This window comes from Pelophylax lessonae (genome assembly GCF_965119305.1).
Source record: "Pelophylax lessonae genome assembly, chromosome: 9".
NCBI lineage: Eukaryota > Metazoa > Chordata > Amphibia > Anura > Ranidae > Pelophylax > Pelophylax lessonae.
The window spans coordinates 250,472,022-250,609,378 of NC_138776.1; the positions used below are offsets into that span (position 1 = coordinate 250,472,022).

At 43.5% G+C, this 137,357-nt stretch overlaps 2 protein-coding genes across 6 annotated transcripts in view; one reads left to right on the forward strand and one right to left on the reverse strand.

The window, feature by feature from the left end:
- The window catches only part of LOC309564361 (uncharacterized protein), a 1,000,117-nt gene extending 956,646 nt beyond the window's left edge, over positions 1-43,471 (forward strand). Inside the window, exons 28-32 of the mRNA XM_082268988.1 lie at positions 1-1,132; positions 40,225-40,322; positions 40,472-40,583; positions 41,218-41,313; positions 41,894-43,471. The exon at positions 1-1,132 is cut by the window's left edge and continues 149 nt beyond it. Coding sequence (XP_082125114.1) covers positions 1-1,132; positions 40,225-40,322; positions 40,472-40,583; positions 41,218-41,313; positions 41,894-43,380 — 2,925 coding nt within the window. The 3' untranslated portion in view covers positions 43,381-43,471. The remainder of the gene's footprint in view (positions 1,133-40,224; positions 40,323-40,471; positions 40,584-41,217; positions 41,314-41,893) is intronic.
- A 15,120-nt stretch (positions 43,472-58,591) lies between these two features.
- Positions 58,592-121,203, reverse strand: LOC309562769 (uncharacterized protein). 5 transcript variants are annotated; one of them, XM_082267068.1, is made up of 12 exons: positions 92,531-92,612; positions 88,851-89,052; positions 85,654-85,752; positions 84,742-84,813; positions 81,330-81,428; positions 79,050-79,121; positions 76,358-76,456; positions 74,274-74,336; positions 67,632-67,703; positions 64,713-64,757; positions 59,748-59,822; positions 58,592-59,127 (listed from the first exon to the last, which is right to left on the reverse strand). In XM_082267068.1, the coding sequence occupies exons 2-12, from the start codon at positions 89,032-89,034 to the stop codon at positions 58,748-58,750; spliced, it is 1,260 nt and encodes a 419-aa protein (XP_082123194.1). In that variant the 5' UTR covers positions 89,035-89,052; positions 92,531-92,612; the 3' UTR covers positions 58,592-58,747. The 5 variants fall into 5 exon arrangements, with proteins under 5 accessions (XP_082123194.1, XP_082123195.1, XP_082123196.1 ...); XM_082267069.1 differs by lacking the exons at positions 85,654-85,752; positions 88,851-89,052; positions 92,531-92,612 and adding exons at positions 115,672-115,770; positions 121,002-121,203; XM_082267070.1 differs by lacking the exon at positions 64,713-64,757.
- Positions 121,204-137,357: the final 16,154 nt, after the last annotated feature.

Here is a 137,357-nt window from a genome sequence, read left to right on the forward strand (position 1 = left end):
TTCACTGCTATACCAGATCCGACTACCTCAGTCCTTCTAGGGAATGAGCAACACCATAGCCCTGCGCGTGCTGAACCGCTCAATGAGGGAGCACCAGGGCCACCAAAGAGGACATACCTTACTGACGGAGTAAACCCGGTGGCCTCACAGAGGACATACAATCATTATACAGCCCATATAGGGGATGAAACACTTGAGCGTGACAAGCTGCTCAGTGAAGGGTCAAACCGCGTGTCGCCCCAGAGGACGTATCCCAGAGAGGGGTCAAATCTAGTGCCACGCCAGAGAGCGAACAAAGTAGAAGGAAACCGACCCCTCAGGGAGGAAGCAAAGTTGTTGCCACCTCAGAGGGTTAACCTCAGTGAGGGAGCAAAACTGGTGCCACCCCAGAGGACATACAAAGTAGAGGGACACCGACCCTTCAGTGAGGAAGCAAATCCATTGCCACCTCAGAGGATGTACCTCAGTGAGGGAGCTAACCCGGTGCCACATCATAGGATGTACTTCAGTGAGGGAGCAAACCCAGCGCCACACCAGAGGACGTACAAAGTAGAGGGACACCAACCCCTCAATGAGGATGCAAACCCATTGCTAGCTCAGAGGACATATTTCAATGAGGGAGCAAACCTGGTGTCACACCAAAGGACGTACAAAGTAGAGGGACACCGACCTCTCAGAGAGGACGCAAACCCATTGCTAGCTCAGAGGACGTACCTAAGTGAAGGAGCAAACCCAATGCCACCTCAGAGGACATACAAAGTAGAAGATCGGTGTCCAGTTTATCCATACGATGATGACATTAACCCAAAACAAACTCCCTTGAGCCAGGACAAACTGCTCACCGTCAAGAAGGAGTTTTCATGTTTGCAGTGTGGAAAATCTTTCTTCGAGGAGTCCAACCTCCTGAAGCACCAGAAAAACCACTCTCAATCAAAGCCGCACGCATGCCCCCTATGCAGGAAGGCATTTTCTAAGAAGTCAAACCTGCTTAGACACCAGAGGTTGCACTCCAAGGAAAAACTCTTCTCCTGCTCCGAATGCGGGAAGTGTTTTCTGCGGAAATCAGTCCTCGTCGAGCACCAGCGCATGCACACTGGCGAAAAGAAGTATCGGTGCTCCGAGTGCGGGAAGTGTTTCCAATGGCGGTCGTCCCACTTCTATCACATAAGGAAGCATCGGGGCGTGATGCCGGTCTCCTGTCCGGAGTGTGGAAAATGCTTTGCGCAGAAATCGCATCTCGCTCAGCACCAGAAAATGCATGCAGCAGAGAAGCAATACTTAATTTATAATAGCTTTGGGACGGAAAGATAACAGATGGACTTGCTCCAATAGACATGGAACACATCCGACGGGAGGAGGTTTCCCGGTAGATGTGGTGCGCCATTAGCTCAGACAGATACGGCCTTCTGTTTTTTCGTTTTTTATTTTTTGTCAATACCTACCTCTAGCGATAGTAGCACTCCGTTGGCGTAAAATGCGCCTCTGATCATATCTAAGTATAAAGAAAAGTTATTATTCTTCAATTGCCAGTGAGACAGTCTGAGCTATATTCTTGTAGCCGGCAGCATGACAACCATTGAAAAGGCGCAGGTCCGATTTTTAGTGCATCAAGCTTGGTGTGTGCGTCCTGTCTTAAGGATTGTAATTTTTAATTTCTGGGAATCCATTACAGCCTTTGAGGCTATTGGGTGCACATGCCAAGCTGAAGACGATGTCTTGGCAGTCACGTTTCAAAGAAAACCTGGTCACTAACCTGCTATGCAGCATACATGGGCTTTGCTAGGAGGTGGATACTTTTTTATGCTTTGACCGATCATGATTGCATCCTTTAAATACAAATTCAAAATACATGAATATTTACTGATTCACCTGCTACAGGATTTTTAATATAGACCTGCCATTCCTGTGATGTCAACATCTCTGCCATATTCATTATAGTCACTTGCTATATCCTGATTTACTATACTGAACAAAATTTTAAACACAACACTTGTTTTTGCCCCCATTTTTCATGAGCTGAACTCAAAGATCTAAGAAAACCGGGATTCATCCGTGAAGAGAACGCCTCTCCAAAGTACCAGAAGCCATAGAATGTGAGCATTTGCCCACTCAAGTCGGTTAGGACGACAAACTGCAGTCAGGTCGAGACTCCAATGAGGACGACGAACATGCAGAGGTGCTTCCCTGAGAGGTTTCTGACAGTTTGTGCAGAAATTCTTTGGTTATGCAAACCGATTGTTGCAGCAGCTGTCCGGGTGGCTGGTCTCAGATGATCTTGGAGGTGAAGATGCTGGATGTGGAGGTCCTGAGCTGGTGTGGTTACACGTGGTCTGTGGATGTGAGGCCGGTTGGATGTACTGCCAAATTCTCTGAAACACCTTTGGAGATGGGTTATGGTAGAGAAATGAACATTCAATTCACGGCAACAGCACTGGTGGACATTCCTGCAGTCAGCATGCCAACTGCACGCTCCCTCAAAACCTGCGACATCTGTGGCATTGTGCTGTGTGATAAAACTGCACATTTTAGAGTGGCCTTTTATTATGGCCAGCCTAAGGCACACCTGTGCAATAATCATGCTGTCTAATCAGCATCCTGATATGCCACACCTGTGAGGTGGATGGATTATCTCGGCAAAGGAGAAGTGCTCACTAACACAGATTTAGACAGATTTCTGAACAATATTTGAGAGAAATAGGTCTTTTGTGTACATAGAAAAAGTCTTAGATCTTTGAGTTCAGCTCATGAAAAATGGGGGCAAAAACAAAAGTGTTGCGTTTATAATTTTTTTCAGTGTACTTTCCAGGTCAGCTCACTGGACGCAGGTGATGATCCTGATTTGCTGTCCAATGAGGAGGCAGAGACGCTACACAGGAACTAAAATCCTAAACCAGGAAGATGAATTGCTTAGTCAAGAACAAGATGGATCACCTGCCTGGCTGTGCAGTGGGGAATGTGTGGAATTACATATCTTTTTGCAGGTGAAACAGTTTACATATGCAGTACTGTGCAGAAGTCTTAGGCAGGTTTAAGAAATGCTGTAAAGTAAGAATGATTTCAAAAATATTGATTTAATTGTTGATTTTTTTTATCCATTTACAAAATGCTAGGTGAGCAAACAGAAAAAAAAATCTAAATGAAATCAATATTTGTTGAGACTACCCTTTGGCTTCAAACCAGCATCAATTCTTACACTTGCATACTTTGTACAAAGTCAGGGATTTTGTAGGATTAGAGTCGGGTGTATGATTAATCAATTATACCAAGCAGGGGCTAATGATCATCAATTTCATATGTAGGTTGAATCACAGTCCAGTCATTACCTGAAACAGAAATAGCGGTGTAGGAGACTTAAAACTGGGTGAGGAGCATCCAAACTCTCCTATTAAGGTGAGGTTGTGAAAGACCTTTTCATGTCACAGATCATATACCATGGTAAGACAGAGCGCAGCAACAAGACACAAGGTAGGTATACTGCATCAGCAAGGTCTCTCCGAGGCAAAGATTTCAAAGCAGACTGGGGTTTCAAGCTCTTTTGAAGAACAGAGAAACTTTAAACTGAGGACCAAAGTGGCAGTGGTTGGCCAAGGAAACTTAATGCAGCAGATGAAGGATACATCATGTTTACTTCTCTTCGACATCAGAAGATTTCCAGCAATGGTGTCAGAACAGAACTGATGGAAACCAGGGTGAGCCAGGTACACCCATCTACTGTTTGGAAAAATCTGACCAGAAGTGGTCTTCATGGATGAACTGGGGCCAAATACCCATAACTCCGACGTGGAAACAAGGGTAAGTGACTCACCAATGCACAAAAACATAGGACAGTCTCTATGTTTTCATGCATAGTTGATTTTGCAGAAAAATGGCAGCAGGTGCTCAAGACTGATGAGTCAAAATGTGAAATATTTGGCTGTAGCAAGAGGGAGTTTGTTCTCTGAAGGCCTGGAGAGCAGTACAATTATGAGTGGCCCGCAGGCAACTGTTAAGCGTGGTGGAGGTTCCTTGCAAATGTGGGGCTGCATTTCTGCAAATGGATTTGGTCAGGATCAATGGTGTCCTCAATGCCAAGAAATACAGGCAAATACATATCCATCATGCCATACCATCAGGGAGCCATGTGATTGGCCCCAAATTTATTCTGCAGCAGGACAACCACCCCAAACATACAGCCAATGTTATTAGAAAGTATATTCAGCGTAAAAAACAAAGAAGTCTTGGAAGTGATGGTTTGGCTGCCACAGAGCCCTGATCTCAACATCATGGAGTCTGTAAGGGATTACATAAAGAGACAGAAGAGTTGGCAGCCTACATCCACAGAAGATCTGTGGTTAGTTTGCCTAGATGTTTGGAATAACCTACCTGCCGAGTTCCTTCAAAAACCGTGTGCAAGTATACCTAGAAGAATTGATGCTGCTTTGAAGGCAAAGGGTGGTCACACAAATATTGGTTAATTTGGATTTCTCTTCTCCTCATTTACTTTCCATTTGGTAAATTGATAAAAATAAACTATTAACACTTCTATCTCTGAAAGTAATACTTTACATCATTTTTTTCACACCTGCCTAAAACTTTTGCATAGTACTGTATATATGTCAACTGTATTCATGGTTGGCTAGAGTTTCACTTAACAATTCTCTCCTGGTGTCTTCCCTCTATCTCTATGCACAGTTCAGTGAACAGTTGGACTCCTCCTTTTTACATTTCCATACAGTAATGGTGTACTAACTAAACTTTTAACCAGTCTGATAGAGCACTCGTTCTTTTCTTACACTCTGGTCTTTCCATGTGCGTAGACTATTGGAAAATTGAGTGAACGGCCACAGTGTGTTTTTGGGAGCCTCAAGACATACCGTCTTGGAGTGAATACTACATGACTGACACAACAAGGTTCAAAAAGTTAGCAAATTAGATTTTTGGGGTTACTCGTACCGTTGCATTAATAAAATATTGTAAATCTATTGATAAGTAATTTAAGTTGTAGTTAAACACTTGTAGATACTCAAGCAGCCAGAGGGCAATGTTTTCCTTGATCACAGTCAATTATGGAGGATGATGTTGGCTTGACTGCTAATGGTACTGACCTCTGAACTCTCTGCCCTTCCATTGATGTCTTCCACTCTTGTCACTTCCACCGAGAATCACTTATCTGTGCCCTATGCATGCCCTTCCTATTGACCTCTGCACATCTCTAGTGCCAATCCCATGAGCCTCCTCTTCTAGTGCCAATCCCATGAGCCTCCTCCTCAAGTCTCTCCCTGCCACGTGTGACACTGCTGGCTCTGGTGATTGACTGCTCAGACCCCTACAGCAGAAGTCGAATAGAGCAGCATCAGAGCGAAAGAGATTGTAAGCAGAAGATAACTGTGAACGTGTTCCTTTGCATTGTCCGACAGTTTGAAAATGGATTTGCTCATCACTGGCGGATGTTGTCCTTGGTTGCTTTGGTTAATAAAGAGTTTTATGTACACCCATGCCAAATATGAGCTAGTTGGACATCCCACTCCAGAACCCATGGTAATTAATGTGGAGTTTAACCTGTTGGCTAGTGTGCCCAACATGGCCACCCCCCCCCCCCCCCTATCCCAACAGTCACTGCTTCCCCTAACATAATCATTTTTCCTCTACTTGGCAAATCAGGAATTACGAAGTTGCAACACGACACCCATTATGATTTTGATGTACAAGGATGTGTGACACGTTGGGCCTATATAAATATAAACCATAATAAACTTTATTTAGTAAACTGAATAAATTATGTGTCTTACAACTTCTCTACACATGTACTGTAAATTTGTATTAAAGCTCAAATCCAACTTGTGTTCAATATTTATCATTTTAATCCTTGGTAAGTGTTGGAAATAAAAAAGAGAAAATCTGCTCCGGTGTTCTGCAAACCTCTCCAGTGCTTTCCCTCCCACAAATTTGGCAGTGCAAGGATCCAGGACTGTTCTTCTTTTGGGTTGAATGATGACCAGTGTCATTCAATCTACTTCCTACAAGCTAAGGATGTCAAGGCCCATACCTTGGGCTCACAGGAGAATGCTGCAGAGATCCTAGTGCTCTCTGCAACATTTAGGAAGTTGGTAAAAGAGGATAAGTAAATCTGTGATGTCATCTAATCAAAGATCTCTAGAAAAATAGTATATCTACTTCCTACAATCTACTTCCTACAAGCTAAGGATGTCAAGGCCCCGCCCCTACCTTGGGCTCACAGGAGAATGCTGCAGAGATCCTAGTGCTCTCTGCAACATTTAGGAAGTTGGTAAAAGAGGATAAGTAAATCTGTGACGTCATCTAATCAAAGATCTCTAGAAAAATAGTATATCTACTTCCTACAATCTACTTCCTACAAGCTAAGGATGTCAAGGCCCTGGCCCTACCCTGGGTTCACAGGAGAATGCTGCAGAGATCCTAGTGCTCTCTGCAACATTTAGGAAGTTGGTAAAAGAGGATAAGTAAATCTGTGACGTCACCTAATTAAAGATCTCTAGAAAAATAGTATATATTTTTTATTTCATTTACATTAATGTATATCAAAATTGATATATTCATTCCACATTGAATTTCTGTTATTTCTAACCTACTCCTATAAATCTGAAGTTTTGTAAATATACTTTGTAAAGATCCCCACACATTTATTTCCTTGAATTCTTTGACACATATTCACTATGCCCTGTGGGTAGGTGCTCTTGTGTCACGCGTTTCACAGAGCCTGCCTTCTGAACTACAGAGTTGCTGAGAGGAGGAGTTTCAGGAAGTGGAGTCAGTACAGGAATCACTGCTCGCAGGCAGCAAGGTACTGTGGGATATGTAGTTCTTTAGAAACTGAAAGTAAACAGCAGAGGAGAAGCTGCAAAGCATGCAGGGAATCTAGAAAGTTGTGTAGAGGTGGCCAGCAGATAGACAACACTCCCAACATGAAAGGTTTTTCAAGTAAGCTTATATTGGATTGTCATTTATAACTTGTTTGTAAGACTATTACAATGCTGATGTTACAAAATTAAAAATTATGCTGTGACTTTAAATCTCCTTTAAATGCTGCAACTGTGCTCTGGGGAGGTGGGTCAAGGGGAAGGACATCACGCTCGGAGTTAGGCTTAATTGATAATAGAGTTTGAGGGTAGGTGTATCATTTTGCAAACCTTTGTACTTCTGATTGCTTTGGTTTTTTAAAGTAATGCAAATTCATGTATTCTTCAAGTGAAGATATTGTGAACAAAAGGTGGTATTTACTCATCACCACATTCAAAAAAAGATGGATTCTCTAGTTTGTAATAGGAGGTGGGACCAAGTGAATCACTTCGCAATTTCAAGGCCACTGTACAGTTGACGTCGGGGACATTCAGAGAACAATAGAGCAGATATTTTTGGGGCCCACAGTGTCAATAATTTAAAGGAGAGCATCCTTTTCTGCAGGAGGGTTGGAGTTACAGGAAGAGTTAAGTGGAGAGGATTAGTGTTGGGTATACAGGGAGGGTTAATATTAGGCCTTCACCCTCCATGGCAGGAGCTTGCTCCATAAAATACCAGGCCTGGGCTTTTGAACTGAAAGTTGACATCTTGGTAAAAGATTTATTATTTTATCCTCTATCATTAAATACGGAATCAAGTTTTTATAATGACATTGAAAGTGAAGGTGTAATTATCTTCTGTTAGCATTTTTTATCCTGTAACACAAATAACAGCTCATTACCTACATGGGCTACCACCTGGATAACTAGGACCTGTTACCTACAGCTCATTACCTACATGGGCTACCAACTGGATAACTAGGACCTGTTACCTACAGCTCATTACCTACATGGGCTACCACCTGGATAACTAGGACCTGTTACCTACAGCTCATTACCTACATGGGCTACTTACCTGGATGAGTAGGACCTGTAGCCTACAGCTCATTACCTACATGAACTACTTACCTGGATAACTAGGACCTGTCTCGGAGATAGCAGTGTGTTCCACAACTGTCTCATGTTTATTGTGTGGAATACCACACCTATGGATGGATACTGATTTGAGTTCATCAAAAAGGTTTTACCCAACAAGGTGAGCCTTCTATCGTGGGGAGAGAGTAGGTACCAGCATTAATGAAACCAAGTAGTGCCTGTTCCCAGTATTCATTGAGATATAGTCGTTGAAACCTAGGTATAGCACCTTCCTCAAGGAGGATGGCCACTAGGCATATCCAAATGCACAGCGCTATCTAGTGTTTAAACCCCTACATAGTACTTTCCTGGATTACTAGGACCTGTCACGGAGATAGCAGTGTGTTCCACAACTGTCTCATGTTTATTGTGTGGAATACCACACCTATGGATACTGATTTGAGTTCATCAAAAAGGTTTTACCCAACAAGGTGAGCCTTCTATCGTGGGGAGAGAGTAGGTACCAGCATTAATGAAACCAAGTAGTGCCTGTTCCCAGTATTCATTGAGATTATAGTCTTCGATGCCTAGGTATAGCAGCTTCCTCAAGGAGGATGGCCACTAGGCATATCCAAATGCACAGCGCTATCTAGTGTTTAAACCCCATACATACTACTTTCTTGGATTACTAGGACCTCTCACGGAGATAGCACTGTGTTCCACAACTGTCTTGTGTTTATTGGATGGAGTACCACACCTACGGATACTGATTTGAGTTCATCACAAAGGTTTCACCCAACAAAAGGTGAGCCTTCTATCGTGGGGAGAGCATAGGTACTAGTATTATTGAAACCAAGTAGTGCCTGTTCCCAGTATTCATTGAGATTCAGTCTTCGACACCTAGGTATAGCACCTTCCTCAAGGAGGATGGCCACTAGGCATATCCAAATGCACAGCGCTATCTAGTGTTTAGACCCCTACATACTACTTTCCTGGATAACTAGGACCTGTCACAGAGATAACTGTGTGTTCCACAACTGTCTCATGTTTATTGTGTGGAATACCACACCTACGGATACTGATTTGAGTTCATCACAAAGGTTTTACCCAACAAGGTGAGCCTTCTATTGTGGGGAGAGCATAGGTACTAGCATTAATGAAACCAAGTTGTGCCTGTTCCCAGTATTCATTGAAATTCAGTCTTCGACACCTAGGTATAGCACCTTCCTCAAGGAGGATGGCCACTAGGCATATCCAAATGCACAGTGCTATCTAGTGTTTAAACCCCTACATACTGTATACAGAACAATCCCTGTTTAGATTAGTATCCTGAGGAGGTAGGACGTTTACAGCTCTGTTAACTCGTAGAGTTTGCTAAAGACAACAACATCATCAGCAGTAATCAGCACGGGTTTACAAATGGGCGTTCTTGTCAAACCAATCTATTAACATTCTACGAGGAGGTGAGCTGTGAGCTAGATAGGGGGAGACCAGTGGATGTGGTGTACTTGGATTTTGCTAAGGCGTTTGATACAGTTCCCCACAAGCGCTTAATTTATAAAATAAGATCTGCAGGTATCGACAGCAGGGTTTGCTCTTGGATACGGAATTGGCTTAAAGGGCGTGTCCAAAGAGTGGTAATAAACAGCGCATACTCAGACTGGTCTGAGGTAGTAAGCGGGGTGCCCCAGGGCTCAGTCCTGGGACCAACCTTGTTCAATTTATTCATAAACAACATTGAGGTCGGGATCAGTAGTTCGATATCAGTTTTTGCAGATGACACAAAATTGGCCAGAGCAATAACTGCACAGCATGAAGCAGATATCCTACAGAATGACCTGGACAAAATTACAGAGTGGGCAATGACATGGCAAATGAAGTTTAACGTGGAGAAGTGTAAGGTTTTGCACTTGGGGACTAAAAACATAAAAGCACAATACACGTTAGGAGGGGAACCCTTGGGGGAATCAAAAATGGAGAAGGATCTGGGAGTCTTGGTTGATGATAGATTAGGCAACAGCATGCAATGTCAAGCGGCAGCTGCCAAAGCCAGCAGAATATTAGCATGCATAAAGAAAGGGATGTATTCCAGAGATAAGACTATAATCCTTCCACTTTATAAAACTCTGGTCCGACCGCATCTGGAGTATTCTGTCCAGTTCTGGTCACCAGTCCTCAGGAGGGATGTGTTGGAGCTGGAGAGAGTCCAGAGAAGGGCAACTAAACTAATTAGGGGATTGGAGGACCTTGACTATGAAGAGCGTCTACATTCACTCGATTTATTCTCCCTGGAGAAGAGACGTCTGAGGGGGGACATGATAGCAATTTATAAATATCTTAATGGGGATCCCAGCTTAGAAAAAAAGCTGTTCATTAGAAGGGATTGCATGAGGACTCGGGGGCATACAATGCGATTAGAGGAGAAGCGTTTTAACCTCAGGCAACGTGGGGGGTTCTTTACTGTTAGGGCTACAAGATTGTGGAATTCTCTACCACAAGAGGTGGTTTCTGCGGGTAGTATGGTGGCTTTCAAAAGACTCTTAGACTTACATCTCAAGGATCAGAACATTCAGGGGTATGTGAGATGATTACAGCCACACACACCTACACAGGTTGAACTGGATGGACTATTGTCTTTATTCAACCTCACCTACTATGTAACTATGTAACTATGTAAAAAAATGAAGACTTTGAAGATGATTCTATAGGTAGCTGTTGGCAGTATCGTTCTGATCCCCCAGATCCTGGAGATTCACACTAGTAGCCATTGTTCCTGATTAGTGTGACATGGAACCCCCAGATTCAGATATTTACTGCAGCAGACTACCTGCTTCTGTGTCACACTGGTCCCTTAGATCTGAATAGTCACTTTCTCCTTGAGTCAGATTGGACTTGCATTTATGATATAAACCACAATGACCTCACCCAAACCCAGTGTCATACCAGACCACCAGTATGTGGATATTCTTTGAAGATGACACCCTGTGTGGCCATCTGGTGTTATGTTCCATACAGCCAAGTGTGATGTGATGGTTGTATAAACCACAAGTGTATTGCGAATTTCCAGATGCTGAAGGTATGGTCCCAGATTCTGTCACCAGGTGCCAAAAGATGCTAAGACTACAGAATGATTCTGTGCAACTCAACCATACTCTCTTTGGTAAGGAGGGAAACGGAATGCCTATGCGATACAGTGGGTATAGAAAAGAATCACCCCCCTTTTCAAATAATCACATTTTGTTGTTTTGCAGCTTGAAGTGAAGACAGACACAGTTTTTGTTTTATCCAGCTGTATTTACTCAGTGCAACTACTACATCCAAGTAAAAGATATAACACCAACATGTGAGAAACAAATTCAAAAACGGAATCAGAGTTGGAAAAAGGATCACACCCCTCCTTTGACTTGTAAACTCAATCTGGTGTAGCTGATCACCTTCTCAATGTCACATAACTGTGATCAGCTGTGGAACATTTTCGATAATCTCTGGGATAAAGTTGTGAACAGGCACAAGTCAAGAGATGGATACAAAAGATGTCAAAGGCTTTATCAATGAAGCACAGTGAAGTCTATTATTAAGAAGTGGAAGGTATTTGGTACAACACCGACCCTCCCTGGATCAGGACGTCTCTCCAAACTGGATGAAAGAGCCAGGAGGAAACTGGTCAGAGAGGCTAATATCACAAATTCTCCACAAATTTGGCTTGTATGGGAGGGTTGCAAGAAAAAAGTCACTCATCAAGGAAGGTGACATGCAGTCATGACTGAGCTTTGCCAAAACGCACCTTGAAGATTCTGAGGCCAATGTTAGACAGGGAGCAGTGCCAATGCAAGCTGACCAATTTTTCCCATGGACACCAATGTTAAAGACAGGGAGCAGTGCCATGTCAAGCTGACCGAGATTTCCCATAGAAGCCAATGTTAACCACTTCCATACAGGACACTTTCACCTCCTTCCCAGACCATCAGCGCTCTCACACTGTGAATGATAATTACTCAGTCATGCAAGCTGTACCCAATCAAATTTTTTTATAATTTTTTTCAAATAGAGCTTTCTTTTGATGGTATTTAATCACCACTGTTTTTTTTTTTTTGCGTTTTACGATATAAGTAAAAAACAAAAAAGAGCGAAAATTTTGAAAAAAAAAAAAACATTTTCTTTTAGTTTCTATTGTAAAATTTTGCAAATAAGTTAAATTTTTAATAAATTAGGGCCAAAATGTATACTGCTACATATCTTTGGTAAAAATAACCCAAATTAGTGGATATTATTTAGTCTGCGTGAAAGTTGTAGATTCTACAGGCTATGGTGCCAATCATTGAAAATTGATCACACCTGATGTACCGACAGCCTATCTCACTTCTTGAGGCCCTGAAATGTCAGGTCAGTACAGATACCCCCCAAATGACCAGGACAATGCATACCCCCTTCCAAAATGACTCAATTTTGGAAAGCAAACACCCTAACACATAATCTAGGAGGCATGGGCTGCAGATAGGTACTCAGGTACTCTGATGGGCTGCAGACAGGTACTTAAGTACACTGATCTGCTTCAGAAAGGTGGGGGGGCAGCAGAAGAGAGGACCAGGAAGAACGGCCGTGCTGCCAGGACCAGTGTGGAACGCAGGACCCAGATGTGACGTTAGCAGGAAGCGTCCAGGGCCAGCATTGGACCATCCTTGGGACTACCTACCACTGGATTCCCTGCCACATCCTATAATGAGCCTTGTTTTATTGAATGCTAGTAAGTGCATTTTTATCCTTTGGCAATTAAAGTCTTTTGTTTCTGCACTTAGAGGCACCTTCTGTTTGTTTTCTTTGTACCAGAGCCTGCTTCCCTCTTGGAGTTGCTGCCCTGGTGTTGTTGAGACATCTGTTTGCCTGATCTGTATCCATTCCATCGCGAAAATTTCCTTTGGTCAGAATCTGTTACCCAGAGGGCCCTCCATCATCTCATCCTGGTTATATTAAATACCGCATACCACCTTTCTTATCTCTCAGACGGAGGGAATTGACATTCTGTACACTGACTCTGCCATCCTTTGTTGCATCCCACGTTTGTATTGGTAATTAGATTGTAAAACGTATTAATGTGTACTTCGTTGAGCCTCACTTTTTCTTATCCTGCATGTTACTTGTTCTGCCTCATTCTTTTAACCACTTCAGGTCCACCCTATAGCAGTTTTACTGCTACAGGGCCGCTCCTGTGCGCCAGATCACGTATATGTACAGTATCTCACAAAAGTGAGTACACCCCTCACATTTTTGTAAATATTTTGTTATATCTTTTCATGTGAAAACACAGAAGAAATGACACTTTGCTACAATGTAAAATAGTGAATGTACAGTTTGTATAACAGTGTATATTTCCTGTCCCCTCAAAATAACTCATCACACAGGCAACAAAAGTGAGTACACCCCTAAGTGAAAATGGCCAAATTTGGCCCAAAGTGTCAATATTTTGTGTGGCCACCATTATTTTCCAGCACTGCCTTAACCCTCTTTGGCATGGAGTTCACCAGAGCTTCACAGGTTGTCACTGGAGTCCCCTTCCACTCCTCCATGACGAAATCACGGAGCTGGAGGATGTTAGAGACCTTGCGCTCCTCCACCTTCCATTGGAGGATGCCCCACAGATGCTCAATAGGGTTTAGGTCTGGAGACATGCTTGGCCAGTCCATCACCTTTACCCTCAGCTTCTTTATCAAGGCAGTGGTTGTCTTGGAGGTGTATTTGGGGTTGTTATCATGTTGGATCATGCCCTGCTTCAGTATGTCACTGTACATGTTGTCATTCATGGTTCCCTCAATGAACTGTAGCTCCCCGGTGCCGGCAGCACTCATGCAGCCCCAGACCATGACAATCCCACCACCATGCTTGACTGTAGGCAAGACAAACTTGTCTTTGTACTCCTCACCTGGTTGCCACTACACACGCTTGACACCATCTGAACCAAATAAGTTTATCTTGGTCTCATCAGACCACAGAACATGGTTCCAGTAATCCATGTCCTTAGTCTGCTTGTTTTCAGCAAACTGTTTGAGGGCTTTCTTGTGCATCATCTTTAGAAGCAGACCAATTTGATGCAGTGTGCGGCGTACGGTCTAAGCACTGACAGACTGACCCCCCCACGCCTTCAACCTCTGCAACAATGCTGGTAGCACTCATACATCTATTTCCCAAAGACAACCTCTGGATATGATGCTGAGCACGTGCACTCAACTTCTTTGGTTGACCATGGAGAGGCCTGTTCAGAGTGGAACCTGTCCTGTTAAACCGCTGTATGGTCTTGGCCGCCGTGCTTCAGCTCAGTTTCAGGGTCAATTTTCTCATAGCCTAGGGCATCTTTATGTAGAGCAACAATTCTTTTTTTCAGAACATCAGAGTGTTCTTTGCCATGAGCTGCCATGTTGAACTTAAAGTGACCAGTATGAGAGAGTGAGAGCGATAACACCAAATTTAACACACCTGCTCCCCATTCACACCTGAGACTGTGTGACACTAACAAGTCACATGACATCGGGGAGGGAGAATAGCTAATTGGGCGCAATTTGGCTATTTTCACTTAGGGGTGTACTCACTTGTTGCCAGCAGTTTAGACATTAATGGCTGTGTGTTGAGTTATTTTGAGGGGACAGCAAATTTACACTGTTATACAAGCTGTACACTCACTACTTAACATTGTAGCAAAGTGTCATTTCTTCAGTGTTGTCACATGAAAAGATATAATAAAATATTTATAAAAATGTGAGGGGTGTACTCACTTTTGTGAGATACTGTAAATGATCTGAAACTCCCGAGTAGGGGGCGCGCATGTGCCCCGCCAGCGGCTTTCTTCAGCTGTAAATACATACAAAGCAGATCAGCAGGTGCACAGTACCCAATGTCCTCCGGCACTTACCGATCGTTAGGCAGAGAGGCAGAAAAACGACTGTCCTATGTAAACAAGGCAAATCGCTGTTCTGACAGGAGGGAAGGGTTGGAATACATTTAATCTCTTTTCCTAGTAAAAGCACCTCACACAGTACACATAAACACTGGCTAGGCACACAGTTAACCCTTTAATCACCCTAGATGTTAACCCCTTCCCAGCCAGTGTTCCAGCCAATGTCAGTATAGTGACAGTGCATATCTTTAGCACTGATCACTGAATTAGTGTAGAAGATTCACCAAAGAAAGCCTTATCTATGTTGCCAACATCCCCATAGACAAATGGAAAGAAGGTTAGTATCCCCAAAATAGCTTATAAATTTGTATAAAACATATCATTTTATTGCATCCATCCATGGATGCAATAAAATGATGTTTTATACAAAATAAAAGCAATTTTTTGTGAGTTGCCTTTAAAGTCCCATTAGGTGCTTGGGGGATACTAACCTTTTTTCCATTGATCATTGCTATTCAGGAACACGGATCTCTATGTTCATCTAGAGAGTCCATCCCCCTACACAGTTAGAAAGCACTCCCTAGGAGCACACTTAACCCTTTGATCGCCCCTGGTATTAATCCCTACCCTGCCAGTGTCAGTAGTACAGTGGCAGTGCATATTTTTAGCCCTGATTACTGTATTAGTGTCACTGGTCCCAAAAAAGTGTCAGTTAGTGTCCAAATGTCCGCCAGAATATCGCAGTCCCGCTATAAGTTGCTGATTGCCACCATTGCTAGTAAAAAAAAATATCCCATATTTTGGAGATGCTATAACTGCAAACCAGTCAATATACGCTTATTGGGATTTTTTTTTTTTGACCAAAAATATGTAGCAGTATACATATTGGTCTAAACTGATGAAGAAATTAGATTTTTTTCACATTTTTTTTATTGGATGTGTTTTATAGCAGAAATTAAAAAAAAAAAAAAAATATATCTATATATTTTTTTTTTTTTAAATGTCAGTAATTTTTTTGTTTCTAGCGCAAAAAATAAAAAGAACAGATGTGATCAAATACTACCAAAAAAAAGCTGTATTTGTGGGAAAAAAATGACACAAATTTTATTTGAGTACAGTGCTGCATGACTGCGCAACTGTCAGTTAAAGTAATGCAGTGCCGTGTCGCAAAAAACTGCCTGGTCATGAAGGGGGGGTAGATCTTCCGGAGGTCAAGTGGTTAATAAAAACATTGTGAAAGAAAAAATATCTTTATTAGCCTGCATTAGCATTGTAAATACGACACTGAAAGACCAGATTTGCATTGTCAAGGCATTGGGATTTGTGTGGGTAAAAAGGAGAGTAGTTCAATCCATGTCAGCCTCCCTTTTTAGGTGTAGTTCTTGTGCAAGGCCAGTGATGGCATACCTTGGCACCCCAGATGTTTTGGAACTACATTTCCCATGATGCTCAACTACACTGCAGAGTGCATGAGCATTATGGGAAATGTAGTTCCAAAACATCTGGGGTGCAAAGATTCGCCAGCGATGTGCTAGGCTGTAAAGCTACCCCTCTACAGCAGCCCCTTTAGTGCCGAAGTGGATTCAATTCGTACAACATTGCATTGCCCAGCATGTCCTTCATCTTGCATGCCCTCAATTTCTCCTTCAATTTGAATCTCTGAGTCTCTTGCATTAATGGCCGGAAGGCCAGCAGCCTGCTCTATGTGCAAATGCTGATGAGCGATAAGCCTTGACTTTCTCACAAAACATTCTCCGCACTCTGGACATAAGAAAGGCTTCACCCCTGTGTGAGTCCTTTCATGCACAGCGAGGTTTGATTTTTGGGCAAAGCATTTCCCGCATACAGAGCATGAATAGGGCTTTTCCCCTGTGTGCGTTCTCTGATGCCAGATTAGAAAGGCCTTATAGGTGAAGGATTTCCCACACTCCGAACATGAATGTGGCTTTTCAGCCGTGCCTGTTAGTTCCGCCTCATCCAGACTAGCTTTATCGGGAGATCTCCTACCACATTTGCCCCCTCCGTGAGTTTTCTCGTGTTTAATGACCTTTGACGCTTGAGAAAAACACTTCCCGCACTCAGAACAAGAGTAAGGCTTCTGCTCCGTGTGCGTGCGCTGATGTTTAATGAGAGAAGACTTTGTAGTGACACGTTTTCCACAATTGAGACATGAATATGGCTTCTCTCCCGAGTGCCTTCTCTGATGCCGAATGAGAAAGGCCCTGTAGGAAAAAGATTTGCCGCATTCCAAACAGGAATGTGGCTTCTCTTCTGTGTGCGTTATTTCGTGCTGATCCAAACGGACTTTATCTGGAAAGTATCTGCCGCAGTGGGAACACAGAAAGGCCCTTTTTATCCTGTGGGTTTTCTCATGCTTCAGGAACTTTGACGCTTCTGCGAATTGCTTGCCGCACTCGTCACAAGAATATGGTTTTTGGTCTGTGTGGTTGCGCTGATGTTTAGCAAGATATTTTTTGGTCGTAAAGCATTTTCCGCAATCAGGACAGGAAAATGGTTTCTGTCCTTTGTGGGTTCTTTCATGGATGACGACTTCCTGCCTCCGTATAAAGCATCTACCGCATATTGAGCAAGAAAATGGCTTCTCTCCTGAATGCGTTCGCTCATGATAAAGAAGGGTTGATTTTAACGCAAAACATCTTCCGCACACTGAACAAGAGTGCGGTTTCTGCCCTGTGTGAGTCCTCTGGTGGCTAATGACATCATGCTTACGGACGAAGCACCTTCCGCACACGGTACAGGAAAAAGGCTTTTCTCCTGTGTGGGTGCGCTGGTGATAAACCAGGGTCGATTTCAATGCAAAGCGTTTCCCACACTCAGAGCAAGAATGCGGCTTTTCCCCTGTGTGATATTTTTGATGTCGGATTAAAGGGCCTTTCTCGGCAAAACATTTCCCACACTCAGAACATGAATATGGCTTCTCCCCTGTGTGGATCCTTCCATGCCTAACAAGCAATCCTTTCTCAGCAAAACACTTCCCACATTCCGAGCATGAAAATGGCTTCTCTCCTGTGTGCGATCTCTGGTGTACAATGAGTTTTCCTCTCTCTGTAAAACATTTCCCACATTCGGAACATCGGAATTTCCTGGGACGATTACTTTGTAGATGTTGGGTGATGATGGGGTTGGCAGGATCTAGAAAACAACCTCCGCCTGTAGGGGGAACATTTGAAAGGTCTGCAATATCGATTTGTGAATAAATGTTTAAGGTGATGGAGTCATCTTCTGAAAAAACTGAAGTGATGTCATTGTTTTCTATTCCAACATCAAGAGATTTTCTCCTAATAGATTGTAAACCTAGCAAAAAAACACAGAGGATAATCGGGACAATTTATCAGTTTCAGGTAAATTTGAACTTATTCTTTGGTGTAAACAAACAAAACTGTAAACATTTTGTGGACACCTGACCATCACACTTTTTTCAGTTTGTTGAACATCCCAATCCATATATATGGGCATTACTATGGAGCTACCCCTTTCCCTTTCCTCTGCAATAACAGCCTTCACTGTCACGGGAAGATTTTGGAGTCCGTGGAGATTTTATCCCATTCAGCTAAAAGTGAATTCTTAAGGTCCGTTGCTGATGCTGGCGAGAATAGATCGTACCTGAACAGAAAAGGACCTTCCCCAAATGTTTACTGCCAGATTTTAAGCACTTCCCTACTGTATTGGAGCTGATATATGGCTACAGCACGACTCTCTAGTTCTGGGAGGATGTCCCTGGACGCCCTTGGGGCACGCATCAGGCACACTCTGTGACCGCTGTGTGCCTTGGACACAGTAGATCACAGATCAGGGTAAAGGGTCAATCACAAGGGGCCCTTTACTATGTGATCAGCTGTGTCCAATCACAGCTGTCACAATGTAAACAGACATGCTTGTTATCAGCTCCCCTTTGCTCACACAGAGACAGCGTGTGAAGAAAGGAGAGCCGATCCTTGGGGCCACAGTGTTTACACTGATAATCAGTGCAGCCCCATCAGTGCAACTTCTCAGTGCTCATCAGTGCCACCTCATCAGTCAAGCCTCATCAGTGTACATCAGTGCAGCCTCATTAGTGCACATCAGTGCAGCCTCATCAGTGCACATCAGTGCAGCCTCATTAGTGCACATCAGTGCAGCCTCATTAGTGTACATCAGTGCAGCCTCATCAGTGCACATCAGTGCAGCCTCATCAGTGCACATCAGTGCAGCCTCATCAGTGCACATCAGTGCAGCCTCATTAGTGCACATCAGTGCAGCCTCATCAGTGCAGCCTCGTCAGTGAAGAAGAAAAATTATTATTTGCAAAATTTTATAACTGAAACTAAGAAAAACATTTTTTTTTCCTTCAAAAATTTCAGTCTTTTTTCATTTATTTAGCAAAAAACAAAAACCCCAGTGGTGATTAAATACCGCCAAAAGAAAGCTCTGGCTGTTTCAAAAAATGATACAAATTTCATTTGGGTACAGTGTTGCATGACTGAGCGATTGTCCCTCAAAGTGTGATCGTGTTGAAAGCTGAAACTTGGCCTGGGCAGGAAGGGGGAGAACGTGCCCAGCACTGAAGTGGTTAAACATACAATTGTCTAATATGCCTTGTATGCTGTAGCATTAACAGTGTTCTTCACTAGAAACACCTGAACCCATAATTTGCATGAGTGGCCACTTACGTTTGACCTAATACAGTAACAGACCCTGCCCAGCTGAATCTAAAAAGTCTGACAACGCAGGTCTCCTCATTACTGTCTACTGACAGAGGAGGGGGGAGAAGAAGAGATTGTTGTAGTCACTGAACAAGGAGAATCTGGGACTCTTCTCTGGATTTACTGTTTATTACTCACTTGTGCTGATCTCTGGTGGAACTTCCTGTTTAATCCTTATTAGTGCTTCATCCTCAGCTTTGACGTCTCTCTGATTGTCTCTGGTGTCTCCAGGGTCTTCGAATAAAGGTGAGGGTGAAGCCTCCTGTACTGAGATGTATGGGAGACCCCAGAGAGTGTGTGTGGGGGGAGACTGGTCACATCTCTTGGCTGGTAACACACAATGACATGATGTGAGGAGGAGAGCCGGAGTCTAATAGAGGCTGACGGCTTCGGGCTCCCCCACTGGGCACATACTGTCCCCCCATTACTGTCTACTGACAGAGGAGGAGGGGGGAGAAGAGATTGTTGTATAGTTACATAGTTTGATTGAAAAAAGACACATATAAATCTAGTTTAACCAATAGAAAAAAAATAACAGAAAACCTCAATATACGCAATTCTATAACCTCAGTTGATCCAGAGAAAGGCAAAAAACCTCAATAAAGCAAAGTCTAATTTGCTGCAGGAGATGAAAACAAATTCCTTCCTGATCCCCAATCAGATATTGTTGTAGTGACTTAACAAGGAGAATCTAACACTGTAATAAGCACTAAATCCAGATTTAGACTAAAAACTCACCTGTGCTGATCTCTGGAGGGATTTCATCCTCCTTACACAGCTCATTGCCTCTCACATTCACTTCCTCTGTCTCTTCCTTCACTTCAACTTTAACAGTGGTTAAATCTGTATCCTGAATAATACAAAACAATAAAACATATCTTATTAAATATAAGACCACTAAATATTATCTTGTTACATCCACTTAAGCCTAGTACACACGCAACGATTATCGGCCAACCGATCGTCCGTCTTTTGTCCAGAGTGGTGTCTGTTGGTTGGAATGTGCCTAGACTGCACACGAATTTTCTCGCCCGACAAAATTCTACTTCAGAAGTGATGTCATGTGTTGGTTTGCTTTCTTTGTGTTCTTTCTTCTCTGAGCATGCCCAGACTTGCTCATTAGATTTTTCCCTGCCGAAATCTGTACTGACTGCACGAAAATCGGCCGTGTTTTGACGGCAGACAAAAATTTAATAGCCTGCACACCAGATTTTTTTCGGCCGAAAAGTCTAAGTCGGTTGTCGGAAGCATCATACTAACAAAGCTAAAAATCGGCAGATTGGTCGTCGGACGAAAATTCCCTGCCGATTTTCGACGCGTGTTTACGAGGCTTTAGTCTCTGTTCAGACTACATTGGGCATGGCTTATTGGCATGGTGACATATATCAGACTTTATTTTGCACTGCAGGAACCAGAAAGAATAAGTATAAGCTTGTTTTAGGCCTAGTAGCTTTATTAGTAATACCTCACAGACTAGCTGCTACAGGCCTGCTGTTAGAAATCATGGGGCCCTGTACTGGCCCCATTCCCACCCCTAATTACAAAAATTTTAATTTTTAAAAATTACTTTTTCCAATGTTTAAAAATGTTTTTTTTTTTCAATTTTAAAAATTATTTGTATTTATTTTTTAATTTTATTTTTACAACGCTGTTGGGGCGGCGGGTTTGGATGAAATATTCTGACTTCTCACCTTTAGAAAGGAATTAAGGACACAGATTCTTCAATTCTTTTCTCTGTAGCCTCAGTTGCACTGAAGATGAATGGACAGGAGACAGAGGTTCCTGTTCATTCATAAACTGAAGCATCGTAAACACAGTTTTTTATGCTCAGTTATTAATGGACACAGGAGCCAATCGTTACTGTGTCTAATTCAGAAATGGAAGGGGCCGGTAAATTACATATTTTCTGGCCCTTTCCCCCACTCTCCATCCGCCTGTGTGCCAGCAGCAGCCGGCGGAACCAGGAAGCCGGCAGCGCTGCAGGGATGAAGAGGGGGGGCCCTGGCCTATGGGGGAGTCAGATGTGGGCAGCCCAGGTAGGGGGATCTGCGTGGAAGGACATTAGATTCATATTACCATTTGCTGCTATATAAACTGATAGTTCAGATGGATAAAGATACCCATTCGTTCTGCAATAGTGTGAAGTCCAGCATCTGGAATTGTTCCAAAAATGGTAATATGAATCTAATACTCATTGATTTACCAACAGCATATTGTCCAGCTTCCAAATCTGGTAATGTAACTCTAATACCCATTAAGCAACAGTGAGATGACCAACAAATGGAATGTTTCCAAAAATGGTAATCTACCTCTAATACCCCTTCATTCAGCAACAGTGTGATGTCCAGCTTCCAGAATGTTTCCAAATATGGTATGAGTTTTCTCAACAATACTGTATATTGGGTCATATCTATTAAAACATCTGATAAGTCAGCCTTTTACAACATTTTTAACACAGAGGAACCCATGAAAAAACGTTCCAGGTCCCAGGGAACCCCTGCTAAAAGTTACTAAATCTACAACTCATGATACATTAGAGTGATGGTCATTGGGAAGAATTACCCCTTTACAGATGGTGGAAAAAAAATCAATGGTGTCAGTGGGAACTTATCAGAGAGGCAGAAATTGCTCATTGTTCAGGGAACCCCTAGCAATCTTCGGAGGAACTCTAGGGTTCCATAAAACCCTAGTTGAGAAGCCCTGGTGTAAGCTCATAAGAGTTGAGGAATTACTACATCTTCAGCCAGCAATATCTAATGATATTATTATTAGCTAGGGATTTACTACAGCATAGAGCTGCACAATTAAACGTTAAAAGATTGTGATCTCGATTCGACCCCCGACATGATCTTAATCCAGCATTTCCTCAATTCATGTAAAAAGTACAGAGCAGTTCCCCTGCTCACAGCTGTAAAAAAAAATGCAGCTGGCAAAGTTTATCAACAACATTGCTCAGCACTGAAAGAGATAGAAACATTGTATCTTCTTATCTGTCATTCTGTTTATTCATTTACAGATCAAAGGAATAAACTTTGGTATGTAAATTAAGTCAGTTTAAAGCAACCTTGTCAAGTATTTTATTAAATTGTTCCTCTGTTCACCCCTAATTTACTCTAATTAGCCTTTATTAGCTCCTTATTCTCCTCCATTTAATTATTATTTTCCTGTATTTTCATTCTATTATTACTATTACAGGCTTAAGCTGTGAAGGGCAGGTGCAGACTGGCACAAAAGTAAAAAACAAATGACCAGGCGCTCCTGGGGTGCCTGATATATGAAGGCTAAAAACTGGCCAGTGAGCCACAAAGGAAGTCACTATGCTGCCAGCCAGTGAGGCATAGGATGGATGCTGGAGCAAGATAGCATGCAATGGCGGAGCATAGGTACAACATAAACGGCATCCAAGGTAATGCAATAGAGATGTCCGGTAAAGAAAGCTCAGTTTATTGATTAAAAAGGGGGGGACAACTACATACATACCACCCTGATTCTGAAGTCAGGCAGGGGCACCGTCAGGATTAAAGACCGGATGGCCGATTGCCAAGTGCCGCTGTGTGCTGAGAGAGGGGAATCCTTGCCAGAACCAGCCAGCACGAGGATAAACCATCACTGCGCTGCTCTGATGCGATGGCCGAAAGTAAGTAACTTGCCTTGCAGGAACCAGGGTGAAACGCAAACGTCCTCCGTTGCCGTGACTACGCGTTTCGTCACCTTGATAAATCGCATGCGCGTGAATCGCGTAGTCACATTGGATCCCGTTTATGTTGTTCCTATGTGCCGCCATTACATGTTATAGCAGACTGCCACAAAGCTCACTCACACTGAGATGACACGAGTCTGAAAAGGTGGGTCGCACACCGCTGTATCTTCCACAAGAAACTTTATTGGCGAATGCTCAGGCAGAACGTGGTTCTGCCATGGCCTTCTCTCTGAGAACTCTCCAATAAAGTTTCTTGTGGAGGATACCAGCGGTGTGCAACTCTCCTTTTCAACTGGCATAGAACTGTATTATTCTCATAATAATGATAAGCAGATATCCAGAGCACCCCACTCCCCCTTACATCAGATGTCAAGAGCCTCCCCACCATCAGAAGTCAAGAGTCCCCCACCCTCCTTTACATCACAATGCACCCCCCACCTTGTGCTGCTGCCTGGAAAACGCTGGGAGCGAAGCTGCAGGGGAGGTGCGAGGGCCACATGAAATGTCCTGGAGGGCCGCGGGCCTTATGATTGACACATGTGCAGTAGATGGATCATCTAAAAATAAAGGAGCAGCAATGCAAAGTCACCTCTTTATGTGACAAGACCTGCATCTACCTGCTCCTCCTGAGGGATCTCCTGATGTTCCTGTGTGGAGTCCCGGGAATACAGAGGATGGGGACATCTCTCTGGGGTGTTTCTGTTACTGGATCCATCTGTAGAAAACAAAAATATAATCCCATCATGCAACTATTTCTAAATACCTATATTGTGAACAGTAATGTAACAACCCGATGCTAGTGTCACCAGAGAATCTTGCACTCTAATGTCCCACTATAGTCTCTCATTAATATATCGCTCTGGTATATTCTATAGTGCTGTACATGGAACACTGGGCAAGTCACATCAGTCTGGGTCAGAGGAGCATACACTCTAATGCCCCCCCCCCACACAATTACACACTATTATTATTATACCTTTTAAACACCCCCTTCCTGCCCAGGTCAATTTTCAGCACTTTGAATGACAGTTGTGCGGTCATGCAGCAATGTACCCACATGAAATTCTTATAATTTTTTGGCGACAGATAGAGTTTTCTTTTGGTGATATTTACCTCCTTCGTGCCTAAGGGTAAAACAAATCTTAATGCTTATGCCCAATTTCGCCACTTTGACATGTGTTAGTAATACCATACATATTGTCATAACCACTTTGTGTATCCAGGTGGATTATACCTTATTTTTTCAGGACGAATTGGGCTTTCATTTGGTGATAAATGGTAATAGATATCTCCTTATTTTTTTTTTTTTAATCAAAGATATGGCCTAAAATAGTAAAAAAAATATATATTTTTGTTTAATTTAGCTGTATGTTCTTGCTACTATCATAACCTACCACCAAAGAACAACCCAAAATAAATTTTCCTGCTCCTATCGATCGCTAGTGATACTACATATGTGTGTGTAATTTTTTGTTCGTACCCGTAGTACAGCCCAGAAACAATAGTGCGCATTTTTCTTTTTTTTTTTTCCTAGCTAAAACACACTGATCCTAATTTAAAATAAAAAATAAAATAATAAAAATAAAAAAATAATAAAAATACTGACCCTTGACCCAAATACTACCCCTGGCAATGACTTTAATCAAACCTTGGTCTTGGTATTTTTCTAAATGTTTTTTTAACTTTTTTTTAAAATTATTATTATTTATTTAATTAAATTTTTTCTACACACACTTTTTTTTTTTCCCCTTTCTCTGCAGGGACAGAGAGAGATACAATGTATATTTCTCCTCCATTCACAGACACAGAAGACAGGGGGGGCAGGCTTCACAGTGACTAATCTTTATGATAGCCAATCAGAGGCTATCACAGAGATCAGGTGACCTGGACTCAGGAGTTCCGGGTCCCAATTGTTTTTAATTTAGCATTTTAGAAAAATGTTTTTCTTAGTTTCTGTTATAAAATCTTGCAAATATGTAACTTTTCTCCTTTTCTCGCTCCAATTTTCACCACTGATGTACAGTACACTACTGAGGCTGCACTGATGGGCACTGTTGAGGCAGCGCTGATGAGACACTGATGAGGCTGCACTGATATGTGGCACTGATGAGGAGACACTGATAGGCAGCACTGTTGAGGCGGCACTGATAAGACACGGATGAGGCGGCACTGATGAGGAGACACTGATAGGCAGCACTGATGAGGAGGCACCAATGAGGCTGCACTGATGAGGCTGAACTGATATGTTGCACTGATGAGGAGGCATTGATAGGCGGCACTGATGAGGAAGCACTGATGAGGCTGTACCCATGAAGAGGCACTGATGAGGCTGCACTGATATGTGGCACTGACGAGGTGGCACTGATCAGCAGCACTGATGAGGAAGTACTGATATGCACTGATGAGGCTGCACTGATAGGCAGCACTGATGGGGAGGCACTGATAGGCAGCACTGATGAGGAGGCGCTGATAGGCATCCATAGATGCCCTCCCAGAACAAGAGAGATACGCTGTAGCTGTCTTTCGGTTATAGCGCGGGTCTAAAGTGGTTAACTCTGATATTACTCGCCTGCGTTGATCTCTGGAGGGATTTCCTCCTCTTTAATCTCCAAGTGCTCCTCTTCCTCAGCTTTGACGTCCCTCTGAGTGTCTCCGGGATCTATGAATAAAGATGAGAGTGAAGCCCCCTGTACTGAGATGTATGAGAGACCCCAGAGAGTGTGTGTGGGGGGAGACTGGTCACATCTCTTGGCTGGAAAGGCAGCCCATACATCCATTATTCTTTTTCATTCAACCATTCGATATGGATGGGGGATTCCTCCTGCTCTGCTATTGTGTTCTGACAGTAAGGAGCCTTCACAGTCGTCAGAATACAATGATCAGTGCCGCCTTCACTGATCGATTAGGAAAAACTCAAAAGCTGGTTGCACAGAAGTCGATCGAGAGATCGACTTTTGTACAACCAGGGTGCCCAATACATGAATCGGAATTTCGATCCATGTATGGCCGGCTAAACACAATGATATGACGTGAGGAGGAGAGCCGGAGTCTAATAGAGGCTGATGGCCCCTGACTCCCCCACTGGGCACATACTGTCCCCCATTACTGTCTACTGACAGAGGAGGGGGGAGAAGAAGAGATTGTTGTAGTGACTGAACAAGGAGAATCTGGGACTCTTCTCTGGATTTACTGTTTATTACTCACCTGTGCTGATCACTGGAGGGTCTTCCTCATCCTCACAGGGTTCATCACCCATCACATACGGCTCATATGCTTCCTCTTTAAGTTCTGTTTTATATTTAATCTGATATACCTCCAGTGTAACCTACACAAAGAAGAAAACAAAATTCTTCACATGGAGTTTTCTTGAACATAAAAGCATTATTGCCACAGAAATGGTAAGTAACCAGCAAAAGTAAGTTACCGAATATATATATATATACAGTCAGGTCCATAAATATTGGGACATTGACACAATTCTAATCTTTTTGGCTCTATACACCACCACAATGGATTTGAAATGAAACAAACAAGATTATTATTATTATTAATAAGGATTTCCATAGCGACAGCAATTTACGCAACGCTTTACAATATTAGAGGGAGACAGTACATATACAATACAATAAAATAAAAGAGGATTTAGAGGGCCCTGCTCAGAAGAGCTTACAATCTAATGGGGTGGGGCAGGTGTTACAAGAGGTAAGAGTAGGGAATGAGCTGATGGCAGATTAGTTGGCGGTGTGATAGGCTTCCCTGAAGAGATGAGTTTTCAGGGATGGCCTGTAAGCAGCTAGAGTAGGAGATAGCCGTACAGGTTGAGGTAGAGAGTTCCAGAGGATGGGAGAGGCCCTGGAGAAATCCTGGAGACGAGCATGAGAGGAGGAGACAAGGGAGCTTGAGAGTAGGAGGTCTTGAGAGGAGTGGAGAGGATGATTTGGGTGAGATTTGGAGACAAGGTTGGTGATGTAGCTCGGGGCAGAGTTGTGAATGGCTTTGTATGTTGTGGTTAGCATTTTGAATTTAATTCGCTGGGCAATCGGGAGCCAGTGTAGGGATTGGCAGAGAGGGAAGGCAGACATTGAGCGGTTGGTAAGGTGGATAAGCCTGGCAGCAGCGTTCATGATGGACTGAAGAGGGGATAGCCTATGAAGTGGTAGGCCTATGAGAAGGGAGTTGCAATAGTCGAGGCGAGAAATAACAAGGGAGTGAATGAGTAGCTTGGTGGTTTCAGTTGTTAAAAAGGGGCGAATTTTAGAGATGTTGCGGAGGTGAAGTCTACAAGCTTTTGACAATGATTGGATTTGGGGCTGAAAGGACAGGTCAGAGTCCAGGATTACACCTAGTACCCTGGCATGAGGGGAGAGATTGATGGTTGCATAACTAATTTTGATTGAAAAGTCATGGAGGGGGGCACGGCGGGAGGGAATATTACCAGCTCAGTTTTAGAGAGATTTCGTTTAAGGAAGTGGTGCTACATCCATGTTGATATGTCAGTAAGTAAGTTAGCAATGCGAGAGGAGACTGAAGGAGTGAGGTGAGGAGTAGACATATAGATTTCAGCGTCATCGGCGTATAGATGGTATTGGAAGCCGTGGGCGGTTATCAAGTGACCAAGGGAGGCGGTGTAGATAGAGAAAAGGAGGTGTCCAAGAACAGAGCCTTGGGGAACCCCCACGGAAAGGGGCAATGAGGAGGAGGGGGTAGAGTTGTGGGTAACACTGAAGGAGCGCTGTGATAGGTAGGAGGAGAACCAAGATAGAGCAGAATCTTGGAGGCCAAGGGAAGAGAGTTTATTAAGAAGGAGTGGGTGGTCAACAGTATTAAAGGCTGCAGAAAGGTTGTGTAATAGAAGTAGTGGCCATTGGTTTTAGCAGTTAGTAGATCGTTTGTGAGTTTTAGTAAGGCAGTTTCTGTAGAGTGCTGCGAGCAAAAGCCAGACTGTAAGGGATCAAGAAGGTTATTTTCACTGAGGTAGGAGCTGAGACGGTTGTAGACTAAGCGTTCTAGAAGTTTAGAAGTGAATGGGAGCAGTGAGATGGGTCTTAAGTTGTTCAGGTTGGTGGGGTCTAGTGAGGGCTTTTTAAGTATGGGAGGGATCTGTGCATGTTTTAGAGGGGAGGGGAAGGTGCCACTAGAGAGGGAGAGATTGAAAATGTGAGTAAGGGAGCATAGGATAGAGTTAGAGGGTGTCCATAGTAGTTGTGAGGGAACTTCTTTAACTGCAGACTTTCAGCTTTAATTTGAGGGTATTTACATCCAAATCTGGTGAACGGTGTAGGAATTACAACAGTTTGTATATGTGCCTCCCACTTTTTAAGGGACCAAAAGTAATGGGACAGATTAACAATCATAAATCAAACTTTCACTTTTTAATACTTGGTTGCAAATCCTTTGCAGTCAATTACAGCCTGAAGTTTGGAACGCATAGACCTCACCAGATGCTGGGTTTCATCCCTGGTGATGCTCTGCCAGGCCTCTACTGCAAATGTCTTCAGTTCCTGCTTGTTCTTGGGACATTTTCCCTTCAGTTTTGTCTTCAGCAAGTGAAATGCATGCTCAATCGGATTCAGGTCAGGTCATTGACTTGGCCATTGCATAACATTCCACTTCTTTTCCTTAAAAAACTCTTTGGTTGCTTTCGCAGTATGCTTCGGATCATTGTCCATCTGCACTGTGAAGCGCCGCCCAATGAGTTCTGAAGCATTTGGCTGAATATGAGCAGATAATATTGCCCAAAACACTTCAGAATTCATCCTGCTGCTTTTGTCACATCATCAATAAATACAAGAGAACCAGTTCCATTGGCAGCCATACATGCCCACGCCCTGATACTACCACCACCATGCTTCACTGATGAGGTGGTATGCTTTGGATCATGAGTAGTTCCTTTCCTTCTCCATACTCTTCTCTTTCCATCACTCTGGTACAAGTTGATCTTGGTCTCATCTGTCCATAGTTGTTCCAGAACTGTGAAGGCTTTCTTAGATGTTGTTTGGCAAACTCTAATCTGGCCTTCCTGATTTTGAGGCTCACCAATGGTTTACATCTTGTGGTGAACCCTCTGTATTCACTCTGGTGAAGTCTTCTCTTGATTGTTGACTTTGACACACATACACCTACCTCCTGGAGAGTGATCTTGATCTGACACACATACACCTACCTCCTGGAGAGTGTTTTTGATCTGGCCAACTGTTGTGAAGGGTGTTTTCTTCACCAGGGAAATAATTCTTAGGTCATCCACATCAGTTGTTTTCCGTGGTCTTCTGGGTCCTTTGGTGTTGCTGAGCTCACCGGTGCATTCTTTCTTTTAAAGGATATATATATATAAAGCAGGTCTCCATCAAAATCTGCTGAGGAACTCATGTCCTGGGTTTTGCTCCTGCACTCAGCATAATGTGTGTCCTCAAACCTTAGTCAAGTAGATATAAAGCTCTTCTCCAAATGGGTTGTAAGAAGTCTACATGGTGCAATTCAGATGGCAGCCCCCAAGTTTCTTTCCCTAAGCCCTAAGGGTAGCACTTTATGGATCTGCTTCTTAGTAGAAAATGGTGATATATAATTTGTTTCCATCTACCTGTTCCTCCTGAGGGATCTCATGATCTTCCTAAGTGGAGTCCCAGGAATACAGAGGACGGGGACATCTCTCCGGGGGATTTTTCTTACTGGATCCATCTGTAGGAAACACACACACTGACTGAATACATTGTTTCTATGTCTTTATATAAGAGGATGTGTGTATCTAGGGGGATCCTCAATACTCTTCTCTCCTTTACAAGAAATGAAAGTCTCCTCTTACCCGGTGATGTGAGGGGCGGCTGGCTCGCCATTATGACATTCAACTCTGTACTCTGAAAAAAAAAAAGTACGAAGTCATCTCTGTTCATACAGTGCACACAGAAAGTATTTACAGTGCTTCACTTTTTCCACATTTTGTTATGTTACAGGCTTATTCCAAAATGGATTAAATTAATTATTTTCCTCAAAATTCTACAAACAATACCTCATAATGACAATGTAAAAGAGGTTTGTTTGAAATCTTTGCAAATTTATCAAAAGTAAAACACAATCACAAAATCCCATGTGCTGTACATAAGTATTCATAGCCTTTGCCATGACACGCAAAATTGAGCTCAGTTGCATCCTGTTTCCACCGATCATCCTTGAGATGTTTCTACAATTTGACTGAAGACCACCTGTGGTAAATTCAGTTGATTGGACATGATTTTGAAAGGCACATACCAGTCTATATAAGATCCCACAGTATTATGTCTGAGCACAAAGCAAGCCATTAAGCCCAATTAATTGTTTGTAGACTTCGGAGACAGAATTGTATTGAGGCACAGATCTGGGGAAGGGGTGGCCTCCATCCCCTGTAAATGGAAGATGTTTGGAACCACCACGACCCTTTCTAGTGTGAGTTGCCCGGCCAAACTGAGCGATTATGGGAGAAGGGCCTTAGTCAGGGAGGTGACCAAGAACCCGATGGTCACTGTGACAGAGCTCCAGCATTTCTCTGTGGAGAGAGGAGAACCTTCCAGAAGAACAACCATCTCTACAGCTCTCCACCCATCATGCCTGTATGGTAGAGTGGCCAGACGGAAGCCACTCCTCAGTAAAAGGCACATAAAAGCCCTCTTGGAGTTTGCAAAAAGGCACCTGAAGGATTCTCAGACCATGAAAAACAAAATTCTCTGGTCTCATGAAACAAAGATTGAACTCTTTGACCCGAATGGCAAGCGCCATGTCTGGAGGAAACCAGGCATCTCTCATCTCCTGGCCGATACCTTCCCTACAGTGAAGCATGGTGGTGGCAACATCATGCTGTGGGGATGTTTTTCAGCGGCAGGAACTGGGAGACTAGTCAGGATGGAGGGAAAGATGAATGCAGCAATGTACAGAGACATCCTTGATGAAAACCTGCTCCAGAGCACTCTGGACCTCAGACTGGGGTGAAGGTTCACCTTCCAACAGGACAATGACCCTAAACACACAACTAAGATAAAGCAGTGGCTACGGGACAACTTTGTAAATGTCCTTGAGTGGCCCAGCCAGAGCCCAGACTTGAACCCAACTAAACATCTCTGGAGAGATCTGGAAATGGTGGTGCACTGACGTTCTCCATCCAACCTGATGGAGCTTGAGAGGTCCTGCAAAGAAGAATGAGAGAAACTGCCCAAATATAGGTGTGCCAAGCTTGTAGCATCATACTCTTAAAGACTTGAGGCTGTAATTGGTGCCAAAGGTGCTGCAACAAAGTAATGAGTAAGTGTCCATTCACACTACCGTGACTTGTCAGACGACTTGTCAGCCTGACAAGTCGCGGTCCATGCAGTGCTACAGGAGCCGTTCTAATAGGAGCGACACCGACTTAGAAAAAGGGTCCTGTACTACTTCGGGGCGACCTCAGAGCGACTTGCATAGACATTCATTATATGAAGTCCATGCAAGTCGCGCCGAAGTCGCGGTGCACGCAACTTCACAGGTCGCCCCCGAAGTCGGAGCGACCTAGTGTGAGCCGAGACTAAAGGGTGTGAATACTTACGTACATAGGATTGTTTCGTTTTTTTATTTTGAATCAGTTTGCAAAGATTTCAAACAAACTTCTTTCACGTTGTCATTATGGGGGATTGTTTGTAGAATTTTGAGGAAAGTAATGAATTTAGTCAATTTTAGAATAGGGCTTTAACATAACAAAATGTGGAAAAATGAAGCGCTGTGAATATTTTCCGAACGCACTGTACCTGAGGCACCAATGTGTTTCTGCACAGTGCGTATTGTGTACCTGAGAGTGACACGAGAACTGTTCTATGTAGTAATAACAGTGAAAAGTGAAACTTAGTAGTGATTTCTAGCTATACCAGGACCTGGATAAGCCTCCAAGGCTGATAGTTGCACAGATTAGAGGACGTAACCTAAGGGGAGTGATAATTCCGAGTGGAAATTCTTCTTTATTACGAATCTGAACTCAACATGGTCCCGTACCTATTACTATTGGTCAATGTGCATTTCTGATACCTCCTTCTCCTGCAGGAACAAGCACTTAGCAAAGTGTTTAACTGCTTGCCGACCGCCCGCGGCAGTCTGGCGCTCACAGGCAAAGTGCTGTACATGTAGGGCGCTAGCCTGGGAGGAGCTAGGGAGGCGATTGCACACCGCCAGAGGCGCGTTCCCGCCCCCGCTCCTCGGCTGGGGAGCCAGCATGTGTGCCCGGCGGCTCTGATGTCCGTCGGCCACTCGCGATCTCCCGCTGCAGTGAGAGAAGGACAGACGGCTGATGTAAACACAGCCGTCTGTCATTCTCCCTGAAGTAATCACAGAGGCTATGTGATCCTGCTATGTAGGACCGTATGTCTCTGTGTTTACATCACAAGCCACGCCCCCTGACAGTTAGAATCACGCCCCTAGGGACACACTTAACCCCTTGATCACCAGTAATGTTAACCCCTTCCCTGCCAGTGTCATTTATACAGTAACAGTGCATATGTATAGCACTGATTACTGTAGTAATGTCACTGGTAACCCCAAAAGTGTCAAAAATGTCAGTCAAGGGTCCGATCTGTCCGCCGCAATGTCGCAGTCCCGCAAAAAAAAAAAAAACGCAGATCGCCGCCATTACTACTTAACCACTTAAGCCCCGGAAGATTTTACCCCCTTCCTGACCAGGGCCTATTTTGCGATTCGGCACTGCGTGACTTTAACGGACAATTGCGCGGTCGTGAGACGCTGTACCTAAACAAATTTGACGTCCTTTTTTTCCCCACAAACAGAGCTTTCTTTTGGTGGTATTTGATCACCTGTGCGATTTTTACTTTTTGCGCTATAAACAAAAAAAGAGCGACAATTTTGCAAAAATAACAATATTTTTCAAATTTTTTTATATGAAATTCCCCCCCAAAAAAAATGTTAAAATCAAATTTTTTTAACATTTTCAGCCAATTTGTTTTATGCTACATATGTTTGGTAAAAAAAAAAAATCGCAATAAGCGTATTTTGATTGGTTTGCGCAAAAGTTATTGGGTTTACTAACTAAGGGAAAGATTTTTGTCATTTTTGTTGTTTTTTTTTTTAACGAGTAATGGCGGCGATCTGTGATTTTTTTTTGCGGGACTGCGACATTGTGGCGGACAGATCGGACCCTTGACTGACAGTTTTGACACTTTTGGGGGTACCAGTGACATTACTACAGTAATCAGTGCTATACATATGCACTGTTACTGTAAAAATGACACTGGCAGTGAAGGAGTTAACTTTATTGGAGAGGGAGGGGTTAAGTGTGTCCCTAGGGGCGTGCTTCTAACTGTGATTGGATGTGGCTACTAGTGTAAGAACAGAGATCAACGGTCCTACATAGTAGAACCGTCTGATCTCCATTTTTACACAGGGGAGAATGACAGGCGGCTTTGTTTACATTAGCCGCCTGCCTTTCTCCCGGTGTAACAGAAGATCGCGAGTGACCGGAGGACATCGGGTCCATTGGGCACACGCTGGGGGGGGGGGGGGGGGGGTCTGGCCTCCGGCGGCTCACACTCGCTCCCTAGAGCCTCACAGGCTAGCGACGTAGACCTACGTCGATTTGCCTGTGAGGGGCTGACCGCACTACTACACAGTGCAGTCTGCACATGAACCCCCCCCCCCATAGAATGTCCCCCCAGAGTGCTGGAATCTCTATGTCTCATAATAAAAAGAAATCCTCCTCTATTGAATTGTCCTGCCCTAACATTGTGAAGCACTGCACAAACTGCTGGCATTATATAAATTCTGTATAATAATAATAATAATAATAATTACCTTCTCATCACTTGGTACACACTATCCAGCACTGCCAGAGCTCCTACTTGACCACAACTGTGGGCTACAACAAAATGGCTGCTTTTCTCACAGTCATGTTTCTCTGTCTGCAAATACTTCTAACATTACCTGCTTATCATCACCTATGAATCACTAGAATTAAAAGTAACGCCTCACTGGCACATTTTTGCTTCATTTTAAAACAGTGAGACAAAAGTTAAGGCTACAAGAAAATGGCCGCCTCTCTCAGCCGTCTATGTAGATTCAATGTCCGCCAGTCTCCTCCTCAGAGACGCCTTCCGGCAGAGTTTCGTCCTCTAGCGTTTGCCCCTGTCAGTGGGCGGGACCAGAGGAAGAGTCTCTGTCCTCTTATTGTTAGAGCGAACGCGCCTTCCACAGCTGCCCGGTTGCTATAGTGACGTGCACGCGCAGAGCACAGGCGCGTCGCACAGCTGTCTGGCTGCCATGGTGACGCGCAGGCGCAGAGTGAATAGCGTTTTATTGGGTTTGGGAGCAGGGCGGCCATTTTTCTGCAGTCCAAATATGGAACACTGTTTGTAGAGAATCTTTCTTTGCTTCCCAGCAGCTGCTGGGGGGTTATGAGGATGGAGAGTGTGTGCCCAATGGGGAGGAGGTAATAATGTCTTCTTATTATGAGAGAAAAGGGGGGGGGGGGGGGGGTCCCAGCACTATATGGGGGAGGGGAAATGTCATGTCACCTGAGCAAATGACCATTTTTCTGCATGATCTTTAATATGTGTACAATGGTGCCCTCATACATCTCATACCGAACGTACGCGTTGCGTCCTTTTGAAAATGTCTTCTATAGCACCGCTTTAACCTAAATGGTGAGATTTCTGGATAAGTGTGGCCGTCACCGGTTCTCTAAAGGATGAAGCAGCGGTTGAGGCCTCTTTAGCGCAGATTCTGCGTAACGTAGTTTAGGATAAAAGAGGTTTTCCACTTTGTGGCCCCTGATTGGTGGGGATCTTCATGCCAGTCATCTGTGTTTGCCAAGCATCTGCAAAGCTACCATTGATGGCAGAGCTGGCGCGCTGTCGAACCTCAGCAACCCTTTGCTTTTCATTTGATTGAAGATATTGTTGTGCCAATAAAGTCCAACCTATACTATTGAAAACATAGTTGTAGATATTCATTGGGAAGCCCAAAGCCACCAATCTTCGTCAGGTTTCTGGGGGTTAGAAAGAGAAAACATTTTATTGGCTGCTTCCTCTAGGACCCCCAATGTCTTGGTAGAGGATAGACTAGGTAATAGCATGCAATGTCAAGCGGCAGCTGCCAAAGCCAGCAGAATATTAGCATGCATAAAGAAAGGGATGAATTCCAGAGATAAATCTATTATCCTGACACTTTATAAGACTCTGGTCCGACCGCATCTGGAGTATTCTGTCCAGTTCTGGTCGCCAGTCCTCAGGAGGGATGTGTTGGAGCTAGAGAGAGTCCAGAGAAGGGCAACTAAACTAATTAGGGGATTGGAGGACCTTAATTATGAGGAGCGTCTGCAATCGTTTGATTTATTCTCCCTGGAGAAGAGACACCTGAGGGGGGACATGATAGCAATTTATAAATATCCCAATGGTGATCTCAGCATAGAAAAACAGCTATTCAGTTGAAGGGATTGCATGAGGACTCAAGGGCATACAATGCGATTAGAGGAGAAGCGTTTTAACCTCAGGCAACGTGGGGGGTTCTTTACTGTTAGGGCTACAAGAGTGTGGAATTCTCTACCACAAGAGGTGGTTTCTGCGGGTAGTATGGTGGCTTTCAAAAGACTCTTAGACGTACATCTCAAGGATCAGAACATTCAGGGGTATGAGAGATGATTACAGCCACACACACCTACACAGGTTGAACTGGATGGACTATTGTCTTTATTCAACCTCACCTACTATGTATCTATGTATGGAACAATCAGACTTCCATGAGAAGGGAAGATGAACAGAGCAATTCCAGAAGTGAAAGTCCTGGAGGATAAAGGGATGGAGGGATTTGGGTCCAGAAGAGGGGCAGATATGGAAGAAAAGAGCAAAGAGAGACAGTTGTAAAGAAAATAGAGATATTTTGGTTCAGAAGAGGGACAGTTTCGGAGGGAAAGAGGTATTCATTTCCAGAAGAGAGACAGTTTTGGAGTAAAGAAGGATAGAAGGATTCAGGTCCAGAAAAGTGACAGTTGTGGATAGGGGATTGAGGTATTCGGGTCCTCTGGATCAACTGCGGGTATAGGATTGTGTATATGGGATTGTATGATTGGGTTTTCTTTAGGGCTCTTTCACACGGTCCGCCTCCGTAGGCGGATCCGTGTTGCTCAGCGGGGATCGATCCACGATCCCCGCTGAGCCGGCGGATGACAGCTCCGTCTCCGCTTGCAGAGCGGAGAGGGAGGTGTCTCAGCCCCCGCTGCCCTCTATGGGGGATCGGATGAGAGCGGACCACCTGTCCGCTCTCAACCGATCCGCTCCGATCCGATCCCTGAACGGATGGAAAAATAGGGTTTCCATCCGTCCAGATTTCACGGACAGGATCGGATACGGATGGCAGCGGGTGTCAGTGGAGGTGTCTCCGCTGACACCCGCTGCCCCATAGAGCTGCATGGAGGATCCGATCAGATCCGCCTAAAAAACTGACAGGTGGATCTGATCGGACCGCCCCTGTGAAAGAGCCCTAACTGTTTTTTGTTTTTTATTGGTTGAGCCAGATGGACTTGTGTCTTTTTTCAACCTGACTAACTATGTAACTATGTAGGTCCAGAAGAGGGACATCTGTGGAAGGACAGTTAACGAAGGACAGAGATATTTGTTTCCAAATGTGGAACTACTGTGGAGGCATGGAGGGACTTGGGTCCAGAGGAATTTTTGTTGTGGAGGGATTTGGGTCGAGAAGAGGGACAGTTGTGGAGAAAAGGGACAGAGGTATTAAAGTAAAGAAGTGGGACAATTGTGGAGGGAATTGGATCCAGAAGAGAGACAATTGTAGACAAAAGAGGGCTGGAGCGATTCGGGTCCAGAAGAGGGACAGTTGTGGAGAAAAGGGACAGAGGTATTAAGGTAAAGAAGTGGAACAACTGTGGAGGGAATTGGATCCAGAGGAGAGACAATTGTGGAGAAAAGAGGGCTGGAGGGATTCGGGTCCAGAAGAGGGCCAGTTGTGAAGAAAGTGGACAGAGTTATTCAGGTCTAGAAGAGGGACAACTGTTGAGCAAAGGAGAGATTTAGGTTCAGAAAAGAGAAAATTGTGGGGGAAAGAGGGAAAGAGGGATTCAGGTCTAGAATAGGGGCAGTTGTTGAGAAAAGGGACAGAGTTATTCAGCTCTAGAAGAGGGACAACTGTTGAGCGAAGGAGAGATTTAGGTTCAGAAAAGAGAAAATTGTGGATGAAAGAGGGATTCAGGTCCAGAAGAGGGGCAGCTGGCGAGAAAAGGGACAGAGGTATTCATGTCCAGAAGAGAAGCATCTGTGGAGGGATGGAGACATTTGGGTTCAGAAGAGGCGCAGTTGTAGAGGAAAGAGGAATGGGGGAGTTTGGGTCCAGAAGAGGCGCAGTTGTAGAGGAAAGAGGAATGGGGGAGTTTGGGTCAAGAAGAGGGGCAGTTGTGGAGGAAAAAGTATTGCTTGGAACACCAGCCAATCATCTGTCTGCTGAGCACCTCCAAGGCTACCATTGATTGCAGAGCTGGAGCACTGTCAGATGTCATCAACCCATTGCTTTTCATTTGGTTGTAGAACATCTTTTCAGGAAGCCCAAAGCCACCAATGTTTCACAGGTTTCTGGGGGGGGGTCAGAAAAAAAAACAGTTAATTGGCTGCTTTTTGTAGGACCCCAATATATGAAGCAATCAGAACTCAATGAGGAGGCAAGTTGGACAGAGGGATTCCAGAAGGGACGTTCCTGGATGATGGAGGGACATGAGTCCAGAAAAAGGGCAGATATGGAAGAAAAGAGCAAAGAGAGACCGTTGTAAAGAAAAGAGAAATAAAGGTGTTTGGGTCCAGAAGAGGGACCATTTTGGAAGGACAGAGGTATTCAGTTCTAGAAGAGGGACAACTGTGGAGGGATGGCAGGATGCTGGTCCAGAAGAGGGACAGTTTTGGAAGGACAGAGGTTTTCATTTCCAGAGAAGGGACAACCTTGGAGAGATGGAGGGACTCCGGTCCAGAAGAGGGACAGTTTTGGAAGGACAGAGGTTTTCATTTCCAGAGAAGGGACAACCTTGGAGGAATGGAAGGACTCCGTTCCAGAAGAGGGACGGTTTTGGAAGGACAGAGGTTTTCATTTCCAGAGAAGGGACAACCTTGGAGGGATGGAGGGACTCCGGTCCAGAAGAGGGACAGTTTTGGAAGGACAGAGGTTTTCATTTCCAGAGAAGGGACAACCTTGGAGGGATGGAGGGACTCCGGTCCAGAAGAGGGACAGTTTTGGAAAGACAGAGGTTTTCATTTCCAGAGAAGGGACAACCTTGGAGGGATGGAGGGTCTTGGATCCAGAGGAGGCACAGTTGTGGAGGAACAAGGAACAGAGAATTTGGGTCCAGTAGAGGGACAGTTATATAAAAAAAAGAAGGATGGAAGGATTTGGGTCATTATGAGGGACAGTTATGGAAAAAAGATGCATGGGGTAATTTGGGTCCCAAAGAGGGACAGTTGTGGAGAGAAGAGGTATTTGGATTCAAAAGAGTGACAGTTGTGGAGGGACATAGTTATTCAGGTGCAGAAGGGGGACAGTTAGAAAAGTAAAGAGAGATGGAAAGACTTGGGTCCAAAAGAGAGACAGTTGTGGAGGAAAAAGAGATAGAAGTATTTGGGTTCAGAAGAGGTGCAGTTGTGGAGGTAAGAGGAGTGAAGGGATCTGGTCCAGAAGAGGCTCAGTTATAGAAGAAAAGAAGGATAGAGGGATTTGGGTCCCAAAGAAGGACAGGTATGGAGGGACATAATTATTTCCAGAAGTAAAACAACTGTAGAGGAAAGAGGGGTGGAGGGATTTAGGTCAAGAGGAGGTGCAGTTGTGGAGAAGAGGGACAAAAGTATTTAGGTCTGGAAGAGGGACAACTATGGAGGGAATTAGGTCCAGAAGAGAGACAGATGTGGAGGAAAGAGAGGTGGAAGGATTCAAGTTTATAAGAGGGACAGTTGTAGATAGGGCAACAGAGGTATTCAGGTGTGGAAGAGGGGCATCTATAGAGGGTCCCAAAGAGGGGCAGTTATAGAAGTACAGAGGTATTCATTTTCAGAAGTGGGGCAATTGTGGTGGGATGAAGGGGCTTGGATCCAGAAGAAAGACAATTGTGGAGGAAAGAGGGCTGGAGGTACACAGGTGCAGCATATGGGCAGTTGTGGAGAAAAGGGACAGATGTAATCAGGTCCAGAAGAGGGACCACTGTGGGAGGACGGAGGGATTTGGGTTCAGCAAAGATGAAATTGTGGAGGAAAGAGGGATAGAGTGATTCAGGTCCAGAAGAGGGACAGTTGTAGAAGAGAAGAGGGACAGAGGTAATTAGTTCCAGAAGAGAGGCATCTGTGGAGGAACGGGGGAGTTTGGGTCCAGAAGGACAGTTGTGGAGAAAAAAGGGATGGAAGCATTCAGGTTCAGTTCTTGGTTTAATCTAGACTGAGCAGACATCAATGTAATGTGTCTATTTTAATTATTAAAACATGGTATCTAAACCTTTTTGCAGTCATTGTTTTAATGCAATGTAATTATTGCAGCTCAGTTTTTATACATATGCCTCTCTTTCTGTAGTGTTCAGATGCGCTGAGAAGTGGAACATTTTTAAAGGACACAAAGATGTGTGAAAGAACATCATGATGGAGAAGCGGCTGCCTCTCACATCACCGGGTAAGAGGAGACTTTCATTTCTTGTAAAGGAGAGAAGAGTATTGAGAATCCCCCTAGATGCACACATCCTCTGATCTATGGACATACAGTAGAAAAAATAGGAGGAATTCAATAAAGCTGTTGCGCCACTTTTCTGGAGTTAACTCCTCTTGTTAATGCATCGCTCCAAATTCATGAAGCATTTGTGACACTTTTGGTACTAACGCCACCAAATTCAGGTAGTTTCTAATGAATGTGCCAAATTCTAAATAAAATACCGCCAGTTCGTATGTTACGAAAGTGGAGCTAATCAAGACCAACTCACGTTTGGTGTACAGAGAGAAATTGGCGCAGACAGATTTTGAGAAGGTGTCTCGCTTGCATCCTAAAAGTGGCGCAGCATGTGCCATATTCAATTACAAGTTCTGGTATGTGTGTTTCCTACAGATGGATCCAGTAACAGAAATCCCCCAGAGAGATGTCCCCGTCCTCTGTATTCCCGGGACTCCACACAGGAACAGCAGGAGATCCATCAGGAGGATCAGGTAGATGGGACAATAGACCTTATCAACTAATACTGTAACTACAGTGCTTGCTTTATATGGAGGCTTAAGGAGTATAATAAATAAATACAGAAATAAATTAATATATATATCACTTTTACTTAGTAATGGTATGTCTTTTCATTATTCAGGGTACAGATATCGTTACTATTAAAGTGGAAGTAAAAGAGGAAGCAGAGGATACCGATGGGAGGGATGATGAGTCGTGTAGGGAGGAGGACATTCCTCCAGAGATCAGCACAGGTGAGTAATAAACAGTAAATCCAGAGAAGAGTCCCAGATTCTCCTTGTTCAGTCACTACAACAATCTCTTCTTCTCCCCCCTCCTCTGTCAGTAGACAGTAATGAGGAGAAAGTATATACCCAGTGGTGGAGTCAGGAGCCATCAGCCTCTATTAGACTCCGGCTCTCCTCCTCACATCATGTCATTGTGTGTTACCATATAGTTCATATTTCTATCACACACCTTCCTGGTTTGTAGGCTCGTGTGTACTGGGTGCTGAAGCGATCACCAGTTGGCAACTGGATTAGTTACAAGTAAATACATATTCGCCAGCACACCAAGGATCTTGCAAAAGCAGTCCAAAAAACGTTATTCAAGATACGATCACATCAAAAAATAGTGCAACTTTTCGTAGACACACAGGACCCCTTCGTCAGGCATGTGATGACATCACATGCCTGACGAAGGGGTCCTGTGTGGCTCCGAAACGTTGCACTATTTTTTGATGTGATCGTATCTTGAATAAAGTTTTTTGGACTGCTTTTGCAAGATACTTGGTGTGCTGGCGAATATGTATTTAATTGTGTGTTACCAGCCAAGAGACCCTACCAGTCATCTCAGTACAGGGGGCTTCACTCTCCTCTTTATTCACAGATACCAGAGAGACTCAGACCGAGGTCAAAGATGAGGAAGTGGAAATAAGATGTGTGAAGATTAAAGAAGAGGACATTCCATTGGAGATCAGTACAGGTGAGGAGTAAACGCTATGCACAAAAAATGTTGGTCACCTGGGGGGCCTAGGTGTCTATTCACAGAAGGCTTTGTATGTTGTAAGTTCATGTAAGTTAATGGATAGGCTGTAAATATAATTGGTACATAAAAAATGTAAAGAGGAAAGGATCACTGCTACTTCCAACCAGTCCAGGTGAACAAACGATAAGGTGCGGCCTCAGCTTACATGTCTTCACCAATCCAAACACCCAGATGCATTTCACCCCGCCCACCAGGACACTCTATGACCAAACTCGGGTGGGCGGGGCGAAATGCATCAGTGTGTTTGGATTAGTGGAGACATGTAGGCTGAGGCCGCTCCTTATTGTTTGTTCACCTGGGCTAGTTGGGAGTAGCTGCGATTCTTTCTTCTTTACATTTGCTAGGCCACTGGATTGATATCAGGGTAATTCTGCAGTCCATGCTCTGGGACGCAGGGATATACTTTCACCTCTACTTTTTGAGCAGTGCCAAAAGCAATATAACTGGAACATAAAAAATGTTAATAAAGTTTGATGGCCAAAAAAAATAGAAAATAAACCATTCTTATCTACTTTAGATGGACGATACCGAAAATATGACTCAGAAGAAAGTTCTGCCTCCTCCCTAGATAGTGAAATTGGAGACGATGACATCACAGCCACTTCTCCCTCAGAAAACGCTATTTCCTCAAACCTCCACAAAAGAATTCCTTCAAATCAAACTAAACCTATCACCCATCACATAGCTCAAAAAGAGCCTGAAGTGTTTCCATGCTCTGAATGTGGGAAACTTTTTAAAAAGAGGGGCAAACTGACCGTACACCAAAGATCCCACACTGGTGTAAAGCCCTATTCATGTCCTGAATGCGGAAAGTCCTTCACAGAAAAAAGAAACCTTATATCGCATCGAGGAACACACACAGGTGTGAAGCCGTATTCGTGCCCTGAGTGCGGAAAATGTTTTTCCGAGAAACGCCCCCTTATTCGACACCAAAAATGTCACACGCAAGCGAAGTCCTACTCCTGCTCAGAATGTGGAAAGAGTTTTGCAGTGAAATCGTGTCTGGTGAAACACCAGAGGACCCACACGGGCGAGAAACCCTTTTCCTGTTCCGAATGTGGAAAATGCTTTGTTCAACAACACCAGGTCATCAGACACGAAAGAAGCCACAGAGGGGAGAAGCCACACTTCTGCTCTGAATGTGGGAAATGTTTTACTGAAAAATCCTCTCTAGTTGCACATCAGACGCTCCATACGGGCCAAAAGCCCTTTTCATGTACAGAGTGTGGGAAATGTTTTGCTCTGAAAGCAGATCTTAACAAACATGTCAGGACTCACACAGGACTGATGCCACACTCGTGTTCTCATTGCGGGAAAGGTTTTCCTGATAAAGCCAATCTGGACCGACACGAACGAATACACACGGGCCAGAAGCCTTACCCATGTTCAGTATGCGGGCGATGCTTTGCCCAAAAAGCCGACGTTAGTAAGCATGAAAGAACCCACATACATGAGAAGCCGTATTCATGTTCTCAGTGTGGGAAGAGTTTTCCCGATATGACCCGCCTACAACGGCACGAGATAGTCCACACACGCCAGAAACCCTATTCTTGCTCTCTCTGCGGAGAAAGCTTTTCAGATAAAGCTCGCCTTGACCGTCATGAAATGATTCACACAGGTGAGAAGACTTGTTCCTGTTCTTACTGTGGGAAATTTTTTGCCCATAAGGCTTTTCTTGCCGCACACGAGAGAATTCATACGGGGGAGAAACCTTTCTCGTGTTCTGTCTGCGGGAAACACTTTGCACAGAAATCCAACCTGGCCACGCATGAAAGAACTCACACGGGTGAGAAACCATATTCGTGTTCTGTGTGTGGGAAATGCTTTGCACAGAAATCCAATTTGACCACGCACGAGAGAGGGCACACTGGGGAGAAGCCCTTTTCGTGTTCAGTATGTGAGAAACGCTTTGCCAACAAATCCAACCTTACTACTCATGAGAGAACTCACATGGGAAATGCCATTGGTTCCTCCAATGACCAAGAGAAGGACCTAGTTATTTAAAGTGGTTATAAACCCTCACATATACCCAGTGAAGTGACTGGCCTCAGGTGATACACAGAGATGAAACAAATCCTCCTACATAAGTTGTAGCTGTTTATCTGCTGTATTCTCTTCTACGTCCGTTCAAATTGCTGAATTTATAAGCTTGTCTGAGAGTTCAGAAAAAGGGGGCGGAGAGCTGAAGTTACACACTGCAGAGCTCAAGGAGGAGAGCTCTGAGAGCTGATTGGAGGGAAGGGACACACCCCCCTCCAAGCTCTGAGAGCTGATTGGAGGGAAGGGACACACCCCCCTCCACACAGCACCCAGGAACAGAGCTGAGGCTGTCAATCTGCATGAGGTCCCACCCCTGTCACCTTTTTTCTCTTGGTGTCAGGAAAACTTGTCAGAAATGATTCATGCTGATAGCAGAGGAACGAAGCAGTGGCCAGAAATGACACTTAGTGCTTTTAATTGAGACAAGTACACTTTAGTAGGATATGCCTTGTCCATATCTCATGTCTGAGGTTTACAACCACTTTCAGTCAAAGACCCAGACTTGTAAGTTAAAGAAGAAGTTTCTAAAACCCTGAATATATAAAGAGGCCTTTCTAATAACATTTCCTCTGCCTCTGCTTACCTGGTGGTGTTGTAGGCACAGTTCAGATACTCATCCAGCCACCGGATCCAGCATTGTCCCTCTGATGCTGACATCCTTCTGTCAACAGACACTGCTTGGTCCCGCGCCACCATCTGACTTGTGATGTCATCAAGAGGCCGGTGGGGTCTCGAGATGAAGCACTGCTAGGCCCACCCCTCCTTACTTACTGAATGAATGACTAAATGCCTCCTGGGATATGTGATGTGCCTATCCCAGGAGGCTCAGTGAGCACTATGCACGTCATTCACCTAGGCGATTGATGTGCATTGGAAAAAAGAAAAACTGCCAGATTCATGTAGAGAAGGGGAGGAGGCGTGGAAAAGGGGGAACTTGATACAGAGGGTGAAGATCTGCTTTAGATATTGCACAGCAAGACCGCATTATAATACTGACTGCAATTTGGCTTGAAGAAGCCAACATTTGAGTCAGCATTTCTCAAGCAGTTTCTTTTGTAGAGTTACATGTGTGTGGAAAAACAAGAATTGGTTAAATTAACGAGCAAGACTAGTTCATACAATGACTTTGTGGACAGGATACATTTTAGTTTACTAGTTCTTACCCAATGAAGCTTCCTAAAAAAAATGAGAAATTAATTACTCTCTCTTGCTTGGTTCTCTCCATAAGCAGCTTTTCTTTTTCCATCGGTAGCCACTTTTCACTATTGCGTGTCTGATGGTACTCTCATTTCCTGGTCATATCTTTCACATAGTATCTTAGAGTCATCAAACCTTCATTCTGTTAAAATGCACTTTATCAACTGACCATTTCGTAAAGGTCTATAATCCTGTCAAGATAATATCCCCAGGAACACTCCATTTTGGCTGCCATGGGTAAGGGTAAACTTCAACCTACAACTGCCAGTATAAGTACAGAAGAATCAAAGATAACATCATGAGGTCATTGTTTTTTTTAAAGAACTGTTTATTGAGTTTTCTAAAACACATAGACAATATAATAACATATAAAGAAAAAGGGCAGCGCCAATGCAAATGTATGAGTTGCAATAATGATCATAGTCCAAATAAAAGGTCCATGTCAAATGTGAACGAGTAGATGTTCTCCACACACCACACACAATGAAAGAACAAATCGCCAAACACCACGTGAAAATAAGATGAACTGCTTTCCAGATGATGTTGACCCTGAAATGATAGAGAGGTCAATCCCAGCGAGGATCATCTAGATATATGTGGTTCCAAAATTGGCTATTGAATATCCATCTTGATCTATGAAAACAGTAATGGTACCCAAAAGACCATCTCACTCCCATTCAGGAACAATGATACCTGCACAGCTCAGCAAAAACAGCAGGGCCTGTAAATTTTAAACACTCAATTAGGGCAAAGACCGGTACGGGCATCACTTGAGACAACTATGCTTGGCTTGCACTAAAAAGTTCCAGAAATCCAAATGTTATAGTCAGGAAATGAATAGGTGACTCCAAGGGGTAAGAGCGACCCCGTTACAAAGGCAATCCGTAATCATGAGGTTATTTTAGGGCAACCATAGTCTACAAGATAATGGCAACATTTTGTTTTGGAAAATTTAGTCAGCCCATCTTGGTGGTACTATTAATGTCGACTGCCTTTATGCCTAATGATCCTGACTTAAACAGATTTACAACTGCCATTACTACGCTGTTGTAACCAATCAGTGCTTCAAAATCCTCCACACCTACCATTCTCTTTTAGATCTTCATCTCTTTTGTGCACGGTCCTGCATTCTACTGTTTTGTGCAATTTTGTGATGTTATTGCTATAACCCCTATTAGTCCTGGTTTTTGTTTTCGTAAAATTAAATTATGCATGAGTCCTGCTGTGTCAGTGAGATAGTAGTATATCACTTCTAGTTGCATTGTGTGGCCAAAAGTATCTGGACAACCCTTCCAATTATTGTTTTACAATGGGTTTCTTTTGGAGGTTTTTAGAAAACATTTCGAAGAGCAGTATACAAAAAGTGAGGCACGATAAAAGAGTGCAATTAATACATTGAGCTGGAACATACAGGGTTGGAAAGCCCAAGCACATGCATCAATTGAGACAGATATTCCAATACCACCCGATGGTAGCCAAACTATTCATATCATGAGAGTTTAACATAGTGCTCTAGCCAAGCCTTTTTCAACCAGGGTGCCCAGGCACCCTGGGGTGCCTTGAGGTTTGTTCAGGGGTGACTTGGCAAAATGACAAAAAATTGCCCCACAATTGTATACAAGCTGTTGTGTGGATAAAGCTGCCTTTTATTTACGCAAAGCCACAGGGTTTCATTGGGCACCATTACAACCTTCTTGAGGGCACCTTAGCTGAGTGATGGAGAAAAATTGAGGGGTAAGAGAAATATTGGAATGCTAGTCAGTACCAGTTTGCAAATGTGTATTTGCTTTGGAAGAATAAATCACCTCTAACGTTGGGTGTCCTACGTGTGTGAATAGTGCTGTTATGCAAAACTATTAGAATAGTTTTTAAATTTTAGAATGGTGTGCTTCAAGTCTGTTCATAATTTTTAAAGGGTGCCTCGAGACTGTCCATATTTTTTAAAGGGTGCCTCGAGACTGTCCATAATTTTTAAAGGGTGCTTCAAGTCTGTTCATAATTTTTAAAGGGTGCCTCGAGACTGTCCATAGTTTTTAAAGGGTGCCTCGAGACTGTCCATAGTTTTTAAAGGGTGCCTCTGGACTGTCCGTAGTTTTTTAAGGGTGCCTTGACTGACGAAAGGTTGAGAAACCCTGCTTTAGCCGGTGAGAATTACGCATTGTGGAAGTATCAGATACTCCAATTTGCAGAACAAGGCAAAAGGGAGGGAGAAAAATCCAATGGCCCTTACAGGGGGTGTCAAAGCGGAGAGGGAGGAGAAGAAGGGAGCAAGGGATGAGGAAAGGGAAAGGGGGTCCATTCCGGCTGTGGTGTCCCTTCCAATTATTGAATGCAGCTGAAGTTGACAAAGGTGTACAATTAAGCACATTAGCATGCAGTTGCTATCAAAAATTAGTGACGTCACATCCGGCATTTGGAGCGTAAACCACGGATACTGTTCCAAGGTGGCATTTTACATGCTTTTATTCAAGAACAGATCTTGTAAGTGTTCAATCTGTTTTTAAAAATAGTTTTTAATAAAATGGAATCACGCTATGGATTTCTCCTGGTTCTTCTTTAATTTTAACACGCATGAGACACTTATTTATCCTGTTGGATTATAGGAAGGAGGAGTGAACCATCCGTCATAAGCTTAATAATAGCATGCAATGCCAAGCTGTGGTTTCCAAAGCAAGCAAAGTCCTTTCTTGTATTAATAGAGGCATGGACTCCAGAGAGAGAGATCTAATTTTGCCTCTGTACAAATCATTAGTAAGACCTCATCTGGAATATGCAGTTCAGTTTAGAGCACCAGTTCTTAAAAAGGATATCGGGGAACTGGAGAAAGTGCAGAGAAGGGCAACCAAACTGATAAGAGGCATGGAGGAGCTCAGCTATGAGAAAAGATTAGAGGAACTGAATTTATTCTCTCTTGAGAAGAGGAGATTAAGGAGGGATATGATCACCATGTATAAATATATAAGGGGTCCATATAGTGAACTTGGTGTTGAGTTATTCACTTTAAGGTCATCACAGAGGACAAGGGGGCACTCTTTTCGTCTATAGGAAATCAGATTTCGTCTCCAAATACAGAAAGGTTTCTTCACCGTAAGAGCTGTGAAAATGTGGAATAGACTCCCTCCAGAGGTGGTTCTGGCTAGCTCACTAGATTGCTTTAAAAAAGACCTGGATTCTTTCCTGGGTGGGTACTAATATTTATAAATAAAGTTGATCCAGGGAATATCCGATTGTCTCTCGGGGGATCAGAAAGGAATTGTTTCCCCTGCTGTAGCAAATTGGATCATGCTTTGCGGGGGGGGGGTTTCCGCCTTCCTCTGGATCAACTGCGGATATAGAATTGTGTATATGGGATTGTATGGTTGGGTTTTCATTACTGTATTTTTTTTATTGGTTGAGCCAGATGGACTTGTGTCTTTTTTCAACCTGACTAACTATGTAATATGTCCCGGAAACCTGAGGATTCCCAATTATTTCACAAGCGGTGTATTTACTGAGAGTTGGTGATTGAGGGCACAAAAGGAAGGAAGCACAGAACATTATTTTGATTATTTGCACAAAAAAATAGGGGCAAGAACAGCACTTTAAAGGACTAATTCAATTTATTTGTTGACACCTAATATAAGTTGTATTGTAATATCTTCAATTTGTCTTGTTATAAGATTGTTTTTTTTTTTTTTTTTGCATTGTTAACTTTTTATTTTTGTGGAAAAGATTTTAATATAAATTCACTTGAAGTGAAAATTTGTAGGATTGCACAAGGTTCACAACAGATAGCACTGGGTATACAAATAATAATTTCAGAGGACTTTGCACTTTATACCACAGCAGCAGTCTATGCTTTAGTATATTAGCACACACATTACAGCACGGGGACAACAAAATAAAATACAAAAATGGTTTACTGAAATCGGAGCAGAAGAACTTGACCGGCCTTCATAAAACCTTGACGCTACCCAAATATAAGCCTGAGCTGATTAGCCACATCGGTTGTTATTACAAGAAAGCCGACTGTCGGCTCTAAAACAAAACTGTAAAAATTCTCACCCGGACTCCATGTTATCTATCCCACCTGCTCTGATTGCTGCTGGCGTTGCCTCAAGGACAGGGGTACCTTCTTACATATATACTGGACATGTTCATTATTAGCCCCGTTCTGGCGTTTGGTGCAGCAGCTGCTGGGTGACCTATTTGGATTTCCCATCCCTTATGGCCCGTACACACGATCCGAAAATCGGACGAAAAATAACGCTTGTGAAAAGATCGGACGATAATCTGATCGTTAGTACACAGTTTACGAGAGGCGATCACGACAGTTTGCCCGATATATCCGGTCGTGCAAGCATAAAAATTTTGATCGTATTATAACACATCGTATGATAATCGTATTATCAGTATGTTGTTCTTACGAAAAAAATGGTGAGCAGTAGACAGCGCATGAGCAGTAGACATAATTTCCCCTCACACGCTACAGCGAGGTTACACATACCGAAAGCTTTTGAATCATCCTCCGAGAAAATTCGTATCGTAATTAACCTCTCCCATTTGCGAATATTATTGAGAGTTCCTAGCAAACAAAAAAAAACGGACGTAACGTCGTGCGATTTTCGGATCGTGTGTACTGGGCATTAGTCACCAAAATTCTATCTCCTGGGTTTGGCTGACCTTCCACTCCCTAAACCTCATAAAAAGCTGCTTTATCATATCTTTACAGCTGTGCACTGCCTAATAGCATTTCATTGGAAAAAATGCCCCCCTCCCCTCCTGAGGCCTTTTACACTAGGTTTAAGGATGTGGAATTAATGGAGAAATTAACACCCCGAATAAGGGACAAATTGGATGCTCATTATGGCATCTGGGAGCTGTGGCACCTTCGGGAGGGCCCACCTTGAGCTCGCCCTTATTCTCCTCCCACTTCTTCCTCCCCCCCCCCCCCACTTCTTTCTCTACCTTTTCCTTTTCTTTTTCTCTTCTTCTCTTCTTTCCTATTTCTGTTTTTTTTTTTTCTTCTCTCTCTTTCTTTTCGCATCTCAGTTTGTTGAGCCTACAACTGCTTCCACCAGATCTTTACCATGATGTTATGTTAAATTTTGGTGTTTTTTTATGAACAAAATATCTGTATTGTAAAATTGTTCATACGTTACTCAACGATGCTGTGTTTTTTCTTCTGTACTCCACAAACCGTACAATTATTCAATAAAACTGTTATTTGGAAAAAAATAATAATAAATTCTCACCCAGGGTAATGTGATCATCGCAATTAAGCGTGAACCAAACCAGCTCTTTAGCCAACTATTGGCTATATCCAACTTCTCCAACTTCCTTCTATGCTCCTCTCATTACGGATTGTAGTATCCCGATATATTGAATGAAAGATAAAAAAAACAAGCTGGTTTGGATTAAGCTTAATTGCGGTGATCACATTACCCCAGGTGAGAAAATTCCTGGTGGGGGGGCACATCGAAGTGGCACGCTATTGTGGCACGGAATTGCACATTGGATCAAGCAGTATGTCTTTTTTTGATTGATTCTTTTGCTTTATATTTTCTTTGCAAGCAATTATTTGCATGAACTCTTTCGTTGTTATATGGTGATTGCACGTTTATGTTTAACAATATTTCACTATATGTTGGACAATATTTCACTATCTGTATGCACTTTTTAATATTTTAATATTGTTATATTCTGATTATACAGTCATTTAGTATTCACATAGCACAGCATTTATTATGTATTTAGCAGTTTATATTTACTAAAAAAAATTGCATTTCCATGTTTCTGTGTACTGTGAGAGACCAGATATAGTGAATGCAGGTTTCTGGGTTTAGAAACACTTTAGGCATTAGCATTGTAGCTGTTTATTTTTAAACTAGCAAAAGACTATAGTATTTTATGGGAAACCCTCAAAAACAGAGCTGTTCTCAAGACTTATCTTCCCGTGAGCACCCATACCAGTGATATCACTCCGTAGCACCACCAGCTGGCCTCACTTTTCAAAAGTCAGAAACAAGAATGGTCTTTATTGCTGTGGTTGTCGTGTCAGAGTTAAAAGAATGGTGTAATAGGATAAACTATGTCTTTAATATGGAATATATTAGTAATAGCCAGGAGGAAAACCCAATAAATATTAAAGTGGTAGTATACTCGGAAAAAAAAAATCCCTGCAAGACAAAGGCATAATGAGCTAGTATGCAACGCATAATAGCTCATTATTAAATACTTACCTTAGAACGAAGCCCCGATACGGACCCCCGGACACCGCTGTGGGAGCGGACATGATCCCTCGGCGTCTCTTCCGAGTTCGGCGGCTCCGGCGCTGTGAGTGGCCGGAGCCGCGATGACGTCACTCCCACACATGCGCTCGGGAGTTTCACTTTCCGGCAACTTCCCAGCAAGGAACTCTGAAGGTCCGCCGGACCTTCAGAGTGCATGCGCCTCTAGCGTCAGCGGCTGCATGCAGTGCAAATACCTCCTAAACCATGCAGGTTTAGGAGATATTAATTGTACCTACAGGTAAGCCGTATTATAGGCTCACGTGTAGGTAAAAGTTACAAAAATCGGTATACTACCACTTTAAAAAAAATGGGAAAAATGGATAGATTTCAAAAAATCAAGCAAATATGTAGAAATGAATACTTAAATACTATGAAAGAAATAACAATAGAGATGGCAATAGAGTAGGCTAAGGATGGATATGGAAGATAGACGAGGAGGGGAGGGAGAGGGAAGATAGAAAAGGGAAAAAATGTACTGTAACGCAATACTTTGCAAATCTGTTTCACATATGTTTTTCTGAAATGTTTTGTAATTTTATTTAATGAAGTTTAATAATAAAATAAAAAAAAAAAAAAAGTATTTTATGGGAAACCCTCAAATACAGAGCTGTTCTCAGGACTATCTTCCATGAGCACCCATACCAATGATATCACTCCGTAGCACCACCAGCTGGCATCACTTTTCAAAAGTCAGAAACAAGAATGGTCTTTATTGCTATGGTTGTCTTTATTAACATAAAGTATACTTGAACATGAGACTTTGGATTAGATCAGTTGTCACCAAACTGCGGCCTGGGGGCCAAATGCAGCCCTTCGCTTGCTTTTTTCTGGCCCTTGGGGCACTATTTTAACCACTGATACCAACACTGGGGCATAATCCCTCCACTGACCCCAATGAAGAAGCATAATTCCTCCTAATGACACAGATAATGGTACACATTTCCTCCCAAATGACACCAACAATTGGGCCCAATGACACCAATGATGAGGCACGATTCCTCCCAATGACACAAATGATAGGGCATAATTCCTCCCACTGACAGCAAACATGTGGCATTGTTTTTTTACCACTGATGTTGGGACCTTTTCTAATCCCAATGGCCACGCCACTGTCTGGCTCCCAAACGCCTGAAGGACAGTAAACTGGGCCTTTGTTCAGAAAGTTTGGAGATCCCTGTATTAGATGATCATGGACCTTAAAGTTTTAGAATGAAATAAATATTTCTTTCTTGTCCTTCCACTCTTCCTGTTTCAGCCATTTCATTTTCCAAAGGGGGTGTGAGACATAAAGATAAGATCTATGCTAAATGGGGTTCAAGCCAATAATAATGACACCAAAGCCTAGTGCAGTAATGATGGAGGTCAGCAGGTTTCGTCACAAAAAAGCTGTGCTTTCCATCCAGAATTAGAATTCATGCATTTCTGGGTGTACATAAAATAGATAGACAGAAGGCACTTTCCAATATCCAGCTGGTGACATTATCTCAGACTCTGGTCTTCTTTTGGACCCAACAATGATCATGGAGTGAAAGATTGTGTAGAAATGTTTGAAAATGGAATTTGGAATGATAGGAATTTGGGAGAGAAGTGTCTCGTCATCTGTGAGTGTTAATAGATGACAAATAAATAGATCACATTTTTTTGTGACCATGTTTTCATCTCCAGAGACCCTGTTTTAGCATCTATGGCAATCCATTGTTGGCATTCCCCAACAGGCCTCATTAGACAATGGAAACACTGTGTCTAGCATTTTAGGAGTCAGAGGGGAAGACATGACATGAAGATGAAGAAGTCAAGAAGGCCTTCAAGTGCTCTTATGAGGTTCTTTATGGTTACTGGAAACACAGAGAACACTTTGTACTGATCGGCCAACAAACGTTGGGGGGTTGGGGTGAGGGGGGTGGAATAGTACAGTGGAAGATTGCTACTGAAAGGATAAGAATCAACACAACTGTAAGAGCCCACTCACATTAGCGCGACTTCTCAGACGACTTGTCAGCCTGACAAGTCGCGGTCCATTGAGTAGTACAGGACCCGTTCTAATAGGAGCGACACAAGTCGCTCCGACTTAGAAAAAGGGTCCTGTACTACTTTGGGGCGACCTCGGAGCGACTTGCATAGACTTCCATTGTGTGAAGTCTCTGCAAGTCACGCCGAAGTCGCGGTGCACAGCGGTGCACGCGACTTCACAGGTCGCCCCCCGAAGTCGTGTCGCCTCAATGTGAATGGGCTCTAAGTCTTGTCCCTTGTACTGATTTGTATGTTTTTATATTTAACTCAACTTGGGCTTTAACTCTTTCCTGTGTAGACCGGAAGCTCAGAAAAGAGGCATTGTGAGAGCAGGAGCCAGTAAAAGTTCTAAACGGCGAGAATTGTAACAAATAGTTTACTGGGCAATGTTTATTTTATTGTACTAAATGTGCTAAGCCAAAAAAACGCTCAGGGTTTAATGCTACTTTAATAAAGTTCAGAGTTCTTTGGGTTCCGGTCTCGGATTTTATAAAAAAAAATCTCTTGGCTGGTTCTCTTAATTTGATGGTAAAGGAGAACGCTAGACTGCTAATGTAAATGATCTGACCAACCAAGAGGGCTCAGGAGTTGCTAAAGGTGAAAACATTCATTCTGAAAAGCCTGTCTCTTTGAGGAGAAAACACTCAGACAAAGATGTATTTTTGTCTTTAATACTTGTTAAGCCTCATTAGCAGATCCCTGTTTATCAGTGGTCTTCTGAGTAATGTTAAATCAGATTGGTTAATGGCCATTTGTAAGTTGAAATAGCAGTTCTTTTGAAGTTTCCATGCCCTTGGAGAAATGTTTACTCAATATGCATGACTATGGAGATGCATTTATGGGATTATATGCTTTAGGCTGGCTATGTGGATATAAGCTGGCTCTGTGTCTCTTATTCTAAACCATTTCAATCCTGGCATCTGTATTTAGGATGCTTATTCCTCCTTATCATCAGAGTATCCAGTGAGAGATAGACAGTCCAAATGAATTCAGGAAATTATCAGAGGTTGCAATTAGACACAGGTGTCGGGAAGTCATACAGGGTACACTGGAGGCACAGGGGTGCACAAGGGCACAAATGAAGGGACAGGGTGCACTGGGGCACACTTCAAGAGATGGGCAAGGGGCACTGCAGACATAGGGGTGTACTTGGGGATATAATGCGCACAGAGGAGCACTGGGGTACACTCGGAGGCACACTTGATGAGAGACACAGGGGAACACAGGGTGCACTTTGAGGCACAAGGGTGCACTGAAGACACAGGGCACACTTAAAAACACTGGCACACTTAAAGGCACAGGGGCGCATGTGGTGAAAGACATGGCAGTGCCCAGGGGTGCGCTAGAGACACAGGGGTGCACAGGGCACACTTGGAGCACAGGGGCGCTCTGAATACACAGGAACATACATGGCACAGGGTCACTGAGGCACAGGAGGGGCAGTGGTACAGCAAACACTGGCAGCTGAGGAAGCACAGAGAACTGGAGGCAGGCAGGATGGGCAAAGGGAAGATTAGTGCAGCAAGGGGACTTGACCTTGGCGTAGTTATGCACTGCTGGAGCTCCGAGCCATGCATTGCTTTACCATTTAAGCTGGCAACAATTTGGAGATGAACAAACAAGGAGTCACTGCTCGAGGTGGTGTAATTGCCCGATGACTCACACAGGTGCATGCCCCGGCTCGCCTCCGTGAAAACTTGATAAAAAAAAAGGAATTGGCAGCACTCCAGGTTGAGTCAAAATCCAGGTTTATTGACTGGACATCCAAATATGACAATCGTGACAAGGTAGACGCGTTTCACACACTGACTGTGTGCTTAATCATTAATGATTCCTTTTTTTTTTAACAATTTGGATAGCTGTTTCCTGACTGGTGACAGCACCAGGACTCCAAGAAAAACATGTGGAGAATGTTATTTGGTTATTACTTTGAGGGCCCCTGATATGGTAAGAAAATTAATTGTGTACTCTTGGCATCTAATTAAAACATTTTCCCTGGAATTCATAAAGACTGGTGCAGACAAATTTTGTGAAAGTGTCTCGCGGATGTGGCGCAAGATGCACCCAATTCATGTACAATATCTGTCTATAACTGGTATTTGAAATAGGCGCAATACTCAACCATCACATGCATCTCTGAGAAGAACTAGTGGTCTAAACTTGCTAATGGAGAACATTTATCATGGTAACAGCAATGGGAATGTATCAAATTACTGTATCCAAGTCAATAAAATCCCCATTTGAAGAACCTCCTAAGATTTTTTATTGTTTTCTATTATTGCAATGTAGGTGAAGTGGATGCACTATACATAGAAAGAAATTACAGCTTAACCGCTTCAATACGGGGCATTTTTTTACCCAAATTTTCCAAATAAAAAATTGGTATTGTGGTTAGGGCTGCTGCTATGAATTTTAAGCTTTGTGGGTTAGATTCCATCATTTTTTACATATAATATAAAGCTACGGTGCTATATTGACCACTTGGTATTGGATAAGGCCAGGTGGATGGGACCGGAAGGGATAAGAGTGTAATAAAAGTTACTACAAAGCACTGGGAACAGTTGCTGCTCCTCTTGACCATGTCTTGAATAACCTAATGCACATACCAAAATTAAGCAGAAGAGGCACCTCCATCTAAATGTAGACAATTTATTAAAAGCAAGTACTGTATTTTCTGGCGTATAAGACTACTTTTGAACCTCAAAAAAATCCCCCAAAAATGGGGGGTCGTCTTATACGCCGAGTATAATATCTCCAAGGTAACCTAAGTATAAGTATTACCGGTAGATGAAAATTAGGGGGGTCGTCTTATACGCCGGAAAATACGGTATTAAAAGCAAGATTGAATTTGCTGCATAAAGGGAAAGGTCAGCATGTTGTTAAATCTAAAATGGAACCCTGTGTGGAGCTGCTTTGGTCTTAAGAGATTGACAGGGAGGCGGCTGGTAAATACAGAACTGCACTGGGAAGCTGTTGATGTGGGGAGGATGATTGCTGTCAAGCTGGAATGCAAGCTTCGTTAGATGTGGCTTGACGGCTTCCGAGATCACTTAGGCTAGCTTGGCTCATGTCAGCTCCACTCAGAGGTCTTTGGCAATGACATTACTATGTCAACGAGAGGTGTTGCTACGCGTTTCGGGGCCAGGAACGCCCCTTTTTGGCTTGGCAAAGGGACAATCCCGGCCAGAAATGTGTAGCTATGCCCCCTGACATTGTCAATATCAAAGACCGCCGAGTGGAACCGATTCTAGTTGAGCAGGCTGGAGTGATCCAAAAGGGATCTGAGGAAACTTGCTTTCCAGCATGACAGTGATCATCCTCCCCACATGAGCAGCTTTCCAACGCAGCTCTGCATTTACAAACTGCCTCCACGTTGATCTCTGCAGACCATAGCCACTCCACAGAAGGTTTCATCTTGAATTTGATGACATGCAGACCTTTCCTTTATACTAGCATAGTCTAAATTTAGATTGTGGTGTTCTCTTCTGCTTAATTTCTATACTTGTTGGCTTGAATTGAATTTTCAGGGTTCATAAATTACAAAGGAAGCCCAAACAGCCCAATGGCTTGACAACCTGAAATCTAATATGGCTTGTTCAACAACCAGTCAAACTTCTTTCAACTTCATGTTACCAGACATAGATCTTTTCTTATTGGTTGTTAGAGGTTACTGCCTCTAGCACACAATAACTGCTCTTTGAACTGACCAACTCTGATAGTGGTATGGAAATGAGAAAAAATAGTGCGCTTCTAAACAAATGTATGTAAAAACAAACATAAAACCAATACAAATGAAAATCAAAATACAAATTGCAAATAAACCAAATAATCTTGGTGATGTGAATAAAGTCTCTCAAAATACGCTGACTACTTCAACTTCGAATCATGAGTGATAGAAGAACCCGTGATGAAATAGTGACGTGACAAAAACTTCAAGCGGAATGTGCTTCAAATATGCTTCAAATAATAATCTGTGTAGGTGGGTTGCCCCTTACCGCAATAAAATCAAATGGTGACTTATATCTTTCACAGTGACAGTGAGGTGAACCGGTGACACCCAGTGGTAAAAATGGATTCTTACCAGATGTTAGGGAGGTTAGAGCTTTGAACTGGTAGGCAGAAGATCCGTGGTCGGAGATGCATGGATGGAGCTCTCTAAATGTAATTCTCCAGGACCTATCCGCTCCCCAAATGTATGGATCTCGTGGTAACTCAGTGGCAGACATACCCAAGAAACAATTCCCAAATAAAGGAAAAAAGGGACTGATAGTGCATTATCCTTTATGTGTAATTTAATAGAAAAAGGCAAACACTTACATCAGCTGAGACATATACACATGGAACAATGGGTCTTTAAGAAAAATTGTGGCCGCCTGCAGAACGGTCCGCGACACGTGACGGCGCGGCTTGCTCCCCCTGACACGTTTCCACTTACAAGTCGTCGGCTGGGACTGGAGCTGGCTCCATCCATGCATCTCCGACCACGGATCTTCTGCTTACCAGTTCAAAGCTCTAACCTCCCTAACATCTGGTAAGAATCCATTTTTACCACTGGGTGTCACCGGTTCACCTCACTGCCACTGTAAAAAATATAAGTCACCATTTGATTTTATTGCGGTAAGGGGCCACCCACCTACACAGATTATTAACTGAAGCATATTTGAGGCACGTTCCGCTTGAAGTTTTTGTCACGTCACTATTTCATCACGGGGTTCTTCTATCACTCATGTTTCAATGTTGAAGTAGTCATCGTATTTTGAGAGACTTTATTCACATCACCAAGATTATTTGGTTTATTTGCAATTTGTATTTTGATTTTTATTTGCAATTTTTTTATTTTGTTTTTACATACATTTGTTTAGAAGCGCACTATTTTTTCTCATTTCCATTCATTATTCACCATTTCTAGTGCTGCCTCTATTATTTTATAAGGTTCGCGCACCCTTTATTCTTTTACTGTGATAGTGGTATGATAACACATACTTAAAAAAATATATTATAAATCAGCTATAAGTATGAAGCATTTATTTTTATTTTTTTTTTATTTTGCTCATAAAACCTAAGATGTATATATTTTTTTTAGAAAATCAGAAGAATTATTGCTCAAATCAATCAAAACTCATTATGTTTAGTAATGATTTGAAACAATGAGGATCTGAGTCTTGTAGGGAAGATGTTAAAGGAAACGTGCACTGATAAAAATATAAAGACTTCTATTGCTGACTTCCTTCTGAAAATGACTGGCCTGGCTTCCTCTGGCTCGAGTACATTCCGAGCTACTGATCTAGAACAAGCAAGGAAATTTGAGGGCCAGAACCCCCAATTTGAAAATGCTCATATTTGTTTTTTTCTTTATTTATTCATAGGTAAAAAAAATGCAATTTTTGGAAATGCCTTTATTTCTTTTTAGCTAATTTTAATGAAAGTTTACAGTTTCTCCAATTGGTAGACAGCATTTTCAAAAGGCCAAATTAATGTTCATATTCTCTTAGGTTTAGGTTTCCATTAAAGTGAACTTGTGTTTTGTCCATGCAGGACAAAGCTTCCAAGTTGTACATAATCATCTTCCCTTCACCCCTGCAACTCACAGAGTAACACTTCATGCGCCTGGGTATTTGCGAGCCTGTGACCTACCTCCTTTCCACTCATTGAGTGCCTAAGAAAGAGTCCTATGCCTTTTGAAAGTTCCAACCAAGCCAACAAGGATATTACATAAAGCTTCCTGCAGCGAGTAAGTTAAGGGAAGGTGAGTAAAAGCAATAATGGAAGTCAGGATGTGTTGGAAACTTAGATAAACAGGGTCACTAAAGTAGCATAATCATAGAGGGTAAGGTCATGGAATTTCTGGGGACTTAGAACTCACAAATCACAAGATTGCTGCTACAAACATAGTCATTCCATCTTCCGCTATCTCGCATCTCCACGCACTGCTCGTTTGTTCCCTTGTAATTATTGGGTTCCCCCGAATCCCAGTTCTTGTAGGAGATGACCACATTGTTGAGATATCGAAAAGTTCCATCCGTCTTTTTGTCGTTCATACCAAGAACTGCATTTTTGCCAAATTGGTTGCGGATGGTAAGAATAGCATTATTCTCTGCTGAATTATGCGGTGAGGCCAGCTGACCTCCAGCATTTCTACAAATGGTTACTGCTTTATCATAAGTGACTTCAGCGCCATTTGAAATGTAGATTTTGTCACCGCTTCTGGCTCCTCCCTTGAGATATACAAACGCTGAAAGAAAAAGGGGAAAATGTATAAGAAAGAAACCTGTTTGATTATGGAACTGTGATTTTGTTGCTTAACTCAATTAAATATAATCTTTCCTGGATGGTTACCTACTTAGCAAAAAAATGTAATTGCCTGGTGTTACCTGCTTCTGTGTGGTAGATACTGGCATAGGTTGCCCCAGTCAATTTCTGATATGGTGGGAAGGTCTACCTGGCTGTTAGAATGTCCCCCCTTGTCTGTGTTGGTTTTCCCCAGTCTCTTCCCACAGATTGATTAAGAAAAAATAGCTGTCTTTGCTTCCAGGCAGAATCTGACCTCTTGCGGGCCTGAACTGTAAATTGCCAAATGGTGGAGAGAAGTTACTCTGTTTTTAGACTTTTTAAAAATTAATAGCTTAAAGGGTCAGTCAACTCAAAAGTGATACTCCAGTCTTTGGTGAATGCTGGAGAGTTCAACCCCCAATAGTCCCTTCTATTTCTCTGCTGGTGGTGATATCTCTGCATGAAGTTTCTGGGTTGTTGTGCCCATTATGAGGGGTTCCCACCATCCTCGTGCTGGCTCTCCGGATTTGCTTTTTCCTAGTTATGGTCATGGTTAACGCTATTTTATCGTATCCAGCTAACCTTTTCTCTGCTGTTCTAAGCTTGATTGAAGTCTTTTTTCCAAATCCGAGATTCGCTTTTTAAGCTCTTCAAATGCTAAGAAAAGTAAAGTAGATTATTACTCAGATGATTCACTTTTTAAGTCCTCTGTACTCTGTGTCTACATGGCCCGTGTACAGAAGGCTAAATTGCTAGCAAGACTTAAAATCTTTAATCTAGAGGTGCCTAAGTAGGTCCTCAGGAGAAGCCCAAAAACCAGGAGGAGCTGAATTATGCAGATGACTTGAGCTTTGAAGTCGGAGGTCTGGCCTGCCTCTTTCATTTTATTGTTGGTCAGTAAAGCCAGTTCTCATATTGAGGGGCCAATAGCAAAGCAGGAGAATCAGGAGACTTTAGAGCTGAAGTTGCTATTTCCATAATTGAGCTCCCCATGTTTTTGCATGTCCTGGGAGGCTTTTGAAGCTATTGAACAGTAAGTGTAGGAAAAAATAGTCATCTGCTTTTTAGTCTTGCTTTTGGTGGTTTGGGTCCTTAGAAGGAGATCAGGTTCATTTTAGGCAAAGAATATAGAGCCAAGCAACAACTGTACAGTCACAATATGTTATTGTTCCCTCAGAGCAGGGGTCTCAAAACTTTATAAACAAAGGGCCAGTTTACTGTCTTTCAGACTTTAGGGGGACGGACTGTGGCCAGTGGGAGTAGAAAATGCCTTAGCAGCAGTGGAAGTAGATAATGTCCCAGGCTTACGGGTCAGTGGGAGTAACACAATTACAAAGTACCTGTAGTTCAAAGGAGAAATAGTGCTTCATCATTGTTGTCAGTGGGACAAATGGTGACCCATCGTTGGTGTCAGTGGGAGTAAAATTGCCCCATTGTTGGTGCCAGTGGAAGGAATATTTCCCCTTTGTTGGTGCCAGTGGAAGGAATATTTTCCCTTTGTTGGTGCCAGTGGAAGGAATAGTGCCCCTTTGTTGGTGGCGGTGCCAGTGGAAGGAATAGTAACCCATCCTTGGTGTCAGTGAGAAGAATAGTGCCCCATTATTGGTGTCAGTGGAAGGAATAGTGCCCCATTGTTTGTGTCTGTGGAAGGAGTATTGACCCATCATTGGTGTCAGTTGAAGCAAAAGTGCCCCATTGTTGTTGTCAGTGGAAGTAATAGTGCCTCAAATCAATAGGGGAAACAGTGCCCCGAGGGTCGGATGAAAGCAAGCAAGGGCCACATCTGGGCCACCAGCCACAGTTTGGAGACCACTACCCCTGAGGTCGGAGAATTACCTAGTAGTTCAAGGTACGAGGGAACATGTGACTCACCCTCCCACGTGACAGCTCTGATGGCGATTGGCTAATAAAGCTTTCAGTGCTATCATATGAAAGTGTGGAGAGAGTATGGTATTTGTGGTACAGAAGAGAAAGGGAGAAAGAAAAGTGTGAGACTAGGGAGGGACACAGGGTATATTAAAAGAAGGAAGAGGAAGGGGTGTGGATCAGAGGGGTGGGAGGGGGTAAGAGGAAAGTCAGATGGGGGGCATCCAGGTTATTGGTGTTGTTGATGAAGTAATTGTAAAGTCTCCTTTTTAAAAAAAAAAAAAATTAAATAACAAAGATGTTACACTTTCCTCCTCTGTGAAGTTGGTTTTGCACAGGGCAGCCTGAATCCTCCTCTTCTCGGGTCCCTCGTTGCTGCTCCTGGCCCCTCCCTCCTGTCGAGTGCCCCCCACAGCAAGCAGCCGAGCCAAGCTGCAGCTCTGTGTGTCCATTCAGATACGGAGCTGTCGTTGGGCCTCCCCCCCCTCTGATTGGCTAAATGACTTTGATTGACAGCCGCAGGAGCCAATGGCGCCGCAGCTGTGTCTCAGCCAATCAGGAGGGAGAGTCCTGGATGACCGAGGGACCCGTGGACATTGATAAGGAGAGATGGGGCTCAGGTAAGTATTAAGGGGTGCTGGGGAGGCTGCTACACACAGAAGGCTTTTTATCTTAATGCATAGAATGCAACTTCTGTCTTTATAACTCCTTTAAGTAAAACTTTCATATACTATTATACATCTGAGCTTGGATTTGCGCTGCAGATTTCGGATTGTGTGTGTTTTTTCATATAGACTGCATGTCAATTTTTTGTTACATCTAGTTGTGTAACAATCTATGAAAGTTTTATTTTGCAAATACTGTACATGTCTTGCCATGTATAGTCAAACCAATTATGGTGTCGTACCTTGAGACTGCTATAAAGAGTTGAATGTTAGGATCTCAACCTTAAACTAGTCGTGAAACTGCTTTGGAGTCTTGATGAAGGGAGTTTTCGTTTTTTCGAAGATTGCCGTGACAAATAAACATTTTCTGAACTGTCAATAATATCTTGGCGTTTCTCCTGGGGCTAAGTCAGGGCCCTTTGAACACTTGAGAGCTACCTTAAAAAGGAACCACCATACCAGTTAGCCTTGGTGAGAGTTAAAAGAAGAAACAGAAGGCTCTTCTAAGTGCAGCGGTCACAATGTTTAAGAACAATGGTTAAAAACACTTACAAGATCCATGATATACGTAGGCATGTCAGCATAGAAAATTTCTTGCTTAGTCCTATGTGAATGACTGCTTCTCCTCCTTGGATATCTCGTACAGCTGCTGGCCAGCTTATCTCCTTCTAGACTAGAGGCATGGGGCTAAGCAAGGATGTTTTCTATGCTGACATGCCTACTTATACAATGGATCTTGTAAGTGTTTTTAACCATTGTTCCTAATTAGTTAATTGGATTGTTAATTGCACTACCAGGCCGCAGTAAGCTTGGGCGCAATGAAAATATACAAGTGCCACATCCCAATGTGTGTAGGAATAGGAGAAAAGAAAAAAATGTTGGACTTTATAGGCACTATTATTTGAAATTGTATTCTTTATTAAGAAATGGTTAAAAAATAGAACAAGAGTCAAAAGCAAAAAGAAGGGGATAAACACCTTAATAATGGAGGCATATTACCTCCAATATATACTGTATGCATACATAGTCACACATATGGTATGTTAATACAAACTATTAAAGACAGTAGCAATATAATACATCACATATTCATAGGGCTCAAAGGCGATTACAGGAAAAACTGTTGAAACGCCCCTGAGTTCCACCTATATGAACGTTGGTAGATAAACGTTGGATGTAGCCAGGTTGCCCTACATGTTTCGCTTATAATATAAGCTTCCTCTGGGGCTACTGGTACAAGGGGTGTCTGGATAAAAAAACAGGTGATGAGCAGATACAAAGTAAGTAGAGTAAGCCTTAAAAGGTGTGGCAATTAACGAGGGGTTCTCTGTGTCTAGAGCGTGCTGCCGGTTAACGCCCAAATGTTTTCAAAAATACATGATTTTGTCTTTTAGGAGGCCAAAAGTTTGTCTCCATATAACCAGAATTGTAGTGCAGTTCAGGAGTATAGGATAAGAGGTCTTACAAAGCCTGGAAGTCCAGGAGTAGTAAACGCCTATGGTAGAATGCCAATGGCGGCATTCCCTATCCGGGGGGACATACATCCTCTGTACTGGAGTGAAATTCTGCCTTATACCCTCTCCTGCCCTGTCAGGATTCTAGTACCTGCTCTACCATAGGTGTTTACTATGGAAGTCCAGGAGTAGTAAACGCCTATGGTAGAGCAGGTACTAGAATCCTGACAGGGCAGGAGAGGGTATAAGGCAGAATTTCACTCCAGTACAGAGGATGTATGTCCCCCCGGATAGGGAATGCCGCCATTGGCATTCTACCATAGGCTTTTACTACTCCTGGACTTCCAGGCTTTGTAAGACCTCTTATCCTATACTCCTGAACGGCACTACAATTCTGGTTATATGGAGACAAACTTTTGGCCTCCTAAAAAACAAAATCTTGTATTTTTGAAAACATTTAGGCGTTTATCGGCAGCACACTCCAGACACAGAGAACCCCTCCTTAATTGCCACACCTTTTAAGGCTTACTCTACTTACTTTGTATCTGCTCATCACCTGTTTTTTTATCCAGACACCCCTTGTACCAGTAGTTCCAGAGGAAGCTTATATTATAAGCGAAACATGTAGGGCAACCTGGCTACATCCAACGTTTATCTACCAACGTTCATATAGGTGGAACTCAGGGGCGTTTCAACAGTTTTTCCTGTAATCGCCTTTGAGCCCTATGAATATGTGATGTATTATATTGCTACTGTCTTTAATAGTTTGTATTAACATACCATATGTGTGACTATGTATGCATATGTATTGGAGGTAATATGCCTCCATTATTAAGGTCTTTACCCCCTTCTTTTTGCTTTTGACTCTTGTTCTATTTTTTAACCATTTCTTAATAAAGAATACAATTTCAAATAATTGTGCCTATAAAGTCCAACATTTTTTCTTTTCTCCTATTGTTCCTAATTAAACATTGTAAATGCTGCACTTAGAAGCGCCTTCTGTTTCTTCTGATTTCTAATAGAGTTGCTTGTCCTTGCTGACGTGCTGCTGCAAGTGACATTCCTTTTATCTATTGTTGCTGCTTGCTTATACCCATTGAAAGTTGGTGTTGGTACTGGAGGAATAGCTCTTAAAGAAGCGCCCTTACTCTTTTCCCTTGGTGAGAGTTAGTTTGCCTAACCCTTAATACGCAAGCCTACTCACTTATGATTTGACTTTTAATAGCCGAGAGGGCTGGAGAATCCTCCAGTGGGCTCTGCTGATATGCCCCAAAAACCCCTTAGATCAGGGTTTCTTCACCAGGGTTCCTCCAAGGGTTGCTAAGGGTTCCTTGAGCAATGCACAAGTTCTGCCTCTCAGATAAGTTCCCACTTTTCTTTCCTACCACCTGTGGTTTGCGGGAAAGAAAATCGATCCATCTATGGCCAGCTTAATAGGGATCCCTAGAGATGGGAGACACCGTCTGACTTCATTTCTGTTCATAATGCAGGTAAAAGAGTTACAATAGTATGCAATTATGTAAGCAAGGAACTTTCCCTTTCAGGAAAAATGGCCTTGTTACCTGGAGCTGCGCTGTCTCCTTTTTCCCCTTTCCGGCCTAATGGTCCTGTCAGTTACAAAACATATTTATTTAAAGAGTTAGTGAAACAAAATCTATACAGTTATACATTAACCTATCAATGTGTGCCAGAGGAAGGACAAAATGAATTGTAGCCTACAAATATCTGTTAGTTGAGGATCTTTATTTTAACTAAAGGCATCTCTCTGTTCATCCATCTTGTTACACATGCCTTGTTGTTTGTTTGCCTTTAAATCATTTTGTCCTTTCCTTACTCTGTAGCCAGGGGATCCTCTATATAGTTAAAGTGGAGTTCCACCCTAATTTTATACTTACCTCCATCTTCTCGCTCCGGGTCACCTGAAAAAGATATGGATAATCGCATTTTTTTTTTTTTTTACTTACCTCGTAGCGAAGAAAAAATACTTACCTTACTTCCTTCTTCCTCCTTCCTCGGCCGCGGCCCGTCGTCACTTCCTGGCTCTGCAATGATTCCTGGGAGCTGAACGTCATCGCTTCCAGGAATCATTGCGCCTGCACCGGCCCCGACGTCAGTTCCGGGGCGCGCGCGTCATCCCCTTCTAAACAGCTTCTGGGCATGCCCAGAAGCTGTGGAGGGATGACGCGCGCACACCGGAAGTGACGGCGGGGCCGGCGCAGGGCATCGAGGGACCGAAGAAGGCGGAAGAGGACGCCGAAGAGGATCTCGCTGGCTTCAAGCTGCCCACATCTGAGATGGCAGCGCTGGACAAGACGTTTTCAAGGTAAGTATTTGTCCTAACAGGTAAGTGCAACCCGGGACAGATCAGAGGCTAGCCATTGTGGAATGCACTAGCCCTGACTGTCCCGGGGATATTTAAAAAAAAATCGGATCACCCACACTGTTAACCCCTTCCTTGCCAGTGTCATTATTACAGTAACAGTGCATATTTTTTAGCACTGATTACTGTAGTAATGTCACTGGTCCCCCCAAAAGTGTCAATCAGGGGTCCGATCTGTCCGCCGCAATGTCGCAGTCCCGCAAAAATCGCAGATCGCCGCCATTACTAGTAAAAAAACCAAAAAACAATAAATATTACATACATTTTTCCCATAGTTATTAGACGCGATAACTTTTGCGCAAACCAATCAAATTACGCTTATTGCGGGTTTTTTTTTTTACCAAAAATATGTAGCAGAAAACAAATTGGCCTAAAATGTTGATTTTTAAATTATAATTTTAAATATAGCAGAGTGTGAAAAATATAGTTTTTTTTCAGAATTGTCGCACTTTTTTTGCTTATAGCGCAAAAAATAAAAATCGCACAGGTGATCAATTACCACCAAAAGAAATCTCTATTTGTGGGAAAAAAAGGTCATCAATTTTATTTGGGTACAGCGTTGCATGACCGCGCAATTGTCTGTGAAATTAACGCAGTGCCGAATCGCAAAATATGCCCTGGTCATTAGGGGGTACATTTTTCCGGTCCAGAAGTGGTTAAAGGAACACTTTGAAAACACATGAGATCTGAATAGGGAAAAACCTCATGCTGGATATCTATACTGATATAAACTTGCTAATGTGTTAGGATCTATACTGATATGGACTGTTGTTAGAAATGAAAGGATTCCACATCATTTGATGGAAATTCAAATGATCGACCTACTGGTGGCTGAATTCAAAGACACCCCGAAAATCAAAGTGAAAAAATGATGCAGAAGGCGAGTCCATTTTGGTGAAATGTCATTGCTGCAAACTAACTCAAATGGTTCTCAGTAGTTTGTATGGCCCCCGCTTACTTGGATGCATGCCTGACAACGTTGGGGCATGCTCCTAATGAGATGACGGTTGGTGTCCTGGGGCATTTCCTCCCAGACATGGACCAGGGCATCAATGAGCTCCTGAACAGACTGAGGTGCAACCTGGCAGCGTTGGATGGACCAAAACATAATATCCCAGCGGTGTTCTTTTGGATTTAGGTCAGGCGAGTGTGGAGGCCATTCAATTGTATCAATTCCTTCATTCTCCAGGAACTTGCTACATACTTTCACCACATGAGGACGGTCATTGTTGTGCACCAGGTTGGAACCCAGGACTCACTGCTCCAGCGTAGGGTCTGACAATGGGTCCAAGGATTTCATCCCGATACCTAATGGCAGTCAGGGTGCCATTGTCTAGCCTGCAGAGATCTGTACATCCCTCCATGGATATGCCTCCCCAGACCATCACTGACCCACCACCAAACCGATCATGCTGAACAAAGTTACAGGCAGCATTACATTCACCACGGCTTCTCAAGACCCTTTCATGCCTGTCACATGTGCTCAGGATGAACCTGCTCTCATTTGTGAAAAGTACAGGGTGCCAGTGGCGGACCTGCCAATTCTGGTGTTCAACGGCAAATGCCAATTGAGCTCCATGGTGCCGGCAGTGAGCACAGAGCCCACTAGAGGACATCGGGCCCTCAGGCCACACTCACAAAGTCTATTTCTGATTGTTTGGTCAGAGACATTCCCACCAGTGTCCTGCTGGAGGTCATTTTGTAGGGCTCTGGCAGTGCTCATCCTGTTCCTCCTTGTACAAAGGAGCAGATGCCAGTCCTGCTGATGGGTTAAGGACCTTCTACGGCCCTGTCCAGCTCTCCTAGAGCAGCTGCCTGTTTCCTGGACTCTCCTCTATGCTCTTGAGACTGTGCTGGGAGACACAGCAAACCTTCTGGCAATGGCACGCATTGATGTGCCATCCTGGAGGAGTTGGTTTGCCTAATTCTGATTAAAAATCTTCCTTTAATTATTTTGAGCAGTGCATATTCTTATCCTGAGTTTAACTTTAAGTTGCAGCAAAATTACAATATAATGGAGGCTTGGGTTAAAATGCAGACTGGAGAACAAAGAACAAAATGTATTTCCTTCATGGCCACAAACAATATGTTCCTTTTTTACCTGGAAGTCCATTGTTTCCTCTTTCTCCTTTTGGGCCTGCAGGTCCTACGGCCCCTGGTATGCCAGGTGTTCCTAAAAAATAATGTAATACAGTTACTTAAAATAATTCATGTTAGAGCAACATGTACTTGTAGAATGTTATTTTTATTTATATACAACTTGTGCTAAAGGATTGCAAAAATTTAATCTGGAATGCACATGGCTTGCGGGGCGACTACAAATCCCAGGACACCATAGCAAACCTTTGCTTGGGTTCCCCCTCCTTAACAACAACAACCAATGCACCCACTATTCTAGTGTTGTAGAGCTAATGATACGCCACTGTAGTGTCGCACAGGGAGCCTGGAAAAGTTATGTACGGGATTTATACATCTCCCAGGCTCCTCTCATACACTTTTTTAAACCTCTGATCTTCTGTCCACTTCCGGTTTTGCACCTCTCTCTTTTGGCAATTTAAACTCACCTGGGACATACAATAGGTGCTCTACAGCAGTGGTCTCCAAACTGTGGCCTGGGGGTCAGATGCTGCCCTTTACTTGCTTTTTACCAGCCCTTGGGGCATAATTTCTGCCACTGAAACCATTAGTGGGGCACTATTCCTCCCACTGACCTCAATGATGGGACATTATTCCTCCCAATAACATCAATGATAGGGCACTATTCCTCTCATGAACACCAATGATGGGGCACTATTTCTCTCACAGACACCATTGATATCACACTATTCCTCTTATTGACACCAATGATGAGGCACTATTCCTCTCAATAACATCAATGATGGGGCACTATTCTTCTCATGGACACCAATGATGGGGCACTATTTCTCTCACAGACACCAATGATGGGACACTATTCCTCTCACGGACACCAATGATAGGGCACTATTCCTCTTACTGACACCAATGATGAGGCACTATTCCTCTCACGGACACCAATGATAGGGCACTATTCCTCTTACTGACACCAATGATGAGGCACTATTCCTCTCACAGACACCAAGGATGGGCCACTATTCCTTTCATGGACACCAATAATGGGACACCATTCCTCTCACTTACACCAACGATGAGGCATTATTCCTTTCATGAACACCAAGGATGGGGCACTATTCCTTTAATGGACACCAATATTGGGACACTATTCTTCTCATAAAATGGCAGAATCAAGGTCTTTTTCATCATAGCCCTTCTCCAAAAATTTCCTCTTTAAGGAGACAGCCTCTTTAAGGAAATCCTCCTTTTTGGAACAGTTACGCCTGAGCCTCAAGAATTGACTGACAGGAACGGATCTCAGCAGAGATGGATGGCGACAGCTGGTTTTGTCAATAAATCCGTTCCTGTCAGTTTCCTTGAAGTACGTGGAGGTGACGATTTGATCATCCAAAATTTTGATATTTTGATCCAAAAAGTGAATCTCATTCTTGCTCCACTCGAAGGTCAACACAATCCCCCTATCATTCCTGTTTAACCTAGTCATGAATAGTTCCAAAGAAGCAAAATCCCCTTCCCATAGGAGGAGGATGTCATCAATGTACCTCCTCCAGAGTACAAGCTCCAGCTGGGGAACAGTACCGATGACATCCTCCTCCCATCTGGCCATAAACAAATTGGCCATGCTTGGTGCTCCCATGGCCACTCCTCGACTCTGACGGTAATAGGTGTTGTCAAACCAGAAATAGTTGCGACTCATTGCAAAGTCGAGGAGTGACATCAAAAATTCCCTCTGGAATCCCAAAGGTACACCCTGTCTCAAATAATGAGCTACTGCCTCCATTCCATGCTTGTGCGAAATAATAGTATATAATGAGGAAACATCAGCGGTGGCTAAGATGTAAATCTCCTTCCAACTGATGTTCCTCAACTCGTTCACGACTTGCATAGAATCCCGCAAAAAATAGGGGGTCTTAACCACCAAGGATTGGAGGAATTTATCAATGTATTTACCCACCCGGGAGGTCACGGAATCAATTCCGCTAACAATAGGCCGCCCGGGTTGGTTAATGGGATCTTTATGTACCTTAGGCAGGTAATACATTACAGGTGTCCTCGAGGGCCAGAGGAATCAAAAAATCTTTTTCCTTCTTTGTAAGATGCTTATTCTTAAACCCAGCATCTACTAGAACACCCAATCCTTTTTTATATTTAGCAGTAGGATTACCCGCCAGAACTTCATAGGTCTCTAGATCTGACAATAGCCTAAGCATCTCACTATTGTAGGCAGAAGTATCCAAAATAACAATCCCCCCGCCTTTATCGGCAGGTCTTACAATGATGTCATCCCTTTCTTTAAGACTCTTAAGTCCCTTAACAAATGTAGGATTCATCTTAGGGTTTTTAGATGATAAGGCATCAATGTCCTGAGCCACCAAATCCCTAAATACTGTTAGGGAGGGAGCCATTGCTCCTGGGGGATTGAAAGTGGAGGCATTTGCCAAAGTGGTGGTTTTGACACCCATCACATAATTAGTTCTTGGTTGAATCTGGTTTGTAAGCAGATGACGTTTGATGCTCATCTTTCGAACAAACTTCTGCAAGTCGATAAACGTATCGAATTTATTCAAAGGCCTAGGGGGCGCATATTTAAGACCATGGTTTAAAACGTGTTTCTCCTCCTTGGAGATAGGTGCTGAACTAAGGTTAAAAAGGCCAGCGTCTCTTAAAGTCGCCTCCTTTTTCTTTCGGATCCTCCTCCCCCCTCTGGACCCTCTTTTAAATTTTTTAACCTTTTGCCTTTTGGGGTCTCTTGAAAAAAAACATTATTCTGATTATTACATCCACCATATGTACGAGTTCCGGAATAGGAACCCCCATAGTCATAATTATTATAATCATGATCGTAAAAAGGAGGTCTTTGATAACCCCTATCTGGACCTGACTGGGCCCGATCATCATATGGGCCGAATCTATTTTGTTCCTGAGGATGTGTGGTCATAAAGCGACCTGAGTAATTGTTCAGATAGAGGTTCAAATCTATTTTGATGGTAAACCGGATAGTTATTAGTGGGATGTGGCTTCCCTCTCCCTCTACCCCTGCCCCTTCCTCTCCCTCGACCCCTCTGAATCCACTGTATGGGTGGGGGTCTAGGTGAAGAAACATCAACATTATTAGAATTTGGCCTGGGTCCCACTGGTGGTTGGGTACCGGGGATCTCCATCTCCTCCGTGGAATCTCCCGAACCCCCCTCCCCAGACGCTCCTTTAGATATAATGGTAGATTGCCATTTAAAGACCTCACCCCGCTTATAATCCCCAACATCTCTGGAGAATTTTTTCTTTTTCTTATTTTTTTGTTCAGATTCCTCTTTCTCCAAATGCTTTTTCAAAGCTTCCAATTTCTTTTTATATTCCTCTCCACTTTTGAAGGTACTAAGTTTCTCTTTGATAGTACTAATCTCATCATCTAGTCTTAATAGTTTTTGTTTCTTTTTGGCTAACATAAACTTCATAAGATTCAGCCCTGATTTATTAAAACATTGATACCACTCGTTTATGTCTATCAAATCACTTTGAGGGTATACTTCCCATCGGAGGCTTCTTGGTACCATGCCATCCGCAATGTACCTTTCAAAAAAGGCCACATCCCAGTTGGCATGGAGTTCAGCTGTTAAGAGGTTTTTTCCACTATTCCTCTCACTGACACCAACACTGGGGCACTATTTCTCTCACTGACACCAACAACGGGGCACTATTCCTCTCACTGACGCCAACACTGGGGCATTATTCCTTTCATGGACACCAACGATGAGGCACTATTCCTCTCACAGACACCAACGATGACTGAGGCACTATTGCTCTCACAGACACCAACGATGGGGCACTATTCCTCTCAGCGAAACCAATGATGGGGCACATTTCCTCTCATGGACACCAATGATGGGACACAATTTTTTCATGGACACTATTAATGGGACACTGTTCCCCTCATTGACACCAATGATGGGGCACTATTCCTCTTACTGACATCAGCGATGCAGCACTATTCCTCTCACTGACACCAACAATGGGGCACTATTTCTCTAATGGACACCAACGATGGAGCATTATTTCTTTAATAGACACCAACGATGGAGCACTATTCCTTTCATGGACACCAAGAATGGGACACTATTCCTCTCATTGACACCAATGAGGGCGCACAATTCCTCTTACAGACACCAATTATGGGACACTATTCCTTTCATGGACACCAATAATAGGACACTATTCTTCTCACTGACACCAACAATGGGGCACTATTCCTCTTACGGACACCAATGATGGGGCACTATTCTTCTCATGGACACCAATGAGGGGACACATTTCCTCTCATTGACACCTACCATGGGACACTATTCCTTTCATGGACAGCAATAAAGGGACACTATTCCTCTCACTGGCACCAATGATGGGGCAGTATTGCTCTTACAAACACCAATGATGGGGCACTATTCCTCTCACTGACACCAATGAAGGGGCACTATTCCTCTCACTGACACCAACAATGGGGCACTATTCCTCTCACGGACACCAATGAGGGGACTTATTTCCTCTCATGGACACCAGCGATGGGACACTATTCCTTTCATGGACAGCAATAATAGGACACTATTCCTCTCACTGACACCAATGATGGAGCACTATTCCTCTCACTACAGATCATGGGAACCAATAGCAAAACTTTGATAGGGCTCCCCTAGTGACCTTTCTAGTGTAATTGATCTTAATATCTAAATCGAGAATAGGTAGCAGGAGAGCTGTCAGCATAGTAAGTACACTATTAGGGACCAGCGCTGTGGACAGAAGTTGCCGGTGAAGAGGCGCATGAGTGCAGGGAATAAACATTTAACATTAATTTTTATACAGTAGCTATTTTGTTAAAATGCAGACCAGAGAACAAAATGGAGTTTTAACTGTTATATATACATAAAGAATGCTCTTTTTTTTTTTTTACCTGAAGGCCCACTGTTTCCTCTTTCCCCCTTTGACCCTGCTTGTCCAGTGGTCCCTGGAGTCCCAGGTGTTCCTAAACAGCCATGTGATAGAGTTACTGAAAGTATTAACATTAAAATACCATATAGAATATTAGCTGTTAATAGCCACCATTGACAAGAGTGAGGTCTGATGAGCATGTAGGGGGAATGGGGAAGTCATCAGAAATACAATGCCAGCTTCATTTTTTATAAAATTCACAAATTGCTGATAAAAATGGTTGGATATTTATTTCATGTCAGTTTGAGGACATTTGATATGGTGCAGTCCAGGCTAGAAGCTAAGAAAAACTGCTTTACACTCCCATTAGTCAAAGCCTTCAAAAGACTCTTAATGAAGACATGTTGTAAATAGCCTATCGTAAACAGTCCAATGAGCAATCCACATCTGCAAGTCTGTGTTTTAAAAGAAAACTATACTTATAAAGCTCTGAATTCAGGTTCATACTTTATACCTCTAGTGGTAATTTTGTTCATAAAAAAAGCGGTGATGCTTTTTGGGGAGATGCCAGTGTATGGGAAGATGGCAGATCATGCCGGCTGCTACGGGGCCCAGAGTGAATGCCACATACACTATATTACCAAAAATATTGGGATGCCTGCCTTTACACGCACTTTGCTGGCATCCCAGTCTTAGTCCGTAGGGTTCAATATTTAGTTGGCCCACCCTTGGCAGCTATAACAGCTTTTCTAGGAGACCTGTCAACAAGGTTTAGGAGTGTGTCTATGGGAATTTTTGACCATTCTTCCAGAAACGCATTTGTGAGGTCAGGCACTGATGTTGGAAGTGAAGGCCTGGCTTGCAGTCTCCGCTTTAATTCCTCCTAAACGTGTTTTATCGGATTGAGGTCAGGACTCAATTCAAGGTTCTCCTCCCCAAACTCGCTCATCCATGTCTTTATGGACCTTGTTTGTGCACTGGCAGTTATGTTGGAACAGAAAGAGGCCATCTCCAAACTGTTCGGCCCATCCCTAATAGCCATATTTATTTAATTGAATCTAATATGACCCCCCTTAAATATAGCTGCCACATGGTTAATATTGTAGATCAGCCTTTCTCAACCTTTTCAACACAGAGGAACCCTTCAAATAAATTTCTGGTCTCGGGGAACTCCTGCTAAAAATTAAAAATCTACAACTCATGACACATTAGTGTGACAGTCAGTGGGAAGAATGCTCCTTACTCTTGTCATCATTGGGAAGAATTACCCCCCTTACAGATAGCAAAAAGGAACAATGGTGTCATATCGGAGAGGCAGAAATTGCCCATTGCTTAAGGAACCCCTAGAAACCTCAGGTTTCCCTATTTGAGAAACTGTTGTAGATAGACCTAAGAATGGCCTCCATTTACCATACTGCCCCTAATATAAGCCCTCATAAACACCAATGTGCAGTAGCCTATATTGCAGACCTAGCCCCTTTACCATATTACCTATAATACAAGCCTCAATACACCTAGGCATCCCATGGTCCATATGACAGTCCTAATTATAACAGTTATCATTCAGCTCTGGTATACTGTAGTTATTCCTCTCTTTGTTTCCTCTCTTTATCAGTAAAATGTCATTAAGTCACTTTATCAATAAAATGTCATTAAGTCATCCTTTTGATTTCTTTTCTTTTAAAATAATGCAAATTAGTAATGTAAGCATGGAGTGGACAAAGTACCCAGTTACCTGGTGACCCATTGGCTCCTTTTGCTCCAGCTGGTCCGGAAATTCCTCGTATTCCGGGAGGACCTAAATAGTCACAAATGGAAATGCTAAAGTTTAATCTGCTAATCCCCCCCCCCCCCCCCACCTCCATCCAGTTCAACATGGTAATGATATTTCTAAATGAAACTTTTATGTTTTCATTGCATACATTATCTGGTAAATGACTGAACATAATGGCAAACCAAATACGATTGTTCTCCTATATGAACTTTAGCTGTGTATTTGGCTGTCTGCTTTCCTTTCAGCTATAACTAATCCATAAATGCATGCAAATGAATGCATCCGCCACATCTAAGGACTGGTAAGCTGCAAAATATTACATTTGTGGCCTTTAAACAAAAATGAAGGTTTGTGAACTCACTGATTTCAGTCTAGTAGTGCCAAATATTGTACAAGTTTCTCCTTTTTTCAAGCTGGCCAATGAAGACTCCTACACCCATCATAGTAAATCGGCAGAAAAGTTATGACTCTTTGCTCTGTTTCAAATGCTACTTTATACATTGCCATACCTCCTTAGAGGTCTGGTCACCTGCTGACTTGGCACCATTCACAGGCAGCTTGACTCTTCAAAAGGACACAGAAGTTGAATCCAATTTCACTTCAGATGATTGCAGTACAGATGATGTTTCTATTACTTTTATAAGGCTTTTCAAGTGTAAGAAGACAATTACATTTCTATGTCCTATCTCTGCAAATAACTAACACTGATTGAGGGAGCTTAGAATAATCAGGGAAGACCTAGCTAGGGCTGAACTAACTAACACTTAACAGGAGGGGAGGACAGAGGGAGGTGCCAAATTACATAAGTAAACAGGTTGTAGTGCCCCAAAACCACCACTAGATGCCAAAATACTCCAGAACAATAATAACCCAATGCAATTCAATACAACACATAAAAAATTCAGCACATATGAATGGGACAGAACACTCTTCTACAGTTTAGAGTTTATCTGAAGCTCATAGCATGGCAGTAATCTCTTAACCATTTAAGCCCCAGAAGATTTTACCCCCTTCCTGACCAGGCCCTATTTTGCGATTCGGCACTGCGTGACTTTAACGGACAATTGTGCAGTCGTGCGACGCTGTACCCAAATAAAATTGACGTCCTTTTTTCCCCACAAACAGAGCTTTCTTTTGGTGGTATTTGATCACCTGTGCGATTTTTACTTTTTGCGATATAAACAAAAAAAGAGCGTCAATTTTGCAAAAAATAACAATATTTTTCACATTTTTTTATATGAAATTCCCCCCCCCCAAAAAAAATGTAAAAATCAAAGTTTTTTAACATTTTAGGCCAATTTGTTTTCTGCTACATATGTTTGGTAAAAAGAATCGCAATAAGCATATTTTGATTGGTTTGCGCAAAAGTTATTGCCTTTACTAACTAAGGGAAAGATTTTTGTCATTTTTATTGTTTTTTTTTAACGAGTAATGGCGGTGATCTGCGATTTTTTTGCGGGACTGCGACATTGCGGCGGACAGATCGGACTCTTGACTGACATTTTTGAGACTTTTGGGGGTACCAGTGACATTACTACAGTAATCAGTGCTATACATATGCACTGTTACTGTAAAAATGACACTGGCAGGGAAGGGGTTAACTTTATTGGTGATGCAGGGGTTAAGTTTGTCCCTAGGGGCGTGCTTCTAACTGTAAAGGGGTGTGGCTAGTGATGTAACCACAGAGACATACGATCCTACATAACAGGATCGTATGATCTCTGCAGTTAGATCAGGGAGAATGACAGGCGGCTTTGTTTACATCAGCTGCCTGCCTTTCTCCCTCTGTACCGGGAGATCACGAGTGACCGGCGGACGTCGGGTCCGCCGGTCACACGCGCGAACATGTTAGGGAACGAGCGGGGGCGGGAGCGCGCCTCCTGCGGCGGGCGCTCGACCCCTAGAGGCTCTCAGACGAGTGACGTAGTACTACGTCACTTTGCCTGTACGGGGCTGACCGCAGCCATAAATAGTCGTGCGGCGGTCGGCAAGCGGTTAATCAGCCGGAAAGTGATGACTCTGTTCTTCTACAGTTCAGGTCTTACCTGAAGCTCCTTGGTTTCCTCTTTCTCCCTTTGGTCCTAGTGGTCCCTGCTCCCCTCTTGGTCCAGTTTGTCCAGTGTTCCCTGGTGATCCAGGTGGACCTAGTTATGAAATAAATTTAAAGAGTTACAGTGGACGTATCATGAGATATATTTTTCCTTGTAAACAGAAACATAACAACACATCATAGGGACCCCATAGCGAAATTTTAATGGAGCCCCCTGCCAACCCCTTTGCTGTCTTTGATCCCAACATAAAGTATTTCTAAATGAAGGACAGGTAGCAGGAGAGCTGTCAGCATAGTCAGTACACTATTAGGGACCAGTGCTGTGGATAGAAGTTGTCAGGAAAGAGGGGCAACAGTGCAGAGAATAATCTTTACACATTCATTTTCAATCTAAGTGCTCTGTCCTCAGTAGATTCTCACTCACTTCAGTATCTTCCATCTCAGGGCCTCCTTGTAGTTTCTAAGTTCTCTCGCCCCAATGCCCAGTTCCAAAGCTGACTGGGCTCGGACATGATTGGCTATTTTTGTCTGGGCGGGCGCATACATAGCGAGTCAGCGAACATCATGGCTCCGCCTGGCACCATGTTTGAATGAATGACAGCGCAGCAGCATGACAGTGGGCAGGCCTGCCGAGTTCCGACCCTGAGACCGGATCCTGGCCCACCATCCCACCACCATGCCACTGTGAGCAGCATGGAGTCCTGGAGACTGGACCCCTGCCCAGCACCATTCATCCATGGCTGCTGGAGACTCCCACCACACCACTGTGAGCACGGCCACACGAAGTCCCATAGCCTGGACCCCCACACCTTCTATCCATGGCTGCTGGGGACTCCCACACCAGTTTGAGTATGGCTACAACCACAATCTCTAACCATTTCTTGTATCCTCTCTGCAGTCTCTGACCATCTGTCAGGAAAGGGCTCACCTGCTGGTGGTACTGTGACTACAAGAAAACAACAAGAGAAGGGCGCACCGACCTTGTGCATTACCACTTAAAAGTTTATTAAAATCAAAGAAGGGTAGCGTACAATATACTCACAAAAGTAGCATATGAACAAGCATATAGGATATGGGCACAGCTCGCTTCCAGGACACTTCTCTACTGCTGGATAGCGTGATGGCGTCTTCAAAACCTGATGTGGCTTACGCGTTTCGAGGGAGGACCCTCTACCTCAGAGCCAAAATCGCCACTGACCCACCATGCACTCCTAGGAAGTTATAGGTACTGTAGGTGGTACTGTGACTCCCAGATCTATAGACTACAGTTTCAGTGTCCACCAGTGGATGTCCCCCAGTAGCCAGAAGCTCAAATCATTAGTCATCATCTAATGCTTGATACAGGAAGTATATTTAAGTCCTGTCCTTCTCTTGTTGCCTTGGTGTTGTCTCCATGTGCCCCTGACCTGTGTTTCAGTGTTCCGGTATCTTGCATCCTGTTTCCTGTTCCTGGACCCTGATCCCTTCCCTCCTGCTCTCTCCGTCTCCTGTTACCCTCTCCCTGTCCTGTCTTGCTCCCAGCTCCCTCTTCTTGATCTCCTGTGTATGACCCCGGCTCTGTTACGATTACGCATGCATTCCCTACTTGGTGTAGATATTTGGTTTAGCCAGTTGCTTATTTTGTGTCACTATTTGTTTGGTTATTTGATTTGTTTTACACAGTTTGGTTTATTGGAGGTGCATTTATATTTATGTTGTTCACTTAATTTTAAATAAATTATATCATTTTACCCTTAATTTTTGCTTGACATTCTCTGTGGCAGTCCACATGTTTTTGGTCACATCAGCAGTTGACACCATCTCTTGTATCAATTCTTCGGTGGGGGTGGTGATGACACCATGTTTTATGACACCGGGTGACACCAACCCTAGTGGTCCCACCAGGGCAGCCATCAGAAATTTTGTGGCCCCTTAAACAGATTTAGGCCTGGGCCCCCTGGGCCTGACCCCTTTAATCAGAGTTTACCCCTTTAATTAGGGTCCCCAGAGTCCCCCTTCTTTCATTAGTGTTCCCAGAGTCCTCCCCCTTACATCAGGGTCCCAAGATTCCCTTCTTCTTATATCAGGGTCCTCGGAGTTCCCCCCCTTACATCAGTGTCCCCCCTCCTTAAATTTGGGTCCCCAGAGTTCGACCTTACATCAAAGACCCCACTTTCATTAGGCTCCCCAAAGTCTCCGCTTATATTAAGATCTCAAAGTCCTCCCTTACATCATGGTCCCTAGAGCCTATTCCCTTTCAATAGGGTCCCCAAAGTTAGAAGGGAAGAGCAGAGTGGGTTAAGGAGAGTGGAGAGATTTAGGAAAATAGCTGGGGTAGTGGAAGCGAAGGAGGGAGCATTTGTTAAGACCCCAGCTTACATCAGGATCTATTACTTCTCATTGCAGCAGTCGGCTATAGGACAGGTAGAAGCTGGAAGGCTGGGCAATGGGACCGGATAAGTTTGGAGGAGGAACTTCCTCCTCTTCTGATTGCTGGGACTTGGGGGTGGGGCAAGCTCTGATTGCTGCACAACCTGCGCTGTTGCTGAGCAGCACAGCTGTGGCAGCAGAGACACTGACTTGGTATTTAGCAGGATTCTCCGGGGGGGGGGGGGGGGTTGGTTAGCCATTGATTGTAGGCTTTGACTGAATTGCAGACCAGAGTACAAAATGAGGTCTTCATTTTCTTCACAATATTTATTTTTTACCTGAAGGCCCAGTGATTCCTTTTTCTCCTTTGGGGCCAGCTGGTCCTGTGACCCCTGGTGTACCAGGTTTTCCTAAACAATCATATGATACAGTTACTGAAAATAATTAAGTTTAGAAGACCATATATAATTATATCTTTATTTGCATGCAGTCCATAATAAGGTTAGCCAAAAAAATCTCAAATGCACATGCCTCAGTAACTACAAATCCCAGGACCCCATAGCTTTGGTTGTGATCCCTCTCCAACAGCAAACAGTACATCTGATCTTCTAGTTTGATTGCCAATGGTCTATACTGCAGATTTAGAAATAGCCCCCATTGACCATATTACCCAGGGGCATAACTACGGGAGTCACAGGGGTCACAATTGTGACCCAGCCCCATGCTCCAGGGGCCTGTGAGGTTTCGCTGTACACCTGGATAGACGAGGCAGTGGGAGCTGCATATAGAGGAACCAATCCCCTCCATTTTCCTCCTGCAGCCACTGAAAGCCCGCTTCTCTTCCCCTCCCTTCCACAGGCATTTAGCAGCTGCAGAAGGAAAATGGAGAGGATCGGTTCCTCTTTATGCCGCCACTGCCACCTCTCCTATCTGGGTCACTTGTCCTTTGCTGCCTCCGGGCCCCTGTGTACTCCCCTTTCCCCCCTCCCCCACAGGGCTTCCAGTTTCCCTCCTTTCTTTTCTCATCAAAAAAGCCAAGGAGTTTCCAGTCACAACTTACCAACTAGGGATAGACCGATATGTTTTTTTTAGGGCTGATACCGATATTCTGGTCACAACGTATCGGTATCGCCCGATATGGGCCGATATTTTGTACATTTTTTTATTTTGAAAAACAAAGACAATTTTTGACACAAATCTGGTACTGAACATGTTAATTTCTGTTTAATACTTAATGGCTGACTTGCTGGCACCCTGTGGTGGGTGGCTGGCTGTCACCCTGTGGTGGGTGGCTGGCTGGCTGGCACACTGTGGTGGGTGGCTGGCTGGCACCCTGTGGTAGGTGGGTGGCTGGCACAGGGCCTGTGGGTGGCTGACTGGTAAAGGGCCTGTGGCTGGCTGGTACAGTGCCTGTGGGTGGCTGGCTGTCTGGCAACCTGTCTGTGGGTGGGTGGCTGTCTGGCACCCTGTGGTGGGTGGCTGGCTGTCTGAAACCCTGTGGAGGGTTGGTGGCTGGCACAGGGGCTGTGGGTGGCTGGCTGGCACCCAGTGGTGGGTGGGTGGCTGGCACAGGGGCTGTGGGTGGCTGGCTGGCACAGGGCCTATGGCTGGCTGGTACAGGGCTTGTGGGTGGCTGGCTGGCTGGTATAGGGGCCTGTGGGTGGCTAGTACAGGGCCTGTGGGTGGCTGGCTGGCTGGTACAGGGCCTGTGGGGGGCTGGCTGGTACAGGGCCTGTGGGTGGCTGGTACAGGGCTGTGGGTGGCTGGCTGGTACAGGGCCTGTGGGTGGCTGGCTGGCTTGCTGGTACAGTGCATGTGGCTGGCTGGCTGGTACGGGGCCTGTGGCTTGCTGGTACAGGGCCTATGGGTGGCTGGCTGGCTGGTACAGGGCCTGTGGGTGGCTGGTACAGGGCTGTGGGTGGCTGGCTGGTACAAGGCATATGGGTGGGTGGCTTGCTGGTACAGAGCCTGTGGCTGGCTGGTACAGGGCCTGTGACTGGCTGGTACAGGGCCTGTGGGTGGCTGGCTGGCTAGTACAGGGCCTGTGGGTGGCTGGTACAGGGCTGTGGGTGACTGGCTGGTTCAGGGCCTGTGGGTGGCTGGCTTACTGGTACAGGGCCTGTGGCTGGCTGGCGCCGGGCTGCTGTGGGTGGGTGTATGGCTGTGATACACTCCCACGAGTCTAGTCCCGACTCCAGAAGAGGCTGTCCAAGGCGAGGGAGGGGGCCTAAGAAGGCAGAATGACGTAACAAAAATATCGGCAATATCGGCCAGTTCCAGGGGCGATACCAATATATTGGGGAAAGTGCATATCAGCCTTGCCGATAATCGGTCTATCCCTATTACCAACCAGCCTGCGACCAACCGAATCAACCTGCCTAACAGTATGCATTAAAAGCAGGGGTTTGGTTGCACACATTTGCAAATACATGCATAAGCTGCAGGCCCCGGCAAAGCACCCTGATATCTGCAGACCCTAACTCTACCTTTAAAGAGTCTCCACAGTGAGAGCACTGTATGCTGATGGATAGATGGAGGACAGGTGACTGGAGAGAGCCCACCCCTCCTTAAAGGTGCCGGGTCACACTGAACACCCAGTTCTACAGTTCAGAGTTTACCTGAAGCTCCCATGTCTCCTGTTTTTCCCTGTGGTCCTGCTGGTCCCTGCTGTCCTCTTGGTCCAGTTTCTCCAGTTGTCCCTGGTGGTCCAGGCAGACCTAGTCATGGAATACACTTGAAGAGTTAAAATGGACCTCTCATCAGATTTATTTGTATTCAAATTTAAACAGGGGTGTCACCAAAGATTATAGGGCCCTATAGCAATATTTCATACGCACCATGGAGACCACCCTACTGTCAATGATCCTAACATTCAGTAAAGTATGTCTAAATCAAGGGCAGGCAGCCGGACAGTTGTCAGTGCACTATTAGGGGCTGGTATTGTGGATAGAGTTGTCAAGGAGGAGGGGCATCAGTGCAGTGAATCAACTTTATGCCATTATTTTCCAGATAACCACTCTTTCCTCAGTAGCTCTCCAGTCTTTTTTAGCATCTCAGATTTCCGGACTTCAGTGTAAATTCTAAGTCCTCCTACCCAACCATGCTATGGTGCAAGCAAGTGCTGAAAGAGGGGTCCTAGTGGATGGTCAAATCGTCAAAAGAAAAAAAATAAAATAAGAGAGACAACAAGACAAAGTAATAATAGGAATATTTGATATCATAACATAATTGTTAGCACACAACTACTCAGCCGTCAGTTTTTAGCTGATTAGTCACCCAAAAGGGTGACCCTGAGGAAGACTTTGTTGGACATACAGTACATGTTTAATTTCAGTGCTTGACAGGATGACTAGAAGTTGTGATGGCAACTTAATGACACCACTTACTGTACATCAGATGTTGTTCTTGATTGGAAATGTCACAAGGTATAGGCATTATCTTCACATACGCACAGATTTTCAATGTTTAACTTCCTCTATCTTCGTAGTAAGAGTGCTTTGAAAGAGGGAGATAGCGTCTAATACCTTAGCGGTATCCGCCGCGGACTTCTCAGCGGTGGAGGAGGGGCCGGCGCCATCTTCGGCCTGTGGAGCTGGTTCCTGTCGGCGGAATTTGGCGAGCTGTGCACCGGCATCCACGCCCTTCTTTGGAGGTGACATGATGCCCGGAGGTTCAGCAAGGTCTGGGGCACAAGTAAAGGTAAGTATACCCGGATAAAACACAGCAGGATAGATGTGCCGGAGATCGGGTAGACTGAGCTCTCACCACATGCGACTTATCCCATCACGCTCCAGGCCACGCCCCGATTTTCAATGTTTAAATTGCCTCTAGAGTAGGCATGTCCAACCTGCGGCCCGGGGGCCGCATGCGGCCCAGAGCCGCAGGCAATGCGGCCCACTGCCCCCTGACAATTTGTATTTATTTTTTGATGGGGAAGAAGGAAGTCGGGTCGGGGGCACGGCCACAGCGGCTTCCAACTAACTGTAGGCAGAGGCTGCCTCGGAAGGGATCATCCTCTAGTTGTGTTAAATTAGTGCTGGGGGGGGGGAGCCAAAAGGTTGGACACCCATGCTCTAGAGCCTCCTTCCACCCCCAAGCCCATAGCAAACACGTGGACTACTATGACTATTGTTACGTCACTAATGTACGAAAGCTTAGCCTGAAATGAAGACCAGAGAACAAAAAGAAGTCTTCATTGTCTTCGTGTACATGTAGCACTACCTTAGCAGGAGTTGCAGATGACTGGGTCCCCCACTCATGCACAGCCAGGCAACAAGTAACTTCCATACTTTCTCTGTACACAAGGAACAGTCTTTGAGCTTGGTTTTTATGTTTTATTAGGGGTAATAACTTGGATAAGGAAAAGGAATTATGGGATGCCCAACTTGATAGCAACAAAAATCAGCAACAACTTCCTCCCTATGTACAGCTCTGATTCGTTCCTTTTCTTCTCTCTGCACAACTCTAGTTGATTCCACTCATGACTGCCTGACAGTCTTTAGTAGAAAAACAAAAGCCGCTTAAGGACTAGGAATTTTCTGTTTCTTATGAAAGTAGCACAAACGTTGTAGGTTGCATACATGAGTGACTCCAACTCCACTGTAGACACTAATCCTGGCTCTACCAACTTTAGGAACTGCCAGGCCACCCAGCTGCTTCTCCCCCAGCCTACCTGTCTGCTTCTTTACCAGCCTGCCTGACTGCTCCAGACATCTCCCCTTGTAAGTTCCTGACTGTGCTGATGTACTCACCCTGTCCTCCTTGCTTCCCTGCCGCTTAGATAAAGATTTTCTTCAAACTGCAATACTGTCAGAATCCTCCTAAGCCAGCCCGAACTCTGGCCCGAGGTAAAGTCCCCTCCCTGTAGAGGTCCCTCTAAGGCCACTGACAGCTTTTTCAGCACTCCATCTCCATCTTCCACCCGATTCCTCAGCCAGCGTGACTCATCCATATTTAGGGGCTGGCTCACACACCATGCCAGGCCCACAGCCTGGGGATTCACTGAGCTCCCCTAAGGATGTAGATTAACCCTCATGGCCTTCGCCCTCCGGTTTCTAGAAGTTTCTCCAAACTTCCAGAACCAGGGGGAGGCACCAGAGACCTGCCTGTATAAGTCATCAAGCCCAGACCTGCAATAAACGTTTAACCCAGATTAAAGACTCACAAGTTAACATGAACCAAAACATATATTTTCCTGCACTCACACTAGTAGCACACTAGAGGGTGCTACATACACAAACAGTGTTTCTTTTTTTACTTAAAGGCCTGCTGGCTGCTATGGTGGATGACAACACTCGTCTTCAGTAGTGCTTGCTACCGAAAATGAGTGCTGCCACTAACACCAAACGATTTATTCATCTCCTTCTAAACAGTGTGGTCTCACAGCTGTGGGGAGAGGGGAAGCTGTGGACCACTCTAGCAAAAGTGCTGTATGCACTTGGTCCCCTGAGGGGTTCAAAAATAAATTTTAACTTGTGGTGATATCTCTTTAATTTTTAGGTGTCTGTAAACCTCAGACATGAAATATAAACAAAGCATATCCCTCAATAGTGTTTGCTTGTCCCAATCCAGAGCACTAAGTGTAATTTCTGTCTGCTGCTTCATTCCTCTGCTATCAGCATGAATGACTTCTGACAGGTTTTCCTGACTTCAAGAGAAAAATGGTGACAGGAGAGGGAGCTCCAGCTAATTGACAGCCTCAGTTCTGTTCCTATGTGCTGCGTGAAGGGGGTGTGTCCTTTTCCTCCAATCAGCTCTCAGAGCTCTCCACACTGATGTAACGTCAGCTCTCCGCCCCCTGCTTTTCAGAGCTGAGAGTCCCTGTGTAAATTCTGTATTTTGAATGGCTGTAGAGAAGAGAAAACTGCAGATAAACAAGAACAACTTATGTAGGAGGATTTGTTTCATTGCTGTGTATCACCTGAGGCCAGTCACTTCACTGGGTGTATGTGAGGGTTTATAACCACTTTAAAGTCATAAAAATTATTAAAGTAATCACAGAGTTTCCACTTTAGTAACATTCCCGGTTACCTGTTTCTCCGTTAGCTCCTCTTTCTCCTCGTGCTCCAGTTGGTCCAGCAACTCCTTGTACTCCAGGAGGGCCTAATCAGTCATAAAAAAGTAAATGATGAAGATTAATCTGCTTATATTTTGCCTTCCCTAGTTCCTTTATTTTCCCCTTAATACCATCTTAAGAAGTGGACATCACCGGCGGGGGACTACCAAAGAAAAGTTAAGGGAATGGCTCTGTGCAATATTGTTGCACAGAGCAGGAAGCTATACTGTAACATCATTTTTTTTTATAATAAAAGAAAACTTTTGACTTTACAATCCCTTTAACTGCAGTCTCTGCTACTGAGAAAAGTTGCATTGCCCACCCCCTTCTGCCCTCTTTGCGTTTCATATTGCTTGCATCACTACTCTCACATAATGCATGCATTCTGAAAATAGAAGAGAATCATTTGAATGACAGGAACTCCTTTACCTATTCACAGATTGCCATGCATTGTGGGATTTTAGTCATTTGAGTTCTGTGAATAGTGGGGATAGCAGAAGAGGGCAGACGGTGCAACTTTTCTCAGTAACAGTGGGATCTGTTAACCTTTACAGTGCTGGAAGATAGCCGATCAGGGCAGTATCTGGGAAGCTGTGAAGAAGGCATAGCAGATGAGATTTGTACCAGAAGCAGCTGCAGGTAATAGGATACACCACATTACACGCAACTTGTATGGCATTGTATCCCAAAAAATATTACCTAAACTTCAGATTTAAATAAAGTGGGAGATTTAATCTCATTGGTTCAAGTTCAGTAGTGCCAAATTTTTCATATGTTTCTCCTGTTTTCAAACTAGACAATGAAGAGTCTTTCAGCCATCGTAGGTTGGCGATAATCCCTGAATTGGCAGCAAAGTGAGGACTGTTCTTCTACAGTTCAAAGTTTACCTGAAACTCCTCTGTCTCCTCTTTCTCCCTTTGGTCCTGCTGGACCCAGCTGTCCTTGTGCTCCAGTTTCTCCAGTTTTCCCTGGTGGTCCAGGCAGACCTAGTCATGAAATACATAGTTATATAAACCAAGTTATCAACAATAAATACAAAAATTATTACTGCAGTGAATATTACAGAGGGACATGAACAAAATCTAACAAGTGCGTACATTATCAAACAAAATGCATCTGACGTTGTTTAAGACAGATGACAGCAAGACCTGAGCCTAAGGATCCTGCTCCATTACAGGACACCTAGCCATGGCAACAGTGTGTCCACTCATCCTGCCCATTGATCTGTAATGGTCTGTTGGGTCTCTAGGCAGCGTGACGTAAAACACCATAGAATACATTTATAGTCCATTCCTTTTTTGATACATTGAACTGGGTTGTGAACTTTTGGGTTCTGACTGGCAGACCTCCTTTATATTTACTTATAAATTTACCATATCTAGCCATGCCCAGGAGAAACTCTTTAAGATCATAGCATAGTGGTATAGGGACCTGTTGATTATCCATCAAGCCTTCCCATCCACTCCTGCTACATGCTGGCATTGTGGTCGTGAGAGAGCCTCTTACTTACACATATGGTGGGACTGCCCATCAGGGGAGGACTGGGAAAGGGGGCGGGGGGGGGGGGGAAATTGCCCCCTGGGCCGCTCTGATCTCCTGTAAAAAGGCTGCACCACTTCTGCCACAGACATACCCAAAGGATTCCTGGTGAAGAGAAGTAAAAAGCCTCTGCCATTGACCTACTTAGTGCGGGATGAAGACAAGGACAGAGCGCAGGCCTCCCTCCCCAGCATGGATGGTGTAAACTGTGTCTGTGCAGAGGCCGGTTCCAAGCCCCACTGGAGACTCTCCTCCCCTGGCCAGCCCCAACAGCACCCCCCGCTGGCCAGGTTGGGAACCCGGATTCAGCCCGGGGGTGAGTAGAGAGTACCTGGAGCAGGGCTTCAGCCTGGAATGGGGGTCAGGAAGAGGGAGAGTGGGAGGGGGGCCGAGTGGCTGCACCATGGGCCTCAGGTTTGTACTTGCCCTCTGGGCTGAAAGTTTCCAGTCTGCCCCTGCTGCCCATGAATTAAACCATTTTTTTTCATGGTTTTTGCAAACTATAACAGGACTAATGAAGAATCGTTAACACTGACTCTCGAAATTGCTCTGGTTTCCATCTTACCACATCTCAAAAGAAGAGTCTTTTATGTTTTTTTCTTATCAGCGACCAGACAACTTCTCCCTCAGTTAAGTTTTTTACTCCTTCCCCTGCCCCTGGATAGCTACCGTAAATGATACTTACATAGTAGTTGAGGTTGAATAAAGACGATAGTCCATCCAGTTCAATGTGTGCGAGTGGAAGAAATGATAGCCATGGACTCTGATTCTTTTGACAAATGTAAGACCCTCTGGTTCATCTACATTCAGTTTTCTTCTTCAGATGCCATTCATTTTTTTTTACCGCTACCTAAGGAGGCCCCTACACCTACCCCCCCTGAGATAGTTGAAGGTGAGGACTGGGTCGTAGCCCCCCTGCTTTTTCTCTTTGTCTCCATCACCCTATCATACAGTTCAATATCTTTTATAGCATAAAAGTGATGATTCCCCGCGCTATGAACACACTAAAAATGTGAATATAAACCAATAATAGAATAAGTGCTGCCAATTAAAATAGAAACAACAAAATAGGTGAAATACAAACATATGAGGTCGCATATATGTGCATCACCAGTAGCGCACTAACATTACCAAATAGTGCTGTGGATAGAAGTTGTCAGAGAAGAGGGGCATCAGTGCAGGGAATTAATACTTTTTGCTACTAAATCCTCTGTTCTCAGTAGTTCTCCAGTCTTTTTCAGCATCTCAGATCTCAGGGCCTCATAATTCTAAGCACTCCAACCCCCTCCACCGACATAGCAAGCAAGTATTCATAGAGGTGGCCTACTAGCCAGGAAAAGGAAAAAACTCAGGATCTGTAGCATTAGTGGTATTAACAATAATCACAATATTTTATATCATGACATAATTGTTAGTATACAATTTTTATTTTTACAGTAGTACAAACTGTTCATTTTAAGCTGAGAAGACGTTTTTCCAGCCCTAGGAAGACTGCAATAGGCATACAGGATTAATTTCAGTGCTGGACAGGATGACCAACTAAGACATCAACTAAGACAGCTGAACAAATTCTTTTTACTGCACATCCTGAAACAGGGATCTGTGACCAGGGACAACAATTTTAAAGTCTCCTCCTGTACATTTGACATCAACTCTTCTTAATTTGAAATTTTGCCATCCTTAATACTGTACTTAAAGCGGAGTTCCGGGCACAGATGTCATTTTTTAATAAACATACCCCCGGGACAGTCAGGGCTAGTACATTCCATAATGGATAGCCTCTGATCTGTCCCGGGTCATACTTACCTTTTAGAAGAAATAATTACCTTAAAGATTTCTTCTCCAGCGCTCCCATCTCAGGTGTGGGCAGGTGAAGCCAGCGCGTCCTCTTCTGCGTCCTCTTCCGTGTCCTCTTCTCCCAGAATGCGCCTGCACCGGCCCTGCTCGTCACTTCCGGGGCCGGCGCGTCATCCCTGCACAGCTTCTGGGCATGCCCAGAAGCTGTTTAGCAGGGAATGACGCGCGTGCACCGGAACTGACGAGCGGGGCCGGTGCAGGCGCATTGACTCCTGGGAGCGATTACGTTCAGCTCCCAGGAGTCATCGCAAACAGGAAGAGATGGCGTGGGCCGCGGCCAAAGAGGGAGGAAGTAGAAGGAAGGTAAGTATACTTTCTTTAAAAACAAGGTAAGTGAAGAAAAAAAATCGGGAATATCCATTTGATTTTTAGGGCGTTCACAGCAAGCAGATGGGCCAAAGTTTTTTTTAGCCCGGAACTCCGCTTTAATATGTCACACCAAAACACCACAAGGTTGTTCTGAGTCAGAACACCTGAAGGTTCCCCTAAATATCTCCAGAGGGTTATTTAGACAAAACCAAAATGTTATATGTATACAACAGGAGTGGAAATTATATGTGGAGTCTCCAAGACATGTAAGAGGTCAGAAGATCTCCTAGATCTCCTTTGGATTCCACCTGGTTAAATACTGGGATATAGATCTTTAATTCTGTGTATTTATTGGTATTAAAATTGGGTTTAGTTTCACCTGGTTCACCCTTTTTCCCCTCCGTTCCATTTTTCCCATTCATGCCTGGTAGACCGACCTTCCCAGGAGCTCCACATGTGACAATTGAGTAGGCATTCGTATCGGCATCTTGACATATCTGTAATGCTGGAGACACTAAAGCCACATGGAGTAAAAGTACTCCGAGGACTTTCACAATTGGCATATTCCAAATACAGCTGGTCTGTTGGGGAGAAAAACACATTCACTGTAATAGTAATTGCAGCTAAGCTCATGTACTACTCTAGGACATCTAGGACTACTCTAGGACATCTACAAGACATCTAGGGCTACTACAAGACATGAAAAACGACTCTAGTATGATTCTAAGACATCTAGGACTACTCTAAGACATCTAGGGTATTCAAGGAAATCTAGGACTACTACAGGACACCTAGGACTACTCTAGGACATCTAGGATAGGCAATCGCTCCCCGTGTACTTGCATTTACATTTTGTTTGTTCTGGGTGCCTGAATAGCCAAACACTAGCCATGAAGGCTTTCACAGGGTGGTATGTTAAGCCCCGTACACACGTGTCGAAAATTGGCAGGGAATTTTCATCCGACGACCGATCTGCCGATTTTCGGCTTGTTACTATGATGCTTCCGACAACTAACTCCGACTTGTCGGCTGAAAAAAATCTGGTGTGCAGACTATAACATTTTTGTTGGCCGTCAACACAACGGCCGATTTTCGTGCAGTCAGTACAGATTTCGACAGGGAAAAATCTAATGAGCAAGTCTGGGCATGCTCAGTGAAGAAAGAACACAAAGAAAGCAACCCAACACATGACATCACTTCTGAAGTAGAATTTTGTTGGGCGAGAAAATTCGTGTGCATTCTAGGCACATTCCAACCAACAAAACACAACTCTGGACAAAAGACGGAAGATCGGTCGGCCGATAATCGTTGCGTGTGTACGGGGCTTTAGAGTACTTACCAATGGCCCAAAGCTGAAATCTGCATTTAAAAATAATTAAACAAATACAAGAGCCACATGCATTTTTATTTAAATCTTGCTATTCTTTGGGTAACTGTAGTTTTTTTTTTTTTTAGATCTATGCTGCTCTCTTTTCTTGTGCAAGGTGATGTAATCCTTCTTCAAGCAAGATCTCTTAGATTGTTAAGTAACCCATATCTCATGGGAAGATGATCCCGCACTATGCTGCGTGTCAACTCGTGAAGTTTCCTACACTCTGCTGTGCGTCTTCTCAGCATTGCCAGGGATCCTGTTGGCAGGAGGATGACATTACCCCCGTGCTATGAAAGTTGGGGAGAGGTAAGTATATTGTCTAACTATTCCCCACTACAATGTTTTCAATGTTTTAGGGAGGAGGGGCACCTTGAATAAGTGGATATTGCCCGCTGAGCTGGAAGGTCCCCATTAATCGACCAAAAGAGAAACAATCAGAGAGGTTTATTATTAGGGTTTATATACACTTAAATATATAAAGTTTTTCAACCTCTATACAACCACTGTGATAACAGTTGGTATTCTAGAATATGGTTGGGGGGAGTACCGCGCTTTAAAGTGCTTAATATAACATAAATCAAATAAAATATATATGTGAAAAAGTGCCTTAGTGCTTCTTAAATATAATATTCATAAATAATATATCTCAATGTGCATAATAAATACAATCTAATATAAATCTTACAATAAATATGATAGGTGGTAAATCTGTTAAGCTAGAATGGATCTCAGTAAAAACAACTATATAAATACAGTATATAGTGAGAAAAATAAATAAAGTTATAAGTCCGTGACCTCTTTAAATAAAATACAATAATGTGCTCCAAATAGGTGGTTTACAAATATAAGGTGCTAAAGTGTCCTTTAAATAAATATATAAATATATAGTGATAAAACAAATCTTCTTCTCAAAATATGGCATGCAGGTGCTTTTTCGTGCGGTGCCCACTAGGTGTCCTATGCGCTCACCTCAATGCTCTTTTTAAGAGAGCCTTAAGTATATGCCTCAGTATGCTTTGTCTTTCTCCTTATTGGCATATATGTACCATTCTGAATCCTCGATTATATTTCCTTTATATAGACAGCTCTACTCCAGGGGGTATATGCGGTCCTTTTTATCTCCAAGAAATCAAATTGGGCCAAACATGGTGAAGTACGTCCCATAAATTTTATTAAAAAAGGTTAAGAGTAACACTCACATTTCATTTCGTCTTGTTTCTCACATAACAAACAATCCTTTGCCGATACGTCACTTCCGGTTTGGCTATCCTACGCGTTACGCTGCGTTCCAACACAGGGATCCCTGGAAGAAGCTTGTTTGTTATGTGAGAAACAAGACGAAATGAAATGTGAGTGTTACTCTTAACCTTTTTTAATAAAATTTATGGGACGTACTTCACCATGTTTGGCCCAATTTGATTTCTTGGAGATAAAAAGGACCGCATATACCCCCTGGAGTAGAGCTGTCTATATAAAGGAAATATAATCGAGGATTCAGAATGGTACATATATGCCAATAAGGAGAAAGATAAAGCATACTGAGGCATATACTTAAGGCTCTCTTAAAAAGAGCATTGAGGTGAGCGCATAGGACACCTAGTGGGCACCGCACGAAAAAGCACCTGCATGCCATATTTTGAGAAGAAGATTTGTTTTATCACTATATATTTATATATTTATTTAAAGGACACTTTAGCACCTTATATTTGTAAACCACCTATTTGGAGCACATTATTGTATTTTATTTAAAGAGGTCACGGACTTATAACTTTATTTATTTTTCTCACTATATACTGTATTTATATAGTTGTTTTTAACTGAGATCCATTCTAGCTTAACAGATTTACCACCTATCATATTTATTGTAAGATTTATATTAGATTGTATTTATTATGCACATTGAGATATATTATTTATGAATATTATATTTAAGAAGCACTAAGGCACTTTTTCACATATATATTTTATTTGATTTATGTTATATTAAGCACTTTAAAGCGCGGTACTCCCCCCAACCATATTTATCTGAATTGTGTAGGTTACCAATTTTAGTACCTGCGGCATTAAAGTTGTTATTATTTTGATAAGAATTAAAGAGACAGCGCGAGGATTTCACCAACCCTTTATACACACATGGTATTCTAGAATACTAGAGGAATAATCTTTGAGAAGGAGACCTGGGAGCTCCTATAATTGGTTAGGCATGGGGTTGCACCACACAAATCTATGACCTTGGTCCTTGTGTAAGCTCTAACCAGATTACTTGGAGAGGGAAAATACGCATTGACTGCAAGCCAATTTCAAACCAACTCAACCAACCATAAAATCTATTAGCTAAAAAAAGTTAAAGTAGATGTAAACCCAATAACTAAAGTATCATATAAACTTTAACATGTTAATGCCATTCCAAAAGTCATTTTCAATCTATTCAAATCAGCAGCTTTCAGTAAATAATTCCTGGTAATCCTGCCATCAAGGTCTCTGCTTAGACACTTCAACTTAAAATGTGACAACACTCTGCCTCCTAACTGTACACCTGTCACTTGGGCTTCCAACAGAGCATGGTCCACTGTTGTCACTATAAGAAAACCAACAGCAGTGACTGTAGGCTGGAATTATTCTATGTTGCAGGTATTGACTCATAGAATTATAATTCAAATAGTACCCGATAGTGTGATTTTACTCACCGACTCATGCACTTAGAATTCAGGTATTTGAATCAGGTGTAGAGAAATCCAATATGCCTCTATATATACTGGTATGGTTTTGGCCTACTTCCATAATCTAAACTAAACAAAATATTGTTAACAAATATGAACAAATACCACATGCAAATATTTACAAGGAAATAATCTATAACAATTCAATTTCCTTGTGAATTATTGTGTCCTGGTATTAAGGACCACACCCTTCTCCAGGAACGCAACAATCATTTTTATAATGATCAAAGCTTTAGTTAACATTTGGATTCAGTTGGTACCAAATATGGCCATATAAGGCCAATGATGTCACAAGCATCCCGCCTCACTGTGTACATGCAGCTGCCTGATTGGCCTATCGCTATATATAAATTTAGATTATACTGGCCAAAAGGGGTGCATCTTGGATGGCAGGTATGTATCTCCTCTCTTTGTGTGGAAGTGCTTATGCAACATGTTTTTCTTCTGGCATAAAACATGTTGCAGAACCCTGGAATCAGCCTAAAGGAATTCCGGGAAGTGTCAGCTTTTGCCCCTTTAGGGGAGCAATCCAGACCCTCCATGCCCATAAGAGGCTCCTCGTATAATGCTGGAAGTGACATAGCTGGGGCACTATTTGGGGAACAATGCCCGTGGCAAGCAGAACCCATGCAGTGCAAACTCTGCTCAGACAAGAAGCCTGTGCAAGAAGCCGGGAGACTCTTTGTGCACGCTCCCGCCGACCAAAGAAATCCCCGGGCCAGCTGGGCGTGCAGACCTTTTCCTGGTCAGCCTGGCACGTCAGCCAGGCAGCCTGACACAGGAGACTCTTGCACCCGCTGACCAAGAACCCCGGGTCAGCTGGGCACTCTTCTGCATGCCAGCCCTGGGGGATAAGGGGGAGGGGGCTTTACCCCGTCCCGGCGCTTTGTTGCGCGCTCGACTTCCCCGAAAGGGGGGGGGGGTTCCATCCCGGCCTGGCCACTGAGTGAGCCTGGCCCTACCCCTGCTGGTGCCCGAGGGTCTCTTGAGCCTCTGGTCCTGCCCCCTCCGCCCCTTCCTTCAGCCTCCGTCCACATGGTCCTTCCCTCAGCCTCTCTCCATAGGGGTCCTTCGGCCTCTTGCCTGACCCTTTCCTTCGGCCTCCGGCCTGCCCGTCCCTTCAGCCTAAGCCCACAGGATGCTTTGTCTTCTGGCCTGCCCCTTCCTATCATCCTCTGCCCACAGGGTCCTTCAGACTCCACGGGTGGCCTCTGGCCTGCCTGCCCTCCCCTGCCTCCAGCCTCCCTCCACGGGTCCTTCGGCCTCTGGCCTGCCTGTCCCTGCCTCCAGCCTCCCTCCACAGGGTCCTCCGGGCCTCAGGCCTTCCTGCCCCCTTTCTCCAGCCTCTCTCCACAGGGTCCTCCAGCCTCTGGCCTGCCTGCCCCTGCCTCCAGCCTCCCTCCAAGGGGTCCCCTGGCCTCTGGCCTGCCTGCCCCCTGCCTCCAGCCTCTCTCCACACGGTCGTCCGGCCTCTGGCCTGCCTGCCCCTGCCTCCAGCCTCCCTCCACAGGGTCCTCCAGCCTCTGGCCTGCCTGCCCCCTGCCTCCAGTCTCTCTCCACGGTGTCCTTCGGCCTCTGGCCTCTCCCTCACACCCTCTTTCAGGTGAACGGACCTTTGAATGCAATGTGGTCTGATTCAAGTCACAGCTCTCTTGAACTCAGGATAACCCTGATACAGGACACCTAGGTCAGTGGGGTGGGATCTGTGACCAAGACAGACTGGGTCATCTACATCCATGGTGATACAAGGACCTATAAACTGGTGTCCTTGTCTATTACCACCATCTGTGAAACTGTTGACCACAAGGTTAAAGTGACTTTTCCACATTCTGGGTACCGTGGGAAACAGTGGAGAAGCAGGGGTCTGACCAGATGGATAGAACAGACTTCTGACTTTCTGAGCATGTTGTTAATGATGTGCCAAATGAAGATTTATGTGATTGTGAGTATGACGAAGGGTCAGCTTACCCAGCCCAAAATGAGAAGGTCACCAGTACAGGATACTGAAACCAAGCTGCCCTTTGGGGGAGGAGAGAAATTTCTCTTTTACAGGTAATGCTTGGGTAGGACATTCGGGAGGCAACCTCTAGCCCTTCCCTCCCTGATCTGAATATGTCACCAGGGATTTTGGCATGGCTTATATGTAGGACCCTACTTTGGCCTTGGTAAGAGAACAGATAGTGACTGTAAGTGGGGTCCCCAAGGTACTGGGTGCAAATGGCCTCATTTTGCAGCCCATTCAGTCGCAGCCACAGCATTCCCTGCAGTCACACATAACAAAGAGGTGGGGATATTCATGATATCATTGACCAAATATGGCCATGTGCATACATTAAATAAATTATATCATGAGCTTAACCATCCCTTTGTTATATGTGACTGCAGGGAATGCCCTGGTTGGGACTGAATGTGTCGCAAAATCATACCATCTCCCATTTGCACCTGGTATCTGGTGAACACCACTTACAATCACTATCTGTTCTCTTACCAAAGCCAAAGTAGGTTCCTACAGTTCCTACCAAAATCCCCAGGGACAAATCCAGATCAGAGAGAGATGGGCTCCCCCTTTGCTTCAGGGCAGCGAATGTCCTGGCTGTGGCTGGTTAGTGACTAATTTGGCTCATGTGACAGCTTGCTTCCAGGTTTGGTCTGAATCTAAGTTTTAACCAAACCCAGGTCCAGTGCGAGTATAAGGCAGCATAGGCAGCTGCCTTAGGGCACCGGGCTGAAGGTGTGGGGTTGGGTGGTAAAATCCTTATCCCCAACCACTTACTGGGGATTTGGATTTTTATGCTTTTTGTGCCCCGCAGTAGGCAAATCAAATCTTCCACGCTGCTTCCGGTAGGAGAGAGGGCGCAGTCTGGAACTTTTGGTCTACCTGCTAAGCTGCAAAGCAACAGGGCAAGAAGAGAGAAGTAAGCAGGCTGGCGGTCTTTAGAGGGGCGGAGTGGTGGGTGGACACACATGTGCTGGGAGCGGTCGGGGCCCGCTGTCATGCGGGCTTCGACTCCAATTTGTAATGGGGAGTGCAACCGGCTGTGTTGGGGGGGTCAGGCGAAGGGGTGCCGGCAGATGGCTCATGAAGGAGAAGGACAGGGGGAAAGAGCCCCCTCCCTCTCTGTGCTGCAGCCAGAGATCTTCTGCATGCTTGGAGCAAAGCTTCTCCTCCTGGCACCAGATACATACTGACAATATTTGGAGGAGCCACTGCAGGACAGGTGAGATCTTGGAGGACTGGTGCCTCCTTCTGTCCCACTTCCCCCCTCCTGTCCAGCTGCCTCCCTCCTGTGATACTGCCCCCCTCCTGTCCCGCTGCCTCCCTCCTGTGCCACTGCCCCCCTTCTGTCCCATTGCCCCCCTCCTGTCCTGCTGCCCCCTCCTGTCACACTGCCCCCCACCTGCCCCACTACTCCCTCCTTTTCCACTGCCCCCTCCTGTCCCACTGCCCCCTCCTTTCTTGCTGCCCCATCATTGTTGTCTATAAGAGGAATAGTGTCCCGTCGTTGGCATCAATAAGAAAAATAGTGCTCCATCATTGGCGCTCGTGAGAGGAATAGTGCCCCATTGTTGGTGTCCATGAGAGGAATAGTGCTCCATCGTTGGTGTTCGTGAGACGAATAGTGCCCCATCATTGGTGTTCATGAGAGGAATAGTGCCCCATTGTTGGTGTCAGTAAGGGAAATAGTTTCCCACTGTTGGTGTCAGTGACAGGAATTATATCCCCTTGTCAATGTCTGTGGGAAGAAAAGTGCCCCAGGCCGCAGTTTGGAGACCACTGCTTCAAGGTATTGTGACAACAACAACCTTTTACAATACCCTTGTGCATATTTTGTATTGTCATATAATAACAGTTTGTCTTGGCATTAATAACGGCTTCATTATTTAAATACAAATTGCTGACATTGTTTGAAGAACTGTATTGACATGCCATAATGCCAAGGCAAACAACTATCATAGTGCAAAACAAAAGTTTATGGAGTGCCCGTTTTGTAGAATGTTTATTTAAAGTAGGCGATGTAAAAAGTTTTTACAATGAGCCATTCTGCCGTTGGTCTTTAACCGCTTGCCGACTGCTCACAGTATATTTACTGCGGCAGTCAGCCCCTATCAGGCAGAGTGAAGTTAATTAATGTCACTAGCCTGGGAGGGTCTGGGGAGCGAGCGTGCGGTCACGGACCCCCCCGCGCGCGTGACCGGCGGATCCGATGTCCGTCGGTCACTCGGCGATCGTCGGGGGAGAGGGAGAAAGTCAGGCGGCTTGTGTAAACAAGCCACCTGTCATTCTCCTCGGTGTAAAAACACTGATCACACGGTTCTACTATGTAAGTCACAGCCAATCACAGTAAGAATCACGCCCCTAGGGACACACACAGCCCCTCCCTCTCAAATAAAGTTAACCCCTTCGCTACCAGTGTATTTTTACAGTAACAGTGCATATTTATAGCACTGATTACTCTAGAAATGTCACTGGTAATCCCAAAAGTGTCAAAATTGTCAGTCAAGGGTCCGATCTGTCCGCCCCAATGTCGCAGTACCGCAAAAAAAATCGCAGATTGCCGCCATTACGCGTTAAAAAAAAAAACAACAAAAATGACAAAAACCTTTCCCTTTGTTAGTAAACGCGATAACTTTTGCGCAAACCAATAAAAATATGCTTTTTGCGATTTTTTTTACCAAACATATGTAGCATAAAACAAATTGGCCGAAAATGTTAAAAAATTTTGATTTTTACATTTTTTTTGGGGAATTTCATATAAAAAAATGTGAAAAATATTGTTATTTTTGCAAAATTTACGCTCTTTTTTTGTTTATAGCGCAAAAAGTAAAAATCGCACAGGTGATCAAATACCACCAAAAGAAAGCTCTGTTTGTGGGAAAAAAAGGAGGTCAAATTTGTTTAGGTACAGCGTCGCACGACCGCGCAATTGTCTGTTAAATTCACGCAGTGCCGAATCGCAAAATACCCCCTGGTCGTTTAGCAGCCAAATCCTCCGGGGCTTAAGTGGTTAACACATGGTTTTAGATATTGACCTTTCCTTATGTGCACAGGATTGTGTTTTTTTTTTCAGAATAAGTTGACCAGCCGTAGCACTGCAGGTTAACTGATTTTAAATAGTAAAGGTACTGGGGAAAGCTCATCTAGTGTTCAAGGTGCAAATGCCAAACCGTGCCCCCCTTCCCCCCTTAATGTGCCCACCCTATCATCTTCTTCAGTTGGGATGCCTCTCCCAGCTGCCATGGTGCTTGTGTCAAAGTCACTGAGCAGCTCTGGGTTCACCAATTGGATTTCACATGGACCTGAAAGTAAGCAGTGGAACCTTCCTTCAGTTGTGGCCTCCTTGCACTGATTATGAGCAACATTGATCATTGCAGAGGCAGAATGAAAGCGGCATCCTAGGGCACTGCAACCAGAAGTAAGATGTGGCATTGTGAGGAGCTTAAAGTTAAAGAGTGTTGCAAACTATCCTGGGTTCAGTTTTCCAGCCTGAAATCCACAAACCCCAAACATAGCGCCCAACTTCTACAGACCCAAAGTCTAAAGGAGTATCCCCCCTTTTTTCCTTGCTCCTTTTCCCCTTCTTTCTCACTGTTCTGTTCTGTTCTAGAAACACTATTTAAAAAATGTATAAAACATATGTGGGGTCCTCTTTGTTCCCCATGCAGGCAATTTCAATTGTAACGTCGGCCTTTGTCCTTGGGCAATCATTCTATAAATTTTCCTTGAATGGTTGACAGATATAGGGAAATGCCCCCGTCCAAACATGTACTGGTATTGTTATTGCTTATCGAGGCCATGTATTTCGAAGTCTTTTAGGGCCGGTTCACACTGCCACGACTAAGTCGCCTGACAAGTAGCGCTCCATTCTGTGCAATGGAACCGTTCTAATCAGAGCGACTCAAGTCGCTCCGACTTAGAAAAAGGTTCCTGCACTACTTGGGGGCGAAGTCGGAGCGGCTTGCATTGACTTCTATTAGAGAAGTCGCTTGCAGGCCGCGATAAAGTCGTGCTGCACAGGCAGCTTCAAAGTCGGGGCGACTTTGAGTCGCCCCGGTGTGATCCGACTCTAAATGAGTATTGTTTGTTTTGTCACCAACAAAAATAAAATAATTAAAAAAAGGATCATGGGTAGCTGGGCACTGACATGGGGGACATGTGCCAATATAATTTATTTGTTTAACCGCTTTACCCCCGCTCACATTGCTGCTACTGCGGCAATGTGGCTCGTTCCCGTCCAGCGACGTAGACCTACGTCGCTGGACTCCTCCCCTTGTGGGCGGCGCGCGCGCGCCGCCGGAGGCTCGCTCCCGCTGTTTTCAGTCACAACGGGAGTCGGGCCAGGGGAGGAGCAGGCGGTGATCACTGCCGCTCTTCCCCGATCGTCGGCGAATCGAGTGTGGAAATCCGCCTGCTTGTGTAAACACAAGCGGGCGGATCTCCTAAGTGACAGGCAGGGTCAGATTGCAGGGTTCAGCATAGCTGAACCTGCGATCTGTCCCTGTGTCACTCAGTCACCTCCCCCCACACACGTCAGTAAGCGCCAGACATACAATAACCCCTCCCTCTCCAATAAAATTAACCCCTTCCCTGCCAGTGTCATTTTTACAGTAACAGTGCATATGTATAGCACTGATTACTGTAGTAATGTCACTGGTACCCCCAAAAGTGTCAAAAATGTCAGTCAAGGGTCCGATCTGTCCGCCGCAATGTCGCAGTCCCGCAAAAAAAATCGCAGATCGCCGCCATTACTCGTTAAAAAAAAAACACCAAAAATGACAGAAATCTTTCCCTTAGTTAGTAAACGCAATAACTTTTGCGCAAACCAATCAAAATACGCTTATTGCAATTTTTTTTTACCAAAAATATGTAGCAGAAAACAAATTGGCCAAAAATGATAAAAAATTTTGATTTTTACATTTTTTTGGGGGGGATTTCATATAAAAAAATGTGAAAAATATTGTTATTTTTTCAAAATTTTCGCTCTTTTTTTTGTTTATAGCGCAAAAAGTAAAAATCGCACAGGTATTCAAATACCACCAAAAGAAAGCTGTGTTTGTGGGGAAAAAAAAGACGTAAATTTCGTTTGGGTACAGCGTCGCACGACCGCGCAATTGTCAGTTAAATTCGCACAGTGCCGAATCGCAAAAAGTAGCCTGGACGTAAGACAGCAAAATCCTCCGGTGGTAAAGTGGTTAAAGTGGTAGTAAAATCATGTCAGCTATTTTTATCTACAGGTAAGCTTATAATAAAGCTTACCTGTAGGTAAAATGAATATCTCCTAAACATGCACCGTTTAGGAGATATTCCACGGAGCAGCAGCCGGTAACATCACCGGCGTATGCGCTCCGAAGGACATCTACGGGAACCTAGATTCTGTGGAACCCAACCTGGCCTTCCTGTTTCCAGAGGCGCTGAGAGACTGATAGACCACTGTGAGGTTGACTCATCTATGTTACCACAAGCACAGATCCTGGAATTTCTTTGAGGAAGCCTGTCTTGTCCTGCTGTGAGAAGACTCACCGTCAGAGGCTGACATATGTGTGTTTACACTTTCATACCAGTTATCCCCATGTGTATCATGTGTAGCACCCTCCTAGGTAGGTGCTAGAGAGAGAAAGTATAGTTTTGAATCCTATGTGCTTACCAGAGGGTAAATCTATATTGTTCTCTGCCTACCAGAGAGCAGGACCTGCGTCTGCTCAATGTGCTCTGGTGCACCTCATTCTGTCTGCAGATTGTTTCACACTGGTCCAATAGGGAGGCATGTTGGACAGTGGGAGGAAACCTGACCAATGAGTGCAGAGGCGTTTAAAACAGCCCTGGCTAGGATCCAGAACAGAGGTTTCTTGTTCCTGGGGGAGTAAGACCCAGCCTTTTTGGAGTCCCAGCTCTTGCTTTGTCTAGGGGACCTCTGGCCTAGCTTCCTGAACATCGCAGAGAGCTATACAGCCCTATACATCTGAGACCCCACATCACATCAGAGTCCCTCCTCTAAACAAGAGCCTCCTATCGCATCAGATTACCCCCCGACACATTTCTCCCCCCACATCATAATCTTCCCATCACCACAGAGTTCCCCCATTGTAGTGTCTACAGAGGCTTCAAAGAAAGGAAGGAAAGGAACTAGCAGCCATCTTAAAAGCCTCAGGACAGTTTATTGAATCATCCAACAGACTAATCCAACAGATGTACAGACCCTCTAACGCATTTCACTTGATAGAAAGCCATAGGGTACACTTGGAGGTAGGCACATAGGGGGCCTGAGAGAGAGAGACCAGCCATTATTTAATCCCCTGGGACAGGTAATATGTGATATACTTGTTGACTAGTTATCACCTATCCAATATATTGCTGGAATATATTGGTTTGTCCTTGTCTTCAGGTATGTCTTCAGCGATGTAGGGGTTTTTCTGATTGATAGCATTGGGTTCAGAATTGTTTTTGTAATTTTTATGTAATGGAGGGTGCGGGTGCGCTTGTTTTTAGGTATCTTATGGCGCTTTTCCACTGCATGGAACCGAACGGTTCGGCTCGCTTTTGTGCTTTTCCACTGCTGGTACTGCATGGTACGGTGTAGGAACGGTTCGGTTCGGTACGGTAAGGCGGCGCTTTCCCACTGCATGGAACCGAACGGTACGGCTCTCAAAAACAGTACCACCTCGATTGTGGTTCCAAGAGGTACCATACCGGTACCATATCCCACAATCCTTTGCATGCAGTCACTACTAGCCACTGATTGGTCAGAGAATCGTTGTTATCCCACCCACTTAACTTTAGTACTACTTTAGTGGAAAAGCAAACCATACCGTACCGTACCGAACCGTTCCAACACCGTACCATGCGGTACCAGCAGTGGAAAAGCAACCGGGCCAAGCAGGGCCAAGCAGGGCCGAGTAGAGCCGAGCCGGTACTTGCAGTGGAAAAGTGCCATTAGATAAGTAATAAATCATTGGTATCCTCTAGTAATCTATTCTCAGCCACAGATTTGCCTTCCCTGTAAACATGGCCTCTGTAAGACAAGTGCCTGAACTTTCTTGCAAAGAAACCTTTTTGGTCTTGCATAGAGACAAGCTGGTGTTAAAGTCCAGGACTTCCTTCTTCCCAAAGGTAGCCTTTGCCTGTCACCTTAGCCAGCACATTTTTCCCTTTATCCGGATCCGGTTCTATTGTCTGGATGTGGTTGAGGCTGTGCAAGTTTATCTCTTAGTCACTGTTTCTTTTAGAAAGACTGATTCAGTTTTTGTCATTCCAGATGGGCTTCAGAAGGGTGCTCTAGCTTCTCATTCCATCATATCTATGTGGATCAGACAGAACATCATGCAAGCTTATGGTCTCATGGAAAAGGTTCTTTTCTTTTAAGGCTCTAGCAGAGGCATGTCCAACCTGCGGCCCGAGGGCCATATGTGGCCCAGAGCCACAGGCAATGCGGCCCACAGTGCGGGAAGGGCGCGGCGGCGTTTTATTACTTATATACCGTAACTATAGTATATATTTTATGTGCGGCCCAAGAAAAATTTTCTACACTCAATGTGGCCCAGAGAAGCCAAAAGGTTGGACACCCATGCTCTAGCAGGACTGTGACTACCTCCTGTTTTCAGATTTGTAGGGTTGCCACCTGGTCTTCCGTTGACACGTTTTCGAGGTGGACATTTCTGCCTCATCTGGTGCCAGCCTCATGCATAAGGTCTTTCGGGTGGCTCATTGAGCTGAAGGCAGTACCTGGTTCTTGTTGATACATGATTGACTGATTGTTTTTGAACATCCCAAAGGTTTAAGACTTCCCAGGTCGCTTATGGACCAGAAAGAATATAGTATTTTTGTACTCACCATAAAATTATTTTATTGGAGCCCATTGAGATGCACAGATCCCACCCTTCTGTGCTTATGAACATGTTTTCAATATTGCTTTACAATAAAACTGAGGCATGCTGGTAGTAGAAGCAGTGGTGTATTTTGGTTTTGTGCTGCCCTAGGCAAGACTAAGATTGGGCGCCCCCCCTCCTATGTAAATTTGTCCCACTCCATTTTTAACGGATGTGACACCCTCCAAAATTGAAGGACTACAAGTCCCAGCATGAACCCCTGATATCTCTCGAGGGGGGGTGAGAGGGGGTGGGAGAGAGAGAAGGGTGAGGGAGAGAGAGGGGGTTGGGTGAGGGAGGGAGAGAGAGAGGGGGGTTGAGAGAGAGAGAGAGGGGGAGAGAGAGGCAGGGATGAAAGAGAGGGGGTGAGAGAGAGAGGGGGGAATCAAAGAGTGAGAGAGAGAGGGAGATAATAGAGAGAGGGAGGGTGAGAGAGAGAGGGGGGATGAGAGAGAGATGGGGTGAGAGAGAGAGAGAGAGGGGATGAGAGAGTGGGGGTGAGAGAGAGAGGGGGGATGAGAGAGAGAGGGGGGATGAGAGAGACAGAGAGAGAGAGAGGGGGATGAGAGAGAGATGGGGTGAGAGAGAGTGGGTTGAGAGAGGGGGATGAGAGAGAGAGGGGGGATGAGAGAGAGAGAGAGAGAGAGAGGGGATGAGAGAGTGGGGGTGAGAGAGAGAGAGGGGGGGTGAGAGAGAGAGGGGGGATGAGAGAGAGGGATGAGAGAGAGGAGGGGTGAGAGAGAGGAGGGGTGAGAGAGAGGGGGTGAGAGAGGCGGCTCTAGCAACCAGTGGCCAATAGAGTCTCAGGTGGAGGGGGGCAGCTTTTTTGCTGCCCCCTTGCAAAGTGCCGCCCTAGGCCTGGGCCTTGTTGGCCTAGGCCAAAATACACAGACTTGTATAAAGTACTCGAAATTTCTACTTGAGTGAAAGTACAAGTGCTCGATCAAAAAATTACTTGAGTAGAAGTGGAAGTGCTCGCAGAAAAAGTTACTTAAGTAGAAGTACTAAAGTATTCAACATTTTTTTTACTTAAGTATTGCAAGTAGTTTTTTCAAAAAATTTGCTACTTAAGTACTAAAAGTAAAAAGTACCAGTAGTTTTGAAAAAAAAATTCTACTCAAGTACTGAAAGTAGAAGTACAAGTACTGTGTTATGTAGTTATTAAAGAAATAAGTCAAAAGTTTGAACATCATATTGTTTTTATTATTTCAAATGATTTATTCAAATGATTAACCTGTGTTTGTTAGTAGTTTCTTGATGCACTTTAAGCGCTGTAGCACCATTTATTTGTTTGTTTCATATTTTCTTTTTATTGGAAAGATTTGGTATAGCAGCTTTTATTATACACAGCCTTTATTTTTGTATGCGCTGATTTACAAATGACATTATACACTTTTTTTTGAGCGTTATGCAACCTGCCATCTACTGTTCTGGCAGTGGCAATTTTTTTAAAAGTAACGAGTAACTATGCAGCACAAAAAAAAAATACTTGAGTAGAAGTATCGAAATCATCGAAAAAATGTAGTGAAGTAAAAGTAGAAGTAGGAGAAAAAAATTCTACTCTAGGAAAGTACAGATACCGCATTTCGGTACTTAAGTACAGTACTTAAGTAGTTCTACTTCGTTACTATACATCTCTGAAAATACAGCACTGAGTAGAAGGGGTTGTACCCTGGGTTAACCTACTGTATCGTTGCCAGTGTTCAATCCTCCAGCAGTCAACAGTGTAACCTAATGGTTTAAAACTCTACTCTCTCAGCAGGGAGTGCTTCTGTCTTACCATAGAGAGCTGCTGTCTTACCAGAGAGTTCTGCTATGTTGACAGTGAGTGTCTTTACAGAGAACACTGCTGTCTTTAATAAACCAAAAAAAATTTAGGAAGACCTCCTCGACTTTTTAGGAACCCTCTGTTTTACCAGAAAGTGCTGTCGTCTCATTGGATAGTGCTGCTATGTTATCAGAGAGTGCTGCGATCTCATTGCAATGTTCTGCTGTTTCACCAGACAGTGCTGCTGTCTCATAGGACAGTACTGCTGTCCCAACAAAGAGTGCTTCTGTCTCACCAGAGAGTGCTGCTGCCCCAACAGAGTGCTGCTGTCTCATTTGACAGTGTTGCTCTGTTATCATAATGTTGCTGTTACCAGAGTGTTAGCAGGAGCTACATCACCAGAATACCAAATAAACAGCCAGGGGTCAACATTTCACATCCAAGAGGAATCATCAGTTGTGAATTATAATTTACCACCTAAAGACCAAGGCTATTCTGACACTTTTTGTTTTCATGTAAAATCAGTATTTTTTTTTTGCTAGAAAGTTACTAATGCCTCGTATACACGCAACGATTATTGGCCGACCGATCGGCCATCTTTTGTCCAGTGTTGTTGTGTTGGTTGGAATGTGCCTAGACTGCACACAAATTTTCTCGGCCAACAAAAATCAACTTGAGAAGTGATGTCATGTTCTGGTTTACTTTCCGTGTGTTTTTTTCTTCTCTGAGCATGCCCAGTCTTGCTCATCAGATTTTTGTCTGCCGAAATCTGTACTGACTGACCGAAAATCGGCCGTTGTGTTGACGGGCAAAAAAAATTTTATAGCATGCACACCAGATTTTATTCGGCCGAGTCAGTTGTCGAAAGCATCATACTAACAAGCCGAAAATCGGCCGATCGGACGTTGGCCGAATATTCACGGCCAACTATCGATGCGTGTGTACGGGGCATTAGACCCCCCAAAAATTATATTTTTTTTTTAGCAGAGGCCCTAGAAAACAAAATGGTGGTGGTTGCAATTTTTTTATGTCACATGGTATTTACGCAGCATTTTTTTAACACATTTTATTGGGAGATAATACACTTTAATGAATATTAATGCAAAAAACACAATATATAATCCAATTTTTTGATAACAAAAAAAAAAGATGATTTTACTCCAAGTAAATAGATACTTAACATGTCACGCTTTAAAATTGGGCATGCTCGTGGAATGGCGACAAACTATGATACCTAAAAAGCTCCACAGCCGATGCTTTAAAAATGCTCAAGGTTACCACCAGTTTATAGTTACAAAGGAGGTCTAGCACTAGAATTATTGCTCTCCTTATAATGTTTACGGCAATACTTCACATGTGTGGTGCAAACACCATTTACATATGCACGTGAGCACGGGGGGGGGGGGGGGGTTGGGGGGGTACAGGGAAGCTGTAAAAAATGTTTTCTTGTATTTTAAGTGTCCATTCACACTAGTACGACTTGTCAGGCGACTTGGTCAGCCTGACAAGTCACGCACCGTCGCGTCCCATAGTGTAGTACAGGAACGGTTCTAATAGGAGCGACACAAGTCGCTCCGACTTAGAAAAAGGGTCCTGTACTACTTCGGGGCGACCTGGAGCGACTTGCATAGACATTCATTTTATGAAGTCCGTGCAAGTCGTGCCGAAGTCGAATGTAAACATCCCTTGTGACAGCAATAGGCAGTGACAGGTACTCTTTATAGAGAGATCTGGGGTCTATAAGACCCCAGATGTCTCCTCTGCCCTTCAAAGCATCTGATCACCCCAAGATCGGTGTGATCAGGTGATTTTGCTATTTAAAAATGGCGTTGTTTACATCCGGGGAAACCGGAAGTGATGAAAAATACTTGTCACTTCCGGCCTCCTAGACCGTAGAGGTGATTGGAGACAATCTGGTTTTCGGTCATCTGTGTTGTAAGCTGGCTGCCAGCTGCAGCCATAGCCCTGGTATAACCACTTTTTGAGGTACAGTACGTGATTTGGTGGCAAGTGGTTAATTACCATTTTATTAGTATTGGTGTTTAAATGTATATTTTTCACAAAAATATTTTAAAAATGTCAAAGAAAAGTGAATAGCAAATTTGACTTTGCAATATTCTTCGATAAGATGGCTAACTTTGAAGTAAACCATAAAAATATGTAATTTGAACCCCTTACCAACCAATTTGGATATTCTTTGCTCTAAGGCTGGGTTCACACCAGTTAGGAGACTGTGACTGGCTCTCAATGGAGCCAGTTCATAGCCCTGGGACGACTGTGGAGCGGTTTACCGAAGAGTCTCTAAAGTCTTCTGGTCCGTTTCAGGTCCGAATCCAGCCCAAACTTTGGGCCTGATTGGTCCCTGAAACGGAGAACAGGGACGCACCAGACCCCTGCTGTGAGCCACGTCCATTCTAAGTGTGAATCTAGCCTTAAACTCACAGCCCATCCTTCCTCCTGAGGCGGGAGGTTCCATACCTAGCTTGATATGGTTGGCAAAAAATGGTGGACAAGCCTTATGTTGAATACATGACAAGCAGCCTTATGGGAACTCATACCATAGATACCCAACATGGAAAAATACCGTGACAGTGATAAAATTCCACAAATCTGAAATATTTTTTAAAAACAGATAGCTATGCTTTAGGTATGATGCAAAGGACAGTTTGTATTTTATAACCAAGAAAAGTCTTGCCGTCATAAGGAATACATAAGTAAACATCCCTTGTGTCTACATTTTCTTGGTTAAAATTTTTATTTTGAATGATTAAATTAGGATTTTACATTACGAAGAATGTGGTTAATTTGGGTTAATTCCAATGTAATTTAGGTCATTTCCATTTCCACTTCTATATCTTTCTACAAAAACTTCTATTCTTTGTCTATCATTGGGTTCCTAGCAGTGCCAGTTGAAGTTGTAGATGACCTGAATGGATGGATGGTAGAAACTGTCTTCTCTTTGTATCCCATTTATACGCAGAAATGTGAGATTGTCATACTGATTGTGAGCGATACGTAATGCTTGATTGTCTGCAAAATTTCGAAGGGAAAGCCATTGCAATTCGACCAATCACCATCGGAAGCGTAGATATCGCCACCACATCTATTTATCCTTTCCACCATTTTTTCTTTTCCACTAAAACAGGAGAAAAGTACAAGAGCAATTTATTATTCTATCAAACTTTATCCATAACCATCATTTTTTAAACAGAATATACAGAAAGGGAGTAACGCCGGCTGTCCTTTATTATGCAAAACCAGCTGGACTTGTTCTGCAATGTTAAAGATGTTTCTCTACTTTTCCAGGTTGCTCTCTTGGCATTTATTAGGTAGTAAACCATTTAGCATTCGAAAAAACTCCAGTTCACTGTGACTAAAGCCCCGTACACACAAGAAGAAATTTGGCCAGGAAATTTCGTCCGACGACCGATCTGCCAATTTTCGGCTTGTTAGTATGGTGCCTCCGACAACCAACTCCGACTTTTCGGCCGAAAAAATTCTGGTGTGCAGACTATAACATTTTTGTCGTACGTCAACCTACGTCCGATTTTCGTATCATTAGTACAGATTTCGACGGGGAAAAATCTTATGAGCAAGACTAGGCATGCTCAGAGATGAAAGAACACATAGAAAGCAATCCAACACATGACATCACTTCTAAAATAGAATTCTGTCATACGGGAAAATTAGTGTGCAGTCTAGAGCACATTCCAACCAACAGACACGCACTCTGGACAAAAGACGGACGACCGGTCGGCGGAAATTCGTTGCGTGTGTACGAGGCTTAACTAATTGCCATGCTGAGAAGTGGAAAAGTGAGAACCTTCACAGAGATGCAGTATATCATTTGTATTGTGGTTTGGGTTGGGTAGGGTTGGTCTATAACCACTTAGGCCCAAGAAAGTTTTTTTCATGGCCAGGCCATTTTTTGCTATTCAGCACTGCGCTACGGTAACTGGTAATTGCGCGGTCATGCAACACTGTACCCAAACTAAATGTATATCATTTTTTTCATACAAATAGAGCTTTCCTTTGGTGGTATTTGATCACCGCTGTTTTTTTATTATATCAAAAGAAAAGTTTGAAAAAAAAAAAAAAAAAACATTATTTTCAAATTTCTGCTATAAAACATATCCAATAAAAAAAATATAAAAAAATCAAATTTTTTCATAAATTTAGGTCAAAATGTATTCTGCTACATGTCTTTAGTTAAAACAAATCCCAGAAAGTATATATTAATTGGTTTGCATGAAAGTTATAGCGTCTACAAACTATGGTGTATACAGTATCTCTCAAAAGTGAGTACACCCCTTACATTTTTGTAAATATTTTATTATATGTTTTCACGTGACAACACAAGCAGAGCTTGATCCCTCCCTGCGGAGACTGGGCCGCAGGGCAGTATTCCAACATGATAAAGACCCCAAACACACCTCCAAGATGACAACTGCCTTGCTAAAGAAGCGCAGGGTAAAAGTGATGGACTGGCCAAGCATGTCTCCGGACCTAAACCCTAGGTCTGAGCGTCTGTGGGGCATCCTCAGAGGGTGGAGGAGCGCAAGGTCCCTAACATCCACCAGATCTGTGATGTCATCATGGAGGAGGGGAAGAGGACTCCAGTGGTAACCTGTGAAGCTCTGGTGAACTCCATGCCCAAGAGGGATAAGGCAGTGCTGGAAAATAATGGTGGCCACGCAAAATATTGACACTTTGGGTCCAATTTGGACATTTTCAGTTAGGGGTGTACTCACTTTTGTTGCTAGCGGTTTAGAGATTAATGGCTGTGTGTTTAATTATTTTGAGGGGACAGCAAATTTACACTGTTATACAAGCTGTACACTCACTACTTTACATCGTAGCAAAGTATCATTTCTTCAGTGTTGTCACATGTAAAGATAGAATAAAATATTTACAAAAATGTGAGGGGTGTACTCACTTTTGTGAGATACTGTATATCTTGGAATTTATATATATATATATATATATATATATATATATATATATATATTTATACTAGTAATGGCGGTGACTTACTTATAGTGGGACTGTGATAGTGCAGCAGGAAACCTGACACTAACTGACACTGGTTGGGAACTGACTAACTGACACCGGTTGGGAACTGACTAACTGACACTGGTTGGGAACCGACTAACTGACACTGAAATCACCAGTGACACTAATACAGTGATCAGTGATAATACTATACACTGTCACTGTACTAATGACACTGCCTGGGAAGGGGTTGACATCTCGGGGGAATCAAGGGGTTAAGTCTGTACCTATTAAGTGTTAATGTGTGTAATATGTGCTGCTTTTTACTAAAAATCGTTTTATTCCTTCTCTCTGCTTTGCAGGGAGAAGAAAAAAATAGATCATTCTGTCTGTACAGAGCCTTGTGTTGATTATCAACACAGGGCTCAGGGCTGTGATTGGACACAGCTGATCAGCAGGTCCTGGGCATGAATCATTGGCTGGGACCTGCTGACAAAATCATTGGGCGCGCCCTGTTCCCAGAATAGGCCTGCCCCTGTAGGAGCCGCTCGTCTCCAGTACAATCCATGCGGGCGGTTCTGGAGAGGTTTTACATAACTTATAAGCATTATATTTTAAATTACTTTTTAAAATTTTTTGTTTTTTAGTTTTATACTTACACTAGTCGTCATACATGCTCAACAACAAAAACATTCCTACATGCCACATGAGCAACCTAAATGCTTTATACAGAAGTTTTAAAACACATTCCAATGTAAATTGTCCTAACCTTTGGCTAGTCTGGATTGGAGATCTTTCACTTGTTGATCCAAGCTACCAATTTGATTTCTGAGAGGTTCAATTGCTGAGAAAAGAGGAAATGATACATGGTAAGTCTTCATGGCAAAAGTAATTTTTTTTGCGCCTATAAGCATGCTGATGCGCCTAACATGCAAGTGGTTTATCCTTCTTGGATCTGCTTTATAAGATTCAAAAGTCAAGTTTGACCTGGAGTACAAGAAAGCGGTATATTGGTGTAAATTTTTCCAAAAGCATAATTAAAAGAAATAATGCAACACTGCCTATGTATAAAGTGTTGTAGCTATGCCCTCATGGTAGGCCTAGTGTCCCACATGGGTAACACAACTATAACAGGGCTTCACAAAGCACATCTATGTCAGAGAATTGTTTAGACCGCATTCACATTGATCCGACTTGGACCGCGACTTGTCAGCCTGACAAGTCGCGGTCCGTCACGCTCCCATTGTGTAGTACAGGAGCCGTTCTAATAGGAGCGACGCAAGACGCTCCGACTTAGAAAAGGGTCCTGTACTACTTCGGGGCGACCTGGAGGCGACTTGCATAGACATTCATTTTATGAAGTCCGTGCAGGTCGCGCCGAAGTCGCGCTGCACGCGACTTCACAGGTCGCCCCCTAAGTCGGAGCGACGTAGTGTGAACCGGCACTTAGGGTAAAGGATGACATATTTGGGGAATGCTCTATCAAGACGGATTTAAACATTTGGAAAGCAATAAAGTGTTTCTGTCAGTTAGATCGACCATAATCACACGTCAATGGCTTACCTTAATGACAATTAGTAAAGTCCTTCAGCAAGAATGGACCAGAATGTGTCTACTGTACAAAAATTCAAGATGTAGCACTGCTTCATGACACATCCAATGCAAATATGTTTTTAGTGCTTTGGAAGCTCATAGAACTTGACAAAATGTATCTTTTATTACTTAAGAAGCAAATTAATACCCAAATTTCATAGAACATAAATGGCTTGTGAGGCAAAAGAGAGGAAAATTTGATTTCTTACCAAAAGCTTGACTGTCTCCTCTCTCCCCTTTAGGTCCTGGAGGTCCCTGTGGTCCCTGTGGTCCAGGTGGCCCAGGAATGCCTTGTGGTCCATTTGCTCCTGGTGGTCCTGGTTGGTCAAATCAATATATTTATAATATATTCTTCTAAAAGAACATACACTTTTTATCTGTAACTTAAACCCAAAATGCTCATGAATTGCTGACATTTTTTATAGCATACTACTATCTGCTAATGGTAAATCATCATTTTTAAAAGCAACTCCTTGGTGCTCTATTATTCAAAGTAGTTTAGGAAATTATTCTTTAAACATCTACCACAGCTTATCTTCTGTGGTCTGATTCTACAATAGAGCTTCCATTGGATCTGCCCTGGGCACTGGTGGCTCCAGCAGGTCCATTGCTAATAAACCAGCATTGGGTTGGAAGAGGGCCCTGGGGTCTGGGTTTCCCTCAAGGTGTCCCTCTTACAGGTGAATTCATTGGAGCCCTGGGGAGCCCCATGCTGGAGGACTCCATTGGGCTTCGGGTGTCATCTGAGCCAGAAAATAGTTCTCTCCTGCTTCAGGCCTTACACTAATAGACCCTGCTTTGCTCTGAAGGCACAAGCTTAATTTCCAGGAGAGGCCCCATATAGAGGTTAGGGGAAGGTAGAGTCCATACCAGGAATGTCTTTCAACAGTTTACTGGATCAATAGAAGCAGAGATATTTACTTACTTCAGCCATCCTTTTAAGGTGGCAGCACTCAGCTTAAGTGGCAAAAAGTTCAGCATAGCTCAGAGAAGTGGCATGAAAAAAAGAGATGAAAGACCCATTATTTACAGAAGGGGTGTTCTTGAGTCCAGCATCCCATGATAGAGGGGATGTAAGTAGTCCCCAAAATTCAGAAAGTCTGTTCACTAAACTTCCCCCTAAGGGAAAGCTAAATGAATAAGGCCCAACTGCCAACACTTTGATCTGGTTTAGTATACCCAAAAAGAAAACCTGTAATCACTGTCCTTGTGGAAACAAACTCAGGAAACTCTCTGGCTTCCTAATGTGTCCTTACCTAGGGTACCCCTTTCCTACCAGGGGCAGGGATGGCATTTGACCCTACTGACTGCTAAATCTTCCCTGACTTCTGACTATGGGGACAAAAAGGAAATTACGAAAGGTCACTACTGTGCCCTACCCAACATTTTGACAGGCTATCCTTGACCTGCTATGGTGAATGACAGTGCTTATCTGCAGTGGCGCCTCCTCCCAAAGTAGAGCGCTGTCATATATATTCATCTCCATATCGGTTTTACAGCTGTGGGAGGAAGGGGGAAGTTGTCGACAATGCTAGTTCAAGAACCACAACACAAATCAGAACAGGACAATCAAAACAAGGCATTTGGTTCCCTGGGAGGTCAAAGACAATTTTAGATTCATGGTGAAACTTTTTATTTAATTTAAAGTCATAAAAAGTATTCATGAAAGCACTGAGTGTCCACTTTGGTGGACAAAGTTCCCGCTTATCTATTCCCCTATTTTCTCCTCTTGCTCCAGTTGGTATGACAATTCCTTGTACTCCAGAAGGGAATAATCAGTCACGAAAGAGTAAAAGCTGAATATTAATCTGCTCATTATTATTATTATTTCAGGTACTTATATAGCGCTGTCAATTTACGCAGCACTTTACATATACATTGTACATTCACATCAGTCCCTGCCCTCAAGGAGCTTACAATCTAAGGTCCCTAACTCACATTCCATACATACATAGTAGGGCCATTTTTTTTTTTTTTTTATACATGATCCAATTAACCTACCAGCATGTCTTTGGAGTGTGGGAGGAAACCGGAGTACCCGGAGGAAACCCACGCAGGCACAGGGAGAACATGCAAACTCCAGGCAGGTAGTGTCGTGGTTGGGATTCGAACCAGCGACCCTCTTGCTGCTAGGTGAAAGTGCTAACCACTACACCACTGTGCTGCCCATATTTTGCCTTCTTAGTCAACATGCTCACGACATTTTTAAGTAGAAACCTTTATATTTTCATTACATATCTAATTTTAGACCCAGTGATGTCATCACTGGGTCTCTGTGCTTCTTTATTCCTTAAGCCAGGAAATGATAAAGGCCTTATCTAGCTTGCTGCAGCTTTTAATACACATCAAGAGAAGCTCACAATCCAGCAAAATCAGAATAAGCAATTTCAGTACAGAAAAGGAGCCTGTACAACTGTGTAATATTAAACGTAAGGCTGGAGTTCAGCTTTAAATGCTTTGCTGAAAAAGCGTAAAAATTTGCACACACGTGTGAGTCAGATTCGCCGGTCCGCCTCCCATTAAATTGAGTTTTAGTCTGACAAAGAAAGTCTGAAAGCAAACAGCTCCTGCTGGACTCTCTCTTTAAAACACCCATAGTGGTTTGTGTCACCAGTGTCATAAGGAAACCCTGTATTGAATGTTTAGTTGTATATCAAAGATTTTATGATATTATATACAGTGTAGTGAAAAAGCAGATATAAAACAGTAGTACTAGATATTGTAAAACTAACAGAAAAATTTAAATTACATTGACCAAAACAATTATACTGTAGATTCCTAATGAATTTCCTGACACTATACAGTGGGTACGGAAAGTATTCAGACCCCCTTAAATTTTTCACACTTTGTTATATTGCAGCCATTTGCTAAAATCATTTAGGTTCATTCTTCTTCCTCATGAATGTACACATAGCACCCCATACTGACAGAAAAACACAGAATTGTTGACATTGTTGCAGATTTATTAAAAAAGAAAAACTGAAATATCACATGGTCCTAAGTATTCAGACCCTTTGCTCAGTATTTAGTAGAAGCCCCCTTTTGATCTAATACAGCCAGGAGTCTTTTTGGGAAAGATGCAACAAGTCTTTCACACCTGGATTTGGGGATCCTCTGCCATTCCTCCTTGCAGATCCTCTCCAGTTCTGTCAGGTTGGATGGTAAACGTTGGTGGACAGCCATTTTTAGGTCTCTCCAGAGATGCTCAATTGGCTTTAAGTCAGGGCTCTGGCTGGGCCATTCAAGAACAGTCACGGAGTTGTTGTGAAGCCACTCCTTCGTTATTTTAGCTGTTTGCTTAGGGTCATTGTCTTGTTGGAAGGTAAACCTTCGGCCCAGTCTGAGGTCCAGAGCACTCTGGAGAAGGTTTTTGTCCAGGATATCCCTGTACTTGGCCGCATTCATCTTTCCCTCGATTGCAACCAGTCGTCCTGTCCCTGCAGCTGAAAAACACCCCCACAGCATGATGCTGCCACCACCATGCTTCACTGTTGGGACTGTATTGGACAGGTGATGAGCAGTGCCTGGTTTTCTCCACACATACCGCTTAGAATTAAGGCCAAAAAGTTCTATTTTGGTCTCATCAGACCAGAGAATCTTATTTCTCACCATCTTGGAGTCCTTCAGGTGTTTTTTAGCAAACTCAATGCGGCTTTCATGTGTCTTACACTGAGAAGAGGCTTCTGTCGGGCCACTCTGCCATAAAGCCCCGACTGGTGGAGGGCTGCAGTGATGGTTGACTTTCTACAACTTTCTCCCATCTCCTGACTGCATCTCTAGAGCTCAGCCACAGTGATCTTTGGGTTCTTCTTTACCTCTCTCACCAAGGCTCTTCTCCCCCGATAGCTCAGTTTGGCCGGACGGCCAGCTCTAGAAAGGGTTCTGATAGTCCCAAACGTCTTCCATTTGAGGATTATGGAGGCCACTGTGCTCTTAGGAACCTTAAGTGCAGCAGAAATCTTTTTGCAACCTTGGCCAGATTTGTGCCTTGCCACAATTCTGTCTCTGAGCTCTTCAGGCAGTTCCTTTGACCTCATGATTCTCATTTGCTCTGACATGCATTGTGATCTGGAAGGTCTTATATAGACAGGTGTGTGGCTTTCCTAATCAAGTCCAATCAGTATAATCAAACACAGCTGGACTCAAATGAAGGTGTAGAACCATCTCAAGGATGATCAGAAGAAATGGAAAGCACCTGAGTTAAATATATGAGTGTCACAGCAAAGGGTCTGAATACTTAGGACCATGTGATATTTCAGTTTTTCTTTTTTAATAAATCTGCAACAATGTCAACAATTCTGTGTTTTTCTGTCAGTATGGGATGCTATGTGTACATTCATGAGGAAGAAGAATGAACTTAAATGATTTTAGCAAATGGCTGCAATATAACAAAGAGTGAAAAATTTAAGGGGGTCTGAATACTTTCCGTACCCACTGTAGTTATTGTAAAAAGCTTAGATCAATGCCGAACCTGTGTACATACTTATAAGGTTCCTAACACAAGTTCCTGAATCTAACTTTTATATTTGTCTTCTCTAATTCGCTATACAGCATGGCACCCCAGAGAGCTTCTATCGCTTGTACAGCGCTGCCAGTCTAAAGATGTTAACCTACTTGTAGGTGGAAAGACTCCAGGGGTGATCATTTTAATGATGATCAATGATTAACATTACACATGACTATTGGGTATCCCCCAAAATACATACTAAACTTCAGGCTTAAATAAAGATGGAGATGTCTCACTGGTTTGAGTCCAGTAGTGGCAAATATTTCACAAATTTCTCCTGTCTTCAAAGCTTACCAGTGAAGGCTTCTTTACCTCTCCTAGCATGGTGATAATCCCTGATTTGGCAGGAAAGTGATGACCCTTGTTTTTCTACAGTTCAAAGTTTACCTGAATCTCCTCTGTCTCCTCTTTCTCCCTGTGGTCCTGGGGGTCCCTGCTCTCCTTTTGGTCCAGTGTCTCCAGTATTCCCTGGTGGTCCAGGCAGACCTAGTCATGGAATACACACGTAGTTACATAGATACATAATACAAGTTTGATCAGATGCTTTCACAAGCCAGTAATGGTTTGTTTACATTCTGGCAAAACCGGAAGTGACAAAATCCTTGTCTCCTCCATAATACTTAAATCATATAGATCAGGGATCTCCAAACTGCGGCCCTCCAGCTGTTGGGGAACTACATGTCCCATGAGGCATTATAAAACTCTGTCATTCACAGACATGGCTAGGCATGATGGGAATTGTAGTTCCTGAGCAACTGGAGGGCCATAGTTTGGAGACCCCTGATATAGATGATCAGGGATGTTCCGGTAACTGAAGAGGGGAAGAACTCCTCCCACAGTCTAGTGGCTAGGTTTGCCTTTACATAAAAAAATCATTGTTAGCTGCAGGCATCATCCCGGTATCACCACTCGAAGTACAGAACATTGTATGACGTCCTACAGAGGGAAAATAGATATACTGTATGCGGCTGATGTCCCTGGAAGCTTGAATCACTGCTACGTCAGTGATCCCCACTTTCTTCTGGGTCCCATGCCGAGTGTTCGGCCTGATATATTGTGAACACAGGAGGTTGGCCATTCAGCAAGTGGAGATCTCCAGCTTCCAGGGGCATCGGCCAGGTATGGTTTATACATAGTATGATATGGGGGATGTTTGGCTCAGTGGTAAATGTGTTTTAGTGAGTCCACGCCAGTTCGAACTGTAGTTAGGGGCCTGCCGGCCTACTTTTATTAAACAGATTGAAGGCAAAATTCACACAACAGTTGCCCACGTAGGGGATTTTCACTATCAAAACAGGTAACAAAAATGTCAAGCCAACTGGTTTTCTCTTCAGCAGCTCTACTGCTTTTGTTAGGATCCTTCTGACCCAGCTTTCTGGGCTCTCCTGGCCTTTAGTTACAGCATCTATCTACACAGGGCTTTTTTTCTCGGAAAAATAGGTGCGGGAACTCATTCACGACGCCCCAACCTCCCCCCTTTCAAACTGCAATAAATAGTGGGTATGGTCAAATTTCACTAAAAATGGGAAGGTCTTAAAGGGGCATTAAATACCGGCAGTGCGAGGGAGGGGGGGTTTACACACAGAGTACAGAGTTCTGGGTGCCTTATGTACAGAGTTCAGGGGTGCGCTGCATACAGAGTGCAAAGTTCAGCCTTCTTCCACAGCTGCTTACCACTGCATCCCTATTCACATCTCACTTCCACGCCTCGTCAGCTCTGACCTTTGCATGCAACCCCTTTCCACTGCCCCCCCCCCCCCCAAAAGCTCCACCATCTTCCACATGTCTTACTTTTGTTGCTGTAATAAACTGAAGCACCCAGCCGGTGTTAGTACCTACCTTCACAATGTAGGTGGCTCCACCTCTCTCACTTGCAGGGAGACTATTCAGTGGGTGTGTCAGCATCCGCACTGCACCCCCAGGCACCTGCATCTCCTTTGTCCCCATCCTGCACTCAGTGAGAGAAGCTCAGGGGATCAGATCTGTGGGAGCCATTGGGAGACAACATGTCACTTGTAAATACAAAAGCAGGACGTTTGTGTTTACAAGTGATAGTGGTGAGCAGGGAGCAGAGGACCTGAGCCAGAGGTAGTGGAACTGAGTTTCTCCAAGTTCCAGCTGAAAAAAAAGCCCTGCATCTATGCATGCCCACTCTCTAATGACTTAATATGGGATCTCCTGGCAACCCAGGCTCTGTCACTCTACTGAGACTCAAAGACTCCCCCAGCACCCTAAATTTGCCTAGCTGCCTCAGCTCTCCCAGTTCACTGGACTCGCCCAGCTGTCTTGATTCTTCCAGTCCTGTGGGTAGGGAATCTCTCCAACATGGAGAACTGCCTCCTGAGTAGATCACCTCTCCTAATGAGAGTACACTTGTCTCCTGGATGGAGCACACAACTGTATCCTGATAGGAGCACTGTGCTTTGGCCAGCTTATAACAAGTGTGCACACCTGCACACTCACACAGCCTGCAAGTCTCCAGTAAGACCCGGACACAAGATTGGAGACTTCTTTCCACCCATCTCTCTTCGAAAACCACCAAGCCCCAGACCCTGATTCAGGATTACCAAATCTGGAGAACACTGACAAGCCTGTCTTCTCCAATCAGAAACCATACACTGGAGCCCCTCAAACTGTAACTGTGAGGATCCTGTGTGCCTTTTGCCTATACTTACACTGTGGAAGGGCCTAGCACTGTCACAATTAGAGTTGGGTGAATGCTTTGGCCCGAGCATGAGTTTGGGCCGAACATTGGATGTCCGCTCCGTTTGGGGAACACCTGAATTTGCAGCATAATCTAACCCCCCCCCACCGCTGAACACCCTGCACGCTGCATAGTGCATTCTGCATCCTGATTGAACAAAGCTTCGCCCAATCAGGGCGCAGTAAAATCTGGTTGTTAAGGACTTGACAACCTATGAGTCATCAGCTGTCAATAGGCTTCCCCGCTGACAGATGAATAAAAAAAAAAAAAACCATTTGCAGGTAAAAGAAAATAGTAAAAAAAAATGGCGTTGCCCCCCCCCCCCCAATCCATACCAGACCCTTATACGAGCATGCAGCCTGGCAGGTCAGAAAAAGTGGGGAATGAGCTGGGCCAGAGCCCCATCTGCCCTAAAGGACCCCTCCATGTTGAGGGCATGTGGCCTCATCTTCCCCCTTTCCTGACCTGCCAGGCTGCGACCTTGGATAAGGAAATGGATTTTGGAGGGGACCCCACAGCGTTCTTTTTTTTAAATTTGGCACAAGGTTCTCCTTAAAATTCATACGAGACCTAAATGGGGGTGGGGGGCATGCTATTTCTTTCTTTTTTAAATAGCCAGTTGCCGAAAGTTGCAACCGCAAGTCAATTTAAATGTAGTTTTCTTTTTCTTTAGAAATGTCATTTTTGCTGCAGCATGTTTTATATATGCTGCAGATGTGCCACTTTACAGGCAGACAAGGGGACCCCTCAGACACTATATTTAAAGAAATTTTTCATTTTTATTGTAACACTTTAAGTATCATTAAAATTACTGCTCCTTTAAAAAAAAAAAAAAAATTGCATTAATACATGTCCCCCAGGGCAGTACCTGAACCCTTATACCCCTTTTATAGCTAGTTATTCGCATATAAGGCCTTAAAAATCACTTTTGATTATTCCTGTTCGGCTCCCATAGATTTAAGTAGGGTTCGGGCCTGAACTGTTCGGAAGTTTTGCTGCAAAGCGAACAGGGGGGTTCTGCCCATCTCTAATCACAATAGTTACACTGGTCCAAGTTGGACTAATGTAACTACGGTATATGAAAAAATATACCATGCCTGGAATTTTTCTTTAACAACAGTATTTAAGAAAACTTTTACGGCAATTAATATTGTATAAAATGCATTTGACATTGTTGGTGACAAATGTCACCAAGACCTGAAAGATCTCTCACTATTACAGCACACCTTGCATTCTGCCCACTTATCCTGCCTGGTGATCTTTCCTGGACTTTCAGGACTCTAGGCCGCAAGATAAGTTCCAAAGCCATTGAAATACATTTAAAGCAGAACAATTCCATCGTTCTAATGGGGCCTCTTCGCACTGCAAAGGTAAAATGATCATTTAGTATAGAGGTGCACAGAAATAGTGTAATACTTATCTTACTCCTGGTTCCAACAGGCTTCCTCAATCCATGCTCTTGGTCTCCTGCAGCCTCCTCTCTGAGGCTCTTCAGGCAGAAGTCGCATGCTCGCTCCCACCACATGCAATAAATGCAGAAAATACCCCCTAAGGCAGGGGTCTTCAAACTATGGCCCTCCAGTTGTTCAGGAACTACAATTCCCATTATGCCTAGTCATGTCTGTGAATGTCAGAGTTTTACAATGCCTCATGGGATGTGTAGTTCCACAACAGCTGGAGGGCCGTAGTTTGAGGATCCCTGCCCTAAGGAGTGGGACTTTGTGGGCGACCAGACATCCAAATAATTTCCATGTATTTAGTTGTAGGTAAAAACAATTTTATTTATACAAACAATGTAAAATATAGAGAGACTACATGTCTCTATATAACATGAAAAAGATTAAAAAGTTTTTTTTGTCATGGCTTACAACAAAAGGTCATGCAAGAAAAAAGTGACTGGCAGAATGGCGGACATTCCAGGAAGACTCAACGCGTTTCAGGTGTGAGCACCCTTCTTCAGGGGTCTGTTTGATAAAGACTTATGAATTCCGCAAATGTCACATATATAGACCAAGAAGCCATGTAGTTAAGAACAATATTAAACACCAAGAGGATTTAGAGGTGCCGGGATAAGAGGATGGAAAACTTCATAGAAATAGCTTTATATATGAGGGAGCACTGTCATATGGTATTCGAGCATGCCTCTCAAAGGTCCTTACTGAAAATAGGCTGGTGTCTCTTCAAGAAGGGGATAGAAAGGTCCACAAAGTATTCCTTATATATTTGTCTCAGAGAAACCCAACTTCAATGGGAGTCCAATGGTTTTAGGAAAAGGTCTTTGTAATGTAGACCTATCCTCTCTATTTAGGAGTATCTTGGAACAAACCAAGCAGAAAATTGTACTGGTATGGTATACCAATAAGACTCCCATTCAAGAGGATCCTATACCCTAGAAGTGGACTCGGAAGTAACTGGCATCATCATACAATTCATGGTTAACAACCCAGTTATGTAGGTGATAATGGCAAGGCTCTGCCCACAGACCTGAGCTTCAGAGAGAGGAGGAGAGGCCGTATGGATACTGCAAGAATTATTGTTTTTTAATCCCTATAGATAGGCTTTAAAGAGTTAGAGTGGACATTGTTTTTGTTAAACAGGAGTATAATACAGATCATGAGACCCCATAGCAAAACTATGATTTTCAACTATGATGATCATCCCCCCGGTGACCTCCTTTCTGTTGATTTTGTTTTTTGCAGAACTTCAAATAGCTATCTTGTTGTTTTTTAACTAAGGAGACACTCTTGGATTTGTATCCAGAGGCAGACTGGATATAATAATAATATATAATATATATATTCAAAGGGTTATTTAGTCAAAAACAAAATATTATTATGGAGTATACAGTGGGAAGAGTGGGAACTATCTTTATGCGGAGTCACCAAGACCTGTAAGAAGTCAGGTGATCTTCCAGCCCTTCAGAATTCACCTTGTGGAGGATTTGTTTTGGGCTACAGATCTTTAACTCTATGTACAACTTATTTAATGGTATTAAAATTGTGTTTCCTTATACCTGGTTCACCCTTTTCCCCATTTGCTCCATCTGTCCCATTAATGCCAGGTAGGCCATCCTTCCCGGGAGCTCCACATGTGATGATTGAGTAGGCATTCTCATCTGGATCACGGCATATCTGTGTTCCTGGAGTCACTAATGCAATGTGGAGCAAAAGCACACCAAGAACATTCACAAGGGACATATTCCAAATACAGCTAGTCTGTAGGGGAGAAAGAAACATTTTCTGTAATAGGAACCACAGATAAGTTGTATGTGCAACTGTAGGACATTTAGGACTACTCTAGAACATCTAGGACTACTCTAGGACATCTGAGGTTACTCTAGAACGCATAGGGCTACTCTAGGACATCTAGGGCTACTCTAGAATATATTGGGCTTTTCCAGGACATCTGGGGCCACTCTAGAACATTTAGGGCTACTCTAGAACATCTAGGACTACTCAACGACATCTGGGGCTACTCTAGAACATCTAGGGCTTCTCTAGGACATCTAGGGCTACTCTAGAATATATTGGGCTTTTCCAGGACATCTGGGGCCACTCTAGAACATTTAGGGCTACTCTAGAACATCTAGGACTACACAAGGACATCTGGGGCTACTTTAGAACATCTAGGGCTACTCTAGGACATCTAGGGCTACTCTAGGACACTTAGGGCTCATCTAGAACATATAGAACTACTCCAGGACATTTAGGGCTACTCCAGAACATCTAGGTCTACTCTAAAACATCCAGGACTAATCTAGAACATTTTAGGGCTACTCTTATACATCTAGGGCTACTCTAGGACACCTAGGGCTACTCTAGAATGTCTAGGACTACTCTTGGACATCTAAGGCTACTCTAGGGAATTTAGGGCTACTCTATGACATCTAGGGAAACATATTGCAATAAATACAGCAAGGTATAAAAGTGAAATAAGATGATGATTCCTACAGGCTGCTGAATAGAATAGAATACAACAGAATATAACAGAATAGAATAGAATAGAAAATAATGGAATAGAAAAGAAAATAATAAAATAGAATAAAACAGAATAGAATAGAAAATAAAAACATATAATAGAATAGAAAAGAATAAAATATAATAGCAAAAATTGAATAGATTAGAATAGAATAAAACAAATCTAACTGTCTTTCGAAAATGAAAAAACAAAATTATTAACTTAAAGCGGAGTTCCAGCCATTTACTCACCTGTCCAACGGTCCAGCGATGCGGCCGCCGGAAGCCTCGATCCTCTCCCACGGCGCCGGCATCACTGCTGTGGGCACCCGGCTGTTACAGTTTGCGGCTTCACAGCCGGGTGCCCACTGCGCATGCGCGAGTCGCGCTGCGCGCCGTGATTGGCCGGCAATCTTCTGGGACCTCTGACGTGTCCCAGAAGATTGCAGGGAGGGAGGGGGAGAGGAGAACTTCCGCTCAGGGCGCCGCGGCGCTCCGAGCGGAAGTGGGAGCGGGTACCTGTCAAAACTAGGTACCCGCTCCCCCCCCCAAAAAATGACATGCCAAATGTGGCATGTCGGGGGGTCAGGACTCCCTAAAGCGGAAGTTCCACTTTTGGGTGGAACTCCGCTTTAACAAACAAACCCAAATTAAACAGAGAGAGATGTGCACATCTCTATCCCTGATGCACTATGCTGCAGTATCTTCTCATGAGATTTGGGCTACTCAGCAATGCCAGGGATCAGGCTAGAATGAGGATGACGTCACCCCCTGGATATGTGAGTATGTTGTCTAACTGTTCCCCACCACAATGTTTTAGGGAGGAGGGGCACCTTGAAAAAAATGGATCTTGCCAGGTAGAAGATCTTCTTTACAGTAGGTGACCAAAAGGGAGCAAACAAGAGAAGTTTATTGTTGGGGTTTATATACACTTTGATGTATATAAAGTTTATGAACCCCTATACAGCTGAGCTGATATGATAACAGCTAGTATTGTGTATCACCAGAGGAATAGTCTTTGAGATGAAGAGCTGGGGGCTCCTTTAATGGGTTGCCTATAGGGCCTCACCACACATATCCATGACCTTGATCTTTGTGTAAGCTCCAACCAGATCAACTTGGAGCTGGCAAACTACACATTGACTTTAAGCCAATTTCAAACCAACTCCACCATCCAAAAAAATCCATGAACTGAAAAAGTCAAAGGAGATGTAAACTCAATAACTAAAATATATAAACTTTAACATGTTACTTCATTTCAAAAGTAATTTTAATTTTTTTTCAAGTCAGCAGCTTTTAGTAAAAAATACCTGGTCGACCTGCCATGAAGGTCATTGTTTAGGCACTTCATCTTAAAGTGTGACAACACTCTGCCTCCCAACTGTACACCTGTCACTCGGGCTTCCAATGGAGCATATTCCACCATTGTCACCATAAGAAAACCAATCCTGAGAAATGCCTATAAGCCACCTTGCATGCAGACAGAAAGTGGCTACAAAGAAGCTGTTGGAGATCATCAGCACTGAGATGTAACAATGGTTAAAATAAAAGTGCAAAGAAGGATTTAATTTTTAAGAAATTACAGTTGTGGACCTACTTTGATCTTGCAGGTATTGATTCATAGAAATATAGATCAAATAGTAACTGTTAGTATGATTTTACTCACCGACTTGTGCACTTAGAACGGAGTTATCGGAATCAGGTGTAGTGAAATGGCTCTAACGTGCCTCCATATATACTGATAATCTATCTGATTACTTGCATAATCTAAACTAAACAAGCAATTGTTAGCAAATATCTACAAATACAAATATTTACAAGGAGATAACCTCTAAAAATTAAAATTCCTTCTCATTCTCCAAGAATGCAGCAATAATTTTTTATGACGATCAAAACTTTATGGGTTTGGTCAGAACCTAATATGGCCGTGTGACTATATTAGGTCTTTGATGTCTCAGAGCACGGCTTGGCTGGCCCTTCACTGACAAATATACTGTTTATATATATATATATATATATATATACTGTATATACGGTGCCTTGCGAAAGTATTCGGCCCCCTTGAACTTTGCGACCTTTAGCCACATTTCAGGCTTCAAACATAAAGATATAAAACTGTAATTTTTTGTGAAGAATCAACAACAAGTGGGACACAATCATGAAGTGGAACGAAATTTATTGGATATTTCAAATTTTGTTAACAAATAAAAAACTGAAAAATTGGGCGTGCAAAATTATTAACCCCCTTTACTTTCAGTGCAGCAAACTCTCTCCAGAAGTTCAGTGAGGATCTCTGAATGATCCAATGTTGACCTAAATGACTAATGATGATAAATAGAATCCACCTGTGTCTAATCAAGTCTCCATATAAATGCACCTGCACTGTGATAGTCTCAGAGGTCCGTTTAAAGCGCAGAGAGCATCATGAAGAACAAGGAACACACCAGGCAGGTCAGAGATACTGTTGTGGAGAAGTTTAAAGCCGGATTTTGATACAAAAAGATTTCCCAAGCTTTAAACATCCCAAGGAGCACTGTGCAAGCGATAATATTGAAATGGAAGGAGTATCAGACCACTGCAAATCTACGAAGACCTGGCCGTCCCTCTAAACTTTCAGCTCATACAAGGAGAAGACTGATCAGAGATGCAGCCAAGAGGCCCATGATCACTCTGGATGAACTGCAGAGATCTACAGCTGAGGTGGGAGACTCTGTCCATAGGACAACAATCAGTCGTATACTGCACAAATCTGCCCTTTATGGAAAAGTGGCAAGAATAAAGCCATTTCTTAAAGATATCCATAAAAAGTGTCGTTTAAAGTTTGCCACAAGCCACCTGGGAGACACCAAACATGTGGAAGAAGGTGCTCTGCTCAGATGAAACCGAAATCGAACTTTTTGGCAACAATGCAAAACGTTATGTTTGGCATAAAAGCAACCCAGCTCATCACCCTGAACACACCATCCCCACTGTCAAACATGGTGGTGGCAGCATCATGGTTTGGGCCTGCTTTTCTTCAGCAGGGGGAAGATGGTTAAAATTGATGGGAAGATGGATGGAGCCAAATACAGGACCATTCTGGAAGAAAACCTGATGGAGTCTGCAAAAGACCTGAGACTGGGACGGAGATTTGTCTTCCAACAAGACATTGATCCAAAACATAAAGCAAAATCTACAATGGAATGGTTCAGAAATAAACATATCCAGGTGTTAGAATGGCCAAGTCAAAGTCCAGACCTGAATCCAATCGAGAATCTGTGGAAAGAACTGAAAACTGCTGTTCACAAACACTCTCCATCCAACCTCACTGAGCTCGAGCTGTTTTGCAAGGAGGAATGGGCAAAAATTTCAGTCTCTCAATGTGCAAAACTGATAGAGACATACCCCAAGCGACTTACAGCTGTAATCGCAGCAAAAGGTGGCGCTACAAAGTATTAACTTAAGGGGGCTGAATAATTTTGCACGCCAAATTTTTCAGTTTTTTATTTGTTAAAAAAGTTTGAAATATCCAATAAACTTTGTTCCACTTCATGATTGTGTCCCACTTGTTGTTGATACTTCACAAAAATTACAGTTTTATATCTTCATGTTTGAAGCCTGAAATGTGGCAAAAGGTCAAAAAGTTCAAGGGGGCTGAATACTTTCGCAAGGCACTGTATATATATATATATATATATATATATATATATATATTATACTAGCCAAAAGGGATGCATCTTGGATGAACATTATGTATTCCCCCAACCGTCCTGTATTTTGCGTGAAAAGAAAATCTCTGCATCTCACGGATCCAGGCCCAGTTAAGTTAAGGCACTTGGTTCCACTAATTCGTGTCACAGGGGTGCACTAAGGATGGGCCCTCAGAGCTCCTGGCTCACATCTCCTGTGGGTTGCCCCAGGTCCCAGATGCAGTGATCATCCATTCTATGTTAGCCAGCATCTCCTCATTATGGCTGCATGTCACAATAATACACATCAGAGCTGGGAGAAGCTTTCTTTGGGCTCCTCCTTTGCTCTGACATTATCATGTATAACAGGAGGAGAAGCCTGGGAGGAGGAATGCCCCCCTGTATTGGGCTGTGCTGCATCTGAGGTATATAAATTTTGGAGAACTGAGAATTGCACTTGGGGGCACAATGATCTGGGAGGGCAGGTAACAACGATTTGTGCTGGGGTTGAGGATTTATGTTAGAAGGAGTGATTTTTTTTTGGGGGGGGGTTGAGGGGATATGTGCTGGGGCAATTTGGGAGGGGAGAGGATTTGGGCTAGAAGGGGGGACTTGTGCTAAAAGGGGGGGGGGGGATTTGTGGTTGGATGGTCATGTGTGGGGATGTGTGCTGAGAGGGGGGATTTGGGGATTTATGGTGGAGGATTTACTGTATGCTAGAAGTGGGAGAGGATTTTCCTGGGAGGGGGGATTTGGGGAGGGAGAGGATTTGTGCTGAGAGGAGGGATTGGGAGCAAGGAGGATTTCGGCTGGGGAGATTTGGAGGGGGACATTGGAAGGAGGGAGAGGGATGCTGGGAGGAGAAAAGGAGGGGGGTTGTTCTTGGAGGGATATTGGAATGGAAGAGGATTTGTGCTGGGAGGGGAAGAGGAGAAGAATGGGGGGCTTTTGCTGGGATGGTGAAGGGGGGAGTTTGCTGAGAGGGGAGTATTTTTCGGTGAAGTCTTCCCTATTCTCAGGTTTTAAAGTTAAGATGTATGTGCTACTATGTATCCCTTCTCTTTGTGCTACAAGTGCAATAAGATACAAAGAAAGAGTTTAAGAGGAACTTCAGTCCCCTTTTGTTTGGCTTCGCCAACCCTTCCAGCACTGCCATCTTTGCTGTTATGGTGTGTGAGCAGATGTGTCGAAGGAGCCCTGCCTGGCAATTGGGTCCTGGCAAAGCCCTTCTGCACATCTGCACACTTGCAGGAGATTCCCGCATATGTGCAAACACAGCAAGATTTTGAAGCTCCATAACAGATGGCTTTGTGCATACAGTATGTGGGGAAAGTCGTGTGTGCAGTTGTATGGGAAAACCCAGATGCCCAGATGTGCTGCAGGGCTCAGAAATGTAGTAGTGGTACTTTGCAGTACAAAAAACTTCCTAAATAAAAAAAAAAATGTATATCCAAATGTGGGAGATGGAAGGGGGGAGGAGGGATGGCAAAATTAAAGTTAGTTTAGGGTGAAGATCCACTTTAAGGAAGGCGAGGACTGATAAGGTTGAAGTAGAAAGTGGGGGGTATGTGTGTAGGGAAAGCTGCTAAATGATATACCTTGTATGAGGTTGAATATACTCATGGGAGAATTTGGCTTGGTGTGGTGTGTTGGTGGGTGTGGTGCCACTGTGTTGGACTCTGTTGTAGTGAAACTTCCTGGCTGAACCTATTTTTTACTTTCTGTTGCCGTGACTGGGAGTTACAATGGCTGTCTGAGCACAGTGGGTGCACCAATGGAGCTACTGATCAGATCAGCTGCCACGGTTGCAAATGCACAATTTGATCCATTTGATCACTAAGTAGTTGCAACCTGAGACCTTGATGGAACTGCAAATGGTGGAGAGGTTCATGATAGATCGGTATCTTTGGTCTCTGCCAGTTGACCTGCAATGGTGCATGTGTTACGATAACCCCTAGATAGGGGTAGAGGGTCATCGAAGACCTGTACCTTTGGTCTCTGCCAGTTAACCTGCAATGGTGGGTATGGTATCTCCTAAATCATGTTGGAGTTTTTATACCGAAAACCAAAAATGAGGGCAGTCCAGGTTGTACATATAAATGAAGATATAATTGTTTGGTGAGTCATTCGGCTTTATGGCTCTGAGGCCCTTGAAATGCGTCAGCTTAAGCCATCACGGACACCGTCTGGTCTCCCTGCAGCATTGGAGCATTCCAACAGTCCTGAATGCTTTTTGTCGATACTGGTATTTGACATGCATATTTATCACATGCCTTTGTGAGTGAGTATTATGTGTGATACCTCGCTTTATCGATTCAATAAATGTTATAATGGAATTGCACTAGGTCAGCGCGCCCTTCTCTTGTTTTCATTGTCTTTTAGTACTTTTGGATGCCCATGGTCCTGAAAGGGCTGCAAGACCCTAGGCACTGTCAACATAGTCTAAGACACACATCTTTTCTCTGAGCAAAGCCACTGATTGCAGGAGACCGACTTTTATGCTGTTAATCAACTTCTGGGCCACATCCTGACTGATGGCAGCCCATTCTTGCATAATCAATGCTTGAAGTTTGTCAGAATTTGTAGGGTTTTTTGTTCACCTGCCTCTTGAGGATTGACCACAAGTTCTAAATGGGATTAGGGTCTGGGAAATTTCCTGGTCATGAACCCAAAAATTCAATGTTTTGTTCCCCAACCCACTTAGTTATCACTTTTGCCTTATGGCAATATGCTCCATCATAATGGAAAAGGCATTGTTCCTCACCAAACTGTTTTTGGATGGTTGGGAGAAGCTGCTCTTGGAGGATGTTTTTGTACCATTCTTTATTCATGGCGGTGTTCTTAGGTAAAATTGTTAGTGAGCGCACTCCCTTAGTTGAGAAGCAACCCCACACATAATTGCTCTCAGAATTCTGTTGGCATGACACAGTAGTGATGGTGTGGCACACCTTTTCTTCTCTGAACCAGGTTTTTCTGGATGCCCCAAACAATTGGAAAGTAAATTCATCAGAGAAAATGACTTTACCCTAGTCCTCAGCAATCCAATCCTTGTACCTTTTGCAAAATATCAGTCATGTTTTTCCTGGAGAGAAGTGGCTTCTTTGTTGCCCTTCCTGACACCAGGCCATCCTCCAAAAGTCTTCCCCTTACTGTGCATGCAGATGCACCACTCACACCTGCCTGCTGCTGCTGAGGCAGAAGACTTTGTGAAAATTATTATTTGTGTCATTCTCAAAACTTTTGTCCACAACTGTATAGTGCTTGATAAATATGCAAAACAAGTCTAGAATTCTTCATACATTCTTCTACATACATATAGAATCATGAGTCATTAGGTTATTGTGGAGCTCAAGCCAAACCTTTGTTTTGAGTAGAGATTGGGAGGGTTTAGGACCTCTGTCAGGTTTGTAAAACCATCTGTGTCTCCTTTGGAAATGTAAAAGAGAAGTTGGGCTTTTTTTTTCTTTCAAAAATCATACTTACCTAGGTGGATGCAGCATTGGTCCGATGCTGCACCTGTCCCTTGCTAACTCTAACACTGGGAACTGAGCGATCAAAGACTGCTGATCGCTCGGTTCGCAGGGCTCTGTGAGCAAAGAGCTGGTGACTGTCAGTCACTGCCAATTCCTTGCTGAATCGGCCAAGATTCAAAAACATCTATGCCCGGCTTTTCTGTAAGTACAAATAGAAATCATCACAGCCATAGAACTTTTACGGCAAATGTAGGTAGAACTTGCAAGCAACGCAGGCGAGACACAATTTGAGAATAACAAACATCAGTGGTGTACGTACATAGCAAGTACAGCAAACTCTTAAGGATCAAACTAGACCATCAAAACCAACCATTGATGGTCGCAGAAAAAACAAAAAATAGAGATATATATATATTGGGTGCGCTAATTCCAAGAATGCTGGTCAAATAGGGTAGAACCTAGTAACTAGTTTCTGCTCCATACGATGAAAGAAACAAGAACACTAACATTTTGCTGCACAACTCTCATCACAATTATTATAAGGATCATTGTGTCATACATATTGTCATATACACACTGTATTTTTTATATATTATTAGTGAAATGCATATGATATTTACTTTGTGGTTAAGAACAGTTTCATATTCTTCTGGGTTGTAATTTTTTTTTCAAGTCAGTTCAAGCCAGGTAAAAGTTCGGCCTGAACATTGCCCGTTCGGCGAACACCCCAAATTTGTAGGGCGCTCGGCGGGATGTTTGCCCCCCACGCGCTCCACAATGCACTCATGCTGCACAATGTATTCAAGGGCCCTAATTGGATGAAGCAATGAACCCGATCCCTGGTCAGGTGCAAGGCTTTGTCCAACCAGGGCACAGAGCAAGGTCAGAGCCATGATTGGACAAAGTCATGATGACTTTTGCCCAATCATGGCTCAGTGCTCCTAGTCCCACCCCACACTATAAAAGGTTCCTTCCCACATGAACCTTTTGCAGTGTGTTGTTGGAGTGGAGATAGATAAAGCAGAGCTAAGTTTGCTACTAACGAGTTAGTGTGTTCACTTATCGTGGCTCTGAGTGTAGAGTGTCAGTGTAGTGTTAGTATAGTGTAATGTGAGTGTAGTGTTAGTGTAGTGCAGTGTTTTTTACACAGCATTATATAACATTTAGTGCTGTATACAGTGCAATATACCCCTCCATTTTTTTGGTTGCTGCGTTTTTGTTTTTGTCCCATGCCTGCGGTGGTGGACTGGCTTACTAAACCATCCTCATCCTCCTTATCCTCTATCACCCAAGCAGAGACTAGTGTGCAGTCAACCACAGTTGCCAGAGCGGATTAGTTTGCTTCTTCGTCCACAGCTACTCCTTCCATAGCCCCAGCATTATGCATGGAGGAGTCAGCTGAATTATTTGGCAGTCATGTTCCCCCAGCCGCAGCATATTGCCAAGTTTGATCAAGACTGTCTTGACTGCTCGGTTAGAGGAGGAATATCCAAAACAGGACTTGGTGCCTTAGATTGAACATCTATGGGCACTTCCCTATATGTGAATTTGGCCCTGGTGTGACCCAATACTCATGTCTATTTATCAAGCTGACCCATTATAAGTACAGAGGAAGTTTCTTTGAGAGGATTTCTATTCTTTCTCATTAGGACATCATTGAAAAGACATTGTATCACTCAGTCATTTCTCTAAAAAATTGAGGCACACAGTACTGCTTTACCTATCCAATTCTTGGATTGAAGGATCCCCTTTCTTTTGGCTTGGCTCTTTCCTCCTCTATGGTGTGACGCATGCCTAGCGGATGGTCCTATCCTTCCCTGTCCAAAGGCAGCTTCCTTCCACAATTTCTTCCATAAACGGGAACAATTTAGTCATTTGAGAAAGATTACTTGTGAAAGATGTTCGTTAGTCTCCTGAAGAAGCCACTACAAGATGGTGAAACATGTTGAGCAGACATAATCAAGTTCTTTCTTTTCTCTTTTATATGTTTTAAAAGAAATTGATTCTGTGTTTGTGAAATTGTTCATAATAAAATGTGCAAAATTTGTTTTTACAAAAAATGATTTTTTCTCCATTATTAAATAATTATTAGCACCTTAAAAGTCCCAATACCGACCTTTGCTCTTTCTTAAATATAATTAAGGGATGTGGTGCTTTTGGTAAATTTACTCTCCAGCAATATACTAGATAAAAAAAACAATGATAAGTGTAGTGCTACCCCTGCAGGAGCCGCTTGAATATTTGTGCCCGGTTCGCCCAATGGATAATCCACAGCCAGTTACATGGTATTTTCACACAGCCAGGTGCACACACTTCCGCTTATTATCTCCAATGAACAGTCTAGGGGATTTGTTTTTATATTTTATTTGGAGAACTTGGATTGGAGAAGGGATTTAGTAGGATTCTCTAAATTAACTATTCATAGGTGAAGACATCTCTCTCAATACCATGTAGCTGATCATCAGCCAGACCATACAGCAGCTGTACAGAATAAACAAGTCCCTTTGTAGCTGAAAGAACTCAGTGAACTTGCCTCTTCAAGACACTAGCCAGTGTCTCTCTTAGCTTGCACCCAGCAGCTGACTTCTAGCACCCGGGGGGGATCTAACAGCACCAGTTCCAGGGATCCCCTGTAGGGGTCTCTACTCACAAGGCCCCTAAAAGCACACTCAGTAGTACCAGACAGGCTCTGCAGACATCCTCCCTCCTTCAGCTCTCTCAAGAACCATGGGTTGCAGCTTCAGTGTTTCAGGCCCTCAGGCTGACCACCTGAGACCAGATGGCCACCTGCGCTGAAGAGGAGCAGTAGCCCCCTGTCCTCCTGGACCTCTCTCTCTAGAGGAAGACCCAGAGCCCATGTGCTCTTCAGATATAAACAGTTACCCAGCACGCCTTGGGGCACATGCCCTTCAAATTGGCTAGGGCTGTATCCATGCTCTCCTTTGCAAGATTCCTCTCACTGTCCAGTACATCCCAAAAGGCAGCATGAGCAGCACCAGAACACACTGAGCAGACTCGACCAATCAATCACAGCTCTCTGTTACACTCACGCACCTATCTAGGAGGGCGCTACATAAGGGTATCACTGCCCCCTTGGGGATTTCTTGTAGTTGCATGTTCTTCTGTGTCTCTTTGACCCTGTGAACTATCCAGCACTCCTGACACTCTGGGCTCAGACATGTTGTGTATACTTTTAAATGACACATTAACACAATGCAGATCTGTTTTAACTCTATAGGTTTACTTTACTCAAAAGGAAAGCTTAAAGGAGGTATTAATCAACTAGGCCCTAGGTAAACCCACAGGACTCAGTTCAAATAATAATAAGAGAATAGTTAAACAACCAGTTATAGTAACAAGCAAATAACACCAATATACACAGTGTCTGACAGTAAGTGAATGAATCATTCAGAAAGCTATGAATTGCTGTATGAAATATTCCTACTAAAATAGCTGGCTCTGATAAACGATGATCCACTAACTGATCCAAATGTATTCAATGTTCAAGAGATGTAGTAGCAGTTGATAACTGGACTTTGAGCAGGTGCTCTCTCACCAAATCCTGATGACTCTTCTATGATTCCTAGAAGACCAAGCAAAAACAAGCTCCCCGCTACATCCTCCCCCCACTTGAAAGTCTTTGGTCCCCAAAGACAGAATATAACTTTATTAAAGTTGTTATTAATTATTATCTCAAAAAGAATTGCAAATAATAATTCTGCTAATCAGAACCTACAGTAGCAAATAGTTGACTAATAGAGGGATTTTCCAACAGTAAACTATACAAATCATCATACAAAGTTAAACCATTTTGATAACAGGCCAATATTAAATTAGTGGCCCACCCAGAAGTGTCAGGGGTTGGGAGAGGGTCATCCTCCACCAAAGGTTCCATAGAGGAGGCTGGCACTTGACTAGAATGTTGAGCTGTAGAAATTAGTTCATCTAAACTCTCTCCAAAGGTGTCATGTTTTAGTCTCTTGGGTGGATGGATTTCCCGTCTAGGCCTGGAATACATGTTTTTTATGGTTTCAGGCTCACCACCCAGACCCCAAAAACTACAACCAGGCTCTAGTTCTTCTAAACTATTGGGAGCACTTCTTTCTCCATCTTGGGTGGAAGGGATTGGATCTTCTCCAATATGTTGTACTTCAGCTGGTTTTGGCTTAACCCCTCCAGTCCCTCTTTCAGGGGATGATGCAGATCTCTCTATCTCAACAGGCTGATGTTCTACCCTTTCATGTGATGGAACCATCCAGCTTGGGTGCCTCTGTCAAGATATAGCTTCCTCAAGTCTGGACAAAGGAACCAGATATTATAGCTGACCATCCAAGACTAGCTGACAAATAGCTTAGATGCAAACAGGAACTCTTTATCAAAAACTGACACAGAATTTATACACCACACAATCAGGTGAGGGGTTGATCATATTACCCTACCAATACAAACTGTAAACAGGAATATAATTGCCAAAGCTAAGGAACAGTCAACATACACATAATGCTAATCCGCATCTAGAAACTGAAAGCTGACAGCGATTTAATTAAAGTACAAATAAAGACAAAACATATTTTTTTACTTTCAGATAGAGTGAGGGATTAGAACTGTCAGTTTTTATTGCTGTCCGTGCTCCCGTTAAGGAGATTTGCCCTCTATGTTTGTCCTGTTTACCATTATCATTAAAAGTGAAAGTAAAAGAAAATCCCAAATTTTGGGTTGTCCCCAAAAAAGTAATAGAGGGGAAATCTTCCAATGGAGACACTAGCTCTGGTGTCTTAGGGGTTTCAAAGAAATTCCCTAAATTTGCAGGGATTTCCTCTCACTTCCTGTTTGGCTATGGGACAGGAAGTGAAGGGAAATCCCCACAATAAAACAGAAATGGCGAAACAAAAATCTGACGGTTATATCCCTCCTTTACTCAATCCAAAGCGAAAAAAAAAGAGATTTTCCAATAGTTTTACTTTTACACGAACAAATTAAATACTAGCCATTCCGTTTGGCTGGTGCCCACAACACTGAATACCAAGTACATTACACATTATTATAAGAATAAACACATAACATCCCACAATGGTTCCATAACAAGGCAAAGTGGACACAATGGGAGAAAGACATTTAACCCATGACATCTTAAACAGATTATATCAGGAGACATCCAGAGAGGTTGCTTTGAGCTGATGATATTAAAACCTGCTCTGAGTCTGAAGCAGTCATTGCTGGTTTGGGGCAAAGAGACCCCCAATTTTTGTATATGGATCCTCCAGTTCCCAGATTCTGTGTGTTTTGGGGAGACATGGAATCAGAAACAAGACCACTCCAAGGCTCACCCAGGCACACACCTCCTAAAGAGTAGTGTTCCCTTAAAAGCCAGGGCCCGTAGTCATTAGGCAAAAGGCCACCCTGCAGTTCTCTCCAAAAGCCTCTGTCCTGGTTGGGTCTATCACAAAGGATAAGAACCCTTGGTCAGGGTATTATTCATGTACCCCTGCTGTGACAGATTTACCCGTCCTTTTGTCATGGTGACCATTCTTACCCAGGCAGAAATGAAGGGGAAATGTAAACATTTCCAGTTGTCGCCATTGAAATATGAGGGAAGTCTTCCAATTGGGTCACCTGTTCCTGAGAAAGCTCTCTTAGATTTCCATTGACTTTGGAATTGATTTTCCTCATTTCTGGTTGCACTTTCAATTCAGAAAGTGAAGGGAAATCTCCTCAGTAGGGCACAGGAAGTAGCAAATAACCCAAAATGGGTTTTAACCCTTCCCTACTCTATCCACAAAGAAAAAAAAAAGTTTTGACTTGACGTACGCTTCAAAAAAATCCAAGGTTACAGTCCTAGCCTAATATATTTTGAAGGATATTTGCCATCATTTTTGAGAAATTCCCGATTGTGTATTGTAAAAATGATTTAGAATTAAAAAATATATAAAAAACGCACATAGCTTGTCTGCGATTTGGTTGTATGTTCTTATAATCTCATGCTGATTTAAATACCAGTAATGGCGAGCAAGAAACAAGAACTCAAGGCAACCAATCAGAAGCCAGACCAAGTCATAAAAGAGTCATCCAATCAGAAGTCATAAAGGGAGCTCTGCTATCTGATAGGTTGCCTTTTATACTAAGACTATGTGAAAGTAAATTGAAATCTTCCCAAAAAAACACAAAAGGGTAATAAAAACAATTACAGGGGGATTTAACATCCTCTGATACAACACTCTGTCTGGATAATCAAAATGTGATTTGTGCAGTATTATTAAACTATATAAAATTAATGAACTTTAATTCAAATGAATTCAAATTAAAACATTTTTGACAATCCCATTTGTACTGAAGTCTATTTAGTTAGTTACACAAAGATGTTGTAACGTAGATTTACGGCAAACTGTTATGGTAGATCATTACTGTGTCTCTGGAAACTTTGAACTTTTTGTGACCAGAAACATTTTGTGCGACCGAGTCTGAGTTTGTATTAGCTGTATTTGGTTTTTATTTAGTTTGCAGGTAAAAAAGTACACGGAGTCAGATAACCTATTAGTATATACACATGAGAACTATTGATCTTTTTTTTTCACAACAAATTTATCTATCGGTCAGAGTCCTTGTGGTGTGACGAAAGACACATCATGCTTACTTCCGCATCGGAAGATGTCGAGCAGTGCCATCAACACAGAACTGGCAGAAACCAGTGGGGTTCAAGAACACCCATCTACTGTCTGGAGTGGTCTTCATGAAACAATTGTCTGGAGTAAAGAGATTTCTGGATGGCCACACTCCAATAAAATTACCTTTATTTAATTTAAAAAAAGTATAAAAAACGACAGTCCATACAGCAAGTGAGAGAATAAAACACAGCAAACAATACAGCTAATGCGTTTCACACCATTCTTGGTGCTTAATCATAGCTGAAAATATAAGCTAACACACAGCTATATATACATACATGTTATACTGGCCTAGATCTATCCTAGACTGCCATTTAAAGTTAACCATGTGTAGCTAATGAGACACAGAAGTAAGTGGTTAGTTAATTTTTTTTTTTTTTGTATGGTCGATAGGGACTACTACCTCCAGAGATGTGAGGCCTCCATGGGAGCTAAGTTCTCCTCATCCCTAGCCAACCTTTACATGGGCTGGTGGGAGAGGTCATGCATCTTTGGGGCTGGATGTCCCCATGGTTCAGCTATTAAAGTGGAAGTAAACCCTTCTATAATTTTCAGCCAAGGAAGCTGCCATCTTGACCTCTGTTAAATATTCAAATGCCATGATGATGCACATGTGATCAGTTATGACACCAACCATTGGATGGTTTGATAGTTTGATTGAGAGCACAGCCAATGTGACAGTTAGCATGCCGGGAATGTAACTGTTTTTTCAAAATGTTAAATCGATGGGTTTACTTCCGCTTTAAAGTTTTCTGTTGTTTTATAGACAACTTGCTATTCATCTGTTCCAGGAAGGTGGGCACTCTTGAAGATTGGCTGGCATATATGAATAACAATGATCTGAATTTGCATTTCACTGGTCATATGGACCCTAAGTTCATTCCCTTTCTGGATGTTACACTGGTGGGAGAGGATGACAGGGTGATGTCCAAACTTTATTGGAAACCAACTGCCGGTAACTCTTTTTTGAGAGTCAACTCTGGTCATCCTCACCATACCAAAAAGAATATACCAGTCGGACAGTTTAGGGGCTCCATCGAATTTGCAGTGATACCTCCAATTTTGAAAGAGAAGCACAAGCTATGTGGCAACATTTCAAAACTAGAGGTTATCCTGGTTCAATCTTAAATAGGGCAGTTAACATTGCTAGTGTGATGACACAAACCAATTTATTGCAGGATAAAAAGATATCTTCCCAAAGCAGAAAAACTAAAACTTTTGCACGTGTATACACAAAATTCTAGTACTTCTGCTAACGTCAAGAATGATCTGCGCAAGAGTTCAGCAAAAGGTTCAACCCTGAAAGGGTTCATCTCTGGATTACCACAGCCTTGCTGTTATCAAAACCTACAGGCACTGGAATCCGTGAGCAAAGAGAGAATGAGAGCGTACAGGCTCTGGTGCAATAGGAAAAAAATATATATCCGTGCATGTTTGTATTCCTCTCCTTATCTAAATAGTGTCTTCTGTGTATCTAAAGTGCTTATGCATCACAGTGTCTCAAAAAATTACCATAATCATCATGTCTAAAAAAATATTTTAAAAGTGCTGGTGCAAAATGAATACCAAAAAGCTCCATGTAAGACAATCCAACCCAATAAGAATATGCA

What these genes read in the sequence shown, in the direction of transcription:
- LOC309562769 (XM_082267069.1), bottom strand. Translation starts at nt 121,185, where the DNA reads ATGTCCCTTGTGAATGTTCTTGGTGTGCTTTTGCTCCACATTGCATTA. An exon ending in AGGAGACAGCGCAGCTCCAG is followed by an intron (nt 59,823 to 64,712) that starts GTAACAAGGCCA and finishes TACTTTTCTTAG; the next exon opens with CATTTGAAGAGCTTAAAAAG. An exon ending in CTTAGAACAGCAGAGAAAAG is followed by an intron (nt 59,128 to 59,747) that starts GTTAGCTGGATA and finishes TTTTTCTTTCAG; the next exon opens with CGTTTGTATATCTCAAGGGA.